The sequence below is a fragment of the Podarcis filfolensis genome (genome assembly GCF_964270895.1).
Source record: "Podarcis filfolensis genome assembly, chromosome: 8".
Classification (NCBI taxonomy): Eukaryota; Metazoa; Chordata; class Lepidosauria; order Squamata; family Lacertidae; genus Podarcis; species Podarcis filfolensis.
Window position 1 is genome coordinate 21,632,145 of NC_139611.1, and position 129,019 is coordinate 21,761,163.

At 45.5% G+C, this 129,019-nt stretch overlaps 1 protein-coding gene across 1 annotated transcript; it reads left to right on the top strand.

Moving 5' to 3' along the window:
* The first annotated feature begins 1,312 nt into the window (after positions 1-1,312).
* Positions 1,313-120,049, top strand: PLCH2 (phospholipase C eta 2). Its single transcript, XM_083629049.1, has 22 exons — positions 1,313-1,911; positions 10,049-10,195; positions 12,014-12,267; positions 13,724-13,843; positions 23,734-23,904; positions 28,199-28,292; positions 39,549-39,752; positions 40,367-40,487; positions 47,988-48,159; positions 53,887-53,994; positions 60,745-60,903; positions 76,427-76,519; positions 78,850-78,950; positions 81,291-81,388; positions 81,791-81,973; positions 83,696-83,803; positions 85,906-86,030; positions 88,824-88,908; positions 90,035-90,181; positions 94,291-94,370; positions 109,824-110,166; positions 115,406-120,049. Exons 1-22 carry the CDS (start codon positions 1,791-1,793, stop codon positions 117,031-117,033), a joined length of 4,662 nt encoding a protein of 1,553 aa, XP_083485175.1. The 5' UTR covers positions 1,313-1,790; the 3' UTR covers positions 117,034-120,049.
* The last annotated feature ends 8,970 nt before the right edge of the window (positions 120,050-129,019 follow it).

Here is a 129,019-nt window from a genome sequence, read left to right on the forward strand (position 1 = left end):
GGAGACAGAGCAAAGTGTTATACAAGTTCCACATACTGAAGTGCCCTTCATTTGTGCAACCATGGGTCTTTTTTCCTGGACCACATTCTACAAGTGTTCCTCTGGAGTCCCAGGGGTCAGCAAACTTTTTCAGCAGGGGGCCGCTTCACTGTCCCTCAGACCTTGTGGGGGGCCAGACTATATCTTGAAAAATTAAATAAAATTCCTATGCCCCACAAATAACCCAGAGATGAATATTAAATAAAAACACACATTCTGCTCATGTAAAAACACCAGGCAGGCCCCACAAATAACCCAGAGATGCATTTTAAATAAAAGGACACATTCTACTCATGTAAAAACACACTGATTCCCAGACAGTCCGTGGGCCAGATTGAGAAGGCGATTGGGCCGGATCCGGCCCCCGGGCCTTAGTATGCCTACCCATGCTCTGGACAGTACCACACATTACATGCCAAACTTTCCCTCCCCTCTCCCCTGGCAGAATTTGGTGAGTTTTAGCCAAACTCTTTACATGTCCCTTGAAAATTCTCGCATGTTTTGCCCAAGTGACAGCATCTACATTTGCCTCCAAATTTCAATTTCAGCGAAAAGGTGGATGGCAAAACACGAGATGTCATCCTATTATGCCTGGGATATCCATCCAGGTCAGTTGGGCACATGCAGTCTGAGAGAGACTGGCAGAGAAATCAAAAACAGAGCCTCTTTTCTTCTCTCTGGTCTCATTTTCCTGCAGCCACACTGCCTGCACATGCACACACACACTAAATCCCTTGAATGGATAGGGCAGAAGCTACGGCTTTGGGATTAGTGTATATGCAGGATTTAGCATTTCAAGCAAACATGTGTTGCTCGAGTTGGATTGCGGATTGCTTTTTCTCTTCCTCCTCTTGCTGGATTGAAAATGTTCCTCTAAAGATGATGATTAAGCAGTTCAGGCTTGAGCAAGAAGGCAAGAAGATGGTTTAAAAAGGATACCTTTTGATTTGGTACGTATAGCCATCGTCGTCATCTTCTTTTTAAAGTATACAACAGTATAGCGATAAGAGGACGAGACTCTCAGCTGCCTAGATGGATTTGAAGTGGCATTCAGAGCCCTCTATGGCCCTGGCACAGAGCAGAAAGAACCTCTCGTCGGAAGTGCAAAAGCAGGCATAGGAAATTCATTAGGATTTCAAGTGCTCTCTCAGTGCAGGATGCCTGCAGGGGTGGACTCTGAGCGGTCAAAAGGGGAAGCAGGATGCAGAAGAGGCAGCTGTGGCTTGAAGTAACAGCACCCAGAGCTCGCCATCAACCAGTGACGATGGGAGGAGATCTAACGCCATGAATCAGAGGCCTTCTTTTTCCATCACCCCAACTGCCACGTTGCCTCTCAGGGGACAAATAATAATGGAGGCATCTCACCTTCCTCCCCAACAACGTCTTAAGTGAGATCTTAATTTTTTAATTTTTATTTTTTTGAGCGCCTCAAAGTGCTAATGACTTAGATTACCAAGAAAACAATCTGGGAGTTTGTCTTCCAGCCTTGCGGAAGGACGGAGGGAGGCCGGAGACTGAAGCTGAGAAATTGGCTGTGACTGAAAATAGCCTAGAACGACGTCTGACTTTTAATTCACAAGTAGAATTTAGCAGTCTGAGGGTTGGGTTTTCTTTTCTTTTTTTATGCTTTATATTTTTGTACATGCCCTTCCACCGGGACCTTGTAGTTGCCTGATCTGAGCCTCCTGGATGTGAGGCAGGAAAAAAAAAAAACCCTTGCGCTGAACACAGAAGCGGCCTTGTCCTCCAAAATGGAACTCTCCAGAAGTCCTTTGTTCCAGAACAAGTTTTCGGTTGCCCGCCTGGCAGAGGAGTTTTTCTGGATCGGAGGAAGCATAGTAGCCACTCCCAAATGGAAAATGGGCCAGATGGGTAAGACTGCGAATTTACACACATCCCTGTTCTGCTCAAGACAATAATGTCTTAAAGGCTTTGGGGCTTAAGTGGTATTTAATGACAGCTTTGTCTATTTGTAGTTGTGGGAGGGGGGTTGTACAAAGTGAGATGTATCCTCAGGCAATCATAAGCTATAGTCGTTCTGCTTCTTCAGTGATGTATCCAGTGTGGTGTAGTGGTTAGAGTGTTGGACCAAGACTTGGGAGGACAGGATTCAAATCCCCACTCAGCCATGAAGCTCACTGGGTGACTTTGGGCCAGTCACTGCCTCTCAGCCCAACCTACATCACAGGAGTGTTGTGTGGTTTAAACGAGGAGAGAGGAGACTCATGCTTGCCATCTTGAGCTCCTTGGAGAAAAAGTTGGTATATGTGCAGTAAAATAAAAAAATAAAATAAAATTGTCGGTTGTTAGAGAAGATGTTTCAAGAACATTTTGGCTTAGAACATTTGACTTACAGTTCAGCTAGTTTGGCATCTATACCATACAGAACTTGCCAAACATTGTCCAGCTTTCCTGGTTCATTTCCGGTGCGCATTTCCACAAGTGCTCACTCCCCAGCCTTAGTTTGCAGAATGTTAATTGCGCCTCTGGTACAAAAGCTATTTTGCTTTTTGTTATACAGTCCCCAGACTGGACTAAAGGACCCTACAAGCTTCACTGCAATGTGATTTTTAAAATACATGATTTAGGGATGGATGTGAACAGGAGGTCCCCCCCCCCCATGACCAATTGCATCATGGTGAAGAGGGGAGGGAGATTTTTGTTGGGATCACAGCTATGGAGGAAAGAGCAAGACCTCCTCTTCCCATCTACTGTGGTCCCAAAGAAAAGGTCCTCTCCTGCCATGCTTAGTGTTTAGATTAAAATAAACCAGGTGTGGTTGCTAATCACCCATTTAGAGTAATGCTGGGGTGGAGAATCTGTGGCCCTCCAGATGTTGTTCAGTTCCAGCTTCCATCAGCCCCAGCTAGCATGACTAGTAGTCAGGGTGAAGGGAGCCATAGTCCAGCAACAGCTGGAGGATCACATATTCCCCATCCCTGTGGAAATGTCTACTTTGGCCCTGAATGAAGTTGGGTTGGCCATAGTAGTGTCACCACACATACAGCGGACTGGGGGGGGGGGTCAGGGAGGAATCATGCTACTTAAATAAAAATGCCAAGCCCTATTCTATGCAGGAAATTTTACATTGAAGGTTTTTTAACAATGAACCCCCCCCCCATTTTTCCAGCTCTACATTTCCCAGGTGGGTCCAAGAGAGACTCCTACCTGATTTCTTGGAGAGCTGCACACATTAGATTAGATTAATTAAATTTCTATACCTCTTAACAAAAAGATCTCTTAAGTGGCATACAGAAAACAGAAGCAGCAACAGGCAACTTAAAACGTTACAAAGATATCATTACATATACAAAAGTTACATTAATACAGAGCTACTGATATACAGACCACGACCAATTTACATGTGTCTGATATGTGCGCAGCCACTCAAGTGTGCATCCCAGCAACCCGGAAGTGGCCTGAAAAGGGGGCAGAATGGGGTGGGGCATCACACACGATTACCCAGAATGCAACCCCCTGCAAATCAGGGGGTGCCTGTACAGTGGTACCTCAGAACTCGAACGGAATCCATTCTGGAAGTCCGTTCAACTTCCAAAACATTCAGAAACCAAGGCGCAGCTTCCGATTGGCTGCAGGAAGCTCCCACAGCCAATCAGAACCTGCAGAAGCAGTGTCGGACATTCAGGTTCCAAAGCATGTTCACAAACTGGAACAATCACTTCCGGGTTTGCGGCATTCGGAAGCCAAAACTTTCGACTCGCAAGGCGTTCGGGATCCAAGGTACGACTGTATATGAATCACTATCAATTCGTTTTCCTCCCGACAAGAAAAGTTCCTGGAAACAGTAGTTTCCTTCTCTGGTCTTGCTTTTTATGGGCAGGTCCAAGGTGGGTGGTACTTCCTCAGGCTGCCCACAGCTGTGTCCCATTTTGCACTCTCCCCACCCAATTCCAGGTGCAGCAGGTTTGTTGAGTTTCCCAGGGGGGTGGGTCCAGAGGATGGGAAAAGGGTCTCCCTCCACTCAGCTCTTTTTTCACCCTCTGTCCTCTCCTTCATCTCCAGCTGCAAAGGATGCAGCTCAGAATTTCCTGCAGGATGGGTCTTTAGCTAGGATGCTCTCTGGCCTCTTCATCAGCCCCAGCCTTGTAGCTGGAGTCAGCCAGCGCCCCGCCCTCAGAGGCCAGGTGGAAAAAGGCCTGCAAGTCAGGAAGCAGGTCTATCCAGGACTCACAGCCAAGATGAGCTCGAGGGACCAACGTCTGACTTGGTAGAAGGAAACTTGTGACATTTCTATCCTTGCTGTGGAGAGCATTCCAAAATTTTGTTATCACTGGATAAGGGAGTCTGTGTTACTGGACTGTGGATCTCCTGCAGCTGCAATCTACAAGCAAAGTGACCATGTAAGGACAGGGTTCTTATGCTTTTTTAATTGTCAAAAGTCCTTGCAGTAGTTTAATGTTTTGTGTTGAACTGGGTCTTGGGAATCACGGTTTCAGATCCCAGCCCAGACTTGATGCAACCTGGCTCATCTGGGCATTTTGTGCTGCTCATACTGTGCAGCGCATTTGAGAGGCTTACAGTCTTGCCAGGTGCAGAGGCTTCAGATCCTGGCTCAAATTTTCACTGCGAGCTCCGTGGAGGAACATTGGGAATATAATACACGGCTCGTAAGTGCTAAATAAATCATTGCACGAAAGCGGTGATTTCTGTAAGTGCAAGGAAACCTTTCCTTCGTAGGGGCCAGTTCACGTTAGGCTTAAGCTTCCAATGACTCTGTTCCTCCATTCGATGCTGAATATGTCAGTTTCCCTTTATTAAAAAGAAGTGTGCTTGGGAATTGCTGCCACAGGTTTAGGTGGCTTTCCAAGACCTGTTAATGGAGAAGGAGTCATCTCTCAGTGGCTTTATGGAATCTGCCCACTGAATACCAGTTGCAGGAGAATGCCAAGAGAATTCTGCAGTGTCTTGTGGGCTTCTTGGAGGTGCTGGGTTAGCCACAGTGGAAACAGGGCTTTGTTCTGGTCCAGCTCATACGATGCTGCAGTCATTTGCAGGTGGGACAGTGCCCCACTCATCTCAGCCAGCCCCCACCTGCCTACCTTCTTGCAACCACTTCAGGCGGCAGCATTGCCTATTAGCTTCCTCCCTCTTAGTCTCAGTGTTGGCCATTGTAGAACTCAGCAGGGAGGAGGCAGATGGGGCAAAACTAGAATGTTGGCTCTGCCTGCCATTGGCTCTGGCGCCACCTGTTGTTGGTCTCCCTTGCCTTCTGCCCCGGTGGGTGGGGAAAAGGCGTCACTGTCGCATGGGGATCCTGCATGCATAAACTAGTTCACTGTAGCACAGAGAGGAGAAAGTGTGATATGCAGCCTTGGGGGCTATGCAGAGTCTGCCTTCTTCCTTCTGGTATAGGAGTTGCTCAAAGGGGAAAATGCAGTTTTTGTAAACAGCCTGCAGCAGTGATGACACCATGTGTGTGTTTTGTGTCTCGTCTTGGCCAAGGACGGATGTTGGGTGGACAGTACCAGGCACTGACAGACAGTCCCTTCTGCAATGCGTGCCTTATTCTTCCAGTGAGAAGCAACCAGTTGCTCAGTGCTGCTTAAGCTCCCAGTATGCAGAAATAAAGCCAAGTCAGCTGTATTCTAGTCAGCACCAGGGGCGGGGGCAGGAGAGGAATTTGACCCAAGCTGGTCAGCTTAATATCTGTGAATATCTTTCCCCTTCTATTAACTGTTTTATCAAATTTAACAATGTAAATTAGAAACAATGTGACATATTAGTGGCTAATAAATGAAACATTTCAATGTTCTCTTGTAACAGCTAAAATAATGCTAACAAAACAAAGGTCAGGATTTGGTGTAAAGATAAATCAGTATCCTATGATGTTTTTATTATTTAATTTACAATAGAGTCACAGGCAGGGATGTTGGAGAAACGGAAACAGAAATAGGAGCAGAAATTGCTGATGTTCACTTCCCAATCTCGTGTTCAGAATGGAAATCAGTCCTGCAAATGCAACCAGTACTGTATTTGCTGTTGCTTTGATCCAACAAACAATATCATCCTATTGCTGTTGATTGTAACATTTTAAGAACTTCCCCTCTCTCCCTCCCTCCCTCTCTCTCTCTCTCTCTCTTTTGAAGAGTGAAGGTACAAAAAACAAAACAACCCACTGTACACAATGATTTAGCCTCCGGTTGAGCTGATTTCAGCGAATGGACAAGGGAGTGAAATGAATTAGTACCTCCACAACAGCAAGCATGGCATAGCTCTATGTTCTGATAACCTCATCAGAGCAGCTGATACATAGCTCTTGCTTCAGGAGCCAAAACTGTGGATCTTTGTAGCATCTCTGATTTGCTCTCTGATGGATGCTGGGGTGAGCTGTTGGTCCAGTGGGTTAGCAAGTTCTATCAATAAGATGTTTCTGAAGACTGTTGCTTTAACAGTGTGTCATTTTTTGTTCCGAGACACAAGTAGCTAATAAACCTTTAAGAAATCAGTGTCATGTACACCTTGGATGAATGCTCCTGTAATGCTTTCTGTGAATACCACCAGCATGGCTGCGCTTTGCTATTCTTCTGGCCTTTCTTTGCTTTCATTCTTCTGTTCTTACGCCATGAAGCTGATGGAGATGCAAGGAGGCCAAGCTAAGGATCAATAGCAAAAGAGTTCTTTATTGACCACAGGTGGCTTTTATCTTTGCCAAGCCTCATCTGGAGCACTGGCATGTTAGAAGCATACCATGTCCTTTTTAATGGGCCAATTCACTTTCATTTTAAAATGTGGAATTGACTAAAAAGCGTAATATGATCTGGGGCCAGGTAGCGCTGGGCTGTGGGCAGCTTTCCAAGGTGAACCAGGAACTAGTGAGCCACAGCCCTTCCATAAAGAGGCAGGGTTGATACACAAACCCGGAGCCATTGGGCCCTCCTGGAGAGGAAGGCCTATAAAATTCAACCTGTTCAGGTAAGGACCTGGCTCATCCAGAAGATCTCTTTGGCTCAAGTGTCTTTCTAACCTGTTTGGGAAAGGTCTTGTCAAAGAGTGGGCCGGCAGTAAATCACACCGTTCACAGTTGGATTTAACTCTTTATTAGACAAAACATGATCTTCACAGACTTGGCTGAGTGTCAAGGCTAATGAGCACAGCATCTCATCCCTGGTAGGGCTGACCCCAATACTGAAAGTCCCTGCCTCCCCAGGGCTTTTTCCAAGCAATCGGAGACTGTGCCTGCATGCAGCCTGCTGTTGCTCCACCCTTTCAGCTCTCTTCTGGTTCTGGGAGACAAGCAGGGAGGGGAGCTTGCCGCAGCAGGATAGGAAGACACCTGTGACTCTTCGCCAGCCTGACTCATCTCTGCCTATTGACCTCCCTTCTCCTCTGCTTCGGTTTCTGTCTCTAAGTCTGGACTTATCCTGGCCACTGACTCTCCCAGCTCACTAAGCCCTGTTACCTCTTCAACTTCTGGCAACTATTCCCAGTCTTCTCCCTCTTCTTCTCTCTGACCACTCATCGCCATCCCACTACCACTCCTTGGGCTCAGCCTTCTTCCTTTGGGGGTTCCCCAGCTGGTTCCTCCTACAATCCCTCTGCATCCAGCCAGTCCATGGCAGGTCTGCAGCTCAATGGTAGGTCATCTGGTTTGCATGCAGAAAGCCCTAGGCCCCTAGGTTCTATTCCCAGCCCTAGGTAGGGCTGAGAAGACCCACTGCCTGAAACCCTGCAGAGCTGTTGCAAGTTGGTGCAGATATTAACTGAGCTGGATGAATCAGTGTTCTGACTCTGTACAGGGCTGCTTCCTGTGTTCTTTGGACTCCCTGGATTAACTCCCACCTTACCTCTGACAGCTGCCTGCATCTCAACCCTGACATCTGGGAATCTTGGCTGTTGTGTGATGATGCCAGTAATAAGAAAGGAAAGTGGACGAACTTCTAATTGGGGGCTTACAGTGTGAGCAAATTACCAAAAAAGCAGTAATGGCTACTTTGGAATGAGTGACTTGTGGGATTGCTCAATCGTGCTGAACAAAGCAATTTGGAAAGTGTGTTAAGGTATCTTTGCCCTCTTGATCCACTTGTCCTGCCACCTTTTTCTGCTTTTTATTCCGTGCGCAAAGCATTAATAACAGTGGGAAAGTGTTATCTGAATCAATACCCACCTTATAATAATGACTCCTGACAGTGAGAAGCGGAGTTCAAACCTTTGGGGAGGAGGGAAAGCTCAATTGCATAGTTTTCTATCGTACTGTCAGTCATGTATTCAGGCAGTTTAGCCATAAATGCCAAGCCCCAAATCTCAAATCTGGAGGATTAGAGCTGGACCCGTTCTTTGCAGTTGATGTCTTTGCTGCTAATTTCATAGTAACTGATAATGCCCCCGAGGAACAGAAGCCTTACTTGGGCACTAAAACGCTTGTGTGATGTGGGAAGAGCATGATTGTGGTCCCACTACCCTCTATGTGTTGGAGGCAGTGGAAATGGCGCACTGCCCCATCAATCTCAGCCGGGGGCCTGTCAGCTCACTTCTTCGTAGTCTCAGTGTTGTCCATGGAAGGAGGACTTAAGTAGAAAACACTGCCCCTTGCCTGTTTCTTTATTTGTGCTGGTGGCCAGAGAATTATAAGCTAAATTTGTGTCTCGGCTCTGAAGGTTCTTTCTGCATTAGTGCGGCTTATAGCGAAAAAAATTACTACCTACCTACTACATTAGTTCACATTTAACAAATGGTGTATGTGGTGGAGGAGGAACTATAGCTCAGCCATAGAGCTTGCATGCAGAAGGTTTCAGGTTCAATCCCCAGCCTCTTCAGATTCCAGTTCACGATCTAAAGCGGTGTTTCCCAAACTTAGTTCTCCAGCTATTTTTTTGAACTACAATTGCCGTCATCCCTGACCACTGGTCCTGCTAGCTAGGGGTGATGGGAGTTGTAGTCCAAAACAGCTGGAGACCCCAGTTTAGGAAACCCTGGTCTAAAACCCTGGAGAGCTGCCACCAACCAGTATAAGCAGTGCAAAGCAAGATGGACCAGTGCTCTGAATGTTTATAAGTCCAAGCATACAAATTGTTATCATCTTATTGGACAAGAAAAAATAATGCATGCAGATGGTGCATCAAAGGTATGGAACAGGCTATAAGTACAATGAAAGCAAGGTATGTTGAAAGTTGAATAAATTAGTGGTGGGGCACTCCTTGTTGGGGGCACTGTGCAGTCTAGGGGCGCTGTGCAGCCCTCTCACAATTTTATTTGCTGTATTTGAATAGGCTGCTCAGTTGTATTCTTAATGGATCATAAGACAAGCTATAGACTAATGCACTGGTAAATCACCAAATTGCTTTTCTTCCCAAGAGTAGGATACATTTCCACCAAACATGGATAAAACCACCTTTGGGTGGTTGATGCTTCTAGTGTTTATCTTTTGCGCATTTGCCAGTCTTTGTCCTACCACATTTAAAGCCATAGGCAGAACTAGTTTTGAGTGTTTCTTGTTCCAGCGCTTAATATGCAGTTCTTGCCCAGAATCTGCATAAGTCTTCCATCTTCCTAGTCTGGAATTCTTTTCAGCAGCTGGCTGTCTCACACTGAGATGCAGTCAAGATCCAGTGTGCTATGGAACCATGTTGCTGTTAATTTTTAATGCTCTCCCTTCTGTACTAAAAAAGAAAAATTCTAAAGCAATTTGCCCCGGTGTGTCTTTCTCAATTTCTGTACAGTTAGCAGAATGCTTACAATAATTCATGTGGCCCATGGGGTGATTCATAGAACCAGACTTCTACACTTTTTTTTTTGCAGCTACTTCCTCCTTCTTCCCTTAACCATGAGCACACATAAACATTGTATTGCCTTCAATGCATTTTGGCAATGCGTTCTTTTTAAAACAACAACAACAACTGGATGGCTGGGTTGTTGAAGTGTAAGTGTTATCTTATGCATTTTTGGTGTGGTTTTTATACTGTGAACCGTCCTGTGATCCTAGGAATATAAATTCAATTCAATCAATTAATTGTCATTATTTCTTTCTCTCTCATTTTCTCTCTTTGTACAGTGGAAAAATGTATGAGTTCCATGCAAGCCGGTACTCAGATGATCAAACTCCGAGGCAGTTCCAAAGGTCTTGTTCGCTTCTACTACCTGGACGAACACAAGTCATGCATCCGCTGGAGGCCCTCGCGAAAGAACGAGAAAGCCAAAAGTAAGTGTGGTCATATATATATGTTCATAAGTGTACAAGGCAAACACATACGTAAGTATATAAACCAAGTACAGTGGTACCTCGGGTTAAGTACTTAATTCGTTCCGGAGGTCCATTCTTAACCTGAAACTGTTCTTAACCTGAAGCATCACTTTAGCTAATGGGGCCTCCCGCTGCCGCCGCGCCGCCAGAGCATAATTTCTGTTCTTATCCTGAAGCAAAGTTCTTAACCCGAGGTAATATTTTCTGGGTTACCGGAGTCTGTAACCTGAAGCGTATATAACCTGAAGCGTATGTAACCTGAGGTACCACTGTACCTGAAATAGTACAGGAGAACAATCCTGAAGCCATTTTGACTCTCCCAAATTGACCTCAAATATTTCTCTGCAAGGAGGAAGGAAATGGGGGAAAGTTTTTCAGTTGTGTTTGGACTGCAGGGGCTTACACCTCCCTGTAAATACAGTCTGGCAAGTATGTGTTAAGCTGAGCACACAGAGATTCAGGAAGTATTTACCATCTCAAAGGAATGGCCAGGCTACCCAGAAAAGGCAATCAGATAAGGCATTATCAGGTATCCTGGCAGACAGGAGAGAAGCAACACGCTCAAATTTCTGCTGGGGACCACCTCTTTCTGTGGTGTATGTATGATGTTTTGGGGGGTGGTCTTGAGCTACAGGGTATGCAATTTCAAGTGTCTATAGAAGAGCTTGCACACCAGTGTTCTGGGTTCCTCTCCTCCCTCCCTGCGTGGGGTGAGTGGGGGAGCCTGTTGCAACAGTTTAATGAAGATCAGGCTTACTAGCTGCTTTGCTTCTCAATATTCTCTGGCCTCTGTTATTTTCTCCTACCAATAGAGAACCTACATAAGGACTATACGGGCTCTTGAATACCCCATAAGGGAAAAGGGGGCACCTTTTTCTTACAACAATTTTAATTATACAAGGAGTGTTTCAAGATGTCCCGGAAACAAGCATTACAGAGCACAGTGATGTTTCTCTCTGGGCATTCACCAAGCAGGATTGCTCATCCGGTCTGGATTCCCTGCTGCAGGGGGCGCATCCACATGTTCAGCTGTGCGCATAAAACAACTTAAACATGGGTCTTGCCAAATGCAAGGTGGTTCTTTTAAAATGAGATTCAGAAGTAATACAAAACACAAGTGAGTGAGAAGATTAAAGATTTTTATTCTAAACAGCAAGCAATATATACATACGCAGCAAGCACTTCGATCTGCCACTTGGAAGCCCCCAAGAAGTGGTGAAGTGACTCCCCCAGGTAGACTTTAGGTTGCACGACCCCACAACCAATCAGCCCATGCATGAGTTTCTTCCAAAAATTCTGTCCACAACCAACTGATTTATAGCTAGCCTGTGTGGCTTGCCTGACTGGCTACGTGCAGATCATTCATTACTGGCTACATGCTTATCATTCATTAGCCACCCCCTCCCAATGCCTCACTTTCTCAAAACAATGCCCAACATCAAAGAGGGTACTCATCACTATCTCTTCCTCCTAACTGATTAGGACATTATAGGCTGTTCTCATGCCATCAAAGAACTTAAGAGACAAGGAGAGGGAGAAGGAACAGAGGCAGGAAGAGGGCAACCGTGTCTGATCACTAACTCCTCAATCTACAATTTATCTTCTAGATAGATTGCCCATACAACATGTAATCTGGGGCAGGGGCCCTGAATAACACAATCCTTTGGTTTCCAAATGATAACTGAATGCTCAGCAGCCTAGCAGTCATGTACCACAGTCTGCCAAATGGCCCCAATTCACCTCCTCATCTCCTTGCCTTATTTTATTTTTTCCCAGTCTCTATCGATTCGATCCAGGAGGTCTGTGAAGGAAAACAGTCAGAGATCTTCCAGCGCTATGCGGATGGCAGCTTTGACCCCAACTGCTGCTTCAGTATCTACTATGGAGACCACATGGAGTCTCTTGACTTGGTGTCATCCAGCGCAGGGGAAGCTCGGACGTGGATCACTGGCCTGAAGTACTTGATGGCTGGGATTAGCGACGAAGACAGCCTGTCAAAGCGTCAGAGGACTAGAGACCAGTATCCTTCAGTGGAGGGTGGGGGGGGGGGATACACTGTTGGCCATGCAGTTTTGATGGGCACCTTGAACATGAGTTCTTCAGCAGCCCCCCTCCTTTCATCCTCACTTCTGTTTCCCCTACCCATTTGCTTTTTCTCTTTGGGCCCAACCCACACCATCACCCAGAGGAGAAAACGGCAAAGCAAGGGAAAGATGTTGCTTCCTTTCCACATTCCTTTCACTGCCAACAGCGCAGGTGAGTAGAGAGTGACATTGGGTCGCTGCCAACTAAGTCCTGATCACAGTAGACCCATTGACACAAATGGACCTAAGTTAGTCATTTCTGTTAATTTCAAAGAGTCTACTCTGAGTGGGACTAACATTGGTCACAGCTCATTGTATTGTTGGAAGAGCATTTTAGGAATTCTGTATTGCACACACTTCTTCTTCATTTGGTTTTATCTGCCTGTATTTTATAATGTGATTAAGGAATGTCATTATCATCATCATAAACAGCAGCAGCAGCAACAGCAACCTCAGGGCACAGACAAGACCAGAAGGGTGTAGGGTTGTGGTTTTTTGCAGTCCCCTGGCTGGGACCTTGGGCTTAGCAGCTGTCCAACAATGCCAAACCCTGACACTGTGTAACACGGGCAGTCAGGCATAATAATAATAATAATAATAATAATAATAATAATAATAATAATAATTATTATTTATACCTGCCCATCTGGCTGGGTTCCCCCGGTCACTCTGGGCAGCTTCCAACAAAACACTAAAATGCAATAACCTATTAAACATTAAAAGCTCCCCTAAACAGGGCTGCCTTTAGATGTCTTCTAAAAGTTTGGTAGTTATTTTTCTCTTTGACATTTGGTGGGAAGGCGTTACACAGGGCAGGCGCCACTACCGAGAAGGCCCTCTGCCTGGTTCCCTGTAACTTGGCTTCTCGCAGTGAGGGAAACACCAGAAGGCCCTCAGCGCTGGACTTCAGTGACCTCCTTTGAACCCCTCCCCTCAAATTTTAAAAAATATATTTTATATCCACCAAAGCCCACAATATGTTGCATTAGTGAAGAAGGACCATTACTTCATGGCAGAACACCTACTTTAGAAAGTCCCAAATCCTAACACTATCAGGTAAATCTTTTCTCAGGTAGCTAAGCTAGGAAGGACCTCTCTCTGTCCAAGGTCTTGGGGAGCCTCCCCAAGCAGCACTAGGCAAAACGGAGCAGTGGTCAAACAGCAGCAGTCTGCTTGTTATGCCCAATGAATGAAAGGTCCCATCTTGTGGCAGAAAGCTTGATCAGATGGCCTTCCAAGATTTTGTTTCTTCCTGATTTAAGTGCTCTGTGGCTTTTGAATCCCTTTATTTCTATAGTCCCAGGGAAGCAGCCTTCATTCCCTTCAGCATCTTCTCCTCTTTGCTTACCATGGCAGAGTTGTCTCTTCTCTTTTCCTTGACTCCTGCTAAATGTGGTTGAAGCAAACCTTCGACGAAGCGGACAAAAATGGCGATGGCAGCCTAAGCATCAACGAGGTGCTCCAGCTGATGCATAAGCTGAACGTCAACCTACCCCGGCAGAAAGTCAAGCAGATGTTCAAGGTAAGGGCACTCCATTCACAGCCGCATCTCTACAAGGCAGACTGCAGGCACTCGGGGGCGATAAACTGCAATATAAACACTGAACAGACAGCTCCTTTTCCTGTTGGGCTCTTTTTATGGCTGCAGCCCCGGCAGACTTGTTTTTCTTCATCCTTTCTACCACCAGATGTCCTCACTTTCATGTTTATTGTATGTTACTGGCATGCGAGTCACAAAGTGGCCACAGAAGGTGCAACCTTCATTCTCCAAGCTTAACAGTGCCCCCCTGGGAGGTGGTTAGTTTCTAGAATTACCATCAATTTTTTGCATAGCACCAAGTGTCAAGATGAGGTTTGCAGGTTCCTGATTTGTCAGAACTTGGAGAACTGTTGAGGGAATGAATTGCACTAACAATGATTGGGCTTTCCACCTCTGAAAAGCAGGAGCTCTCTCCCCTCCTGTGGGCTCCAGCAACTGGGATGCTTGTAACATCCAGAATCACAAGGGGAAGGATCTCCTCCACTCCTGGGTGCCTGCCTTCCAGCCTGCTTCTGCTCCTTCCAGCCTTCTGCTCCTTCTTCTCCTGCTCTGGCATCTAGGGCTGCAAAGTCATGCAAGATCTTCAGGGAGGTCCCATGACATGGAGAGACAGAAGCTGTCAGCGAGGCTTCAGAATTCAGAGCAGGAAGGGTAAATGTGGTGCAAAGAAGGCCTGTGGCATTCCACCTGAGCCAAAGCCCAGTGGGACAAAGGTGCTGGAAGGTGCTCAAGGATCCGGCTGGCCACATGGTGAACAGTGAGGCCTCAGACTATTCCCAACTGGGGCACCCAAAAGGAATTGCCAGGTTGCATTTAGTGGGGGAATCGTGTGCAACGCAACAACCTGCCGGCTGAATGATCCAGTGGTTGTGGCTATTTGTGCTCAGGGTAAAAAGGGCTTGTGGACGTGGAGACCTGGCCTTTTGATGAACATCTGTCCCTAGAAGCCCAACACTTGCTATGGTGGCCTTGCATCCATCATCAGAGCTGCTGCATATTTCCTATTTGTTATGAGGGCGTCCGGAACACAAGGACCATCTGTTCCTCTGAAGTGTAGCCGCTGTGCTTAGCCTGTACCAATTTGTGCTCTTATGATGATAGGCTCTGCATCTGGTGGGGTGCGGGGGGTGGGTGGGTAGGAAATCTGCCACCAGGCATACAAGGGCTGCCTCTGAAGCCTGTCTCTGCAGTTTGGCCCTGACCTAATTTATAATTGAATGGGGGAAGATTAAAGCAACGCTGGCAACGTGCAGCGCTATTCAAACGTCTTGTTGCGTACTTCACAACGCTGCTGGGAATTCGGACTTTTGTGGTAGGTGAATGTGTGTGTGGCTTCTGAAGTGCGCAGATTGCCTCAAAACAAGCCAATTCCCTGGCGTCAGCAGAATCTAAAAGTGTTGCTGGCACCAACAGAGATGCTGAGGGTTGGGGGGGGGGAGGCAAGGAATCATTTTTCCCTCCTCAAATGCCCAAATCTGCCATTGTTTGTCCAGGTAAAGATGCTGCGCTCTGGAAGGAGAATGTGTATGTGTGTGCTGAGACTTAAAGGAGAAGGATTTCTCTTAAACAGCAGTTTTCACTTCCCCCGCAAAGCTGCTTTTGTTGATCCTTTTCAATTGATTTTCTTATATATAAAGCGGAGCTTCAGCAGCTCTGCCTGACATATCTGTTTTCCTTTGGTCTCATTGCTAGAGCTTATTGCAGATGGAAGTTCTTTAAGTCTGTAAAGACGGCCTTTGCTGGATTTGATCCTCTAGCCCAAGGGTAAAGAACCTCAGGCTGAACGCAACCCCCCACCACACACCTCCAGTCCTCTCTACCTCATACCCAAGACTCTGCACCCTCTTCTAGTGATTTTGCCTTGCTGTAATGTGTTGTTGAATGGTGATGCTTGCTTGCTTGAGGGTGGTGATTGGTGTGTCTATGGCCACACCCACCATTGGTTTGCAACTCCAGAAGCAATGTGGCCCTCAAGAAGGTTCCCTGTTCAGTATGAGAAATCTGTGGCCCCAACCTCATTTTATGTGGCCCCTGACACCTTCCAAAGTGGCTCATTCATTTCTCCCTTGCTTCAGTTTCTTGCCTCTCTGGATCCTGTTTGTGTGTATTTAGTACACCAAAGTAAGAAATTATTTTTAACTGCTTTCCAAGACAGCAGCTGTGTTGGTTCTATTGCATTTCTTTTTAATCCCCAGCATACTTATTTGCAAAATGAGACATACTACTGAGTAGACCTGCAAAGGATTGAGACTAGTAATATAACAACAACAACAACAACAACAACAACAACAACAACAACAACAACAAATAATAATAATAATAAATTGTTTATACCTCGCCCATCTGGCTGGGTTTCCCCAGCCACTCTGGACAGCTCCCAACTGAATATTAAAGAACACAATACAGCATTAAACATTAAAAACTTCCCTAAACAGGGCTGCCTTCAGATGTCTTTTAAAAGTAAGATAGTTGCTTATTTCCTTGACATCTGATGGGAGCAGGCACCACTACCGAGAAGGCCCTCTGCCTGGTTCCTTGTAACCTCACTTCTCACATTGAAGGAACCGCCAGAAGGCCCTCGGCGCTGGACTAGTAATCTGGATGTGGCAAAAGTTAAAATTGAAGCAGGGCAATCTTTTTCTGTGTTAGTTAATCTACAGCGCTTTTCTCCCCATCTGCTGTTGGCTCTGCAGTCTCCAACAGATTGTCCCAGGGAGCAGTGAAAGCTAGTCCATGAGTGTACCAAACAGGGCACTGCTTCACCAACCTCAAGTCTGCCCTCAACCAGACTCATGAGCTAGAAGTGACTCACCAAGCCCTTCCTGATCTGAACAGGAAATATGCAATACCTTTCTTGTCTCCCTGAAGTTGCCTGTAGTTGCTCTTGCTTCTGTCTCCCTGTTTCTGTGAGCTCCAAAAGCTTGTTCCTTACATCTTATTACTCTGAAATAGGGATGTTTTGGAAATTATGTCAGAAATGGGAGCATATATTGCTGCAATTTGCAGGCCTGTCTAAGGTCAGGAATGGAAATCACACAAGCAAATTTGAGCAGTATTCAACTATTGTCATGGTTGTTTTTAGTCTGCAAACATTATATAAATAATTGTGTTGTTTTCCTCCCCACCTTGTTTTCGATGCTCCCCTTCCTTTGAAATGCATGGAGAATAATTGTGTTAGTTTCAGTCATAGCAGATAGCAAGATGAATAATGTGGGTTTTAGTGGAAGTCAATCTGTGGAGGAAAAGAAACAGGACTGAACAAGATGGGCACCTCTGCCTCTTTCCATCCCTTCTCTGAAGCAACCCAAGCCTTGAACCTCTCACACATAATAGTTCTTTCACAATCTCTTCCTTGATTTCCCTTCCTTTATGCACAGACCCAAAGGCCTCTTTAAAAATTACCGCTGATGTGTAACATGACAGTGTTGTCTGTTAAATTGTACAGAGCTTCAGAGGCTCCCGTTGCATATGGACTTTATTAGCCTCCCCACACCATTAAGTTTCCTTCCAGCATACCCTGTTCGTTTAATCATAGGGCCTGAACAGTATTGAGGCCACTAGAATCCAAAGGGGGAACTTGGAACATAGGAAGTTACCTTATCCGTCCATCTAGTTATATGCTGACTGACAATGGTTCTCCAGAATTACAGACATGGTTCTTTCCTTGCCTAACCTGGAGATGCCAGATTTTGAACCTGAGACCTTCTGCATGCAAAGCAAATGCTCTACTGCTGAGCTACAAGTCCTCCTAACTCAAACTACATCTCTGCTGTGAACAGATCATGTTTAATAAACTGTCTTTTTTCACACACACTCCGTTTATGCTGTTCTAGCAAATACCAACCCTGCAGAGGTAGCAGCATGGAAAACTAAATATAAAACCCATTACAATCTGAGGATTAAGAAATGAAAATGCTCGCATCTGTAAAAAGAAATAGCGAGGGTGGAGGGTAACAAGAATTAAAACGGAGAAACTAGAGGAATGGATATATGGATTATCACTAAGTGCCCATTAGAGCCTTTCAAATTAGCTCCATCGGTTCTCCAAAAGTGACTTTTTAGATTCATGGGAAAGCAGAATGTATGTTTTCCCTATAAAAATGCACTTGTGAAAAATCCATGACAGTTTATATTAGAGCAGAATATAAACTGGTGTTTTGCTATTTAGGAAGGCAAAGTCAGGTAATGATTGTGGGGAAGAATGGTTTTTCCAATTTATCTCTCTCCCACTTAGTGGGATCCAGCTTCAGTTTATTGGTTCTCATTCAGTCCATCACCAACCCCAAACACTAGTCCAGGACTTTCATGGCACCACCTGATTCATATGGTCACACTCTACCAGCCCTCTACCGGGTAGTCCAGCAGGACAACCAAGGCCGGTTTGATCCTAAAACCAGACCTGAAGCCAAAAATGGATCAAGATAATTGGTATCTGTGCTTTCCCATTTCTGCATTAATCTGCTTTAAAAAATAATAATAATCTACATTTAAATCAGTATTTAAAACACCAGTGTGGTGTAGTGGTTAAGAGCGGTAGTCTCGTAATCTGGGGAACCGGGTTCGCGTCTCCGCTCCTCCACATGCAGCTGCTGGGTGACCTTGGGCCAGTCACACTTCTTCGAAGTCTCTCAGCCCCACTCACCTCACAGAGTGTTTGTTGTGGGGGAGGAAGGGAAAGGGGAATGTTAGCCGCTTTGAGACTCCTTAAAGGGAGTGAAAGGCGGGATATCAAATCCAAACTCTTCTTCTTCTTAACACTTTTCTTCTAAATGTATTTCCTCTCCAAATATGCACATTTAACATATTTTTTTATTGTTCTTTGAGCCCCAAGACCAGGTCTCAACGTTCTGAGAAGCACATAATTGAGTGGATAGTTATATACAAATCTGCACATTCATCTGGGAGGGGAAGATCAGAACAGTTCATCCCAGAATTCACGAAGACCAAATTCCACAGGCATCCCTGCTTGTATAGACACTGGCCTAACTATCTTTTTTTGTGGTGCCATTCTTACATCAATCCTAAGAAACCACATGAAAGGATGAAATGAATGAGGGTTCAGTTTTAGAGCCAGGCACCCTTAGAAACGTAGATCCTTTCATTCAGCTGAATGGTTGCTATTAATTGAAGTCAGCTCAGTGTCTGGCTTTCAGCCCTGGCTCTACCTGGATTGGGGGTGCGGCGTTGAACGCTCTGCATGGTTCTTTATTTTCTTTCATTAATTCTCTGTCTGGCTTGACGAACATGAGAGACAGTTCACTTTTTAGTTCATTATTAGAAAACTTTCCGCAGATGATAATAGGGTGGTTTCGGTTCTTCCCCTCCCCTTTCTCTAGCTTGCCTGGTTTCCTTTAGCTATTAACCTCGTTGGAACTAAAATCGCAGTGGGTGAAAATGAGACAAGGCACCATTGTGCAGTGGAGGCCCGTGGAAAGCGGAAAGGGTAGTGAAGTGGCTAGATATCTGTTAGCTGGGGAAAGTGCCATAGCTCGGCAACACTTCAGTTGGAAGGGATCTTAAGGTAAAGGACCCATGACAGTTAAGTCCAGCTGTGGACGACTCTGGGGTTGCGGCGCTCATCTCGCTTTACTGGCCGAGGGAGCCAGCGTTTGTCCGCAGACAGTTTTTCTGGGTCATGTGGCCAGCATGACTAAGCCGCTTCTGGTGAAACCAGAGCAGTGCACAGAAACGCCGTTTGCCTTCCCGCCTGAGTGGTACCTATTTATCCACTTGCACTTTGATGTGCTTTTGAACTGCTAGGTTGGCAGGAGCTGGGATTGAACAATGGGAACTCACCCCGTCACAGGGATTTGAACTGCCGACCTTCCGATCAGCAAGCCCAAGAGGCTCGGTGGTTTAGACCCTCACTCTCCTCTGGGCATGCTCCCGTTGGCACTCAAACCTGGGCACTTTGTTCCAGATGTGGCCTGAACATCACAGACATTTTGCATGCAGAAGCTACCAGATTGAGTCCCTTATACCTCCAGCGAAACTAATCTCAGGTGATGGCAGTAACAGATGTTGTGGTGGGCAGAGGTGCCTATCTGACTTCCTGGCAGGTGATTCACTGCTGCTTACTGGGAGGGAGGGGGGAGGGGAAATTCACGTAGGTGAGCCAACCCAGCAACCCTCCCTGCTGCTCCGTTTCCTGGTAAGCAGCAGCGACGTGGCTGCTGGGAAGCCAGGTACGTGCCCTTACCCCACCATCTTCTACTGGGGGATGGGAAGGGCCTCTGCCTGAGAACCCTGCTTTTTGGTACATCATACTGAGGCCTTGTTTGTGCATGCACATTCATCACTTGATGTCTGCAGCCTCAAGCGATGACTTGCTTGTGTGAAAGGTCCGTCCCAGATGCAATGGCTCAGGTAGAGTATTTAATGACTCCTTTTCACAGCACTTCCAGTATCTGAAAGCAGATTCCTCCTGAGGTGGAATTTTGCTCCAATTTTTTTTTAGGAGCTCCATTGAAAGCCTTTGAGGGTGCTGGGTTGGTGATCTCTACCTTAGAATGAAGTCTGCATCTGTTGAGAGCTGCTGTCCGTGGTGCTGATTCCATATCTTCACCCAAGAGAAGTCAACAGAAATCTTTTTTTTAAAAAATGACAGCTTTTATGATAGCAGGCTGAAATGGGGGAATGGGAGCAGTATTTGGTGTTGTAGATGCCCGAGGTGTGAGTGAATGAGGAGGAGCTACAGCCATAGCTTACATTTTCTTTCTCCCTAACAACCCCACAAGGTTAGACTCAGCAACAGCAAATGACTGAATTTCAGGTAGTGATCCTCATGACTGAGTACAGGATTTGAACTTGTGTCTCCTGGGAACAAGCTCAGCTCTCTGGCAACCACCACACTGGCTCTCCAACTGTTGGATTGTAATGGGAGAAGAAACAGCTTCAGCTAAAGGGGGGGGGGAGGCCTCATCTCTTTCGGAATACCTGTCAAATGGGGAAAAGGATAATTACCACCGACATGCAAAGGTTGCAGAGGGTGACAGGATGGATGGGTGATAGGGCTGTTGTACCACCAGTGTGTCCAACAGCCAGTCTTCCTACCTGGTATCATCTGCGCAAGTGACCCTTCAACTGAGCCGTCAGCTCCCCAATACCTTGTTACATTGCCCAAAGACAACTTGACCATGTTTCACCCAATAAAGTGTCTGAAGCGTCAAGTCCTGAAAGTGGGCACTTAATTTTCTGTGCTTTGCCACATGACCCTTCCCTTTACTCTTTCTCTTGGCAGCCGCTTGGTTTTAATTGAAACTTCAGGAAAGCAAAGCTGCAGACTGAAGCGCTGCAGCCATGATCAGAACTGCACCCTCTGTTTGGGAGCTGACGATGCTCTGTCTGTTCTGGATGAATGGCTTATTTCTCTCCCCCCCCCCCACCATTATGCCCTCGAGCCCCCTTGCTCCACGTTTATTGACTCTGTTTGGTCTTCTCTGGTGGAACATGATGTAGATTTGCTCTCTTAGTGAAGCGAGCTTTGCGTATATCTGGCTTTGTTCTTTTATTTCTTTTTCATGTACCGAGGGCTTCTTTAGATGGGAGGAAATGGATCGGTTTTGACGTTTAAAAAAGTTGGCCTCTTTTGTTGGTGTTTTTCCCCTCCCCCTTTTCTGCAGCATCCTTGATAATATTTTTGCAATATGCAAGGTTGAGCACATCCCTCTGAGCTTCTTAATGTAGTTACTTATTTATTGTTGAGTTGGTGGAGGCTTTTTGGGATGTAAGGATGGTGTGAGCGTTATGTGAATTATCCCTTATGTATAGTGATTGTGCTGTGAAAAAGAAGAGTGTGTGTGTGTGTGTGTGTGTGTGTGTGTGTGTTGAAACTTGCTGTATTTGGAAAACTAGTGCATCATGGTAAGGACTAGCCTGGCATAAGAGCTGTGAGTTGCTGCTGGGATGAGGGCAGGATTGATGCATTGCCCTCTGCCCCTCAACACAGGAACATAAGACGAGCCTGCTGGATCAGACCAGTGGTCCATCTAGTCCATTATTCCATTTTCATAGCATCCTGTCCTCAACCTTCCTTCCAAGTCCTCAGAAAGGAGCAGGTTCTGCTGTCCCTGGTGGGTAGAAATGGGAGAGAGATTAGATCACGTTAGCATTTACAGGTGAACCTATCAAATTCACACTTTTCCAAAGCAATGCCAGGCTGATATCTGCTTCAGGAGAAAAACTCAAGCCCTGGTTTCCCATGGGCTGGTTGCTTTTATTACTGGGCCACCACATTTTAAGGAGGACATCTTAGGCTAGATGGCCTAAAAAGGTTCTTTTCAACTGTTTGATTCTATACTAATCAACAAAGCTCCAAGTTGCTTTAATTTATTGTACAAGAAAGAGAAGGGGCATTAGGAACCTTTTGTGTTTAATGATGCTTATTTGTTACATAAGTGAGAGAGAGCTCTTGTATATTCTGGGGCACATCAAAAGCTTCAGTGTGTTGGAGTTGCTTGCTATTAAATGCCAGCAGATGCTAATGGAGTGTGAAGCTTTGCATAATGACAGCACTGAAAACAGAATCAGATGTTTTGCAGTCAAAGAAGGTGAATCAATGATCAGTAGGACGAGGGGGAAATGCCTAGCAGAAGCAACAAACGCAGTTAAAAGCTGCAATGAGAAATCCGTTAATGCCCATTGATTTACATTTGTGAATTGCACAGACAAAAGTGAATTCCAGGCTGGTTGGAGATGGCAGCAGAGCTTGATTAAGAAGTGACCATCTTGGCAGCCCTGCAGATCTGCCAGAAATCTGTTTTTCCCCACAATAACACCCATCCCAGTTGAGACATCAAAAGCGGTGATTAGGAAATGCCGTAATTGGGGAGAAGTTCCTTCTTTGATGAAGAGGGCTAACTTAGATCTCCACTCAATATACAAGCATCTTTTTATAATTAGTGTGGTGACAAAACAGAACTAGGATAAAAGCATTTTTAAAGTTTGTGTACTCGCATTATAATCCAGGAATGTCTTTCCCAACCTGGTGCCCTCCAGTTGTTAGGCAACTACTCCTATAAAGTGAGTTGTAGTCAAATATCTGGAGGGCATCAACATCTGGAGGGTAACATCTGGGGGAGGCTGGACTAGGGTGGGCTCATCAGAATATGGGTTCACCAGGAGGAACTTCAGGACCCATGTGCAAGGCCATGAATGAGGCCTGTCAAGTAATAATAAAGAAGAGGATGACTCTGAGCATGTACAGAATTATATTCCCTCACTACTTAATAACCACAACTATCCCAAATATATGTAAGATTGGAGTGGAGATTTCAAGATCAATGGATGCAGTTTCTATCCTGGGTTTATTCCTGTTGGGGGCCAAACCACTGAATACATGTGAGGAGAGAAGGACCAGGCTGCTATTTCAACAGTTTTTTGGGGGTGGGGGAGTCTGCGGAAAGTCCACAGTAGATGCCCACAGTTCTGCAGAAAGAAATGGCATCCTTACTGTCCGCTGCCAGTTTTTACCAAGAATACCCTGGGAACACACCACATTCTAAAAGATGGGAACAACAGCCATTAGGAGGACCACTGAAAATGGTCAGCACTCCTGGGAGGGAAACCAATCTGTTCCTCCTTCACCCTGGTGGGGTGCAAAAATCTGCCCCAGATTCACTACCTGCAAACTGCTGGGAGTAGGTGGGTAATTTTTGGAGCTATTTTCAGTCCCACTCTCCTCCCAGCACAACCCGTTTTGGAAGTTAAATACTGGAATTTGGTCTTGGGCTATATAGGAACTGGGTTTGTTTTACTCTCCACATAGCTTAGCATTCTAAACTTCTGCTGTAGTTGTTGGCCTGCTCACCGTGTTGCTTCTCAAGGGACAAGATGGAAGCCTGCTAATTGCAAATGTCCCTTTGTGCCACCAGGAGGCAGACACAGATGACAACCAAGGAACTTTGGACTTTGAAGAGTTCTGCGCCTTCTATAAGATGATGTCGACCCGCCGGGACCTGTATCTTCTCATGCTCACCTACAGCAACCACAAGGACTATTTGGATGTGGATGACCTCAAACGCTTCCTTGACACTGAGCAAAAGGTAAGCATTGGGGGTTCACTCCTCAATCTTTTCTAAGGGTGTGAGAAGGCATTGTTATGCCTCGCATTCGCTGCGTTACAGACCTGATTCCATTCCGCTGCAGTTGGAATGCCAACCAATGCAGAAACAGGGTGAACTGAATTTAAGCATAGGAAAATAAGAAACTGAAATCGACAGGTTTGTCGATGCCTAGGCATGACCCTGCCCAAACTTATGTGTTGTCACGTCCCGACTTCTCCCCTGGCAGGAAGGCTGGGATTTGGGTGGGAAGCTTGTGCAATGGAAGCAAGTAGCATCATGGCTTCCTTTAACTTTAAGAAAAGGGACAGGCTGGTCACCACCCCTCCGAAAGAGATTTCACATTCTCTGCTACAAAGTGAGCTTTGCAATGTTTGCTCCATGCTTCTCAGTGTGATTTTTTATTTCATTTTTTGCCTCCATTAAAATACATATTGAACACCAAAGTCACCTATGAAGAGAAGGTCACCCCTGAAGATCTGGGAACTTGTCCAAGCATTTGCAGACAAACATATAAATCATCTCGAGGCGTTTCTTTTGGGGGGAGGGAAACCCTCCACAAACAAATCCTTCCAAATATTGATAGTCCCCAATAATGGCATGGATATTTGAGGGAGGAATAAGGAATAACTTGGTTTCTTCAGGACCATGTAGCTTGTTCGTTGAAACAAGAATAAAGCATACAAACTGTAGTCCTCTTCTCTTGCAAATAAGACATATACCACTGTCCTACTCTCACCATGAATCCATGCCCACAAATTCCTGACGATGAAATACTTGTCTTTGGATGGCCTTCTGTTCAGCTTAGTGTGGGCAGGCTAACACTGGGGCAAATGGAGGACCGACCCACAACCTCAGTGCTGGCTTTGTAATATAAAGCTTTATACAACTAGGGACCAGGATACCTGAAAGATCATCTCGCCCCTTATATAACCAAATCTATCACTACGCTCTGCAGATGAGGGCCTTCTGCAGATGCCTTCTCACCAGGGAATATAGGAGAATATAGAATTCAGAATTTTACTGCTGTGGTACCTACTCTTTGTAATTGCTCCCGTTTAATATTAGACAGGTTCCATCTTTATTTGTCTTTTTAGCACTTGCTGAAGACCTTCCTTTCCCAACAAGTCTTCCTAGTAGAGGTCTTACCACATCAGCACTGGAATTATTTTAAATATGTTTTATAGTTGGTTTTTTTTTTTTTTAAAATGGCTTGTGTGTTTGCTGCCCTGTGCTCCTTTGAGAAGAAGGCAGGATAGAAATTTAATAACTAAATACAATCATCATAGCTTACTTTTTCTGGGCTGCAGTCCACTTCATTAGCTAGTTACAGGTGTAGATTTATACACATGCCACAAAACCATATGGCATGGATTGTAAACAGTGAAGTCAGAGGAAGTTTTGTGGTTACCCAAATTCTGGGTATTTGCCCTCAAAGACAAAAAAATAAATAAAAATAATTTTAAAAAAGAGCTCAGATTTTTAGTTTGGGCAGACTTCACCATACTCAGCAGTCTTCTCCAGAACAGCTTTCATTCTGGACTGGAACCTAATGGCAAGTATGCTTCTTCTTAATGCTCTCATAAAAACCCAAATACATTTGCCAGCTTTTAATCCTGGCATTTAAAGGCACTTTTTGATAATAAAACTCTGAGTACCACCTAGCAGATCTGGCTTGCAGTTGTTTATGCATTGCCAATTAAATGGCAGTCAACTAACATCACAGCTCTCTGTTGTAACGTTTGCACCGCACTATCAAATTTACGATTTTGTTTTCTGCATTACAAGAACTAAAAAGCTAAAAAAAATATGCAAGGTCTTACACTTTTCTGCATTGCCACATTTATATATAGGCATGGTTGGATACTGATGAAAGGTGCCAGATCTTGTTTTCTAATGTTTGTGCAAAGCTCTCATAAAAAGCAAATAAACCTGCTGCTGTTTTTGCCTCTGGCAAAAATTAAGTGGCATATTCCCCTACACAAAACCTTCCCTAGGCTTCTTGTGCCAGGTAAGTGCATAAATATGATTTCAATAGGAAGAATATTGGGTCTTTTGCTGCTTTATTGTAACATTTAGATTGGAGGCTGCGAATTCATTAACTTTGCATTGGTCTAAAAGCCAGGGGGTTTCCCCTCTCTAAACATGCCCAGAACAATTCCAGCAAATTATCCATCTGAATTTAATAGTGGTGCCGGAAAATACTTCTTCTGCCCTACCTGCTGTAATTAATCTGAGCAACTTGCTTAACCCCAAGATTTACATTTAAATGCCTGGAAATTGTGAAGCAATTATAGGCTTTCTCCAGCTAAGTTCTGTGCAGAGTAGGTCCGTTGAAATGAATGAACCTTATTCATGCATATTGATTAACTTCAAAGGGTCTTCTCTGAATAGGACTGGAGTTGGATGCAACTGTGTGATAGCAGTGCCTCTGAGCATGTCTAGAAATCCTTTCTCCCACCACTGAATATACAGAGCTGAACCTGGCTTCAAAAGTCGAGCAGTGGAATATCCCCCCCCCCAATAATCCAGGTTTTCTGCCATTCCTCTGTGGTGCATAAGTGCCCTGCGTTGGGCAGTGGGGACACCTTGCTGTGAGTTTTCTTCTCCACTCTCTTCCTAAAGAACTCTCCATCTGTTTTTTCATGGTCTGTTGGAGATTCTAAATGTGTCCTTTGCTCAGATGATAATCTTGTATTTGTGACTGCTGCCCTTCTAAACAAGTTAGCATTGGTTTCCGTGTCACTGGGCTATTGATCCCCCTAATGCTAAGAAGGGAGGGGGAATCGAATCTCGCTGCATGTTTGGGTCTGTGTAGATAATCATCAGGAGATACACCAGGTGCTTTTACTTCCTGCTTTCCACCTTTCTGAGGGACGAGCCCACCGAGTTTCTGCAGTCATGTGTGAACTAGTACAAAATGTCCCCCAGCCCTCTTTCCTTCCTTTAACCCCCATTTGGGTCCGATGAGTTATTGACTTTGTTCTGCTCACCCCACTCTTCCTCACCCCCTCTTCTCTTTCTTGCCCCCCCTTCTCAGCCTCTCCACTGTGCTTCTTCCCCCACACCATATATTTTCACATCTAAAGGCTACAGAAATGCATAGGCAAATATATAAATGGTAGGGCCGGCCTAATGCATTTTGGCAGCTGAGGCGAACCACAAAATGGTACCCCCCTTCCCCATCAGGGAAGAAGGGATAAGTGGAGAATACATCAGCAACAATGGTTGGTGTCCATTGTGACTAGTAGGGCAGGAGGCAAGAAGGCCAACAGTAGGCGGAGCCAGAGCCAATGGCTGGTGGAACCAACTAACTCTTGCTCTGTGCCCATCCTCCTTCCTGCTAAGTCCTGCAAAAGCAACACTGGCAGTCAGTGAGGAGGAGGCTGGCACCTAGTGCCATCACCTGGACTGGCTGTTAGTAAGGAGAAAGGCAACTGGAGGCTGGCTGGGAACCGAGTGAGTTTGGTAGAGCAGAGACACACCTGTCCTAATGGACTTGTGTCTCCACAAGGTAAATGTGTCCCTAGGCTGTACCACATCAGACTGCAGCTGGTGTTGTACATTACTGAGTATTCTTCCAATCTGCCAAAATACAGGTGGGTGCCTGTTCCTTGGTTTGAATCGGTACCAGAGGACCCAGGCATACAGAATCGCAAATTGTCTATCCTTGATGAAGGGGGTGCTTGCTCCTACACAATCCATTCCCCCCCCCCTATAATATTTTTAAAAGCACTTTCAGTGCACAGTTTCCTAAGGATGTCTTACCCTACCACCTAATAGACTCTGCCTGGGTTATTTTTCTGGAGATTCCCAACTCTTCCTCTTGCTTTGTGTCCACGAACATCTGCCACACGGACTAAATTTATTGACAAGCCAAAACTGGTCCGTGTCGTCTTGCCATAGGAGCTGTCTATCACCAATCAGCATTGTGTTACTTTCTGCCCCTGGGCACTAAGGCGCCACTTGGGATGGAAATGGCCTAGAAAACCATGCTTTGCGTTCTGTGGAGGACAGCCTGGCAATCATTGACGGGATCGTAGCTTTCACCCTATCAAAGCTGACATTGATTGGCAGAAATGGGAATCTCACAGGCCGGTTGGAAAAGAGGCAATGGGGGGGGGGGGGAGAGATGTCACACACAGCTAGAAAACCATCCAGTTGCAGAACTACTCAGAGAAAAGGAGAGCTGTTAAATGGAAGGATTTGTTGGCAATCTCTTATTTTGTGCAAAACAGCAGCAGCAAAAAACAACAACCTTCCTTTTTGTTCTTAGATGATTAATGTGACTAAGGATCATTGCCTGGAGATTATCAATCAATTTGAACCATGTCCAGAGAACAAGGAACAAGGAGCTCTTGGAATTGACGGTAAGATTTCAGTTGCTTTTATAGGGAGAACTGAGCGATGTTACTGAATAAATGCCTTAACTCGATCCTGGCCGGGGTCATTTCCCACAAAGAATGGACGTTCCCTTCTACCCTTGTACCTGCTGTGTTTTCCCTTTCTGTTAGTATTTTCAGGGTGATGCTGTTGTCATTCATTTCTCATCTGCCCTTTCCGTAATGTACAAACCCAAGGTGGGACCAAGATCCTAGCAATGTTAAGAATAATTAGCTAACTAAAGAAGAAATCTTGTGAACAAAAAGCACTGCGTGGTTTGAAAACATCGGGGCACCTGAAACGCTTCCCCTGCCAAACACGAAAGTTTTCATCTTCTTTTGGAAGGTCACAAAAATTAAAGCGAGCTGAATGAAGCTCTTGAGGGGCTTCAACAGGAAAAGGGGTCTGATATTTGTAGCAACAGACTAATCTCTGAAGGTGGGGACACTTGATGGCAGCTGTAAAAGCATTGGTGGTTTTTGACAAAGGTCTGCTGTTTTATTTCTGTTTTGCATTTATATCCTATCTTCTGCTCACTATATTATCCTCACAAGAGCCCTGCAAGGTAGGTTAGGCTGAGAGATAGTGACAGACACTAACAGTGAGCTTCATGACTGAGTGGGGTCTGCACCCTGGTCTCCCAGGTCTTTTCCCAACACACACTCCTTGCTAAACCACACTTGACTAGATGAACAAAGGGATTCAGCTGTTATACACATAAGCAGGTAGAGCATGTGCATAGGGATGAATGTGCTAGCTCTGGCCCCAATTCCTACCCCCATTGTTCTCCCTGCAGAGTTGGAGTGTCCTCCACCCCCAAAATGTTAACATATTAATAGCAATTCTGTTAGATTAGAATAATATCCCAGTTTGGGGACACTGAATTTCCCCGTAATATGGAAATATGGGAAATTGTGTAGCCCCAAAGAATAGGCTTATTCCCAGTATTCTGGATTCTGGTCCTAATCAAAAACAGATCTTTAAAAAGCTAAAACAAAATACATTATGGATGAGTTGACTATGAGTTGGCAGGAAGAGCAGAAGGTATCTGAATCCTATTTCAAGCTGATCAGGAAAGGGGGCGGGAATGGGCACCCAGTCCAAAGTCCTCAAATTCAGACTCCACCCCACTGCGGCATCAGACAGTTATCTGAATGGGAAGCCTCAGCACAAATCTTCCTGTGTGTTTGCCCTTGAACTCAACCACTCTGCCTGCTCTCTCTGCCTCCAGCTCAGTCCACACAGCATGTGTGTGGGAAGTTTTTCTTCTTAGGAAGTACTCTAAGATGCTATCACTTAGCTTCTCTCAAAGCAAGGTTGCAAACTCTAGCTTCCTTAGGCTACTAGAACCCATCAAAGTTATTTTTGAGCTGGTGGGGAGTCGTCAATACTTGCGAATTGGGTCACTTTTTGACTAGTAATATTTCTAACAACATATTTCTATGGCACAAAAAGACACACACTTCTGAATGGCACAGGATAATTTGTTCCTGGAATGTCCCATTAAGAGAACACAGGTCTTCCCTCCCAGAATGAGGAATGGGTTGATTCTGCCCTCCCTAGTTTTCTGTTACTGTAGCACAAAGGTTTTCAACCTTTTTGAGTCCATGGCTCCCTTGACCAGCTACATTCTTTCTGCAGCACCCCTGTAGGGCTCAGGAGCCCAGTTATGTCACCCCTTGCCTGCAGAGCTGGCAGCCTCTCACCCTTTTTCGAACACCCTCCCTTGTGGAGTGTTCCCTTGGCCTTCTCTCTTTTCCCCTCTCCTTGGGAGTCCTCTGGGCAGCCACTGCTGCCTCCCCTGGTCTCCGAGCTGCCCCCTCCTGCCCCAAAGAGAGTTGCCTCCTCACACTGCCCCACAGGGGCCTGGGAAACACCCCCTGGCCAGTCTCAGAGGCACCATTCACTTGTAGCTGCAGGGCCTCTGCAACAAACAGCTGTGCAAGCCTTTGGGAGGCAGAGACACGAGAGGGCATCAGAAGAAAGGAGGGAAGGAAAGAGGGACAGAGGTCTGTGTTGCCTGCTGCACCCCTGACCATCATTCAGGGTGCCCCTGGGTGTCCTGGCACACTGGTTGAAAACCACTGTTGTAGCAAGATCAAAACTGATCTTGTTCGGCTAACCTGTATTTGCTCAAACGGGACTTTCTGTTTGCTGCAAGATGTATTTGTCATTTGTGAGCCATTTTGCTGTCTCAGTGCTGTAGTGTCGATATTATTAACTTTGGGAATAATGGTCATTAATGGATTTATTTGAACATCTTGTCAAGCTCAAAGCAAATAATTCTGCCAGATAGCCAGCTCGGGTGGTGAGCGCCGACAGACTTGGGGGCCCAGCTGGCTTCCTTGAGAAACCAGGAGAGGAAGGTATCGGAACCCATCCTAAGGTTTTCTGAAGTAGAAAAAAATATTTTTAAAGAAAGGGTAAGGGGCAGCCCCCCCCCCAGCTGGAACTCAGTTCTGGCACTTCTCGTGTGGGTGCCATTGCCATTCTAAGAGAACACGGGAGGCACTCATGTTGAGTTCCAGCATCCCTTTTTCTAGAAAAATAACACTAGTGAGGAGCCTTTTTAAAGGCTTTGGAACGGGGGACGGGGTGAGTGGCGCGGTGCTGAGAGTCGACTGCTTCTCCTGGGGAGTGAAGCCGCGAGCCATGGTCGGAGGGTGCTGACTTTTTCCTGTGAATAATCGGACCCTAAAAGTAACAACCCGTGAGTAGTACGGAAATTGGATTTTTTAAGGAAATTTTAAGGAAATTTTCTTTGGAATTTGGCACGATCGGGGAAGGTGCAAACAGGAAGTCCGCCTCCCCGCCTTGTAAAAGATCTAAAGCAAGGACTAGTTAACTAAGGTCGAGAGAATTGTCTTTTCGATAAAAGATATTAATTTCACAATTTGGCGATACAAGTATAAATAATTGTGCTGGAGGATAAGAGTTAATTTTGAGAGTTGAAGTGCCACCCCCCCCCCCCGGACCCGGGAGCGATTCGCGAGAGAGCCTGCTGAGGAGATATAGAGAAGTTTGACAGCTGTCAAAATTAGCTGTCAAAAAGGAAAAAGAGAACTTTGTTTCTGCTGTCTCTGCTGGATACAGTTGCTGCAACTTGGTTATATTTTGTTGAAAATAAGTAAGAACTGATACAAATTAACCTGACTTTTGGATTTTAACTGGAAAGAATACTAAGTTACCAAATCCCTCTAGAGGGGGATTTGGGAAACTACAAGAATGGCTGAAAGAGGGAAAATTCAGGCTGGGCTTGACAGAGTATTTGTTCTCCTGGGAAAGTTACAAGGCCAAATTGAGGTTTTGTCTACAAATGTAACAACCTTGAGCTTAAAAGTAAATAACATTACGGAACTCGATAAGGACTTGACTCAGGAAGCCCATGCAGCTGGACAAAAAGAGAACTTTGAGAATTCTGAAAGTGTGGAGAAAGAGATATACGTTGTTTCTGAGGAGAAGGAAGGAGGAGCTGTAATTTTGCAAATGACAAAGGAGAGCCAGAGGCCTGATATCATGCTCATAAAGGGAAACAAGAAATCAAACCAAAGGCCTGACAGGATGACTATAAAGGAAAATAAGTACTGGATGATGAAATTTTGGTTTAAATTGGTGACGGAAGAATGGAGAGATCTCTTTGTGTGGAGACCTGAAGACCTATGGATTACAAATCTGATTAAAGTGGAAGCTGGAGCTTTTGCGACAATTGGACTTTTGGACCTTGCTTTTAAGTATGGAGGTCTGGCTGGAAGAAATTTGGACTTTATTGGGACAGAGCTCCTCCGAGATTTGGAGTTTAATATTAAGGACTATTAAAAAAACCGGCAGAGAGGAACTGAGAGAGAATTAAGAGCCTCGGACGTGAGATCTCCAGGCTGATAGAAGATTAAGACTGGATATTTGTTGGGGATCGAAACCGGGAAAGGGGGTGGTGGGGTTTGAGAATCCAAAGGGTGTATAATCATGATCTGTCTTATTTTTTTTTTGTTTGGTTATTAATATGAAAATTGGGAAATTCATGGAATGGAATTAGGGTCGACTTTAGGAAAAGGTTTGTGTATTGAGGTACAAATATTGATGTTTATAAGTTAAAATAAGTTAAAAAAAACGAGTTAAATATAAAAAGGTTAAAAATTGGGGATAGGAACTTGTTGAACAAACAACTTGAATTGGAATACAAGAAGGGGAGATGTGGGGAAGTCTGGGAAATATGGTAATGAAAATATGGAATTGTAAATTTTATGTGTTTTTAAATTTTTTCTTTCCTTTTTTTGCATTTTTTGTCTTTTTTGATTTTTTTTGTATTGAATTTGAAAAATCTTAATAAATATTTCATAAAAAAATAAAATAAAGTTACATAGTAGCATGGTTATTGTTTGTGTGGAAGAAGAAATGGAGGAGGAAGAACACTTCTACTGTAAATGAGCAGTCTGACCAATGCAGGTTTAAGGCTTATGCATGGAAAATGCCGATTGTCGTAAATAATCAAAGTAAAGCTGTCACTTTAACAAGCAGACATAAAATATTGATGGGGTGGGGGAGCAAATATTACTGCAGCACCATCAGATGTGCGTTCCTCGACCTTTTATTTTATGATATGTGTTCTGACATGTGAGCAATATCTCCCCACGTTGTCACCAACTCCTGCAAACATCCAACTTTTTCTCAGGAACTGCCACATTCTTTAAAGTATTGATTTCATGCAACTGGATTAAGTCAGAGTCAGACTTGAAAAATGATCGTGCCTTGTTTATACAGAGAAGAAGTCAGAGAAGGGGGTGATAAATGAAAGCTGTGGGTCCAAAGCTGGCCAATCCCTTCCTGCCCCTCCACACCCAGCCTGGAAGCCAAGGGAACTTGAATTGGCCCCAAAATTCCCCCCTTCTTCCTTCTGGGGGTGTCTGATAATATTGCCACACCGATAGATATACAGGGCGTGTGCCCACCAACCGTTTAAAGTGAGTTTAAAAATCACATGACTTTGCCCAAAGGATCAGGGGAACTATTTCTGGGTTAGCGGAGTCTGTAACCTGAAGCGTATGTAACCTGAAGCATATGTAACCCGAGGTACCACTGTATCCCTCTTCCCACCCCTGCACCCCACTCTAGTTTTCAATTTATTTCCAGTGGGAAAGCTGAGAAGCAGAGCTCCCTCCATTGGCCAGACCCATCGTACGTCTTCTCCTTCTACTGTCATCTGGGGGGCAGCCACTCCATTGGGCTGCCTCAGTGGGAGAGATAGGAAGGTTCATTCCATCATCTTGGTGCCAAAGTTTTGGTTTTCTTCTTCCCTCCTTGTTCCTTTTGTGCTGTGTGTGTGTGTGTTTTAAAAAAGATTGTAAGCCTGCAGGTTTGTTCTGATTGTATGTAAGCTTGCTCTGGGAGCATTTTAAGCTGAAGAGTGGATTACAAATGCTCAAAATATGTAAAATAAACACTTTCCCCTCCCAATGCTGAACATTCCATAGCTACTGAGCATGCACAAGGGTGCTTATTAGGTTGCTGTTATTTATTTTCCTGGTTTGTGTGTGCCCTTTTACAGGTTTTCGTTTCAATATATTTTTTGTACATCTACAATCCTCATGGTTTCTCTCCTAGCGTGACAATACCTCTTTCTGGTTCCTCTGGGTCCCTACCTTGACCTGAGTTTAATATTGGAGCAAGTGAAGTTACAACTTTTATAAGCTTAGCAAGGTTGTGTTAATCTGCCCAGAGCCAGATCTACCTGTATATGAGGCAGTACATATTGTTGATTATTTAGTTTAATGTTATACAGTAAATATTTTTTGAGAGGGGTTGCAAGGTGGCCATGCATCCTACTTTGCAGAGGAAAATCCTCTGTTTGAAGGGCTGGCCAGTCCTTGAACCCTAAGAAGGAAGAGCAGGAGAGGGTGTTAAGTGACCCATCCACAATTAAGCACCTTGGACAGCAACTGATCAGGAACCCAGGTCAGCTGGTTGTAGTCTTCTGCACCATGGTGAGATGCATTGCATTTATATTTAAATTACAGTGATTATATATAAATTTGAACCTCTCTATAAAAATTACCAGGTGCACATTTCATATAAAGTGGCATTTTCTTTTGCTGTTTTGGGTGTTGATGTGTAAGTGGCTATCTTAATCATTGTTGGCCATTCTGATTATGGCAAGGGGCAAGGGTGTATAACAAGGCACTGGTTTCCATTCTGACCTGTGTTTACGAACTGAACATAACCTACATTCTTTTCGATGTAAAGGAAACATCAAAACAATGTAAAAACTAAAGGTCATTTATTAGCTATCGTTTGCAGACTGAAACAGCAAACTCAGGCTTGCTAGAGAGGTTAAAAGCAACAAAAAAGGCTTTTATGGGTATGTTCGTAGCAAAAGGAAGAACAAAGAAACAGTGGGGTCACTCAGAGGAGAAGATGGTGAAATGCAAACAGGGGACACAGAAAGGGCTGAACTCCTCAATGCCTTCTTTGCCTCAGTCTTCTCCGATAAAGAAAACAATGCCCGACCTGAAGAATTTGGAGCAAATGATTCAGCAGAGGAAACACAGCCCAGAATAACTAAGGAGATAGTACAAGAATACTTGGCTAGTTTAGATGTATTCAAGTCTCCAGGGCCAGATGAACTGCATCCAAGAGTATTAAAAGAACTGGCAGATGTGATCTCAGAACCACTGGCAGTCATCTTTGAGAATTCCTGGAGAACAGGCAAAGTCCCGGCAGACTGGAGGAGGGCAAATGTTGTCCCTATTTTCAAAAAGGGGAAAAGAGAGGACCCAAATAATTACCGCCCAGTCAGTCTGACATCAATACCAGGGAAGATTCTGGAGCAGATCATTAAGCAAACAGTCTGTGAGCACCTAGAAAGGAATGCTGTGTCAGCATGGATTTCTGAAAAATAAGTCATGTCAGACGAACCTGATCTCGTTTTTTGACAGAATTACAAGCCTGGTAGATGAAGGGAACGCAGTGGATGTAGCCTACCTTGATTTCAGCAAGGCATTTGACAAGGTGCCCCATGATATTCTTGTAAAGAAGCTGGTAAAATGCGGTCTTGACTATGCTACCGCTCAGTGGATTTGTAACTGGCTGACTGACCGAACCCAAAGGGTGCTCATCAATGGTTCCTCTTCATCCTGGAGAAGAGTGACTAGTGGGGTGCCACAGGGTTCTGTCTTGGGCCCGGTCTTATTCAACATCTTTATCAACAACTTGGATGATGGACTCAAGGGCATCCTGATCAAATTTGCAGATGACACCAAACTGGGAGGGGTGACTAACACCCCAGAGGACAGGATCACACTTCAAAACAACCTTGACAGATTAGAGAACTGGGCCAAAACAAACAAGATGAATTTTAACAGGGAGAAATGTAAAGTATTGCACTTGGGCAAAAAAAATGAGAGGCACAAATACAAGATGGGTGACACCTGGCTTGAGAGCAGTACATGTGAAAAGGATCTAGGAGTCTTGGTTGACCACAAACTTGACATGAGCCAACAGTGTGACGCAGCAGCTAAAAAAGCCAATGCAATTCTGGGCTGCATCAATAGGAGTATAGCATCTAGATCAAGGGAAGTAATAGTGCCACTGTATTCTGCTCTGGTCAGACCTCACCTGGAGTACTGTGTCCAGTTCTGGGCACCACAGTTCAAGAAGGACACTGACAAACTGGAACGTGTCCAGAGGAGGGCAACCAAAATGGTCAAAGGCCTGGAAACAATGCCTTATGAGGAACGGCTAAGGGAGCTGGGCATGTTTAGCCTGGAGAAGAGGAGGTTAAGGGGTGATATGATAGCCATGTTCAAATATATAAAAGGATGTCACATAGAGGAGGGAGAAAGGTTGTTTTCTGCTGCTCCAGAGAAGCGGACACGGAGCAATGGATCCAAACTACAAGAAAGAAGATTCCACCTAAACATTAGGAAAAACTTCCTGACAGTAAGAGCTGTTCGACAGTGGAATTTGCTGCCAAGGAGTGTGGTGGAGTCTCCTTCTTTGGAGGTCTTTAAGCAGAGGCTTGACAACCATATGTCAGGAGTGCTCTGGTGGTGTTTCCTGCTTGGCAGGGGGTTGGACTCGATGGCCCTTGTGGTCTCTTCCAACTCTATGATTCTATGATTCTATGAATGCTGATTGTGTATGTTTGACTGATTTCTATTCGTGATCAGAGATGAGCATGTGAACCGTGGCGATTTTGGCTTCCTTTTTCCATTTTTATTGGATACCTCCAACATCCCTAGCTAAGGGTGGAGCAAGAGAAGGGAAAGCCTTGCCTTGAGGAATGGGTGACAGAAAGCAGAAGGCTCTTTTTGACACAGGAGACATCCTGCAAGGCATTGTCTTGCCTGCATATGATGCACACAGCACCAATTCCTGCCAGGAATCTTGATCTATAAACCGTATGGTCCCTGGCTAGGGAAAGACACTCTGTATGAGTCAAGGAATCATTTGAGTCAAGGTAACACATGGAAAGGTTCATCTGCATGAGGAGCTGTTTGCTGCTTGTTGCCCCCTTCCTTTTTCCCCAAAGAAAGGACTGTCCGGGAGAAGAAAGGAACACCAATAAATTTGATTTTCCTAGTGTTCTAGTATTCAGTGTCTGTTCTGAGCATTTGATTTGACTGCTAAAAAACAAAACATCTTGAATTTCAGGATGAGATTAAGTGAGACTCATATATCCTTAATGATAACAGAAACCATGAAACCTAAAGCTCAGCTGCTAAATAAGCTCAATGTACTGGTATTGGTGACATGCCTGAAGACAGGCACGCACACACACACAAACTTCAGACATCCAAGTTGAATAGCTTTGCTCTTCAAGCTCGGTTGCTAGGAAGTCTGTAGCAACAAAAATTGACAAAGCTGTCACACAGCCCAAGAGCAGACACAAAGTCAAAACAGCAAAATGCTGTTGGGGAAGATTAGAAAATATATAAACCAAGTAGAACGGGTGAGACACAGAAGGTGCAGATCACCCAGCTGAAAGAGAAAAGCCAACAGCAAATCGTTAGGAGGATCCAATGGAAGGTTTTTAAAATCTCAAGCCTGGTTTTCCCGTGGGTCTGAGAAACCACATTGGGGGGTGGGGGTGGGGAGCTTTCAACGTGTGTAACTGGTCTGGAGAGGATTTGCCCGATCAAAATCTGCATCTGTCGCCCCAGGTGGGACTGTTTGTTTGAAAGGTTGCTTGAATGAGCCGAGGGAAAGTTTCAGTTGCTAAAAGCAGACTTGAGTTACTTTCCTCCATCTCATAAGTAGCCTTTCTTATCCCAGCTCAGTTCTCGAGGCAGGCTTTCACGGCTTAATTAATTCTCCATGGACTTGGCTAGCTCAAATGTCAGGGAATGTGCAGAAGGTGTGTTTGATCATACAGATTATTTTTCTAAACAGAATGCTTGATCTTCCCTTAATATAGAGCATTTTGGTTACTTTGCCTGTGACGCACCTGGCCCTAGCAGAATAACCTCCATGTGTGGGACAGAGCCAGGTCTAAACTCCTGTGGGAAAATGTGGGAGCCCTTTGGACAAAGGATTGATTCCCCACCCCCAGTTCCCTGCTGATTGAAGAAAGGAACTTGCAGGGTCTTAAAACTGCAGTGAAACAGGAAAATGAAAATGCAGTGGTTAGTGCAATGGATTTTGGGGGGTGTTATCACCCTAGGAAGCAGGCTCATGCTGTCAGAGGAGGTATCTGAAGATAAAGGAAGGGGAACCACTTCTATGGGTGGGAAAGCCTTGTGGGCCAACAATGCATTCACCTGCATGACCTGTGGCACTAGCCCTCGCAACTTGCAATACTGAAGATGCCTCCTTGGAACTTTTGACAGCTCAAGGGGCACCACTTTCCTATCCCTTCACATCTAGACTGAGCAAGAGACTCTCCAGCCCCACCATAGCCAGGACTTGAGGAATATGGCATGGGCCCTTTAAAAGTCCCAAGAGTCTTCCTCAGAGGGGGGTGGAGCCAGAAACACCAACCTACTTCAGCCCTCATGGGCCTCTAGACCAGGCATCCCTGACCTGCAGTCCTCCAGATATTTTGGTGTACAACTCCCATGATCCCTAGCTAACAGGACCAGTGGTCAGGGATGATGGGAATGGTAGACCAAAACATCTGGAGGGCCGAAGGTTGGGGATGCCTGCTCTAGACCACTGCTGAAGCAACATCCTAGCTTGCTCCTGTTGTGTGTTTGGCATCCATCATCGCTTTCACTGGCCCCACAGTGAGCTGACCATGGTGCTGCTTCTCCATTTCTTGGACTGTTTACGAGCTTCATCCTTTGCAGTCTAGAATAAGGTACTATTTGGGATGAATTCCCTTGGGGAATATGGGGGAGATTCAGTCCCTACAGGAAAGCATGCAGACTAATTCTTAGATTGGAGGGGACAGGACACAACCATTTCTCAAAGAGTTAGAAGGAAATTTAGAGAGGCATTGCTTCCCATGGTGTATATGCACATTTGCTTGTTGTGCCATTAGCTCTCATCAAACAGGGTTTTCAGGTTTGGGGAAACAGTACCAACAAAGTGTGCTTTAGCTAAGTTACTAGCAGAATGCATGCATATCCAATATATGGGTTATCTCTCAACCTAGCACTGTTCAACTCTTTGGGAGGGAAACCCCCCCCCCAATGTATCTCCAAATTAATCTGCTCAGCATAGGTGCCAACTCCCTGGGTGCCCAAGCACCCACAAAATTGCCCATGAAGGAGCTGGGCACCCACAAATTTCAACCCATGGTTGTGGGGCCAAGGTAGCACTTCTCCTGCTCAGATTAATTTATGGATGCCCTGTGGATGTCACCTTAATTAATTTGGGCTGTTCCCCCTTCAAATAATAATAAGAATCAGAGTGTGGTGCATTTGTGCAAAATTAGTTTAAAGTACCTTGTAAAGTCCCAGAAGTAAATAGTTCAGTGCAGGGAATCTGCTGCTACAACAACCCTAGCAGGTGGTTCACCCAGACTCTGCTTGGAAAGGAAGGATAGCTCCCTACCCCATGGTGGTGTTATTGAAGATGGGACTTACTTGCAGTGCTGCTGCCCCTAAAATGCAACTGATTATTAAAATACATTTCTTCAGCATGACTGTGGGCGAGCTGACTTATTTTCCTGCATGGAACACTACTGGCATAGTGAGTGGGGATTTAGACCCAGGCCTCCCTAGGCCTTACCCAACCCTCTAACAATTATCCCCCACTGGCAGGTTAATTGCGTCATTAATCCAGCCCATGTGACCTTCCTTCCATAGGGTTCACCAACTACATGCGCAGCCCGGCTGGGGATATCTTCAACCCAGAGCACTACCAAGTCAACCAGGACATGACTTGCCCTTTGAGTCACTACTTCATCACCTCCTCTCATAACACCTACCTCATGGGGGACCAGCTGATGTCTCAGTCCAGAGTTGACATGTACTCTTGGGTTCTGCAGTCTGGATGTCGTTGCGTTGAAGGTAAGGACCAAAAGCCCACACCCCATTGCCCACCCCCTTTTGTTAAAAAAACAACAACTCAACTGCAGAATCATTTATGTATTCCATAGATTCTCGTTTCTACCCATCATCATCCTTACAAGAGGAGATGTTCGTCCACCATAGCAGGTTTTTTGTTTTGTTTTAAATATGCTATTGGCCTGTGTAGCTCAGTATTACCTTCACTGATGGCAGCAACTCTCCAGAGTTTCAGAGAGAAATCTGTCAAATATTTAATACGGCCAAGCAACCATTAAAGAAAGTACAAAATATTAAACAATGGAAAATCGCAGCCTCAGAAGAACAAAGGTGACCAGTTAGGACAGGCATAGGCAAACTCTGGCCCTCCAGATGTTTGGGACTGCAATTCCCATCATCCCTAACTAACAGGACCAGTGGTCAGGGATGATGAGAATTGTAGTCCCAAACATCTGGAGGGCTGGAGTTTGCCTATGCCTGAGTTAGGAGCTTACCATCATAGCTGGTCTAAGAGATATTACAAAATTCAGATATCACAACATTCACCGTGCTAATGGATTTATTACAACCCCCCTCCTTAAATCTAAACCTCCTGTTTTTGTTCTTCCCCTTTGCAGTTGACTGCTGGGATGGACCAGATGGTGAGCCTATCGTCCACCATGGCTACACCCTCACCTCCAAGATCCTTTTTAAAGATGTGATTGAGACCATAAACAAATATGCCTTCGTCAAGAGCGAGTAGGTATCCGTGTGGGTGCTATGTTTTAAGAATTGGGTGCACCAAGGGGAAGATCAACCATCATCATTGTACACTGGAATGATTCATCTATTTTGTATTTGTATCTTGTTGTGATGAGGGGGAGTTCTGGGAGAGGACAGACTACCGTGTTGGGAGATGCAAGCGTATGGAAATTTGGTTTCAAGTTTCTGTGTTTTATTAAGAGCCAAGCCCACTGTCTACCCAACCACCCCAGGTCTTCATATTAAAGTCTGGCCCCATATTGTCTCCCCCCTCATCTAACTTTCCTTGCTCATCCGCCCACTTTCTCTAGTAGAATTATCCCTGTGAATTAAGGAACCAGTGGTGGAAGAGGGTTAGCTGGGCAACACTAGATTCTTGTAGGCATTATCCTTACAGCCTGAATGCATAGCCATTATCCTTAAAGCCCATGGAATGCATGGCAATTGTAGTTACCAAAGCTTCTGAGTTAAATAAATCAAGTTGGGAGACACCAGAAATCACTGTTCCCGTGGATACCAGCAGCAATGGATCTGAGCCATAAAGGTGAGGCCTAAAAGGCCTTTGTTGTCATCAGCCAGCCCTCCCCTGAAGGGCAAATTGGCATACAAAAGAGGATGTCGTACGGGCTATTGGCATCTCCCCAGGCTTCATCTTCCCAAGCTTAAATTTGCATGCAAAAGGGGAAGGGGCCTTCTAGGGTGGAATCTACACACATATTTTAAAAAAACACTGTGAAGATGCTTTATTTTAATACGTTTTGAAAAATACATTGGATTTTGCATAGCTCACTGTCGCCGTCTAGTGTCACATTTGTATATTGCACTTTACAACACATTTGAAACATTTTATTTACAGCTGTGTAGCTGAGTCCTAGGCTTGGTCATCCCGAGCTTTCTTAGCTAACTCTCGGAAGGACCCCAAGAAGCAGAGGGGGAGCCAATTTCAAGACCAGCCTATCGCTGTTCCCCTTGCTCTTTTTTCAAAGTCTCAGGAAAGCTTGGCCTAATGCGATCATGGGGATTGGGGACATGCAGCACCCCAGATTCTGCTGGGGTACAATTCCCATCAGTCTTAGCCAGCAAGGCTAATGGTCAGGGTTGATGAGAGTTTTAGTTCAGCTCCCTCTGTTTGTAAGCAAGAAGGCAGGCCAGGGGGATATTGGTGGAGCAGTGTCTTGTTTGACATAATGGACCAGAGACAGGCAAGCTCCACTGAAAACATGACTGCTTATTAGCAGGTAGCTGACAACCCAGCTGCTTGGCCTCCAAACTACAGGGTATTTTGTCAGGCAGGAGACAGAAAGTCCGAAAGTGCCATTATCCAGATGGCAGAAATGCATCCTGCTCAGATGGGATGAGATTTGCTGCCTCTGAATCTAGAGTCACTCAGATAATCAGAGAGAGAAAGTGGGGCAGGGATGCCTTCCAGATTTTTTATTTTTATTTTAACTTGTCCTGTTTGTCTGAGAATAATGGGTCTCTGTGTCAAGGTAAGTTCCTGCAGCCAGTGCTTTTGCAGTGGCTTCCAAGAGTGTGTGGAGAAGCTCTTTTATGTGACTTTCCTCTTTCTGTGCTCCCCCCGTTTCTGTGCTTTGATTCTGCAAACTTAAAGCTGTGACAGCAATTCCATCTCCTCTCACTGTGCAAGCCAGAAGGGCTCAGGATATCTTAGCAATATTTGTAGTACCCTCACCGGACTACAATGCACAGAATTAGAAGTGCTATTTTTCTAGAAAAAGAGGAGCCAGAACTCACCATGAATGCCTCCCTCGTTCTTTTAGAATGGCAATGGTGCCCACCTGAGAGGTGCTGGAACTGAGCTCTGGTGAGTTCCAGCTGGAAAAAAAAGCCCTGAGAATTAGGAACACAATAAAATATGTCTGTAACCTTATCTACAGTTGAGACTCCTAGGATGTAATGCAGGAGGCCAACTGTAGGTGGAGCCTCTTCCAATGACAAGCATTCTAGTTTTGCTGCCATCTTCCTCCTTGCTGAGTTTTAAAACGCTGTAACTGAGGAGGAGGAAGCAGACAAGCATTGCCACGCTCTGGGGCTGGGTGAGGACACTGAGGTTGATGGGGCAGTGCCCCAGCTGCCCTGCTGGACCAGATGCTACTGCCTATCTAGCTAAGCATCCTGTTCCCCACAGTGGTTAACCCAATAAGGAACCTGCAAGCAGACTGTTCAGAACTTCTGAACCTTCCTGCTGTCCCGCTCCAAATCAACTGGTATTCAGAGGTAGACTGCATCTGAACCTGGAGATTCTGTGTTGTGACTAGTTGCAACTGAGAACCTTATCCCCCATGAATTTGCTGTTTCATACTATCTAAAGTATGTACTGTTTTTAACAATGTGCTGTGCGAATTCTTTGGGAGATGGGAAGCTGTGGCAGTCAGAACTGTTACAAAACAAGTCTAAATTTCATAGTGAAGGCATACTGTCAGTGCAATCCTGAATGCATATGACTCAGAAGTAAGTCGTGGTTGCGTTCAGTGAAAAGTTTGAGGCTGTAGCTGGAAGGAGCAAGGAAGAGGAGTGTAGGGTAATGCAAAATTATTAACACTATTACTAATTTCCATAGCACAAACATGTATAAAACATACGTATGCATTGCACAGAATTTCAGTTTAAAACAAAAGAGCATAAAAAGAGTGGTTGCAGACAGCTGTTTGTTGAGCATCCATTTTGATCTATTTGCAGGGAGACTACATAACATTGGCTATTTAGTGAGCATTTGCCCTGATTTGTTTATGCGGAGGTTATTTGATGTTGCATCAACACATGTGCTTTCTCATGCTTTCCAGAGCATTTCCCCTCACTTTCCCCCATGCAAAAAGTCTGATCTTTTGGGGGAAGTGGCTTTGTTGCGCTGTCCCAATCATCTAATAATAGTGGGCCCCCGAATATGCTTGCATGTGATTGGTATCCCAACTCAACCGTAGCAACAGTCTGGAAGCAAGAAAATTCAAGCAGAATACATTAAACAAACAGAATCGTTAAAAACAGTTGATCTGCCAAGAAGGCTATAGAAACTATAAATCATTTTCTGAAGAAGGCTTGGTGAAATGACAAGTCTTTAGTTGATGCCTGAAGCTCTGTGGATTATACCAACTTGATTTCACTAGGGAGAGAGTTCAATAACTCTGGTACCGTTGCCACCACACTAAGTGCACAATTTCTTGCTGAGAGCGCCAGATATCAGTGGAAGATTGCAAAGATAGTATACACAGCTCGGTTCCTCCCACTGTACCTTCTCGGTGGATGTCCAAACAGGCATCTGTCTCACTTACCCTGTGTACACACTCCTGTTAATTCTGCACCCAGTGCCCACCCATCTCTGGTTTTGAAAGTGATGCACATGCGGCGTTAGCTGCAACCCATATCTATCCTGTGTCTATCCTATTGTTTTCTTATGAAATGCTGCATTTTGTTGCTTTCCCCCACCCCCAAACCAGCTTCAATCGAAATTGAGAAAAATGAATGACCTAGCTGTGTTCCAAGTTACTAATGTGCACAGCCTCAGGGTACGTTCCCTGTGAAGAGGTCTGACAGTTAAACCACTCTGAGAATTGTAGCTCCATGAAGGAAATAGGAGGTCTCCTGGCATCACTCAGCACCCTTAACAAACAACAGCGCCCAGAATTCTTTATTTTCTTTGGGGAGGGGGAGAAGCCATGACTGTTTAAAGTGGCATCTTCTTAGTGCTTTACATGCATCATGATGTGATTGTGGCCTAAGATTCAGCAAAGAGGGTAAACTGAGCTGGGGCAGGTACCGAGCCCCATGCCTTTTGGCCAAAAAACCCCACCTCTATTTATTTTTGTTACCTTGTGCATAGCACGCAGTGTGGACGTAGCAGGCTTAGTCGGGCATGGCCGATTTAGTGGAGATGATAACCAGTAATGGGCTGTGCTGGGCAACTGGTGTGGAATTGCCTTTCCATCATTCCATCGTCTCACCTTGAATCCACTTTTCCTCTCAAAGCTGTATGATGAGCTCCAAGCCATATGGAGCGCTTTCAGTGCCTAAGCTCAGAGAATCCAAAAATAGATACTGAAACCCCAAAGAGAGCCAGGAGATTGATTGATTGGCTTGTAAAGTCTGTCCTTTACAGTGTGGTGCCAGCGCTGTTAGACCCGGTTAATGAATCTTCCCCGGCGGGAGACTGTGGCTTTCTCTCTGTGTGTTTGTGGCTTATATTTCTAAATATAAACACCAGCAGAATTCTCAGGTTGAACAGTCAACCCCCTTGCCCCCCAACCCTGGGTTGCAGCCATTGCTTAGTCCTACTCAGAGCAGACCCTTTGGAATTAATGGAGATGACTAACTCAGGTCCATTAATGTCCGCGGATCTATTCCAAGTAGAACTTAGTTGTTTACATCCCATTCTTTCTTGGAAGTTCTCAAACTATGATCTGTGGGCTAGGGACAGGCAAATCTGTCTTTTCTGAAAATGCCCTTGGCACACTGTGTGGTGGCATAAACTGGTGGGATCTAAGAACCCAAGTACAATTTGCTGAGTTCAGGGAGCAGGGCTTCTCTCCATAACTGGTGAAATCAGACTCAATTATGCAAAAGAAAAGCACTTCCGAAATTTCTCTCACTTTGCATAATTTATACCTAATGTGAAGTTCAGGGTATTTCTTGGCTTGGAAATGCGAAAATGTTTAGCACATACACAGTACCCACTAGGGTCAAGCTGAAAGTCTGAAGGTTTTTTACTTCTGGCTGAAATCTACAGGAGGTGAAAGAAATTATCTTAAAAGTTCAGAATGCTGGTGGTGGAGATAATTTTTTGCCCTCCCCTCTTTTTGGTTGCTGCTGCCAGTTTAGCAACAGTGGTAGTCAGTGGCTAACCACTGCTATCTGCCCCCCCCCCCCCGAATGCTGAGGTCAGTGTTTTTCCAGGGCACTCTGGGGAGCTGCCTGCACTGGGAGCGGCCATTTTGTCCTCACAATGAGTTGTATCCAGCACTAGTTCTAATCAAAGTTAATGAACATGACTAATGAACATTGAATTTAATGAACTAGACTAATTATCTGGCCCATTGAGACTTGGTTGGATACAACCCTATGTCTGTGAGCAGTCTGGGAAAACAAAATGGCATCTGCTAGCTGCTTCTCACAGGGAATGTGAGAAACTTTGCCAGCAACAGGGATAGAGCTGCCCTTTCTACTGGCCATGCGGCTAGAATCCCATTTTGTCACCTTTGAATGCAAACCCTCGAAGCGTCCCTATTTTCCAGGGACATTCCTGATTTAGAGAAGCCGTCCAAGTTTCTGATTTGATCCCGGAATGTCCTGCTTTTTCTTAGAATGTCCCTGTTTTCACTGGAGAAATGTTGGAGGGTATGGAGGTATCTGACCCCTGAGCTGTCTCAAGGCAATCCTGTACAGTGGTACCTCGGGCTACATATGCTTCAGGTTACATACGCTTCAGGTTACAGACTCCGCTAACTCAGAAATAGTGCTTCCGGTTAAGAACTTTGCTTCAGGATGAGAACAGAAATTGTGTTCCGACGGCACAGCAGCAGCAGGAGGCCCCATTAGCTAAAGTGGTGCTTCAGGTTAAGAACAGTTTCAGGTTAAGTACGGACCTCCGGAACGAATTAAGTACTTAACCCGAGGTACCGCTGTATAGGGAAGTTTTTTGTGTTTTTTAAAATGTTTAATGTTTAATGGTGTTTTTATATATGTTGGAAGCTGCCCAGAATGGCTGGGGCCACCCAATAAGATGTGTGAGGCATAAATAGTGAAATTATCATTATGGAATGGGACGTCCCTATTTCCATTCTTTTAATGTTTAATGGTGTTTTTATATATGTTGGAAGCTGCCCAGAGTGGCTGGGGCCACCCAATAAGATGTGTGAGGCATAAATAGTGAAATTATCATTATGGAATGGGACGTCCCTATTTCCATCGGAGAAATGTTGCGGGGAGGTATGTGAATGGGACAGTGAAATAGCAAGGGGTGGGGAACAGGATATTTTCACTTGGCCCTTACCACTGCCTGCAGCCCTAATAGACAATTTTTAGGACAGTAGTGCAAATAACAATGCATGCATTCAGCTCAAGTGAGCAAAATGACCCAAGTGCACATTTACGAAGAAAGTGGTGAGCAGAAAACAGCCACAGAGTGTGCTAAATTCAAGCAGGTCCTTCTGTTCAAGTAGCCTGGTGGCTGATCATAAGCAGCCTGAATGCCTGTGCAGGGAATAAATTGGGCAGTATTTTCAGCTCTTTCCCCAGCCACAGTCTTATTTATGAGATGCTATCTCAGGTTTTTATCGCCTCTGAATACTCTGAGAGTCCTTTATTTGCAAGAGCATTTTTTGACTTTTTTTTGTTTTTACATTTAAGCAAAACAGGAGAGCGGAGGAAGACAAGCCACAAGGCTTGCTGCTATCATAAATGTGATAATTAAGGGATATTCAGGGTGGTCTCAGAGCCTGCCAACAAGCTGCATACAATAAACTGGCTCAGGTTTGGAGATAATGATGGGCACTGGAAGTAAAAGGAACCTGTTGCTTGCTTTGTTTATGTGATCCATTATCCAGTAGTACTGACTCTTTTAACTCATAGGAGGTAAGATGGGTACCCAGGGAGATGACTGCTAGGGTACACTGCACAGAGGAGGCTTCCGTTTGCCTTTTATCCAGCTTGGCCATTCGGACTGGTAGGTTGGAAGGCAAGGAGCCCAGCAGTAGGTGGCGCCACAGTCAATTCCTCCTCCCTGCTGAGTTCCATAAGAAGCAACACCGAGACTGTAGAGGAGGAAGCTGACAGGCAGTGCCACCCCCTGGACTGCTTATAGGTATGGAGGCAGACAGTTTGGTGGAGCAATGCCCCATTCTTCCTAACGTACCAGCCTCCACTGGTTGGGACTCAGTTTTGGGTAGAGGCAGTATGCGTGTCTCTGTTCTGTGCCCAGGCACACTGCCTTCTCTCAATCATATTGGATTTTACTCTACATCCATGTCTCCTCCATTAAAAGCAGGAAATGACCAAACAACACAAGAAAATTCCTGTTAAATCTTACCAATGGCACCATCTGGTCCAGCATCCCGTTCCCACAGTGGCCAGCCAATAGGTATTTGAAACCTTGTCATTGAACAGAAGCTTGGAAGTGGCTTTTATATAAAAGAAAACATGACATTCTGACCTACTAAGCCAGGGATAGTCAACATGGTGCTCTCTAGATGCTGTTTGACTTCCAACTCTCATCATCCCTGACCACTGGCTATTGTGGGATGGATGGGAGCTGTAACCCAACAATATCCAGAGTGTATCACATTGGCTTTCCCTGGATTGAGTGACCACCATTGTCAGAATACTCACTGGTGCAAACCGAGAACTCTCTTGTGTTTGGCATTTTGGGGCTGGAACCAGAAATGTGGCTGTGCATCTGCAGAACAGCAAGTGATTACAGAAAAAACAACCTTGGGTGTGCAACTGAACCATTTTCTCCTTGTGTGGGTTTGCTCTCCTCCTCCAAAGGTACCCTGTCATTTTGTCAATCGAGAACCACTGCAGCGTGGGGCAGCAGAAGAAGATGGCCCAGTATCTTATTGAAATCCTGGGGGACAAACTGGACCTGTCTTCCGTGAGCAATGAAGACCCCACAAAACTGCCTTCCCCAGAAAGTCTGAAAGGGAAAATATTGGTCAAGGTAAGATGTCTGCTATATATTTCGGGAAGCTATTGGTTTGTCTGTCAGCTAATACACTATATTAAGATAAAATAACCACATTTTGCATTATGGTTCCTGGGACTGAGGAGCAGGTTTGAATACAATTACAAGCCATTTTGAATCAAGGTGGTGGGTTGAACCTTTCAAAACTGCGCTGATTTTTTTGGTTTCTTAGAATTCTTAAGCAACACTGGCTATGTGACTATTACTATATGTATATACACAGAGACACACTTTTGCTTAGATTTCTTCCAATGTCTGTGTGTGAATGGAAGCCTCAGTATCAAGCCATCTTCCAGCCTGAGACTATTCCGAATTTTAAGATTCACAGTGTGTGCTTCGGCCGCTCCTCTTTGCTGTGGCTGCAGCCAGTGTAGACCCAGCGAAGGTTTGTGTGTGTCTAAATGAATAACCATGGTTGACTGTGCCTGAACTGCCAGTGTCTCTCCGGAATCCTCCTAACATCAATCAAACTCTAATGGCATGTAGCATGAAGCTTGTGAAGTTAGCCTCAGGAGAGCCAGTCGAAGTGCTGCCGTGGTAGCTTCCCCTCTCGTTACTCTCCTACGTGCCGGCCAAGCAGTCCTCATTGCCTCCTTCCTTTTGTTACGGCTAGCTGGTGAAGTTGTTGAATGGAATATCCCCTGGAGTGGTGGCAAAGGTTGTTGGTGTTATTGTTTAACTCTCTTTGCAAGCTGCCTGACATTTTGATAGACATTTGAGGGCAGCAAGTGAAGTACCCTCTGGATTTTTGGGGGGTGGTGGTGGGGTTTAGGAGGCAGTGTGTTAATATATCAAATGGAAAAAGCTTCGCCTATTGGCCAGGCTAAATGTTGGCTCAAATGTTCACAGTGCCTGAGAATGGGGGCCAATTTGGTTTTGCAGCTATGTTCACTTTGTCCATTAATAATAATAATAATAATAAATAATAACAAAAATAATTTATACCCTGCCCTCCCCAGCCAAGACTGGGCTCAGGGCGACTAACACCAGGTATAAAAACAATTGATTAAAATACAACTTAAAAACAAGATTAAAATACAACATTAAAATGCAGCCTCATTGCAGAGGTGAATTCGATTTGTGAAGCTTGAGGTAGTCTAGGCACTCCTGCAGCTCCTTACTATTTTGGGCAGAAGGGTGTCTCCGGCTGCTGTCCCCAACCTGGTGCTCCCCAGATTTCTTGGACTACAACTCCCACCAGAGCCAGCCAGCATCACCAATAGTTGGGGTGATGGGAATTGTAGTCCAAAACATTCCTGGTGTGGGGAACACTAGTCTACTGTAACTAGGACTCAGCTGGAATCTTCTCAACAGTAGCACCAATTTGGCCTTCCCATAAATCTCAGCTGATTCCCCACCCACTCTGCACCAAAGCTCTTAGATATAATGATAAGTCTCATCGTCTCTTCAGGCTTACTATAGTAAGTTTACAAGCTAAATTAAATTATAGTATCTGGGCAAGAGCTTGCAAATGAAGATGGCATTCAGTGTTATCCAAAGGTACTGGGGCTTTTGGGGGGGGGGGTTGTATGACATCCTAATAAGAAAGAGGTTGTTTAAAATTTTACTTAGGGCTGCAGCCAGGTTGCTGACAAGGATGTCCCATTGATATCATATAGCACCTCCATTGAGAGAGCTGCTCTAGCTAACACTATGCTGTTGGGTGCAGTTCAAGGGTTTTGCTTTTAGCATTTAAAACCCTAAGCAACTTAAGTCGAGGTTACCTATGGGATCACCTCACCCCATATCTGTGTGTCTAGCAATTGTTTTCCTGAGCATACCACATGCCCCAGAGGTGCACTTAGCCTGTACTTGAAAGTGGGCTTTTAAGTCTCATAGCTCCAGCCCTCTGGAATCAATTACAAGCTGAAATTTGGTGCTCAGCATCCTGATGTTTAGGCAATCACTGATCCCCACCACCCCATTTTGTGACCCAGTCATTTGTGAAATACTAATTGTGCATTCCAAGGAATTGTTTATAGTATGTAGGAATGTTTTTTCATTCTTTTGGGGAAGGTTGTAATATTTCTATTTCATCTCCTTGTACACCACGTTGGCTGTGAAGCCGTTTATAAATTTGTAAAACAAATAACCCATCACAAATGCCAAAGACGTTTTTAGATGCAGAGCAGAAGCAAAACAAAAGGTCTCTAAACTATCAAACACTATATGCTTTGCATCACTGTGGGAGGGCTGTTTGAGACGGATATGAGCTGTGATGTTACCTGGAAGAAGCTAGCCCTGAAATAGAAGGCTGTGGCCTTTAAGGTATGAAACAAAGACTCAAAGTACAGACGCAGGTCTTTTTCACATCTACTCTGCTGCCAACACAAGTTCTTATGCAGGTTCTAGCTGTCGTGAGTCCTCCCTGCAAAATAAAATCTTGGGAACTGTACCTTAGCAGAGCCCTGGTTTGGAGAGTGTGGGTATGTACATGGAATTCATATTGTTGCCCCAAGATACATGCATAAGAGGCTAATAAGCCCTCTGACATTCTGAGCACATAGTGACACTGTCATGCTAACAGAGGAGAATTTCTCTTTTTTATATAGCCTTAACTATGCCCTGTTAGTCATGGTTATCTATTTTTTTCCAAAGCAAAAAATATATATGGAGCATTCAAATCAAAATACTTGACAAACCTGAATATTTCACAGCACAGGTTAATTTTCAGGCAAAACCTTTTTTTAGCAGGCACTCAACTGTAAAATCAATTGCTGACAGACATTATAGAAGCTCCTCCCATTGAACCTCCCCACGCCCATATAAAAAAATTCGACCAGCAACAGAGGGTCAGCATTGCTGGTTACAGCCCTGGAGTCTTAAAAAAAAAAAAGTAATGGCCCCAAACCTGATGGATCTGTTTGTCTGTCATTTGTCAGGCTTTATCCATAGGTGGCACTGTGGGTTAAACCACAGAGCCTAGGACTTGCCAATTAGAAGGTTGGTGGTTCGAATCCCGAGCTCTTGTTGCTCGGTCCCTGCTCCTGCCAACCTAGCAGTTCAAAAGCACTTCAAAGTGCAAGTAGATAAATAGGTACCGCTCCGGCGGGAAGGTAAACGGCGTTTCTGTGCACCGCTCTGGTTCACCAGAAGCGGCTTAGTCATGCTGGCCACATGACCCAGAAGCTGTACGTCGGCTCCCTCAGCCAATAAAGCGAGATGAGCGCCGCAACCCCAGAGTCGGTCACGACTGGACCTAATGGTCAGGGGTCCCTTTACCTTTATCCACTGTGAGAGGCTATTATGACTTAAGATGTTATCCGACTGTGCCAAAAGGAATCATAGAATTGTAGTGTTGGAAAGGGACCCCAAGGGTTATCCATCCCAACCCTTTTCAATGCAGGCAATTCAGCTAAAGCAGGCATGACCGATGGCCACCCACCCTCTGCTTAAAAGCCTCCAAGGAAGGAGGAGAGTCCACAACCTCCCAAGGAAGACTTTTCCACTGTTGAACAGCTCTTACTATCTGAAAGTTTTTCCTGATGTTTAGTCGGAATCTCCTTTCTTGTAACTCGAAGCCATTGGTTTGAGTCCTATGCTCCAGAGCAGGAGAAAACAAGCTTGCTTCAAACTTATAGCTCTTATAAGAAAACTTGGAGCTTTTTTTTTTTTTAAGTAGCAGTAGTAGTAGTAGTAGTAAATAATAATAATAACAACAACAACGCCTGTAATAACACCACCACCCCATAGTGAATGGGGAGGCACACAACTTAGTTTCTTTTAACTGAGATTTGGTCCTGGATCAAATTGGTCAGCCTCCCAAGACAGAATCGGATTGTTATCCTTAGTGCCGAATTGAGGTCTAAAATGAATCTTGTGGTCAGTGCATACTCTTACTGGGAGGACGTGGGTGGCGCCGTGGTTTAAACCACTGAGCCTCTTGGGCTTGCCGATCAGAAGGTTGGTGGTTCGAATCCCCGTGACAGAGTGAGCTCCCGTTGCTCTGTCCCAGCTCCTGCCAACCTAGCAGTTTGCAAGCATGCCAGTGCAAGTAGATAAATAGGTACCGCTCCAGCGGGAAGGTAAATGGCATTTCTGTGCACTCTGGCTTCCGTCACGGTGTTCCGTTGCTCCAGAAGTGGTTTAGTCATGCTGGCCCTATGACCCAGAAAGTTGTCTGTGGACAAACGCTGGTCCCCTCGGCCTGAAAGCGAGATGAGCACCACAACCCCATAGTCACCTTCAACTGGACTTAACCGTCCAGCGGTCCTTTACCTTTACTTTTACATTACTGGGAATGGATTTTCATCATAAGGACATAAGAAAAGGCTGCTGGATCAGGCCAATGGCCCATCTAGTGCAGCATCTGTCCCTATAGTGGCCAGTCAAGTGCCTATAGAAAGCCGGCAAGTAGGAGCTGAGTGCATCAGCACTCTCCCCTCTTGTGATTCCCAGGCACGGATATACTCAGAGGCTTGCTGCCTATGGTAGTGGAGGCAGAACACAGCCACTTTGGCTGGTAGGGACAGGACTGTGGGATATGTGGCCCACCAGATATTGCTGGACTGAAACATGTGTGTCATCTCAGCCCACTTAGCATGCTGGTTGGGGCTGGTTGGGACATCAAGGACATCAAGATTCTGCACCTGTGCTCTCTATTCTCCCTGTGTATACCACACAGAGCTTGACATTGTTCAGTTAACTTTCACCAAGCATTTTCATCCAGTCTGCTCCTGGCGGTGGCCATTTATAGACGATTGAATTTTCAAGTGCGAGAGATCAATGGCAGCTCTCTTGAAGAAATTCTCCCATCTTTGAAGCGATTCATTTAGATGGAGCTTCTGATAAGTACCTGGGATGATTCTTCACTCATAATGGATAACCCAGCACCTCAGGTCGTTCAGCCCTTTTTTAAAGGATTTGGTGGCTGTGAAGATTATCAGTCAATAAATATATATTACCCTGCCTGCTTTGGACTCCTCCATTTTGAGGCATTGGTATCAAAGCAACCTGGGCCTTGGTCGAAGTTTTGGCTCTTCAAAATGACACAAACATTATTAGAAGATGTTGCTTTTTTGGTGCCCAAATGGAGCAGCTATAAATTATGTTCTGCCCAAACTGTGGCATGCTTACTTGACAGGGTTGTGGTAAAGATGAAATAAGGGAGATGGACTTATCTGAGTGTACTACCCTGAGCTCCTTAAAAAAGGTAAAGGTACCCCTGACTAACAGGTCCAGTCGTGACCAACTCTAGGGTTGTGCGCTCATCTCGCTCAAGAGGCCGGGAGCCGGTGCTTGTCTGAAGACAGCTTCCAGGTCACATGGCCAGCGTGACGAAGCCGCAGCTGGCGAGCCAGCACCAGCGCAGCACACGGAACGCCGTTTACCTTCCCGCTGGAGAGCGGTCCCTATTTATCTACTTGCACTTTGATGTGCTTTCGAACTGCTAGGTGGGCAGGAGCTGGGACTGAGCAACGGGAGCTCACCCCGTCACGGGGATTCGAACCGCCGACCTTTCGATCAGCAAGTCCTAGGCTCTGTGGTTTAACCCACAGCGCCACCCGCGTCCCTTACCCTGAGCTCCTTAAATGGACCCTGAGCTCCTTAAATGGAATAAAAATGCAAGAAATGAATCTGTGCATGTATCTTTCTGTGATTTTTTTTTTTTAATGCTCACTTGGCTAAGATGCCATCAATACAGTGCTTTGTATTGATTCTTATTTCTAGTTTGTGCAGCTTAATTATGCTTTTGCCTCCCAGGGGAAGAAACTTCCAGCTAACATTAGCGAAGATGTAGAGGAAGGAGAAGTGTCTGATGAGGACAGCGCCGATGAGATGGAAGATGACTGTAAACTGATGAATGGAGACGTAAGTATTGCAATGCAGAAGGGGGCCCTTAATGCAAAAGTTGGTGCAGAGTGGAGTTGGGACTGATCTAATGAATAACATTTACCAGTGTTAAAACTGAGTAAAGGTGTTTCTGTAGGAATTGGGGTGGGGTACTTCGTTAGCTGTGAAGAACACCCCACCCTTTTATGGTGGGGTGTTCTTCACCCCCTAAAATCATAGAACTGTAGAGTTGGAAGGGACCATGAGGGTCATCTAGTCCAACCACCTGAAATGTAGGGAAACTATTGCTCAAACCCATGACCCTGGGATCAAGAGTCTCATGCTCTACCGACTGAGCTATCCACAGGGATAAATGGCATGCCCTACTGAAACACCCCACACATCTTACCCCACAAGAACCCTCTTCACAGACACATCACCCCAGATTTAACACACACACACACACACACACACACACACACACACAGCCTCCCCCTCCAGAAGATTTGCTAGGAGGAAAGTGGTGTTCTCTTCCAGAGTTTTTTCTCATGGTGATCCACGGCTGTAGATCACGGTGAAAGAGATTTACTGTGGCAATATATCCCTGTGAACCACATAGCCAGTCAAACACTCAAGCCACTAGCCCATACTACCTGCCCACTTTGCACTGTGCCACCGCTGTGCTCCTATCCAAAGTAAAGAGGCAATGTGGTGTAGTGGTTTGATCATGGGCCTGGTAAAACATATGGCATGTGCTTGACGGGAATACACTGTGGCAGGCGGGGGTTTTTTTCTAGAGCAGAAAAGAGCCTGCATGTGTTTAGGCGTTATGATCTTAGCAGGAGGATCTAGCAATATGGTAAGCCTCTGATGCTTCAAAAAGAAGTACAGAACCAGGACAATTGTGGGGAATCTTTGACGGTCCCAGGCTCCCCATCTTTCCCATATAGCAGGCATAGGCAAACTCCAAATGTTTTGGGACTACAACACCCATCATCCCTAGCTAACAGGACCAGTGGTCAGGGATGATGGGAGTTGTAGTCCCAAAACATTTGGAGTTTGCCTATGCTTGCTATATAGATTTGGGCCTGAAAGACCAAGGAGAAAAGTGTGGGCAGGAGCATGGAGGTTAAGTTGTGAGCCAGCAGAATTGGTGGTGTTCCCCAGCTTCCATTGCTGGTAACTGGGCAGGCCTGTTAAGCTTCCAGTTTCCCTGCTTTGTGGAGCTTGAGCTAATAGGAGATAACTTTAATTCTGATCTTAAACAGGCAGGTATGTGGTTTTTTTGTGTTTTGTTTTTTTTTGTAAAATCATCGAATACCGTTTTTTGAAGCAGGCGGCATTGGAGAAAATGATGGAGTTTTGGTAGTACTTTTACTCTTGGTTTTTTTTCTTCCAGATTTGCTATCTCTTATCCTCACCTTCTTATTGCTACATTCCTCTTGTTTTTACCTTTATCCATTCAGCAGAATAACAAAGAAAGGCATTTCCTGGACTGCTAAAGGTTGCAGGTTAAGGACTGCCTGTTTGAATGCTTGCATTTTTCAGAAGAAAAACAATAATTTGCCACAGATATTTTAAAAAGGGTTCCATTCTACTGTCTCCTTGACATGCTGTTTTTCCTATGTGGTGGATTTCTTTGGTTTTTTTTGTGGGGGGAGGGCTATTCAAAGGTGCAGTGATAACAGTCCAGGAAAAGTTTTGCCTCTTGGTTCTCCTGAGTGTTTCTTTGGAGGACAAACTTTTTAGACCTGCGCTGTACTGGAGGTGGGGGCTTCTTTTAGACCTTGTCAACCCAGCTATCAGTTCTTTTGTGATGTCTGACGTTCCCTCTGATGACTTTTTGTCTCCTTTTCTTTCCTGACCCATTGCACCCTTTCAAAGTGGAAGGTATGGTAAAAGCAGATTGTCGGTCATAGAGTTATAGCCTGCTTAGCTTTGAAGCAGTGTAGAAAATTGCTGCGTTACCAAACCACAGTTGTGCTGAAACGGGGGTGGGGTGGGTGACAGAGATACTGGGTGGTGGTGTTGTGGTCCTATCACATTGGAACATTAAAATGCTCAGCAAAACTATGAAACTCAAATTGTGCTAAATCCAAACAAAACACGCACCTGTTCCTGATCGGAGACCGGTTAAAACTCAGGCCATCGTTCTGTCTCACACAGGTGCACTTTGTTTAAATATTATTTATTCCAACCATTAATAGACTGCTTAATAACAATGGTTGCTAAGTGGTGTACAAGCGGCTTTATAACAATGATAATAAAAATCAGTTTAAACTATAATATCAGAATTCAGTTTAAAATGCCTGGTGGTATCAAAAGAAACATTTTCAATAGATGCCAGATGTTTGCCAGGGAAGGGGTTGCTGGCTGACCTATAGTGGAAGGAAGTTCCATAAGACTGGGGCCACAAACTTGGACAAATGGCTGCTGGTGGATACGAGCCACACATCTGAGCAATGGGCTCACATCCTGTACGAACTGATAACTGTTCTTGGCAGTACAAAGTGCTTGCAGGAGGCGTTCCAAGTCATACAAATCTGGAAGAAAGAAGCCTGGCCATAAACATGATCAGGACCATGAACGATGGAAGGTTCAAGATGGATGAAAGGAAGTCCTTCTTCATGCAGTGCATAGTTAAATGGTGGGAGTCGCACAGACCAGGAAGCAGCAATAGCCACCAACTTTTGGATGGCTTTAAAAGAAGACTGGAGGGTAGAGCTATCAAAGGCTGCAACCTGTGATCTAGCAGGGTATTCCTATGTTCTTATGGTGCATGTGGAAGGGTGGGCATAGCCAGGCCAAGTACTTCAGCACCAGGGCAAGGGACCTGTGGCCATCTAAATGTTGCTGGGCTAGAATCCCCATGATTCTTGACTATTGGCCATGCTGGGCTCATAAGAGCTGCAGTCGAGCAACATCGGGAGGACCACAGCTTCTCCATCCTTGGCTTAAAGTTCCAGTTACGGACTGGAAACTGGTGACACAAGAGCCTCCAAGACGGACCTGCTCCTAGAACAGGAGCCTTCTGGAGAGCTTCCCCACTGCTTAGCATCAGGACCTCCTCCTTCTGGACAGCTCCCTTTGCCTGGCTTGCAAGGCTGCAACTGTGTGAGGAACCCCCTCCCAGGTTGCTCACTAGGCTAAAAATGCCAGCATGAGGTTCAAGCCCTAGAAGCAACGGGAGTAGAAAGTAATTTTGTCTGTTTTCTCAATAGCTTGCGCAAACATTATAGAAAATCAATACTTAACCCAATTGAATCTGTTGCCGTTTGCCTGCTGCGAATCTTCCTGGGCTTCACTCAAGCACCAGCCTTTAGCGAGGAGAGGAGATGAAATTTCATTTTCCTTTCTCCCCTTCCCCCCCCCCCCCCACAGAAAAAGAAAAGAAAAAGTCTTGGAGGAAAGTTGGGAAGGCGAAACTAAGAGAGGAGAAATCTTCATTCCTTCTGAAGGGGCCCATCTGTATTGTATTAATGTTTCCTTTTGATTTTGTTTAAATTATATTTTTAAAAAAAGTCGGAGCAGGGACCTTCACTTTGTGTTGCATCTTTGTCTTCATTAGCTTTCAATTTGTTTCATCTGCTTTAAAAGGAGAAAAAAGCAAACAAACCAAAACTTTCTGCAAGCAACATCTGGGTTTCCAGATGCGTTTGACGGGCCCTGCTCTTGAACGGCACTTTGAAAGCACGGAAACTGACAGCTGGTATTTTGATACCATTAATCCCCATTTGGTGGCTAATTAAGAAAGCATAGGCTGTGTTCTTCTGAAGGTGCAAGTTGCTTGGAAGTTAGAGCCAACAGGTAGGAAAGATGCACACATATTCCTACTGTGCATCATATGCCATTTAACCCTCTTCCAAGGAAGCCGAAAACCAGGCAGTTTTATGAGGTCGTTTTCTACCCTGCACAACTTCCAGTGTAGTAGAAAATCAACACTGGGTAAAATGAAACTGATAAATACAGTTTATGGTATATTTTTTCTAGCCAAAGTCAATTCACACATGTTTCAGGATTGTAAAGTGTCCGAAAACAAAGCCATGTGTGTAGTGTCAGGAGAAGGGCACTAGAATTCCTTGCCTGGGTTGATTTGGGCTCAAAACACCACATCAGACTCTATATTTTACCCCAGTAAGTTAACATTGCCTGTTTTTCTTCATTGTTTCTTTTTAAGCATATACTCCATTTGGAAGATTCACTTGGTTTTCTTGGCATTTTTGTGTGTGGGGTTTTTTTTTTTTTTTATTATTATTATTATTATTATTATTATTATTATTATTATTTGCAGAGTGAAAACTGTGCCTGAAATTTGGGGGCCTGGCTCACTGCTGGGCAGATATCAGTAAAGTAAGAGAATGACATTTCTGAATGAATTCTGCAGTGAAAAGTGATCCCAGGGTGGCTTCCAACCCTGTTTTCGTGGGGAAAGTTTTAATGCATAATCTACAAAGAAGCTCCAGAAATAGACCAGAATATATAACAGTACTATGCTTTTAGAAGATACTTTTTTTCTGAGAGCTCAAAGCATTCCCCATATGATTCTGTCTCTCACTCTCTCTTTGTGGACAAAAATACAAGTTTCTATTTATTACATGTGGGACCTGCTGCAAGAAAGTTGCTGTGTGGAGTGTCCCTGTTTGATATTGCGGCCAGCTGGCTCTGCCCATATCCAGGACACTCCATTCTGTTCCCCTGCTTGGTATCCCATTCTCCGTCCCAGCAGACATTCATCATTCTGTGACCACAGAGCATGCACAGTTTTTATTGGCTGTTCCACCCCCCCAAAAAAAAGAGTTTCTGTACTTTTGGAAAGTTTGGAGCTCCTCCAAGCATACTGAGCATCCCTTTTGTTTCTCAATAACCCTGTTTGGGCTACACAGCCAGCATATCTCATAATTTGAGTTTGCTCTTAATACATCTAAGTGGAGTCTGTTTGTTTCAGATCCCACTTACATGTATTAAGAGAAAACTCAAATGTTGGAGTGCTGCTGTTCATTGAGCTAGCCATGTCATTTTAAAGATCCCATTCCATTCCCCTTCCCCATTTTCACCGCCCCATTTCTCAACATCATCTGACAATTGAACAACCTCATTCCTCACTGGACTGGGTTTGTTTTATAGTGGGGGAAGGGTGCTTATGTACATGTGTGTTCTCTTACATTCTTTTTCTAAAGATTTTTGGTACTACTTCAAACCTCAAGGGTTCCCACAAGCCTTCTAATACCTCCTCCTCATAAATGGATAGAGCTGTTGTCTTTGCGTAAGGATCCTCAAGGTGGTGGTTAATATATTGGATGAGACATACTTGGGCCACTTTCCTGTCTAAAACAAATATTGTGCATGTGGAGTGTTTTGATCGCTCTGGAGATGCTATCTAAATACAGTGGTACCTCGGGTTCTGGAATTCTGTTCTTAACCTGAAACTGTTCTTAACCTGAGTTACCACTTTAGCTAATGGGGCCTCCCATTGCGCCGTGTGATTTCTGTTCTGATCCTGAAGCAAAGATCTTAACCTGAGGTACTATTTCTGGGTTAGCGGAGTCTGTAACCTGAAGTGTCTGTAACCCGAGGTACCACTGTAATAAGAATAGCTGTGGTGCTCTGAGTTGGATCTGAATCGCCAGCTCCATAATACCAATGGAGGACTGAGGATGCCCTGAGCTGGTCAGTGAATGCAAAGATTCTGAGATGATTGACAGGGACTTGGTGCTGAATTTCTGATTTGCCTCGCACCTAACTGTATATTAAAATGGTTTAAAAAATAGTCTGCAAATACGCTTTTTAGTGAGGAAGCCCCATTGAAGTAGGACTTACTTCTGGGTAAGCATACATGGGATTGCATTTTAAAGGGGTGGGGAACCCTAAGCTTTTCACTGTGTATATGTTCAGCATATTGCTCTTTTACACTGAATTATGACCTACGTACCATTGACTTATGATAGATTCCACATCGAGTACCCTTGGCCACCTCTATCTCAATCACAATTTTTCTCTCTATGGGTCCAGCTACCTTTAATGGCTAGTATTTGGCTCCCTTGCAAGTGATTTAAGCCTTGGAAAAACTGCACAACGATGAGTCTGCTAAGCTTTCCTTCTGTTCCGAGAAGAACGCTAGTGGCTTGGTAACAAAGCATGTCTTGTCAAAGTTGTTCTTGTTGCTAACAGTAGTTTCCTCCCTCCACCCTTTTTTTTTTTTTTTTGGTTCCTTTTCAGTTTTGCAAAGTATTCTTAAAAATATGTGCTTTTCGCTTTTCCTTTCAACAACATCACTCTGTTTGATCACAGACAACACATTTGATGCACTTTTCCACCAAAGGAATTTGTCTTGTTGAGGGCACTTCAGAATACCTCTCCTGGGTATCAAGAAGAATTCTATCATTCTAGCAAAGAGGAATAGAATGATAACTTTGCTGCCCAGTGTAGAAATCATGGGGCTATATCCATGCTGCAGAATCAAACTGGGTTACCAGTCATTCCCTGGGAAGGAGGGCTGGGGATCTCAAACAGAGGGTGCTCAGCACCTTCGACCAAACAATATTTCCCAGGATTCTTTGGGGGAAGCAATGATTGTGTAAAACCAGCATCTGTTTGTAGTGCGGATATGTCCCATGAGACTACCAATCCAGTCTTGGCATGTAGTTTATTTTGAGCAAATGTAGAGCTTGCCGTAGTCTGTTTCCTTTTCATTTAACGTTTCTGTAACGTTTTAGTCGGCTTTGGGCTAGAATCCAAGTGTCCAGCTCTCCTGTGAGCCTTAACCCCCAGCCTCCCCTTTCTTACCTGCAGGCCTCGACCAATCGGAAGCGAGTGGAGAACATTGCAAAGAAGAAGCTGGACTCTCTGATCAAGGAATCCAAAATCCGCGACTGCGAAGACCCAAATAATTTCACAGTGACCACCATGACGCCCTCTGGGAAACTTGGCAACAAGCATGATTTCAAGAAGGTAATAATAATAATAATTTATTATTTATACCCCGCCCATCTGGCTGAGTTTCCCCAGCCACTCTGGGCGGCTTCCAATCAAGTGTTAAAAACAATACAACATTAAATATTAAAATATTTATTATTTTTATAAGGTAAAAAAATTGTACTCTTGGGTTTGTTTGTTGCCTCATCTGCTTTGCTACAAAAGACAAGCAGAGAATCGGGTTCAGGACCATTCCAGTTGTTTCACATTGCAAACACATTTGCAATGGCTGTTTCCCTGAGGAACAAAAAACAAACAATCAAACAAACACATGAACAGACACCTTTAATCCCCCTTGCTTGCAGATTCAAAGGCCCTGTTAGGCCGAGGTCTCCATCTCCTTATATAGCAAGTATATTCCATCTATACTTTATATGCTTCCTGAAGAAAATGCAATAAGTATGGGGCATAATTCCAGTACCCTTAAAGCTCTCAAAAGATCAATCTCTAATGTTGCATCTGTCATGTAGCTCCATTGTGGGCCCATGTTTATAATACTGTGTACAAATCTGGTCTCTTCGTCTCAAAAATAAATATAATAATATCCAGAGAAACCGAAACAAATGTCAACAGAACCTTCCTTAGGCAAGGCTGAAAAATTTTGGGAATGGCATGCATTTGGAAATATTTTTTTCTGAGGCTGTATAGACACCATATGTGTTTTAAGCATAAGGTAAAGGTAAAGGGACCCCTGACCATTAGGTCCAGTCATGACCGACTCTGGGGTTGCAGCGCTCATCTCGTTTTATTGGCCGAGGGAGCCGGCGTACAGCTTCCGGGTCATGTGGCCAGCATGACTAAGCCACTTCTGGCGAACCAGAGCAGCGCACGGAAATGCCGTTTACCTTCCCGCCAGAGCAGTACCTATTTATCTACTTGCACTTTGATGTGCTTTAGAACTGCTAGGTTGGCAGGAGCAGGGACCGAGCAACAGGAGCTCACCCCATCGCAGGGATTTGAACCACCGACCTTCTGATCGGCAAGTCCTAGGCTCTGTGGTTTAACCCACAGTGCCACCTGCATCCTGTTTTAAGCATAAAACATCCCTAAAGAATTCTAGGAATTGTAGTTTAAAGGTGCTGGGAATTGTAGCACTCGTCTGTGTGTGTGTGTGTGTGTGTGTGTGTGTGTGTGTGTTAAACTATAGCTCAAAGAGAGAAACGAAGAGTGAGAGTGAGTGAGAGTGAGAGAGAGTGAGAGAGGTGCTTTAAATGTATGGTGCTATGCAGCCTTAGTCCCTTGAGCCCAATACAGATCAAAACCCTTCAGAGTTAAGGAACAATACGTAAAGGAGATGCATTTTGCCACAAGTCTTTCCTCCTGCTCAGGGGCGGAGGAAGGTGGGTGCAGTGGGGACAGGCTGCCCTAGGTGTCACCACTGAGTGGAGTGACAAAATGCCGGGTGGCACTTACTGCGGGGCCTGCAGCCGCTTGAGCCACACATCTCTCCTGGGAGTGATGCTGTGGCTTGGGCACCCAAATGGTCTGCCCCAAATGGTCTGCCCACTGCCTCCCCCTCAGCTGTAGGGTGGCTGAGCAGGAGGAGGCAGGCAGACTCCTCAGAAGCCCTGTGAAGCATCCTGCCCTGGCTCGCCCCGCCCCATGGATGGTTGGCCCCGCCCCTGGGCAGCTGGTCCCGCCCCTGGGCACAGGGCATGCGCGCTGCCCCAGGCACCCGATTGGCTTGCTCTGCCACTGCTCCTGCTCCCACTTCTCTTTCTAACCTTCTGTCTCCCATCAACAATGTGAAGGGGCAGGGGACACCCATGACAGGTCCTAGACCCTACCGCATATGTGCCCTGATCACCTAGGAACCCTGGGAAATTAGAGTACGTGGGAAGTGATTTAATCCCGGAGTCGGACCCAGCCAGGCCTTGCTGTCTGACCTCTGCTTCTGATGAATAGCTGAGGTTGTAAACAGTTATTTGAGGGGAGGCACCAAATCGCTTGTGGTCCTCGTTGGGCTGATGGATAGGGTGGTGGTCTTGCTACCCTGCCTTTCCCCTTGACAAAGCCACCTGCAATCAGTACTCTCCTGGGAGGACAGTACCATCTGCTTTTTCTTTAAACAAAACAAACCTGCATTCAGTAGTACGCTCCTTTCAGAGAGCAAGGGAATTATTACTCCTCTTATTAGCCCTTTTGCTGCCTCTCTGCCAAGGTACTCTGGGCCATTTTTCTGCACCGCTCCACTAATGTCAACATAAACGCCGTTGTGTTGCCTCAGCAGGGCTGACTCTTCCCATTAGCGTGAGTTGTTCTATTAGCAGTGTTAGTTGTGCTTGGATAAATCTGACTGTATTTTTAGAGTAGCAGCATCCTTTTGTTTGTAAACACAAACACCCACACAATTCTCTGCCGCCTTTTAAATAGCAGCTGAAGTCTGAGAAATCCATCTATTTTGGGATAGGTCTCTTTTTTGTGTCATTATTTGGTATTTCTATTCCTGAGTAGTTTTCTTTCTTTCTTTCTTTCTTTCTTTCTTTCTTTCTTTCTTTCTTTCTTTCTTTCTCAGCTTGGGCATGCTTAAATGTTCTCTTTGTTCTTTGGCTATTCTTGCCGGATAATTTCCTACTAAGGGGCCAACAGGTATTAAGGATTCTGCCTGTGGAGAACAGGATCTGCCATGGGGAAGGAACAGGAGGGGGTTTGGGGGGGGGGAGAGGCTTAGGGATGGATGAATCTGTCAACTTCAGTTTCTCATGTTTTCCAATCTTAATTTCCATTCTTCACATTTCTACAGCAATTTGTTGTTGTTTTAAAAATCCTCAGGAAAAAATTGCCAGCATTTTAGTGATAATTTATCCCAGAGTAAACATGTTTGTATGCAGTTTTGATTCATATAAACATTTGTACAAGCAATTTTCTCCAATATAATGCATGTTTGAACATTCACTCAGGCATGCATTTTATGCATACATGCATTAGCTGCAATTCCTGCATTGCAGGGGGTTGGACTAGATGGCCCTTAGGGTCCCTTCCAACTGTCCAATTTTATGATTCTGTGATCTGTGTACACATTGTGTGCTTGGGGAACTGCATCTACAAAATTTGGAGAACTGAGAATTTTGAAGGATGGCTGTGTTTCCGTTTGCATGCCAATCCAAAAAGTGTGAATTGGGTGGTTTCTCATTCAAATGCAAACCGAGTTGAACTTCTTGCTTCAGCCTCCTGTAAGTCTATCCCTCTCCTGCAAAAAAATAGACAAAGGAGATGATATTTTCATCCAAAGGAAGTGGTGTCTGAAAAAGAAGTCAATTGATCATTCACATTACATGCCGGCTGTTCAAAGTTCTCTAGGGACCATCAGCTGGAAGTGTCTGGGCTAAATCCTTTGGACTGAGACTGTACGCTCTGAGGTAGGGTTGCTGGATTGCAACCTGGAGACCTGCCCCATAAATGCCTCAGGAGGCGAGACACCGCCTGTCCCCATCTCCCCCGATATGTCACAAGCGGGACTGCCGTGTGCTGCATCAAGTGCAAACACAGAATCATGTGGAAGCATGCTGCCTAGTGGCTGATCCCTAATAACACAGTTAATCCTGACTGATCACCGCTCCGGCTTTTTCCTCCGCCAGGACAATTGAGCTTGAGCGCTAATGGGGCAGTCATTGGCTTTTCTGTTAATCATGACAAATATTTATTGTCTGCCCAGATTGCCCATATGTTTGCATGTGCCTGCTCTCGTACCACCAGTTGCGCGAAGGACACTGATGCAAAGAGAACTGGTGTTCTGTTGATGCTCTTCTTTTTTTATCCCCACTGTGCTAAACTATTTAATATCTGTTTGTTTCCGAGACAGCAACTGCTGCTGGCTTGATCAGAAGCTGTTGAGTGTGTTTGCCTGGGGGTAGGAGAGGGAAATGGGGAGAGCATTTCAAAGAGGCCACCATTATTAGCAATTTATGGCTGCCATCTACGCCTCGGGATTTTTTCTAAAATGAAAAGCAGATGCAACTGGGTTCCAAGAAGCCAAGTTCAGGGAGGAGGGCCATAGCTGGGTGGAAGAGGATCTGCTTTGCATACAAAAGATGCCAGGTTCAGTCTGCAGCATCTCCAGGTGCTCCCTGTCTTGAACTCAGGAGAGCTGTCACCCATCAACTTAAGCAATACTGAGCTAGATGCACCAGCGGTCTGATTCTGCGGAAGGCAACTTCCTATGTGTGTGAGAGAGTTCGCTGGCAAGGCTTTTGTACCTTCTGAATCAAACCTGAGGAAGCATAGTGAGGAAGCAGCTGGCATTAATGCTGGGGTAGCTAAATCAGTAGAGCATGAGACCTTTAATCTCAGGGTCACAGGTTCAAGCCTCAGCGTTGGGCAAAACATTCATGTCTTGCAGCCGGTTGAACTAGAAGACCCTGGTGGTTCCTTCCAACTCTACAATTCTATGATTCTTCCTTGGGAGGAGAGCAGTCCCCAACAGATACAACACTTGGGCTCTGATTTTTTGGGGGGGTGTGTGCCTTGGTGCTAATCCTTCCTCTGATTCTATTGAGGTCAAATGTCCACTATAGTTTATCCAGCGAGGACTGGCTGTGGGGCCAAGTTAGATGCTCACACAGGAAGAGCGTGGTGTGAGCAGATGCTCTGGCTAATTGGGCCAGGTCCCTTCTGCCTTTTGTGCTGGCTCTCTCCTCTTCCTTTTGCTTCTAAACTCACCTTTCATTTAGAGGGCATTTCTGGCTCTCTGCTCATGAATGAAAGGAGAAGGGGGATGAATTGCTGCCTCCCATGTCTCAATCGGGATCTGCCTGTGAAAACAACATGTTTAATCTGATCTCAGATGATGTTGTTTTCTTGGTCTGTAGCTCCTGCAGGGGAAATGAAGAGCGATTTTTCATACACACCACCGCTGTTCTCTGTTTTGGTTAACGCTTAACTCTGGGCTGACCTTCTGATAATCTGCCCTTTAATTATCAGAAGGGCTTAAAAACAAACAACAGTGAAATTGGCATGCAGTGCAAATGGAGCTCGTTGCTTTTTATTATAAGCTGCCAGTGTATTTTTGTTCAGGTATCTGCATTTGCAACCGATATATCACATAAGTAGGACGGCTTTATCTAAGGCAACACAGGAACATTGGAAACTGCCTTATACTGAGCCAGACTCTTGGTCCATCTAGCTCAGTATTGTCTACACTGACTGGCAGCTGCTCTCCAGGATTTCACTCAAGAGTCCTTCTCAGACCCAACCAGAGATACTGGAGATTGAACCTTCTGCATGCAAAGCAGATGCTCTCTCTGTCTATCTCTCTGAGCTTTAGTCCTTCCCCAGCTGCGTTATGAGCTTGTAGCTGAGGTGAGGCTTTGAATCAGGGACTCCCTGTCTTCGTCATCATGTTCAAGAGGTGAACCACAATTTCCATAAAGACCCCTCCGAGAATTTCTGACATTTTTCTTTTTCTCACTCTATAGGAAATGAAAACCACTTTGCAGAATTATCTTTGTATGTTCTCAAATGCTATTTTTTTTATAGTGACTCCCACCCCCCACCCTCAAATACCTAGAAAGGATATTGTGGAGAATGCAAAGCAGTGACCTGGCTACCAAGCCAGTTTGCTGCATAGTAGCAAATAAGAGAGAGGGGGGGCGGGGAAGAAATAGGAAGAGCCTGTGCTTCACCCCTCAGAAATAGTTGGAGAATTTCTCCCCCACCCTGAGAAATCCAGTGAAATGCTCCCCTCCCCATATCCATGCCCACAAACAAGGTGGATAATTTTGAGAGGGCTTTTTGAACACAAGGTGAACCAGACCCAATATTTCTTTCTCTGCAAAGCAGTCCCCAGCAGCAGAAAAGTGCAGTGATCCTCCCAAATCCAAAAGGTAGGCTAGGCTAGGGTTACCAGATGTCCCCATTTCCCGGGACAGTCCCCAGATTTGTGAATAAGTCCCCGGACAAATTCCATCCCTGGAATGTCCCTGGAAACATTCATCTAATGTCCCTGGGAAATGCAGCAGCGGCAGTCTCTCAGCAGCCCGGAGCAGTTGGCTCTGGCTGGCTTCAGGAGCTGCTCGGAAGTCCCCATATGATGGTGGTGCAGGGGCTCTAAGATGCAGCTTCCGGGCTGCCTCCACCTTCCCTGACCCCAGCAGCTAAGCTGTGAAGGGAGGCTTCACGCTGCCTATCAGAGCAGCCTCCCAACTCCTACTTGTGTGCAAGCAGGAAGGGGCAGGGATCTCTCAGTTAGGCAATGGGAAGTCTTGGTTCGCAGCTGAGGGATCCCACCTCCTCCTGCTTGCACGCAAGTAGGAATGGGATTGGGGCTGCTCCGATGGGAAGGGAGGCATTGCACTGCCTAGAGATCCCTGCCCCCTCCTGCTTGCACACAAGTAGGAGTTGGGATGGGGCTGCTCCGAAAGGCAGTTAATTAATTAAAGTGTCCCTGGATTCATTGGAAAAACCTGGTAACCTTAGGCTAGGCAACCACCATGGCATCTCCCAGGTATGCCACACTACAGTTCCCATTATCCCTGACCATTAGCAATAGTGGCTGAGGTTTATGGGAGCTGGAGTCAAACAACATCTGCAAGGTACCATGTTGGCTACACTTGCCCTGAGGGGGACTGCAGGGGGCCCAGTACATTTTTTCATCGTGTTTGTTTCTACACAGCCAGAACGGATGCTGAATATATGCATGAGATCATTTGGATGGCTTAGAGGATTAGAAAAAATCATAGAAGAGAAGGCTATGTTCCATTTTCACTGTCAAGAGGCAGTGTGCCCATGAATGCCAGTTGTTGGAAATGGTACAGGGGGGAGAGAGTGAGCTTGCACTCAAATCCTGCTTGCTTGCGGGTTTCCCATGTGCATCTGGTTGGCCACTGTGAAAACAGGATGCTGGACTAGACAGGCCTCCTTCCAGCGACTCCTGCAGCCAAGCTGGTGCCAAACAGATTACTCTGTTTTCCTTTTGACCACTGAGACTGCGAGGTGGGTCTTGTCGTCTGGGCAGCCTAGGACCTCCATACACACTGCCCAGGCTTGCATCCCAGAGAGCTCACTTTGGTACGGCTAAAGCTGCAGAAACAATGTGGGAGGCAGCAGCTGAGTTACCTGTCTCTGCAGCCACAGCAGGTGCTGTGATTCTCCAGCGGTTAGACTTCACCCTGGATGCAAACTCTGTTGTCTCTTGAGAGAGGCAGGTGCCAGCAGCAGCAGCAACAAAGACACCATCCTTCTCCCCCCTTCCTCCCCCCCCAAGCAAACTGGATGTCGACAGAGAGCCCTGAATTTCTAAGCACTTGAAGAAGGGACATTGCTGTCAGAGCTACCCTAGGTCCCAGCTCACAAAGGACCAACGCTGCTTCGTTGTTAAGTATAAAAGTCTTTATTGAAGTCCAGTTTCACTTCCAGAGCCGCAGCGCGCAGCTCTACGTCTCAACTGTCAGACCGCTGATGCTCCGTCTGAGTCTCCTCCCCCTTGACACCAATTTAAGATTCCGCTGCTCCTTCCTCCTCTGGGTCCGCCTGCCCGCCGGGGTTCCGCCCTTTCTAGCCTCTTCTCCCGCTGATTCCCCTGAGCCTTCTCCCTCCCTCCGGCGGGCTTTAGGAGCTGGTTCCCCATCCGGGTCTCCTGCTGTTCCGCGCACCAGCACATTTGAACTTGGCGCGCGCGCCCAGCCCGCAGCTTTCCTTCTGACCATTTCACTGCTGCTGTCACTGCTTCCCCCTTCAGGGGGGCTAGCTGCAACTGACCTCCCTTCCGTTCCCCCACTCTCCGATGGAGGCGTGGTCAGCCCTGACTCCCTCTCTGGAGGAGACACTGCCCCTGACACATGTGACTCTTCCCCCCCACTACGCTCTGGTGGGGAAACTGGTCCCGATCCTCCACTGCTGCTTTGGGGTTCCCCTCTGGCTCCTTGTTTCTGGTGCGTCCCCCCCTGGGACCCCCCTTGCCCTGACCATCGGCGCCCCCTTCTGGGAATCTTCTGATTCGCTGGAGAAGCTCATGGAATCTCTCGGGCCACTGTCATACTCCCCTACGCTGCCCTCGGATTCTTCCCCTTCGCTCTCCCAATCCTCTCTCCCCAGTGCTCCTGCTCCTGATTCCCTGACAATTGCGTTCCCCTTTGCCAACAGAACCACTTCACTCACATTCCTGGATGCAGTTCTCCCTGTTGTGATGTTCCACTGGGTAGAACATCAGCCCAGTCTTGCACATGCTTACATCTTTGCTGTCATTCTACAACTTGGGAAACAAAAGGGTGTGTGTGTGTGTGTGTGTGTGTGTGTGTGTGTGTGAATCAGGCTTTGTTCATTCATTACTTTCGCTTCGGTGCTCAAATTTAAGCCCCGGAATGTCACAGTGGATTACAGCTTCTGAATATTCTCTGCTGCTGCTCCCTTGATGGCCAGCCTACATTCCATATGCCTCTTGAGTTGAGTTGTATAACTCTCTGACGTCTCGGAGGCCTGCACAGGAGGGAGAGAAACATCCAGGCATATCCAAGCCCTTGCTTTTAATCTCTGCACCTGAGCGGCAAAGCATAAAGATCACCTGCCATTTGCTTGGATGTTAGTTAATAAGCTGTTGAGATGAGGTCTGGAGCCTTCCTGAGTCTGTTAAGAAGCTAATTCTGGATGAAAGGTGGGGGCTGGAGGGGATTGCTTTTAATCCCACAATCAAAATCCTTATAGGCTTGTTAAGATATGAGTTTACCAACAGCTGTTGCCTCAAGAGATCTTGAAAGGCTTGTCTACGTTTAGACACTCAGGTAGGGAAGGGGGATAGATTAGATTGATTTCACATTTAAAGGTGAGCCTCTATGATCTGCGCTTTCTGAAACAATACGAGAATGAAAACACAGCCACCCCTAAAAAAATCGCAATTCTCAGAATTTTTCAGTACAGTTATCTGGCCCTGCAATATGTTCAGAAATGCATATATTGGGGTAAAGTGTCCATACAAATGTGATTTGTATGCATTGCGTTAAGGGAAATGCATTGCATTAAGGGAAAGATCTTGCAGAAATGTTTATATACTGGGCAAAATTGCACACAGAAAAATGCATATCAGGAGAAATTTGCACTAAAATGCCGATGAATTTCCCTGAGGACTTTTAAAAATTGCACACTGAGGTGGTAATGCAGAGAACTGAAGATCAGAGAAGTGAGAAACTGGGGGAAACAAAAAATGGGCAGACTCATCCATTCCTCCCCCCAGGCAGTTACTGGGGAGCTCCAGCATTACTGGTCTGGACCCCAACTTATGCCTCCCCTTTAATCAGTTTTCTGTACTCCATTCAGTGGCAGACAGGTAGTTCCAGAGGGAACTGCTATTTGCATTTCCCACAATGCCTTGGAGCAGTGCAGTACCTGGGGAATTGTGGGAAATTAAAATGGCAGCTTCCAGATGCCCTGCCCACATTAGGATACTACTGTTTTCAAGAAGGCCCACTAGGCCTCCTCTAGCAGGCGGAAGACATGACTTTTATCACCCCTGGTGTGGATTAGGCCTGGAGTACAGAGAGGTGATATGATAGCCATCTTCAAATATCGGAAGGGCTGTCAAAGGGAAGATGGCTCCAGCTTGTTTTCTGCTACTCGAGAGAGTAAGACCCGAACCAATGGATTCAAATGACAAGAAAGGAGATTCTGGTTAAGCATTAGGAAGAACTTCATGATGGTAAAAGCTGTTTGACAGTGGAACCGGCTCCCTTAGAAGGTGGTGGACTCTCCTTCAGTAGAGATTTTAAAGCAGAAGTTGGATGGGCATCTGTCAGGGATGCTTCAGTGTTGATTTCTGCATTGCAAAGGGGTTGGACTAGATGTCCCTTGGGGTTCCTTCCAACTTCACAGTGCTATGATTATAAGTCATTTAAGAAGGAAGGAAGGAAGGAAGGAAGGAAGGAAGGAAGGAAGGAAGGAAGGAAGGGAAAGAAAGAAAGAAAGAAAGAAAGAAAGAAAGAAAGAAAAATGTATCTCCAATCTACTTTTTTAGGTAAGTGACAGGTTCAAGGAAACCTCAGCCATAGCCCTATATTGATTTTGGGCCATTTCCAGTTGTCCAGTCATTTCAACCAGACACCTGGAATGGACTCGGAAGAAGCTCCAGTCCCTGAAACTGGCAAACATAATCTGTTCTCTCTACCCCTCCCACACTTGAGTTTTCACTCTCAGCTCTAAATTTCATGTATGAAGCATTGCAAATTGAACGGCACAGACAAACGCCATGCTTTTCAGCGGATTCACTTCACTCAATTCACCTGCAAGGCGTCATGTTCTAAGTAATCGAGTGACGACAAATCAAATGCAGTTTGTGCTTGTGTGAACAAACCGCTCTGGGAGAGCCCAGCAGTCTTGATGGATTTATTTCACAGAGAGCGAGAGAGAGAGAGAGAAAGGGTGAAGGATTGGCTGCCTTTGTCACTGGGGCTCAGCTGTCTCTGTGATGGAGTGCTGCCCTCTAGAGGAGCTATGATTCACGGGCCCCAAAGACTCTCATTCATTTAATTCTGCGTGGGGTTTTTTTGTATCAGTAGAGCTGATTCACAGCACTTGTTCATTTTTTATTTTAATGTATTGAAGTCAACATGAGTCTACTCCTTCTGTGTCCTGATTCTCAGCGAAGTTGGCACCATGGAACCCATGACATTCAGTGACATGTTATAGGAACATGTGATTGTGAACAAGTCCTGTTCAGTGTGTGTGTGTGTGTGTGTGTGTGTGTGTGAGAGAGAGAGAGAGAGAGAGAGAGAGAGAGAGAGAATGAGAATAATATATTTGATTACCTATTATAATTGCCTTTAGTTCATGTTTTAACATATTTATTTTGAAACAATGTAGAATTCATATTTGTCATAGTGATACCCAAGTATTTAACTCCCCCCCCCCCCCAATTTGAAGCCCTGTTTACTGCAGCAAAACCTTCTGGTTTTCTGTTGTCATATCCTTTGTTAAAATTTTCAATTTCTGGTGGTTCGTCTTAAAACCTGCTAATGTACCAAAGTCATTTAGTTTGTCCGTAAGAGTTCCTGCTCCCTGCAATGGGCCTTCCAGAGTTAACATTGTCGTCAGCATATGCTCTTAGTTTCTTTTTTAATCTTTATTGCCACAATCCTCTCATCTTGCCTTATATCTCTAAGCAACACTTCTAGGACCAGAATGAAAAGTAGCAAGATAATGGACATCCTTGCCTTGTTCCCTTCTGTAAATCCAATTGGGGGGAGATAGCTCTCAGGCCTCTTTTTCCACCACCCCAGCCTGAGTACACTCCCATTATCCTCAGATTCCCCTGTAGCTCCACAGCCACGCAAGGCCATGTGGCTGCAGAGTTGGCTCTAGGCCCTTGTCAGACAGCATCTCTGGGGAACCAGGCTGGAGCCACTGGGGGGAAGGCCCTGTCAACCTTCTTAAGCTTTTCTGGGACAACAACTTCCCTTTCTTAGCTCTCAGGGTCTTGCTTTGCTTGGCTCTACTTGACCTGACCTGACCCTTCCTTCTGCTTTCCCTCTGAGCCCCAGGAGAACAAGATAATGCTTTCTCTTCAGAGCACATTGTAAGATAAATTGCCTTTTGTCCTCACAACATCCCTGTGATGTAGGTTCGGCTCACTTGCTGCAGAGCTGGTGTGGTGCGGTGGGTGGAGTGCCAGACTAGGACTTGGGAGACCAGGGTTCAAATCCCAACTCGGCCATGAAGCTCACTGGGTGACCTTGGGGCCAATCACTGCCTCTCAGCCTAACCTACCTCACAGGGTTGTTGTGGGGATAATCTGGGGAAGAGGAGAACCTTAGAGAAAAAAGTGGGGTACAAAATGCAATAAATAAAAATAAACAACCCAGGGGTCATCTGGTGAGCATTGTGGGGGCATGAACACTAATAATACTAATACTAATAATACTAATATTTATTATTTATACCCCGCCCATCTGGCTGGGTGTCTCCAGCCAATCTGGGCGGCTTCCAACAGAATATTAAAATACAATAACCTATTAAACACTAAAAGCTTCCCTAAACAGGGCTGCCTTCAGATGTCTTCTAAAAATCTGGTAGTTGTTTTTCTCTTTGACATCTGGTGGGAGGGCGTTCCACAGGGCGGTGCTACTACCGAGAAGGCCCTCTGCCTGGTTCCCTGAAACTTGGCTTCTTGCAGTGAGGGAACCGCCAGAAGGCCCTCGGCACTGGACCTCAGTGTCCGGGCAGAACGATGGGGGTGGAGACACTCCTTCAGATATACTGGACCGAGGCTGTTTAGGGCTTTAAAGGTCAGCACCTTAGCTTTCCCATCTCTAGTCTGCTCATGACATCAGGGATTGAGAGGCTTATATGAGCAACTTTTTGAAAACAAAACTAGAACCCCAAGATTCTAGGTTGAAATAGTGGCTCAGGTGCAAATTGATGGCTAAAGTAGAACAAAGAAAGCTGCCATTTACCAGGTCAGGCCATTGGTCCATCCAGCTAAGGATTGTCTACCCTGGTGGACAGCTGCTCTCCTCCATGGTTTCGGTTTGGGAACACTCCCAACCTTACAGAAGATGTTGGGGATGGAAGCTGAAGTCTTCTGTCTGAAGTGTTAAGAAACCTACCATTGTGTCATGCGCAGAAGCAATTGCCTACCGCACACCAGGAGCCACACACTGGGGTGACCTGCATGTGCAAAAAAAAACAAATCTACATTAGAGTTGCAAAAGAACTGCATCTCTTAACACTACAACTGGCCAGCAGAGTTCCAAACAGACTTTGTGAAAGGCAGCCAGGTCATATTCACCTTTTGCATCCAAGGAATGCCGGGAGACAAATGTTTAGCAGAAAACTAATTTGGTTGTAGTGCAAAACGGCTTGTTGGGTTGCCAAAGGCTGTTCTACCAACTTATGCACAGCACCGCACTGGCACTCAGTATTCCAACCCCCTCCTAAAACATGCCCTTAATTTGCTGCCTTTAATTTACATGAGAAATTTCCTCTCCGTGATGAAAATTGTCCCCTTCCTATGAATCAACTAAAGCTCTGGTTGCTTAGTCTATCAATTATAACGATGGAAACTTGCTGTCCTTTTAAAGCAGGGCTACGAAAGCTGGTCTTCCAGGTGATGCTTTTGCTTCCATCAGTTCCAGCCAGCGGGGCTGATGCTCAAGGATGATGGTGGTCATTGCAGTCCAGCAAACATCTGAAGGGTCACTGGTTCCCTATTCCTGTTTTAGAGTGTCCCCTCTGCCCAATCACATGAACTTAATTGATGCAAATCTTCCGAAACATTTCCTAGGGATACTGAGTGCTGTTTTTAAATGGCCTGGGCTCCCAAGCAACTGGGTGTAAGGTTGCAAGTTGGGGTACCGGTGTGTAGTAGCTAGATCAGAGACCAATAAAGCTGGCACATCTCATGAGGTGGATCCAAAGCGTTAGTGTTTAGGCTGCCTCCCCAGGCCCCCAGCAGAAAGAGAGATGTGGAATCTCTTAGGGTCATGGGCCACATTCAAGAGAAGAGGATACCTTCTTCTTGCCTTGGAAAGCGTAGTTGTTAGAGTGTCTGGCTAGGATTGGGGAGACCCAGGTCCCAATCTCCACTCAGACATGATATGTAGGACAGTCACTGCTTCTCTGCCTTAGGATAAGAATAGAGGAGGAGAGAGACTATGTATGCTGCCCTGGACTTCTTGGAGGGAAAGCTGAGAAATAAATGTCATAAATAAATAACTGGCCTCCAGTTAATTTCCACTCTGAGAGACAGGGAGGGATGAGTAGCTATCCTGGCCCTGGAGGCTAAAGCATATGGGCTACCATCCTTAAGAGGGGGGCTATTTGCGTAGCAGATTTCTTCTTCTTTTTTCTCTTTAAGTTACGCTGTGCGTGTAGGCTTTCCTTCAGCTAGGCCCCCTAGGAATGGACCCTGCCTGCTCCCTGGGTCAATCTGAAGCAGGCTTGCTAGTATTATTCCCTGACTTGATTCTTGGTGGCAATTGTTAACAAGGCAGAACAGCTGAGTAATGTCTCATCTCGTACTGATTTCCTCTTAGCTCTTTTCATTGTTTATGAAGATGCAGGAACACATTTCTTCCCACTGATGTCCATTTAGGGTAGAGCTCTTTTTCTCTCTGTATCTTCAATAATGATGTTTTGATTAGCACCAGGTTGTTTATCTCCCTCCCCCCTTTAATGGCGCCCATTCCATCCAGGGGATAATCTGTCACCCAAAATGAATAATGCAACGTGGCAAGCTTTAGAAATGGAAATGGGGCGGGCTGAGAACGCAGTCTTTAGTAGCTGACTTTGTTGGATTTTTATTAGCTTTCTTTCCAAATTGTTTATTAATGACTCTGGCTTCCATAGCCGAATGCTCACAGTTAATGAGGAGGCCAGGTGAGTGAGATTTCTGAGAGGCGCGGAGCTTCCATTGGTTGCTGGCATGAGGCGACTAGAGCATAAAAGGCACACAGGTGATTTCTGCCTCCCTTACACAGTGCCAGCAATCTTGTTTTCCATAATAAAATGAAGCACTTTTTAATAACCAGGAGGTTTCATATGAAAATATCTCTCTTTTTTTAATTCCACACCCCCTGTCCCCTGGACTCGCGTATATGTAAATTTCATAATGTGTTGTTTCTAAAGATGTACTAAGCCTGCCACACTCAGAACAGCGCAACTCATAAGTGCTCCTGGTCTCTTTCCCAGAGCTTTTAACCAGCCGCCGGGGGCTTCAAGAAAGCCGTTGTATGCAAAATGCATTGCAGAGGTTTTGCTGACGTACATTTAAAACAGGACTTATGGGAACCTGTGGCCCTCTGGAAACTTTTGCTGGACTCCAACTCCCATCACCACCACCACCACCACCACCACCAGCAAACATAGTCAAATAGTTGGAGACTGAAGGAATTGTAGTCCAGAAATTTCTGGAACGTCATGGGTTCCTCGTGAGTTCCTATTTCTTGGCAGATCACAACAAAACTATTACAAGCAAGGATCTTTGCATTAGCAACTCAAAAAAACCCACCAGAGTTTTCTACAGATGTCAGCAAAGACAACAGTATTTAGACTCTGTTGTTAATCTCGGTTTGTACTGATCATTATTAGTGATTTATATATTATTAGTGATGTTATTAGTGTTAAAATTTGTCTCTGCTTCTTTTGTGCTTGTCCTAGCAAGTATCCAGATTTGCTACTGATTTGTGCTTGTACCAATTTCTGGTGTTTGCTAGGCGCTGTAGCTTTTGCCCAATTGATGCCATACAGGGTTGTTGTGAGGATAAAAAGCTGGTATAAACTGACCTGAGCTTCCTAAAGGAAAGGCTGAATAAAATAGCATTCTACTTTTTTTTTTCAAAAAAAGAAAAATATATATTAAAAGATGACTAGGGAGGTATTCTTTCTGTAGGAGACATACTACCTAATGAAATGGCACTTTTGTTCTCTGGTACCAGGAAGCATCGGAAAGTCCGAAATGCTGTGCAAGGATGTTTAAAACAGTGTATTCTGTGTACATCTGTCAGGCTGTCCACCTGCCTTCCTGTCAGTCTGTCTCGTCATTGACAGTCTTGCATGTTGTCCTTCTTTGCTATTGTAGAACAAACACGAGGAGGATGTGGAATCCGGGGAGGATGCTGTCATCAACAAACGCCACAACCGATCGCTGATGGGGAGTTTTTCCAAGCGCAAGGTTATTCATTTATTCATAGGAATAGACACAAATTACCCTGCTTTCCCTGCAAAAGCTCAAACACCCAAGCCATTAAAAAATTTAGAACAGAAAGGGGCAACCAGTAAGGGATCACATAGTGAATATGACGTCACAGTGCTATGCAGCCTGTCATGGTTGTCAAGGCTGCACCCTTCATTTTCTCTTAAGCACCCTTTCTTTAGATTGAAACTGACATGAGACTGATGCACATTCTAAAGTAACACCAATGTGGACCTCAAAAGCTACATTTAAGAGCAGGGCTGTGCTGAGTGTTCCCCCCTCCATGTTTATTTTTGCCCGGAGGGGAGAGAGATAAAGTTCTGAGAACCGCTTACATTTTTATGGGAAAGGTTTTGAGGCGCAAATGTTGCCATTTTTTGTGTGTGTGCTGCTGTGGTGCCATTTTTTTTCCTTCCCAGAGTGCCCCCAGGCAATCAGGGATCACATAAGGAACATGATGGGCTCCCTGTTTGTCCCTTTTGAAATTTGCCCCACATGAAAGCAGGGGAGCTTGGGGGGCACCTGCATGGAAATATCCAAAGGGGTTGTACAAACTAGTACAAACTATGACCCTACCGGCAGTGTAGTACCCTATCACTTTAAGCAGCCATATCTTCCCCCAAATAATCCTGGGAACTGTAGTTTGTTGAAGGCGCTGAGAGTTGAGACACCTATCCTCCCCTACAGTTACTAGTAGGGCTGGCCCACTCACGGGGCAAGGTGAGGCAGCTGCCTCAGGCAGCAATATCCACAAGACACCACAGCCTGATGCTGAGCTTTCTTCCCACCTTGTTCCTGATGTAGATATTACCTCAGCTCTTCTTCCCTGGTGGGCAGGGGGGGGCATTTTGGGAATCCACTTCAGGTGCCGAAATGTCTTGGGCTGGCTCTGATTCCTACAGTTTCCTGAGAGGATTAAACCACTCTTGGAGGAGAATAGGGTGCTCCTATCAACTCTTAGCAACATTAGCAAACCACAGTTGCCAGGAATCTTTGGAAGCAGTCGGCTAGAGTGTGCTGCCGATAACACCAAGGCTGCAGATTCACTTCCCATAAGGGACAGCTGCATATTCCTGCATCACAAGGGGGTTTGCACTAGATGATCCTCAGGGCTCTTCCAACTCCGTGATTCAAGACTGATCTATGATTCTGTGAAATGCAAATAGGGCCAATGTTAGGTTAATTGTCTCCACAAATACTGTTGTTGTTAATGTTATCTGTTGCTCGTTGTTACAGCAGTTTCAGTGTGCACTGTGTTTTAGGGTGTTTCATAAGAAGAAAATACACATCTCTGCCCTAGCCTTTTTCTTTTTCTTTTATTCAACACAATTTTATATACCAGAACAAAATAGCTCTAAATAGTTTGCACTAAACCATTCAGTTAAAATACCAATAAAGTAAATTACATGACAACATTTATATTATAAACTAATTATTATTCTTATTTTAAAAAAATAAAAAATAGATGCACTAAAATCAGATGTCAAAAATCCACACTAAAATTACATGCCTGAATAGACTCGCTGGAAGAAAAAAAAAGGTTTTTATCAGGCTCTGAAAACAATACAGTGCCTTATATCAATGGGCAAAAAGTTTCAACACACCAAAAGATCGATTCTTTGCAAGTTCAAGTTGAACCACAATGTTGCCAGTGCTAGTTTGAACTTGCTATCAGAATGCAAGGACCCTATTCTTTCATTCTAATCGAATGCCTTTTACACCTCGCTCCAGTTGGTGACTCATGTTGGCCTAGTAAAACAGAAAGTAGATACCGCAGGCATGAAGTCTGCTTCTTCCCCTGGTGTACACTAGGAGGAAATCGTGCCTTCATCATGCTACCTTCCAACTCTCTTACAAATAACAAGTGGAACCTACCACAAAATGTTGCAGTGAGGGAGTGCTGCTGTACAGGGTTTGGGACATGCCCATTTCCAGGATACTCCATTCCAACCCCCTCCCTACAACAGCCAGCTGGCATTCCAGGCCCACTGAGGACGCTCAGTCCTCATTGGGTGGCTTTGAGGGTGGGGTGGAGATCTTCCTCTCTGCAAACTTTGGGGCTCCTTCAAGCTTTCCAGTGCCTCTCTCTTATATATGGTTGCTGCCATATGGCCGTGTAGGCAAATGACACTCACACTGGAAAGATTCTCTCCTCAAAGCACAGTCTCTCTGAGGAGTTACCTATGCCTTGTGGTATGTTTCCATTTGGTAAGATGGGCCTCTGTATCCACACCTGGGCCTGCAAGGATATATGCAAATGTCACCTGTGGCTTTCTTTAACTCTGGATGTGTCTCCCCAATTGGTGCAGAAAAAAGGAAGCAAACTGAAAAGGGCATCAAGTCTGGAAGAGGGTGAGGATGACCTTGACTGTCAAGGGAACTTAGCCAGAGGCTCGGTACATTACAGCAAGTAAGTGGCAATGCCCTTTCTTTGAACAGATACATGTGCAGAACAACTTTGCCTAAATGGACTGGTTTCTTGATCAAGTCTAACCAGATGGGACAGAGACAGTGAAATGGAATGGGTTTAGGGCGTGTGTGTGTGTGTGTGTGTGTGTGTGTGTGTGTGTGATGTTTGTAGGCCTTGTGATTGCAGATAATTTTTAAAACATACAGACCTGGGGGGGGGGGAGAAGTTCAGGATTTTCTGAGCCAAAGCTCAAGTCTGGAGCATCAAGAGTAAAACATGACTTTCCACATGAGCAAAGAGCATTTAACTCACTACCAGCTAACCACATCCTCCTGCCATACCTGAAGGGTGGAGGATGGTCTGGAGCAGGCATAGGCAAACTCGGCCCTCCAGATGTTTTGGGACTACAACTCCCATCATCCCTAGCTGATAGGACCAGTGGTCAGGGATGATGGGAATTATAGTCCCAAAACATCTGGAGGGCCGAGTTTGCCTATGCCTGGTCTGGTCTGGAGGAAAATCTGGAGCTGCCTTAAATTGAGTAAGACCATTGGTTCATCTAACTCAGCTTTGTCCACACTGACTGGCAGGGTTTAAGAAAAGGGTGCTTCCCAGCTCCACCTGGAAATGCTGGACCTGGACCTGGAACCTTCTGCTAAGACACAGAAAGCTGACTTATCCCCAGTCAGACCATTGGTCCATCTAGCTCTCTATTGCTTACACTAGCCTTTCCCAAACTTGGGTCTCCAGTTGTTTTCGGACTACAATTCCCATCACCCCTTGCTAGCTAGGGATGATGGGAGTTGTAGTCCAGAAACAGCTGGAGACCCAAGTTTGGGAAACCCTGGTTTACACCAACTGTCAGTGGCTTTCCAGTGTTTAGGCAGAGGTCTTTCCCACTCCTAGCCCTACCTGAAGATGCTGGGGGGGGGGGGGTTGAACCTGGGACTTTCTGTATGCAAAGTTGGTGTTTTTGTCGCTTGAGCTGCAACCAGACGAAGTGTCTGGGCAAGATGGAGTTCCACCATGCTTTTCTTTATTCTCTGGAGTCCAGATAATCCACCTACCTACTCACTCAGGGCTGATCCAAGATGTTTTGCTGCCTCTGGTGAAAGACAACATGGGGCCACCTCACCCTGTTCCTTATTCAGAAGCTGACCAGATTGATAGTTGACACTTACTTCAGCCTTGGTGATGGGACATGGACTTCCACCATCCCGGAGAGCACCAGGCTAATTTAGGCATACACAGCTCTATCCTGCGACACCTCGCCACCATTCCCTTCCCCCAGAATCTGCCAACTACCTCATGCAAGGGCCGGCCCTGCATGTGCTTCATGGCTAGAGATGTGAGAAGGTATCCTTTCTCCTCCTGCCCTGCATTTCTCACACAGAGCACAGTTTCCCTTTCACTGCACTTCATCTCCCACTCAGAACTACATCATTTCTCTTGCTGTCTGCTGTGGAGGAATTATATGAGTGGTTATGCAAGTTACATTGACTGGGATTCAACTTGTGAGTCCCAAGAGTGGAAGCCATGTGCACCCCAAAATTGGCTTGGGGTGTCAAATGGGAGAACTCCTGGAACAGGAAGAGGGGGGAATCGATCCATCTAGCAAACTGCAAATGCTAGCCATGACAGAACAATTGCTTTGTGACGTTAAATTTCCTCCCGTCGCCATTATTTTGTTCCACTCCATTAATTTCAGTGCAAAGGAAACACAACGCAAATGGAGGGCAGGGGGACATAATCAATTACATATCATTTGCAGGTTGAAAGCAACAGCAGCAGCAAATACTGATTGTATTTGCGGGATTGATTTCCATTCTGGACCTAGGGCAAAGGAACGAATATTGGCAATTTCCATTCCTGTTTCTCCAACATCCCTATCCATGATTGAAGTGGACTGGTTTGTGCAAATGCACACAGACTGCCTCATCTGCAAAACTCCAGACACAGAGTATACCTGCTTGTGGTCATTCCCAATCAGAGTAGACCGTACTGAGCCAGATGAACTGAATTGGTGCATAGTAGCTCTTCAAACACCCATTATGAGCATCTGTAGCTGAGCGACAGAGCACATTATTTTTTGTGCAGAAAGTCTCGGGTGCTGTTTGGTGCTAAAGTTTAATCAGAACAGCTCAGAGTTGATTTGACAATGACAGCATTTTGTGTTCTATTTCCATGGGTACCTATTGTTTCACCAACTCCCACACACGTTGCCTTCTCCTCCAGTCCTTTGTTTGCTTGTTTCTTGTTGCTGCTGAGTATTTCTGTTCTCTTAATTCCCCAAACCCCCTGGATCAGAACTGACGAGCACAATGTGCTTTGTTCCCATAGAACAAACCGACAGAAGAAAACCATGAAATTATCCCGAGCGCTCTCCGACCTGGTGAAATACACTAAATCCGTTGGGATCCATGACGTAGAATCTGAAGGTAGGTGGTCTGCTATAAAGACGAAATAAGAAGAGAAACTGTGGGTAACCTTGCAGGTATACACTGCAGTCCCTTGCACCTTTGCCTAGAAGCAGGGACGGGGAAGAAGGCCTCAGTTTCTGTTCCACTCTGTATTCATCATATGCAGCCCTGTTTCTGTTCTGCTGCAGCTCATCTTCCACCCAAAATTATGTTATTCATCGCTGTCTGCTGTGGCAGAATCATGTAACAAGTATAATTTACATTGTTGTTATGTTACTCCACCGCATTCATTTTAGTGTAAAGGAAATGCAATGCAAATATGTAGTCCCTTATGATCTGAAAGCAGAAAAATCAGTGAATGCCGGTCGTATTTGTTAAATAACTAAAAGAGGCAATGCACTCTCCCCGCCTTTGTTCCAGTCTCTTCCAGTTGGCAAGTCTCCTCTTTCAGCGAAACGAAAGCTCACCAGATCCTCCAGCAAAAGCCGGCCCAGTATCTGCGATTCAACCAACACCAGCTGTCGCGAATCTACCCTTCCTCCTATCGCGTGGACTCCAGTAATTACAACCCTCAGCCCTTCTGGAATGCTGGGTGCCAATTGGGTAAGGAGGAGCCAGAGGCAAGGCTTTGAGGAAGGAGGAAGGTAGATAGGAAAGCAAAAAAGCTTCACTGTCAATTGGATGCCGTTTTGCCTACAAAGCCTGCTGTGTTTAAAACAAAGTGGAAACTTGCTTTGAAGAAGCTTTTATTTCCACGGAACCTTCATCCAATTTGTGGGGCCAAAACTTCTCCCAGCGCACTTTTCATTGTGCGAGTAACACATAAACGGACCTGCATGGTAGCCTTTCTAGGACATGGTCACAAATGGTCACCTGTACTATGTCCCCAAATTTCAGCCAGTTGCCATGCACAGTTTTTCTTCTGGAAACAAAGACAAAATTGCCTGTGGAATAAAATGACCCTAGGTAAAGGTAAAGGGACCCCTGACTATTAGGTCCAGTCATGGCTGACTCTGGGGTTGTGGCGCTCATCTCGCTTTATTGGCCGAGGGAGCCGGTGTACAGCTTCTGGGTCATGTGGCCAGCATGACTAAGCCGCTTCTGGCGAACCAGAGCAGCGTACGGAAACGCCGTTTACCTTCCCGCCAGAGTGGTACCTATTTATCTACTTGCACTTTGATGTGCTTTGGAACTGCTAGGTTGGCAGGAGCAGGGACCGAGCAACAGGAGCTCACCCTGTCGCGGGGATTCGAACTGCCGACCTTCTGATTGGCAAGTCCTAGGCTCTGCGGTTTGACCCTGGAATGCATTTAATTCTTCCTTTGAGTTGCATTTGCTACCGCAGCCCCATGTTAGCAGATTGGGGTAGTAAAACACCCTACTGGCTTTTCATAGACAAATGATCAGGGAAAAGTCGAGAAATTGGCAAGTTACCTTTGACCAAAAAAAGTTACCTGCTCTGGATGGAGTTGCACTCCTCTGAAGGAGCAAGTGTGTAACTTGTGGGTCCTCCTGGATACATCTTTGTCACTAGAGGCCCAAGTGGGGTAGTATGTACCTTTTGCCAGCTTTGTCTAGTTCACCAACTGCAGTCATTCCTGAATAGGAACAGCATGCAGTCCATGCATTCGTAACCTCAAGGCTGGATTACTGTACTGCTCTGCATGTGGGGCAGCCCTTGGGTCTGGTGCAGAATCCTCCCAGATCATAGCCTTCTGCAGGAAAATAGGTCTTAGCATAAAATTACAACATTTCCGCTAAAAATAGGAACCCGTTAAAACCTACTTGAACTTGCTTTCATGGGATGTAATTATTTCCTTGGCAATATTGAATTAAGTACTCCCTGAGTTTATTTCTATATTCGCTTGCAATTCTTGCTCTCAGATAAGATGTTAATTTTACCATTGCAGCCAAATTCCAAACTTTATTAATTGGGTGGCCTATCACTCCTTTGCAAATTTGCATGCTTTAGCATATTCCGTCTCCTCTGCTTTCTTCTGCCCTTTTCCGTGCAGCGTGGTGAGTCAGCTCCATCTCTCAAAAGTGAGAAAAGTAGCTGAACGCCATAGCTCTTCACATCAGGGATATTGCGCAAAATAATATATATGTATATATAGATACATTTACTCACTCTCAGTTTTCTTTTTTCTGCCTGGGTCCATGGCATCAAGAAGTCTATTCAGTCACTTTCGCCTTCAAACGTGGCTCTATCTCATTTTGCTCTGACAGCTTTGCTTTTAGAAATGTGTTCTGCAATTTATCACCTCTCTCTCTCTCTCTCTCTCTCTCTCTCTCTCTCTCTCCCCACCCTTCCAAATATTGCAGTTGCTCTAAACTACCAGTCAGAGGGGAGAATGCTTCAGTTGAACCGCGCCAAGTTCAGTGCCAATGGAAACTGTGGCTACGTCCTCAAACCCAAGTGTATGTGTCAAGGTAAGGGGAATGTAGATTTCAGCTTTAACTGATGATGGTACCGTTATTACAAGCGTGCGCTGCAACAAAATGTTGCAGTGCATTTTACCTTTTAGACAGGAGTGTGCCTGTTCAGGGTTGTAGCTAGTCAACCACACTGTCCCCAAGGAGCCCCCCCCCCCATTTCCTTCCCTACCCCCAGTTTCTCAACTGACATTTAGCATTCTGTGGCCACAGAGCATATTCAGTCGTCATTGGACTGTTTGGGTGGGGAGGTATATGAATGATTTTGCATCCAGATTTCCAGAGGGCAATTTATTTCAGCTCCAGCCCATGGCTTCAAGCAGTATAAGATAGCAGGGCGTGTTGAATTTTTCAACTTTCAAATTCCAAAAATAAGGGGTGCTAAAATGTTGCTACATGACCTGGGAATTCAAAAGGTATTTTGGTTAAATTAATATAATATAGTTTTGTTTGGTAAGTATAATGTTTGTAAAATTGCATAGAAATCATCAAAAATGATTGCCAAGTATTTGAAATTACATTATATATTAATATTGCTTATTTATTATGATTATTTTCAGAAGGTAAAATTAAAATTTAGTTTTCCAAAAGCAGTTTATGTGCTTCTTCATCAAACGTAGGCTTACCAAGCTTCATTGTTGTCCAGGTTTGATTCCTCACACCAAAGAACGTATTTTTAAGATGCCTCACTGAATAAATTTGAAAAAAAAAAAGTCAATGTTTAAAGAGAAATGTATATCAAATTTGGAATCTGGAATATATATGTAAAGATTTTAAAGTTTAATTTTATAAAAAAAAATTGATTCCAAAAAGAAATTTGCAAACATAAAGTTTCACTGTCTGAAATGGCACATCCTAATAAGATAGGAAGATAGGAATCTGCCTTCTACAGAGTCAGACCATTGATCCCTCTACCTTAGTACTGTCTGCACTGACTGGCAGAGGCTCTTCCGGGTCTCAGACCAGGGCCAATTCCCAGCTCTAGCTGGAGATTCCATGTTCTGAACATGAGACCTCCTGCATGCAATGCAGAAGCCCTAACACTGAGCTGCAGCCTTCCAGAAGGATAAGGAAGGATAAATGTGATTAAATGCCCATGTTCCTAAAGCTAACTAATGGAGTCAGACCATTGGTTCATCTATACCTGTGCAGTTTCCCCTGGCCAGCAACAGATCTCCAAGGTTTTGGACATGGGACATCCCCCAATCTAGCTGGGTATGCTAGGAACTGAACCCAGGGGCTTCTGCATGCAGAGCAGATTCTCTACCCTGCAGGCTTTCAAAACCCCTCCAATCCGGATTGTGCTCTGTTCCTCGTTCACACGGAGCCTTTCCTTGCTTTGTGGCTCACCTGTGATGGATCTGTGTCTTTCTTCACCTACTTAAGACCCGTTATCTGCTCTCCTGCACATGGCAGCGAAGCAGGCATTTTGAACAGGGCTGAGCCATTGGCATTGCCTTCACACTGTGCTTCATTGTCTTGGTTGTCTGCAAGCTGCTGGGCTCTGATTAAATTAATGAAATCTTGCTGTCTTGGCTGTGCTGACAAGCCTCTTGTCCTCTCTGCTGCTGCCTGTGTTTCTACAAAACGAGAGATGTGCACTTCTTGTTATCCCTGTATCTCATCACAGGCTTGGAAGAATTAGTCTGTGTCATTAACTTCGAATTTACTGCCTAACAAGGCAGCGTCTTTCTCGCCTTTTGCTGGCCTGTAAACAGCATTTTGTGTTTGTCTGATTGTAATTTAGTAGCCAATCTGTTATCGCAATAATAAAGACTGATTGATTGACTTTTTCTTTCTCTCCGCTGCCCACTTCCCAGAAGAAGGAATCGTATCTGTTTGATTTTTACATTCTAGACTAACAAGCCTCATTTGCAGCATCACTGCTTGGGAATTCCAACAAAACCCAAACAGATCAATGCCGTTTCAAAATGAGCGCAGCTGAGAGAGCTTCTGTTTGCAGAGTAGACAACGGTCTGGCTCAGTATTAAGGGAGCTTCCTGTGCCAATGGATCGGCGTGTCTGGAAGTTGATGCACGTATTACAAACAACTTAGCTCTGCCTTAAATCTCTGTGTATGTTCTGCGAACCCTTCTCAGGGATCTTCAACCCAAATTCCGAAGACCCACTGCTTGGCCAGATGAAGAAGCAGCTCGTGTTACGAATCATCAGCGGGCAGCAGCTTCCCAAGCCCAAGGACTCCATGCTGGGAGACAGAGGAGAGGTATGGTCCTGGAGAGAGAGGTGCGGAGAGATCTGGGGAGAGCACAGCGACATCTGCTTGCAACGCAGCCGCTGTGTGCTGAGAGCCCTCTGGCAGCAGCTGTCAGAACCAATTGCTGTAGGCAGAATCTTGGTGCTAGTGACTGCCACAGCTCCACTCGCTTTTACAACTTACCTTTACTTAAGCCTAGCCTCCAGTACTGCTAAGTTAAGTGGAATTGTTAAGTGGGAAAAGACAATCACAGGTGGCCATGGGCAAGAATTTCAATTCCATTAATAATAATAATAATAATAATAATAATAATAATAATAAATTTTATTTATACCCCGCCCTCCCTGGCCAGAGCTGGGCTCTAACACCAGTAAAATTACAATAAAAACATAATAGGGAGGGGGAAAACAACAACAACAAAACAATTTAAAATACAGGTTAAAATGCAATTTAAAATGCAGCCTCATTTTAAAAGTAGCCCATGGATCGAAACCGTAAGGGGAGAAAAAACATAAGGGTCAGACTGAGTCCAAACCAAAGGCCTGGTGGAACAGCTGTGTCTTGCAGGCCCTGCGGAAAGATGTCAAGTCCCGTAGGGCCCTAGTCTCTTGTGACAGAGCGTTCCACCAAGTTGGGGCCAGTACTGAAAAGAGCTGTTTGACAGTGGTATGGACTGCTTCCGAAAGGGGCGGGCTCTCCTTCATTGGAGGTTTCTAAACAGAGGTGGGGTGGCCACTTGTCAGAAATACTTTAGTTGCAGAGATGACCCTGGAGGTCCCTTCCAACTCTACAGTTCTATGATTCTATGAAACGATGCTCAGACTGAAACACAACCATCCTTCGGAGTTTGCCCTTCTGCTAATTTTGCAACGCAGTTCTCCAGCCAAGTAAAATGTGCAAACCCACACAAGAGTAGAGTGTGCATATAAATGCATGTATTAGTGGAAATGATAAACAAAAAATGCATTATATTAGGGGAAATTGCTTTGAAAAGAATGTGTGTATTATGAGAAATTCACACTAAAACAGTGATGGGTTTTTTTTTTTTGCGAGAACATGTATGTATGTATACTCTCTATGCATACGCATGTGTGCAGTGGCGTAGCGTGGGGGGTGCAGGGGGGCCGGCCGCATCGGGCGCAACATCTGGGGGTTAGGGTTAGGGGGCGCAAATTACTTGCCTTGCCCCGGATACTGACAACACACGCTACGCCACTGCATGTGTGTAATGAATTGCTTGCAGAGTTCTTAAAATGGGCCCGGGCTTTTATCTTTGCAGTCCTTTCTGATTATGGGTTTAGACTGGGGCGGAGTGGGGGGTGGATACTTCCTGCGGCCTCCTTTTTTTGGTTTTTTGGGGACAAATTATGCAACACGTTTCTTCCCCCCTGAGACTAGCAGGTGCTCAGCCTTTTCTCTTTGTGCAAAGAGGGACCGACTTTGCTTTCTTGTCCACAGAGTGCCTTTGGGGAGATGGCTGAGCGCTGCCAAGATGCTCAATCAATGTGGCAGGAGCCCTATTCATGCCACTTCACAGGGAAGAAAAGGGGTTGGGGGGGGACGGGTTGGAAAACACCTCCAAAGGAGAGCCAAGTTTAAACCCAGAAACTCACTGTAAATATTTATAAAGCCGCTGGGTTTGTCAGCCAAGATGGATGGGGCTTCATTAGTGCACCTCTTGGTATCTGTTTGCATAGTGTCAAACCCCCAGTTTAGGGTTTTTTGGGGGGCAGGGAGGCAGTATTGGCCTTTACACTTTTTCACTGGGTGCAAAGGGGGGAGGGGGGAGTCTACTGCGTGGGTTCTCTCCTCTCCCCCCTCTCTCCGGTTGTTAGTTGGTTTCTCAGTCGAAAAGCAACTTCAAGTATCCATTCTGAGAGGGTTGGATGCTTTTGACATGACATTGGGTGCAGGATGCTTGAGTACAAGATACAGGCTCAATGCCGTATTTTCTGAATTTTGATTCCTTCATGGTGTCCACTTCCTTGTATTTGATAGTTCAGCTGCACATACTTCACATTTATTTAGATCTGGAATGTGGCATGTGTGTGTTTTGCGCTCCGGGTAGGCCTTTCCCCGTTCCCAGGGCATCGCCACAGCTGTGGAACAGGTTTCACAGGGAAGCCTTTATCTGAATTTAGAATGAAATCAGAACTAAGGCCCCATCTGCATAAATACATCTAAAGCAGTATCATAAACTGTCATGCCCCCCAAATCTTGGGAACTGTAGTTTGTTAAGGGTGCTGAGAGTCGTTAGGAGTCCCCCTCACAGAGCTACAGTTACCAGAGTGTTTTAGCAATCAATTCCTTTACCCAGGGAACTTTTAAGAATTGTATCTCTGTGGGGACATTATTATTATTTATTCACCCTGAGGGTGTAGGTCTGAGTTTGGATCGCAACAAATTAAAATTCAGCATTGAAAACTGTTTGTACTTTCTGTGATGTTGTTTTTAATCACAACAAAATAAGCTCCTTATAACGTTTAGCACCCTTAACAAATGGCAATTTCCAGAATTCTGTGTGAGGAAACCATGGCGGTTTAGAGTAGTCTGGTGCTCCTTTAAATATATGGTGCAGCTGGGACCATAGGCTGCAATCGTGACTATGGCTACTCTGAAGTAAGTCCCCCTGAATTCAAGGAAAGGCCATAGCGCAGTGGCACAGAACACTGGATCTCCAATGTCTAGATTGAAACAAGGATTCCAGAGCAGAACATTGAAGTCAAGCTTTTCAGGGTGGCTTGTTCGGTTTTATCCCAGCATTCTGATGGTAATTGCCTACTCTTCTCCCCCTTTTCCCAGATAATAGATCCATTTGTGGAAGTGGAAGTAATCGGATTGCCTGTGGACTGCTGTAAAGAGCAGACAAGAGTCGTGGATGACAATGGTACGGCTTCCTTCTCCTCGCTTTTCTCTCTCCCCTCTGCATGATCCGCGGTCTCTGATATATTCTCAGCGCATGAGAGCAAAGTTACGCTGAAGTTGCTTGCACCCACGAGGGTGACTGGAAACAAGAATTGCTTGTGTGTGTGGTGTGAAGTCACCGTTGTGGGATGAGTTTTAATAGGTAGGAGAGGATATGTTGATTGCAGTTTATCTCTCAAGCACCCACTTGTGGTTTTAAAATCCCACCCTTGGCCACAAAAAAATTAAAAACATAGGAATTAGGCTGCAAGCCTTCTTTTGAGCAAGTCCAGCTATGAAGCAAACTGGCTTCCCCCTTCTTACCCCATTTAACAAAGAACCAGGCAAAAGCTTGCAAAGTAAGTTTAAAAATAAGATTGACTAAGTTTATAATCATGCATTGGTTCACAGCAATGGTAGACGCAAAAACTATGGAGGCAGAATATTTATATTTCCAGTATAACCAGTCTTAGCGGCATGTGTCTGGGACTGGAGAAAGCACAGGACTCATCTGCCCTCATGGCTGGCCAAACAGAAGGGAGAGGAACAGGAAGCACTATATGCTCAGGGGAGAGGAAATGACATCACACAGAGCCTTCTCTACCAATTGTATTTCTATGGCCCGAGTATCTGCCTATCAGCAATACAGCTCTGTGGACATAGACCCTTCTCGTGCTAACTAGCAAGAATACTAGGTTTGGCTGCTAATCTCCCACCATATTTCATATACCATATTTCTCTGAGACGTCAGTTCAGCCCTGTAGCTTTAAGCCAAAACCTAGGGGGGGAAATCCCCCAGTAAAGACCACTTCCTTCCAAAAACCACTTCCTGTTATCTTCTCCTTATTGTCAAAAGTGAGATTGTAAGCTCCTTGCAGCAGGGACTAGACTGTTATGCTTTTAGAAACACATCCTTTTAGAGTTGAAAGAGACCTTAGTAAATAGACGGCTCTTAGATTGGTCCACAAAGGGCCATAAATCATGGGTGAACTCGCAGCATGCACAGGGAAACTATTTCATCCATAGGCCACTGTGAACCAGCTCTCATCCAGGATTCAGCCATAATGAAACTCTCTTGCTGTCCCCCACCTCTTTATTTCCCTTTGCAGGTTTCAATCCAATGTGGGAAGAAACTCTGGTGTTCCCTATTTGCATGCCTGAAATCGCCCTGATTCGGTTCTTGGTGTGGGATCATGACCCTATCGGGAGGGATTTCATCGGACAGAGGACAATATCGTTTACAAGCATGATGCCAGGTTACTTGTTTATTTATTTTGTCTATATGCCACTTTTTCTTCCAAGGAACTCAAGGTGGTCTACATTTGGTCCTCTCAACAACCCTCTGAGGTAGATTAGACTGAGAGATTGTGACTGGTCCTAGGTCAATTCGTGGCTGAGTGGGGATTTGAACCCTGGCCTCCCAGGTGCTAGTCCAATACTCTAACCCCTACACCACACTGGCTCTCCATTGAAGGTGGCAGCTCTTTTCTTCGAGAGAACTGACGAGCCATTTAGTAGATGCTGGTCTATTAGGGCAAGCAGTGCATTGCCTTGCTAACTTCAGCCTGCCCCCACCTGCCTGCCTTTTTGCAATAATTCCAGAGGGTGGTCCTGGCTGTCAGGTGCCTCCTCCTTGGTCTCAGTCTTGTAGTACTCAGCTGGGAGGAAAAGGAAGATGACCAAAGCAGAAATGGTTGGCTCTGGCTCCACCTACTGTTGGCATCCCTGCCTTCTGCCCCATCAGTCTCAATTAGCACCAGCCATCACCGGAGCCATTGATAGCTGAGGCTCCTCTTTATCCCAGTGGTGCTTATACGTGTTGCCCAATCCATTCCTCTGCTATGGAGAGTAACCCATATGAAGGGTTATTCAGAGTCATGTCTTCCATCCCAAACTCCTTGTATCAGTAGATGCTCTGAAGAAGGTTGGCATCTTCAATGCCTCCATGTGAAATCCAGATCCCAGAGGTTGTATGCAATTGTTAGCCCTAGTCGGCGTCAAATGGACATGACTAACTTGGGTCCACTAATTTCAGTGGGGTTTATTCTGGGCAGGGCTTGAGACACAAGCCTGAGAATTTGGCTACTGTGAGGTCGCACAGGTGGCAAGTGATGGAAATAGGAACATTATTGGTCCACAGCAGCTCCCATTAAGGTCTGTAGGACATTGGGCAAGTTTGCTGGGTCAAGCAGGGGTAGGGAACCTCAGGTTTGGGAAGCCAAATGCCATCATCCAGGGCTCTCTGTCTGTTCCTCGGGACTATCTCCAAGACCATGCCCACTGTCCTGGGCACATTCCTCACTGGCCTTGAATGGTAATAGTGCCTTATGCTTTCTGGTGTGTGTGTGTGCGCGCCTATGAACATGTGTAGGCACTACTGATTTTTGTGCATTCTTAGAATATAGCCTACTGTACAAAGGTAGAAAGTCAGATCTGTTGCCTTGTCCACTTTTCCCCTTGGCCACACCCAGCACTGGCATTCGGCCTTCAGAAGACTATCCACAAGGGAATGTGGCCCTTGGTACACACCTTCACTTTCTGTATACCTGAATACCTCCCAGCCTTTTCTGGGAGGTACTGGGAGGGGACTGGCTTCTTTTGAGCCCCCCACCCCAATTATGTGTTTGTGTAATTGTCTGGTTCCTCTCCCTGCCTTCCCTCCCACCCACCACTATGCATAATGATGGGCACTTTGTGACTTGGTGGTTATATCTGCCAGCTCCTAATTTGTACAACTCCAGCTTGATAGGAGGGATTTCTTAGTCAATGGGGTAAACTTCAAAGCCTTTCTTGAAAGAAACCAGGGTCTCATTCTCTGCTCTCATTTTTGTTGGCCGAGCACCAGTGGCTGCAATTACCGACTCTAATGTTAAAGCAGCCTGATGGCTGAGTATCTGCAAAATTCAGAGGCTTTTAACACATTCCCCCCTTCCTTCAAACCCTCACCCATTTCTCCCCCCTCCTCTTCTCCTTTTTTCTGCCTTCCCAATTCAGATAAAAGCACCCTGTGTTGTTGTTCTGATTCCCCCCCCCCCTTCTTGTTCTCCATCTTCTTCAAAGCAGAGGAAACTTGGCAAGGGAAAAGTTTTTTTGAGAGAGAGAGAGGAGGAAGGAATCCATCTGGCTTTTAAAAAGGAGAAAAATAAAAGAGAGAATGAATGAGAGACATTTCTGATTATTACATTAATAATTGTTCCCAGCGGAGAAGGGAATCAATTAGGAATTCCAGGATTGACAGCTGCAATAATAAAAGAGGAATAGTGTTATTTGATGACCGGGGTGGGGTGGGGGTGGGGGTATGGCTCTGAACTCCTGCAAATGGGCCTCTTCCCAGGCAAGCTGTAGGTGGTAGCGAGTTTTTTTTAAAGAGCCGAAATAAACATTTGGGTGAGTGGAAGTAGGGCAGAGCAAAAACAGCCCCTCTAAATACTCCATGCAATTTATGGGCGGTGGCATGGAAGGATTTTGCTGAAAATACATGAGGCCAGAAGTGAAATTCTCCCAGCAGTTTTCTCAGAAAACTCTCTCTGCTTGTTTCAGCGACTGGTTGCACTGGGATCACTGTTGGAGCAATTTGCAGTCCGCCAGTGTCCCTAGTAGGTCTCTGCATTCTGTGTTCCTGATTGTAGGATGGCCAGGAGTAATGTTGGAGAATGGTGTGGAGACTTGGACCTTCTGGGTGCAAAGCTACACATGAAGCAGCCCCTCCTCTGGCAGACCCAAACTGCTTTGCCAACTTATTTCCTTCCTCCTCACTCCCCATTGGCACCTGACCCTGTGAGGTGTGTGTGTGTGGCTTATGGGCCCTTCTTGGTCTTCTCTTCATATTCCTCACTGAACCCTCAGTTAGAAATAGCAGGGGTGGTGTTCTGAGCCAAGGCTCGAACCCAAGCAAGGGCTTTTAAAAAAACAACCTTGCTTCAGGTAGGACACAAGCTTTTAATGCCTTTATATTCTTCTCTGGCTCAGATCCAGATCTGGACCAGAGAAGAATTCCAAGCCCACTCCCTTGATCATATCATTCTTCCCTGTCCCCAAAAGCCATCACTGCTAGAGCTCCCAGCATGTTTCCTCTTTCCTTAGCTTGTGGAGAGAGAAGCAGAGAAGAGAGTTTTGTTTCTCCTTTTCTGCGTTCACTCTGGGAAACAGCACACCTGGGGAGACCATAAGAGGTGGAGGGGGGCTAAACTTCTTTTAGCATGCTGTTATCCACTACATCCTGCCAGCCCGTCCCTGCTGTTGCTCCCACAGCTGCTGCAGCTTGAAGGCAGGAAAAAGGAAAGGAGGATTATATTGTTGGGAGGTTGGGGGCTGATGAGAATGGCTTTTAGGGAAGAGGAGGGAGAGTGAGGACGGGCAGCAACAATTTTGCTGAGCCTCTTAGGAGAAAATATTGAATAGTGGGGGGGGGGGAGTTTTCATAATTTCTGTTGCTGCCTCTCAGTAGCCTCTTAACATGCTCCACCCAGGATTTCCCTGACCCCAATATTACAGATTTTCTCTATCTTGCACCTACCACTTCATTGTATTAAGAGGCTATTTTTAATATTACATGCTTTATAAAGGCTTTAAAGTGAATTAATAAATATTTATGGGCAGAGAAATGCAGGCAGGGGATGGGCCGGCCCCATTTCACTGATTTTTTTCTAGGGCAGGATAAATTCTCCAACTGTTTCTTGGGTTGGGAGCTCACCCGGAAAATATTTATATTTTTTGCTCCCGCTGCAAGTACCAATGCCAGCAAACTGTAAATTGACATTCCATTTTGATTCCTCCACAATGACCCCAGACATGGCGTTGTTCTGGGGCATTTTGACCAAGGACAGCAGACACCACACCACCCCAAAAGGTGGAAAAGATTCAGAGAAGATTCTTCAAAGAGGCCTTTCTCTAGGTGTGGGGTGAGGGTGAGAAAGAGAGAGATCCGAGAAACTTTCTTGGGGGAAAAAATGTCTTCTGAGAAATTTTGGCTCACCTATAGTAATTTCCAGATAAATCCACGGTGAGTTCCAGAGATCTTTTCCTCTGAATCCTCTTCCTACCTTCATTGCTTCCATTACCTATTTTCCTTCATATTTCTCCAACGGTTTCCCCTGTTTTTCTGGGGTGTGTATGAGGGGAGGAGATTCTGATCTCAACTCACAATTCTCTGGACTTCTGAGACTTCATAAAATCATAGAGTTGGAAGAGACCCAGGTGGTCATTTAGTCCAACCCCCTACAATGCAGGAATGTGCAACTGTCCCATGTGGGAATTTAACCTGCAAACTTGGCGTTACCAGCACCACGCTCTAACTAACTGCGCTATCCAGGCCCAGGAGGAACTAGCTGGGATGTGTTCTTTACCTTCTTCCCTTGCTTTTCAGGCTATCGGCATGTCTACCTGGAAGGCATGGAGGAGGCGTCCATCTTTGTTCACGTAGCTATCAATGAGATATGTGGTAAGGTGAGTAATCACAGGCCTTGAGACGGGGAAATTTGCCCCTTTCCATTGAGGAACATTTGGTAAGATTCTAATTTGGTGACTTGAAAACTCTTTAAAACCACAATGCTCTACTGCTTTTCTGTGGGACGGGCAGAGCAATGGCAGAAAGGAAAATTTCACCTGTTTTGGTCAGACTTCTCTAAATTGGGGTTGCGTCTTGAACCTCATGGGGAATGCTCTCCACTGAATTGGGGTGAGAGGTCTCTCGCATGTCCACACGTGTGTGCTCTTGCACATGCTCACTCCTGTGGTCATAGGGCCACTTACCCGCAGATCAAACCATATGCAAGGGTGCAGAATTTGCTTTGAAAAACCACGTAATAGGTCAATAGTTATTGTTAAGACTGCAATGTCTTATTTGCAGTCCGGAGTAATTAAGTCATAGGTTGTATCCAACTAAGTTTTATTCAGAGCAGACCCATGGAAACTAAGGACCTGAGGGAACCAAGTTTACCCTATGACCCCCTTATTACAGCAGCTCCACTTGCTACTGGTCTGTTTCCAGGCACAATTCAAAGTGTTGGTTATGGCCTGTAAAGCCCCATACAGCTTGGGCCCAGGCTATGCAGTGGGAAAGATCATATCTCAGGAGATGCCCTTCTCTCAGTCCTGCTCCCCTCACAGGCATGCTTGATGGGGACGTGTGACAGGGCCTTCTCGGTGACTGCTCTCAGACTCTGGAACTCCCTTCCTAGAGAAGCCAGACTGGCTCCCTCCTTTTTTTTACTTCTGTTGGCAGATGAAGACTCTTTTATTCCAACAGGCCTTTGGGAACTGGCTGGTTTGTTTTTTAAGGAAACGGCTTTTAATAGTACTATGCTGTTTTTGTTGTCTGTGTTTTAAGAGGTTTTTAAAAATTGCTTTAATTCTATTAGAATTCGATTACTTTTTAACAATTACCTTTTAGTTTTTATTTTGTCTGCGTTGTTTTCATTTGCAAAAGCTGCCTTGGGTCCTGCTCGGCAAAAGAAAGGCAGTATATACTACTGATAAGAATAAATAATAATGTTTGTTAATTTTGATGGGTCTGCTCTGAGTAGGACTAATGCTGGAGTCAACCCTAGATTTTCAAAGGGGTAGATGAAAAGAAGAGGTTACTAGTTTTCTAGGTAAAGGCAGCGAGCAAAGCAGAATCTCACTCTTGAGCCTTCTCCTTTGCCCTGTGCCTGATGCTTTCAATAATTAAGCCTTTTCAGCCGCTATGTACTGCTGGTATAGCAGATAGAAAATCAGAGACATGTTTTTCACATGTCATCTTATGAGCTAGAGGAACCTTCATTTCCCTCCCCCAAGGGAAGAAGGCTCAGAGCCTGGGGATTGGTGGTGGGATGACGATGAGTGGTCAGAGGAAGAAGACTGGGAGGAGGAGGTGTCGGAAGCTGAAGAGGTAACAGGGCTTAGTGAGCTGGGAGAGTCTGTGGCAGATAGGAGTCCAGAAGCAGAAGCAGAAGCAGGAGTGGAAGGAGGCCAAGATGCAGAGATGAGTCAGGCTGGAGAGGAAGCCAGGTTGTCTCCCCCGCTCCTGCTGCAACAAGCTTCCCTCACTGCTGGTGTCCCAGGACCAGGAGAGGCATGAAGAGGGAGGAACAGAGATATGCATGCAGGCACAGTCTCAGATTGCTTGCAAACAATCCAGGGAAGGAGGAGACTTAGGCAGCTGTGAGAAGGCAGTGACCTTTAGTCTCCATAGATGCCTCATAGGGGGCAAGACCTACTGAGAAGAGTCTGTGCGCTCATTAGGCCTGGCACTCCTTGTTTCTTCCACTATGGAGATACCTTAACTTGCTCTGTGTGATTTATTGCTGACCCGCTCCTGTCACCATATCCTAGTAGAACATCTTGATTGGGAGTGCTCATCCCAGCATCCTCAGCAAGAAAAGGGCACATCACCCCCTGTTTTCCTTCATGCTCCTTCTGCTTTGTGTTTTATTGTACACTTTTAATTTTGCGTGGAGACCCCCAAAATTGATTTCATCCTTGTCAACCGCTTAGAAGCCATTTTGGCAAGCGAGCAGTATGTAAATGAGCAGATGATGATTCCCTTTGAGGAGAAGGTCCCAGGGCTGCAAACAAGGCTGGGGATTCAGTCCAAGCTTCCTCACAAGCAATGGATTCCTATATCCAGAGCAGGTGAGGGGCAGCCACCAGATTCATCACCAGGAAACAAAACAAAGGGGTGTCCCAGTAAAGTTTTACTGCTCCTCTGTGCATGTGACCATTATCTGAAGGGCTGTCACATGGAAGATATGGAACAAGCTTGTTTGCTGCTGCTGCAGAGGGTAGGACCCCGAGCCAGTGGATTCCAATTGCAAGAAAGCAGATTCTGACTAAAGGTTAGGAAGAACTTTTGGACAGTAAAAGCTGTTCAAAATGGAACAGGCTCCCTCAGAAGGAGGCGAACTCTGCTTTCTTGCAGGTATTTAAACAGAGGTTAGGTGCTCACCTGTCAGGGAATCTTTAGCTGTGATTCCTGCATTGCAGAGGGTTGGGCGATATGACCTGCATCTAGAAAACTAGTTGCAGTTCTGTCCTTGCATGGTAGCTAGATCTTTCCCTTCTCCTCTCCTCTCCCGCGTACAACACTAGAATTCACTTGGACCATAACTTATGGTATATGCTTCCATAAGATATGGTGATAGTGGACAACCAGCGAGCCTCCAGATGTTGTTGGACTCCCAATTCCCTTTAAATTTTGGATTCCCCCCCCTAAATTACTCTTCATTAAAATCTCTCAAGGCAGCATGCTATGAAAAGAATGCCAGCCAACATCCCACCACCACTGCAACAGCAAATGTATAAAACCCTACAAAATCAAAACAGCAGAAGCAGGAATTAAATGGAACTTCCATGTGCGTGGGCAAGATACCAGATGTTGGAAAGGGAGAAACAACTGGGGAATGCCCTCCATGTTCCACTTGTGAGCTTCCCAGAGGCATCCTGCTGGCCACTTTTGAAAGCAGGATACTTGAGAAGATAGGTCTTTTTTGTCTACCTCGACAAGGCTCTTCATATGTTTCTACATCAGTATGTTGTGTTGTGGGGCTGGGGTTCTATAGCTTATTGAAACAGGGGTCTTATCTGCATCAAGATCCTGATTCAACTCATAGCCACCCCTGCTTGCCCTGGATATTTTTGAAAGAAAAAAACCTTGCACTGTGTAATTAATGTAATGTGTAGTTCGGCCCTGTCTTAGCTGTCCCTCTGCCCATCTCTTTGACGCATTCGGCCTCGCTTGGAAAAGCATCTCAGACTTCGAAACTAATTAATAAAAGACTGGGAGGTAGATAGAGGGGACAGGAATGAGATGGTGGGAGGGGGGAGAGAAAAATATACCTCCTCTCCAAAATGCAGCTTCTCAACCGTGCTGCTGTTGTTGCATAGCCCTAATTAAAGGCAGGGAGAATGTGACAGGAGACGGTAATTAGGGCAAGGAAAATGTACTGAAAAGAACAAGCAAGCCTCTGTCTGGGTTCAAGGAGCTCAGGAGGAGCCAGAGAGAATCCAATTCCAGATTCTCCGGAACCTGAGGGAAAGAAGGAAGAGTCCGAGTGTTGCTTGGCAACGTGTGCAAAGGACGGTCAGGCAGAGAGAGAGACAGAGAGTGGCGGGGGGGGGGGGAGGAAGGGTCCACCTCTACCAATCTTAAAAGAAGGGAAGCCAGGAGGATAAAAGTTAAGACTTGAAAGCAACCTGAGTCTCTCTCTCTCTCCTTATAGAGCTCTGTGGGTCTTTCATCCAGTTCCAAAGTTAAAAACAACATTCAGCTGGTTTCTGCTACCTACAAGCTGTGCAGCAGGCAGGGGACTTTTATCTGTTTGTGTCAAGGCTGGGGATGGATGAATCTAGTTTCTCGTTTCCCCAGTTTTACATTGATTTCTGCCCATTTCTACATCAGTTTGTGATTTATTTATTTTTAAAGTCCTCGTGGGAACTCATCAGCATTTAATTGGGATCTTCTAACCGTCACCGTTTTCTATGTAATTACCTCTAACGTCCGCAATTTCCCCTAATATAACACAATTTTGTGTGTTGCTTTCATGCTAAAGTATGCACTGTATGCATTTTTAGCCCTGTACATGCATTTTTGTACACATTCACACCTTCTGAAACAATACACAAAACACAGCAATCCTTCAAAATTCACCTCTCTCTTTTTTTCAAATTTTGCAACATAGTTCTCTGGCCAAGCAATGTGTACAAAAATGTATATAATGGGCAAAGCGCATATAAATATATATATATGTGAAAAAAAATGTGTATCTCAGACAAAATTGCCCACAAGCATGTGTATATTAGGAGAAATTATGAAGACTTTTTTATATTTAAAAAATTGCAAACTGATACGGAAACGTAGAGAGCTAAATTTAAATGGGAAATGGAGAGAAACTAGAATTGGCAGGTTTGCCTAACCCTAAGTGCAGCTGGTCACTGCCAAAAGCAGAGTTGACCAGTGCTGGTTCCTGGTGGAACCAACAGTACTTACGAGTTGCCTTTTCAGGAGCTCCCGAGCACAGCTGATCCCTGCTGAAAGCAAGGCTTGCAGTAGGTGCTGATCGGCCGACTGAATCCAAGCCCCACTTTCAACTAAGATCTTCGTTTGCAGCCCAGATGAAGCTCAAGCTGTGCTGCAAAGGAACATTTTTCCTTGGGAGAGATGACTTGAACTCAAACTGGCTTTGCAAAAGCTGCAACGAAAGAACCAGAAGAGCACTCGGAGTGATCCTCAAATTCTTTATTTGCTTCCTTTATTGTCTCATTGCGTTCCTGTTGCCAAAATCCGTGTTCCTCTTTGTTCTCTTCATTTGGATGAGGCTTCTGTTTTCTGAAGGGAGCCTTCCTGCCTTTAATAGCTTCCTTGACTCTGCTTGTTAGACCACGCTGGCATCTTCTTGGCCCTGTCGCCACCTTCACTGATCTGTGGTGTGCGTTCATTGCAGATGAGCTTCTATTATTGGGGCGTCGAACAATCCATAAGCGTTCTAGAATAAATGGATCCTCTTGCATTTTCCTTTCGACTTCCTTTTTTACCATTCCCTTCATCTTTTTATTTTTTGGAAGTTTCGTCTGTTGAAATCAAATGTGACTGTGTTGGACTTCCCTAACAATTGTCCACTTTTGATAGCCTGGTGACCACTTTGGCTCCCACTTAGCTCAACAACAACTTATACCAGGGCAGGCTGTGCTCAATGTGCTATGTGCTATGCGCTATGCAGCAGGAGGTTACAGGCCCAGTCCTGGCATCTCCATAATGGGCTGGGAATGTCACTTGTCAGAAGAAGAAGAAGAAGAAGAAGAAGAAGAAGAAGAAGAAGAAGAAGAAGAAGAAGAGGAGGAGGAAGAAGTAGAAGTAGTTTGGATTTGATATTCCGCTTTATCACTACCCGAAGGAGTCTCAAAGCGGCTAACATTCTCCTTTCCCTTCTTCCCCCACAACAAACACTCTGTGAGCTGAGTGGGGCTGAGAGACTTCAAAGAAGTGTGACTAGCCCAAGGTCACCCAGCAGCTGCATGTGGAGGAGCAGGGATGCGAACCTGGTTCACCAGAATACGAGTCTGCCGCTCTTAACCACTACACCACACTGACTCTCAAATCCATATAAACACCCATACTCTGCCTCTCTCCGCAAATGTCTTTGGCGTGTATGTGGCATGTCTGATGTGTCTCTTATAAGAAGTAACAGAAAACACCTCATTCACTGAAAGCATAATAGAATGGTGTCTTAACCTGGCCACCTAAAAGTCCATAACAATATTGACGCCTCATACGTATATTGGGATGGCTGTTCCACAGCTTGGGTGTTTGTGGCACACCAGGAAAGGTAATAATTGAGAAAGGCTATAGCTAAGGTGCAAATTAGGTCCCAACTTCAAGAAACCCCAGTCACAGACAGTGAAGACAATGCTAAGCAATGTCCTGATGCAACAAGGCAGCTTCCTTCTACAGAAAACAAATTACGGAACAATTCACACTTCTGTGGTAGCTGTAGGGGAGGTTTCCACGGAGGAAAGTTGGACAAGTTGATGCAGGAACAGCTGATCTTCAGATACGCAGGTTTCAAACCATGTACAGACATACCTCGGGTTGAATGTGCTTTGGGATGAGCGCATTCGAGTTGCGCTCCGTGGCAGCCTGGAAGTAACGGAGCGCGTTACTTCCAGGTTTCGCTGCTTGCGCATGCGCAGACGTTCAAAACGACGTCACGCACATGTGCAGAAGCAGCGAAAAGCAACGCACGCATGCGCAGACGTGCCGTTGCTGGTTACGTTTGCTTCTAGATGTGAACGGGGCTCCGGAATGGATCCCGTTCACATCTAGAGGTATCACTGTATAGGTTTACAGTATAAGCGAAAAGCAGTGCTTTTAATTGCACCTAGACTGGAAATCATTGAGGTTCTTTAAACACCACAGAGGGGTGTTCTAGCTGGTGGGTCCTACTGCTGTATTTTGAGCCGGCGGAAGCCTCTGAGTACTCTCCAGTTGCAACCCCATGTGCAATGCACTGTAGGAATTTAACCTACATACTACTGGCACAAAGATGCCTGCTGGATCAGTCCAGTGGGCCATCTACGTAGTCCAGCATCCTGTTCTCACAGTGGATGTCTCAGAGACACCTGTGGGAAATGCCCAAGGAAGACCTGAGCACAAGAGCACTCTCCCCTCCTGTGTTTTTCAGCAGTTGGTGTTCAGAAGCATTCCTGCTCTGAAGGCAGAGCATGGCCATCATAGCTGTCTGTCGTTGATAGCCTTATCCTCCATGAGTTTTTTCCAGTCCTCTTTTAAAGCCATCCAAGTTGGCTGTAACCAGTATAGCTAGGTTAACTATGTAGGTCAACAAAAGAGGTTTAAAGACTCTCTCAAGGCAAATCTAAAACAACATAGTATTAACACCGACAACTGGGAAACACTGCGAGTGCTTGCTCCAATTGGAGAACAGCCTTTACCAAAGGTGTCATGGACTTAAAAGATGCTCGACTTCAGGATGAAAGGGAGAAACATGCTAAGAGCCAGTGTGGTGTAGTGGTTAAGAGCGGTAGACTCGTAATCTGGTGAACCGGGTTCACGTCTCTGCTCCTCCACATGCAGCTGCTGGGTGACCTTGGGCTAATCACACTTCTCTGAAGTCTCTCAGCCCCACTCACCTCACAGAGTGTTTGTTGTGGGGGAGGAAGGGAAAGGAGAATGTTAGCCACTTTGAGACTCCTTCAGGTAGTGATAAAGCGGGATATCAAATCCAAACTTCTTCTTCTAAGAGGAAGGCACGCTTGGCAAACCCTCACCGTGATCAACTCCTGCCCAGAAACCTACGTCCCCACTGTGGAAGGGCGTGTGGATCCAGAATTGGCCTCCACAGTCACTTACGGACTCACTGTTAAAACGGTGTTTATGGAAGACAATGTTACTCGGCTACGAGTGATCGCCAAAGAAGAAGAGAGAAAGATAGCTAGGACATTTCATAATGGCACAGTCCATACTTAATTTCTTTGAAGCTTGAGGAACTTAGACACCCTTTAAGCTTTGCATGTTCGTGCGTGCACACACCATTTTACCTTAGGCTTCCCCACCTCTTGACTGAAGGCAATTTTCAGCCTGTTTAACCTCCTTTGATCAGTGCCACATAATTCTGACCCTCTTTGATTTCTCGCTTTCTACCCGGGTGGCTTCTTGATGGATGGTTTTAATTTACAGCTGACTGACACTTCTTTTTTTAAGCCCTGGCAGCAATTTGAGGCCTTGCTGGATTCCCATCCGAACCCTGTCCACTGAGTGTCGCTCTCTTTTAAGAGCATCAAAAGACCCCCATTGTATCTTGCAGACTCATCCTGGCGCCTCTCCCCACCTTTCCAATTTCTTCCAATTTCCAAAGCTGATTGCTTTATTTCTCGTCTCAGTGTTCTCAAATCTATTACCTGCCCCTTGTTGCTTCTCATTACTATTTCTGTCTGCTTCAGTTTTTATTGAAGCGAAGTCAATATGTTAATTCATAGCTCTAATCTTGCTAAGGAACAAACCTTTTTTGAGGGGGGGGGCTTAATGAGACCATAAATCCATCCCACTGAATATTAAACCAAACTTGATGTTCAAGCAGTGATGGCTGATGCCTATTGGGACTAGTTGGGTGGAAGGCAGAGAGGCTCACAGTAGGTGGACCCATGACAAGCAGAGCCAACTAATTCTGGTTTTTGTCCCCATCTTCCTCCCTGCTGTGTTCCATCAAAGTTAAAGAAGAGGAAGTGTCATCCCTTTTGCTGGATATAAGTATGAAGTAGGGCTCTGTACAGCCTACTGATCCCACCCTGTGACCTCTATCAGGCCACCCCACCCTGGGACAACTGGAGACCAACCCAGGGCAGGGATAATGTTTTATTAGGGTGAGTTTGTAAAAAGTAGAAATTGTGAGGAGGCAGAAGGTTCTGTGGCTCATGTCATAAGCTGATTCAGTTCCCCATGGGAAATTGCTTTGCGCTTCCAAACCTGGCAGAAAGTGTGATTGAACTCCATGCACATCAACTGAGGAATTAATTCCTTCTTGGACACTACCTTCTCACTTACACACATCCTGTGGGCCAATGTTGACCTGTTGGCAGTGTTGGGAAATCATTGGGGAATACTAGTTAATCCTTAAGTCTCACATGTGTGGGGAACTACAAAGAAAAAACAGCTGACTGCCTAAATTGAAAAAGCGGGGGGGGGGGGGGGCTTGACTCACTCTTTAGCCAAAACAGGGGAGATAAAGCAAAGTGTAAAACACAGATCTATGCAGTGTTTGAAAGCATAGGAAATATACATTGTTAGACCTTTAAATGTCCCAGTATTAAGCACTTGCAATTGAGCTCTCCTGTCTCTACCCCTCTCAGACTGAATAGACCACAAACTTTAGTAAGTTTAAATGCTTTACTTACAGTAGTCACAGATCTCACTCATGCATTGTTCAGTGCTACAGCAGAAACAACACACGCAAGGTATTCTTGGTTGCAGAATACTGGAAGTATCTTCAAACACGGAGACTGGGCTAGGGAGCTCCAGCCTCATGTATGTGGTCAGCTTGCATGGTTCAAAAAATTAAAGAGAGGAACAGGAAACAAAACAATACTTTCTCCCTCCTCAAAGATGAGAAGGCATGATCAGGCCACGTCGTCTCTAGAAATTTACAGCTCTGTGGCCCTTAACCCTTTCATTCACTAACTAGCATAGATATGCATTGTTATGTTTGACTGCAAAAATTCTCACAGGTGGAACCACCCTTCTGTCAATCCCCTGATGTAATTATGATATCAGATCATTGACAGATGGGGGCCCTATTCATCTGTCAAAGTTGGCCCATTGGCTGTGGGGAGAGAAAGATCTGGCCCAGCCGGTTCCCTGCCCTGGCTTCTAGAGTTTGAAAATTGCTCAACAGACTGGTGCAAAGGTGGGCAGTGTAGGAGAGGCAAGTCTGAAGGCAGTCCATGCCAAATTTGGGGGAGAAAATATATGTGCTTTTACCCAAGAGTTGTGTAACAGGTGTGTAGCTTTCGTTAAAAAGGCACTTCTCTGGCCAGTGTTAGTCAATGGATTTCCTTATTCTGCTGTTGCTAGGTAATGGTTTCTACCCGATTTTAGGAGTCTGAAAATATAGAAGCTTGTTGCTATGCAAGATTCTCACAGATTAGGCCTCAGTTTTGAAGAGTTTACAGTTCAGGTAGGCTGAGGTTAGAAGTTAAGTGTGAAAGGAGGCAGGGATGAGAAGTTTGCGGAGTTACGTCTGGGATATACAGCTACTGGATTTCTGATAAGCAGCTTTTGAAGGTATAGAAGAGGGGAGGGGGCTTTAAGGGGCAGCTGTTTCACTGTGTATGCTTTATCTGCGGAATTCCCTCTTTTCCCATGGCTAACTTTGAAGGCTAGACTTGCCAGTTGACCTAAAACAACAACAGCCAAGTCGGCTCCTTCACTTTTAGCAGCTGTACAATGTGCAGAAATCAGCCATGAAGCATATTCAGGCTGCTGCTGGAGCCCAAGCGCCCTGGGATAGCCCACCTCTGACACTTAACCCTCGACTCCATTTTTTGAAGAAGAAGAAAAAGCATTATCTGTTCTCCTCTGGCACTCAGTGACTCTCAGGTGCCATTTTGGACTGGTTCCTGAATGGCCCTGTAAGTTGAATCATTCTGGTAAAAGGTAAAGGGACCCCTGACCATTAGGTCTAGTTGTGGCCGACTCTGAGGTTGCGGCGCTCATCTCGCTTTATTGGCCGAGGGAGCCAGCGTACAGCTTCTGGGTCATGTGGCCAGCATGACTAAGCCGCTTCTGGCAAACCAGAGCAGTGCACGGAAACACCGTTTACCTTCCCGCTGGAGTGGTATGTGTTTATCTACTTGCACTTTGACGTGCTTTCAAACTGCTAGGTTGGCAGGAGCAGGGACCGAGCAACGGGAGCTCACCCCATTGCAGGGATTTGAACCACTGACCTTCTGATCGGCAAGCCCTAGGCTCTGTGGTTTAACCCACAGCACCACCCGCATCCAGAATCATTCTGGAGCGTTGTGTATATTTGGGAGAGCAGGGCACACAAAGGGAAAGATGGCTACCACCAAAAGCCATGGTGGTCACCATTTCTCTCTTATTTTATTTTTATTTTTTAATGGCTCTCCAGTGGAAGAGGGGCCTGCTAATAGGGGAGACACACCATAGGTGGGCACTTTGCCATGGGCTCTCTCAACCCAGCTGGGGTTTGCATGGCCTGCTTCCCAACTCTGTAGCCATCTCGGGCAATCTCTGGGGTGCAATCTCATTTTTGCCACTAGGTTCGGCTGGGTCATGGGAAGCAGAATATGTATGGTTTGAGCTGGCTGGGTCCAGTGTCGCATAAGGCCCTGCCCTCTTTGTGAAGTAGCTCCAGGGCACAACCTGGGCTGTCTGGCTTGATTGTGCCAGAGGGCATTTGCTGCTCCTACAGCTAGTGAGCCTGCTCCCAAAACCCTCCATGTGACGTAGAAGCAGGTCCAGATCCTCTTTCAATTTGTGTGATCCTCGCCAGTTGCGAGGCTGTTCCCCCAGCCTAATTTAGTTATACTTTATGGAAGAAATAAGAATATATAAAATGGCACATACTAAATCCAACCAGTTCATGGTGCATGAATATATTCACTTAATATATATTGCACACAGTTGAATTGTGGGTCCACTTCAGAACCCACAGTCTTGCAGACTCCTTTGTGGGGCGGTCCAAAGAGATTTCTGCCCTTTAACATGATAAAGATGATTAATCCAGGCACACACAGGCCATAGTCAGAGCTGCTTCTGGGCACATGCTTCAAATGCAAGAGAGCAAATCTCTGGTGAGGGGAGCAGAACTTGATGTGTAGGCAGCCTGGGGTATTTTGTGTGTGTGAACAGTTCTCCCCGAGAGTTTAAAGGCCAGAAATCTCTTTTAGAAGAACAGAGGCAGTACAGCACCCCCCAGCCCATCTCGTAAGTACTTCTACTATTATGTTTTATTTACCTTGCTGTTTCTGTGCAGACTTTTAAGGCCTTCCTCTTGAAAATCCACACAGAAACAGGACGGACTCGGTCCTGCCCCTGTGCATAACTGCGAGTGGCTGAACTTTGATGGCTCCATCCATCCCTAGTTGTAATTCACTTTTTAAAAAATGTGCTTTTTTTAAAAAAAAAGGAAAGCTTTGGGTTGCATCCAAAGTCTGTCTTACTCAGAGTAGGCCCATTCAAATTAATGGGCATGGCTTACTTGTGTCCATTAATTTTGGTGGGTTTGCTCTGAGTAGAACTCGGTGGGAGACAACCCTGTGGTCCTCAGAAAGCTGACTGCTCCTTGGTCCACTATTATAACTTTCTGTACTCCAAGGGAATCACAGGGCCCTCCTACTCTGCCTTTTAAGCTTTTCATATGTTTACCTCCAAATGACTACCTCCTATTGCTTCTCTCTCTCTCTCTCTCTCTCTCTCTCTCTCTCTCTCTCTCTCGTAGCTTATCTGTGTTGCTTGTCAAATTTCTCATGTGTGGCTTCTCTCCAGCCCCCTTCCACTGCCACCGCCCTCCCGATGTTGCCTTTATCTCTTTGCGTAGCCTCCTCAGCTTGTTCGGTGTCTCACTTTCTGCCTTTTACTTCTGTCTGTTTGTGATTTCAGTGGACTTCTCTGTGTCAAAAAAAGTCTCCTTTTAGAAGCAGAGCAAATTTAGACGCCTTGAAGGTACCCCCCTCCTCCTCCCAACACAGGAAGGTGTAGTGCGCTCCTAGCGACACGTTCTGCATGCTTCTCTAACCAATAACATCATTAACATTCGGTGGTTTTCTTCTCCCTTCCCCCCTTATTTAGCTGTCTTTTTTATTATTTCTTCCACTTCCTGAAAATAAATAAATTAAATCTTCCACTCATTACATGGATTGCAACATTTCCTGGAACGTTTGCCGGGCCATTGAACAGCCAGAGTGCTCTACATTTATGAAGCAGATCCAGGATAAAATATATCCTTTTATAGGGGTAAAACCCCCTCCATTGCCCTCTCCCTGTCCATCACTTACCCTCATCCATCACTTACCCTCATTCGTGGACTAGACACCATCTACTAATTTCAAAGGGGGAGATGAAGTTCTGGTTGAGCCAATTCTACCGCCCCCACCCAGATATCTCCTATCTTTTGAGGAAATCCTCCTTCAGATATAAGCAGGAATCTGTTGCTGTTTCTTTCCCTCTATGTTTGGAGAACCCAGTTCCCCCACTGTTACTTTTTTTCAAATATGCTGGATCTTCTTCTTAAATGACTTTTCTTTTCTTCCAACCAAATTTGCACTGGATTTGGGGCCTTGAATCGCTTGTTTTGATTCAAGCGTCACTAGCTAGCCTCACTGGGATGCATCAAATGGTGTAGATGGATTGAACTGGGGGAGCCGTCACTGCACACTTCACCTCATTACATCAATGGGATACTTTTCTTTCTTTGTGGGGCGGGTGGGAGACTTCACATTATTTATGTATATGTGTACAGAGATTTCCCTGCCCTCCTTTGAAGTTTGTGCCCCAAGGGGTTTAAAATTATTTGCAAAGTCTGATTACTGTTTGGATGGTCATTCTATGCACTTGCCAATTTGACTCAGTATTTTGAATTTTTGCTTCTTTGGGCTGCTCCATTAGCAGCTAGCTTTTCAGTCTGAAATTTGGTAGCTTCCATTTTGTTGAATCCCTACAGATCAGGAGAATAAAGGATAGGTAGCAAAAAGCCCCAGTGAGAAAATGTTGGAGTAACAGACCTGTCCTTTGACTTCTATAGGTTGCATTCAATGTTAGCTCTACTCAGAGTATCCCCATTAAAATGAATGCACATGACTATCACAGGTCCATGGATTTCAATGGGTCTACTTTAAGTAGAGCTTAGTTAGATCAACCCTTTAATTCCATTTGCCATTTCCTTTCAAGCCCAACTATGTGTAGTTATCTACACATAGATAACTAATCAATGTACAGTCTCAAGGAATTAATTATTCCTACCTTCCTCCAAAAATACCCATCTTCCAACAGCAGCAATGGGGGAGAAATTTGACTCATTTCTCATTTAAAGTCAAACCTTCCTAATCTACACTTTCCTAAACAGTATCAGAACCAAAAACTACCATCCTTCAAAATTCGTCTTACTTCAGATTTTTGCAGTGCAGATCTCCAGCCAAGCAGGGTATATGTACCAGAGCAAAGTGTGCATAAAAATGCAAATATGACTGAAAATGACATGCCAAAATGCATTTGCCAACTGGTTTTTGCCAATATGTGTAAATTAGGCAGTACTGCATGCAAATGTGCATATTAGGTGAAATTCACACTGTTGAATTTTCACGTGAACTTTTAGAAAAAGACCAACTGATGTAGAAATGTGGAGGACCGAACTTAACACTGGAAAATGTTAAATTTGAGAGCAGATGAAATGGTCAAATTCACCCATTCCTGCTCAACAGTGAAGCCGTAGTAGCTTAGAGTTAGCTTCGTTCTGTTCCAAGCAGTCACCCAACATCCTACACTTGAAGCAGACTCCTTTTTGTGTGTGTGTGTGGAAAGCTTCAAGTGAAACTGCCATTCACCAGCAAATCGGCAAGTGTCCATGGAATGACTGTAGCGGTGTTGAACACTGTGTTCAGAAGGTAGGAGGTGTTTCTTTTAAGACACTTGGAGGCAGTTGGGTATTGCCACAGTTGCTCACGTTGCACGTATTATAATGTTTTGCCTCCTGCTTCACTTTGACTCCTGGTCAGGAAGGTGCTGTAGATTTCTGAAGCGACGCAAATATTAAGCAACGTACCAATTGACCGGAGACCACCGTAGGACGAGTGGAGAAGAGGTGGAAAATTAATGCCTGAACCATGCAGCGACCTTGGCTTTCTCAAATCAGCATCAAGTGTCTGAAAAGTTATGACGTGCCCACCTTCAGTGTTACCAAATTCTAAAACTTGAACGGGGTGGAACAGATGGGGAGCTCACCTCCACGAATTCCTTGCCATTCAGGGGTAAAGGGCACTAGACTGTGTAAATGAAGACTTTGCTTGTTTACTGTGTATACACTAACTTATGAACATGCCCAGCAATAGCCATGCATCACCAGTGCCTAAAGGTTGTGTGGTGTGTCTAAAAAGACTTTCATCACATGAGAGTTAATTACATGCTTCGTTCTCTTCCTTACCAATCCACTGGAGAGGGTACCCCCCCCCCGTGCGATCCTATGCATGTCTGCTCAGAAGTAATCCTCATTGAGTTCAGGGGGGCTTACTCCCAGGTAAGCATGCATAGAATGGCAGGCTTAGCCCTTTTCAGCTACCTCTGAGCAAATGGCAGCTTGCAGTGCCATTTCAAGGAAACCATTTTTGGAGAAGGCAAACCCTGGTAATTAAAAGATGTAAGCATAAGCACAAGGACAAGACTGACTGCAGGAAGCCCAAGGGTCAGGACCTCCCCTCCAGGAGGCAAAAGACATGGTTCGTGAGAGTGCTAGCTATGGCTAAGGCAGAAGATCCCTTTGGAAAACGGTGGGTGGGCCACCACTCTCTGTCCCCCCTCAATAAATTGTCCAGTCCAAAGGTACTTGGAATTAAGCAACACTGACGCCAACAGGGCTTCATTTCTCAGTGAGCATGCATGTAAGCTGTATGAGTAAACACGCAAGTGTCATTAATGAACCAGAATGAAGTGGCTGGTGGGTCGATTGGGGAGGGGGACTAGCAGGACGACAGAAGTGTGAAACCAAAAACATGCAACTCATACCTTCCTCCTCATTCTGTCTTCCAGCCCAACCTGGATAGGTGATGCTACCCATGAGGTTAATAACACCACGTTGCACATCACTAACCTTTTGTTTCTTTGCGCACTGGGGGAGAGAAATGCACATCTTCTGTTACGGGTGTTTTTTTTTCTTTCCCTCTTATTCTCTTTTCCAGGCCAAGCAAGCTCTGGGCTTAAAAGGCCTGTTTCTCAGAAATCCAAAGCAGGCCTCTCTAGACAGTCATGCTGCTGGCCAACTCAACCGCAAACACTCCTTTAGCAGCCACATTTTACGGCGGACTGCCAGCGCGCCCACCAAGACCCAGAAGAAAACCAAAAAGGGCTTCCCCGAGATTGCAATCGACACCAAAGACCCCGGCTCCCAAGGGGACGGCGAGGACCGCGAACTGGAGGACGACTCCTCCCTCCCTCGTTTCGACCAAGAGCCCGAGTGCGGGTCCCCAGCACCCTCTCTCAGAGACGGTGTCCACAGGGAGGCTCAAGGCAAAGGGTTGAAAGGTAAGGCTCAGAGTTTCGGCAAGGGCGAAAGCCGCGCGCAAAGGGACGCGACCTTCAGCGAGCCGGTCCGGAGGTCCAACCGGGTCCGCCTGCAGGAGCCTCCTAGCGAGAAGCAGGGCGTCTTTGCCCGCTGCGCCATCAATGGATCGGGTAGGATCGGCGTGGCCACCAACTGCATGAAGTGCATGATAGGCCTGAACGAGAGCCCCGATTTAGAGTGCAAGTGGGGCGACCACGGCGACGCTCGGCCCGCCCCCAACGACGCTTCGCACTGTAATGAGTACGGCAGCCTGGCAGGAGGCGAGGAGAGGTTAGAGCTTAAAAGCTGGGGGGTCCAGGAGCAGCAGCCCAGGCCGCAGCAGCCAGACCTGCGCCTGTGCAGGGCTGGCGCCGATAACCTGCCCAGGACCTGCCAGCCCTTTGCGACCTCAGGGAAGAAAAACGGGGACTCCAAATGTCACGGGGCGAAAGGCCATTCCCGGCAGAGGTGGCAGGCCCAGCCCGGTGGCAAATATGGAAGCACGGTCAACCTGGTCACCACCAGCAATGGCTCCATGTCCTCCAGCTCCAGCAGCTTAGAGAGCCTCGGAAGCCCCGACTTCCCCAAACGTTTGTCCGAGACCTCCAGAAAACAGGCGGGCACCCTTCAGAGGGAAATGAATGCCTTGTTTGCTGAGAAACTGGAGGAAATTCGAAGTAAATCCCCTATATTCTTTACTGGTAAGACCAGATCTTCTTCACCCCATCCATCCGCTTTAGATCATGTCGTCATTTCAGTTTCCCCTTAGAAGTCCCTGCGCTTTGTTTTAATTTTGCTGTGGTAGCTCTCCGTTTAGTGTGGGCAAGGGGAGTAAAAACACACACACACACACACACACACACACAGCCATCAGTTCTTTCTAGATGTGCTCAGTTTTAGATGCGCATTGGTTTCTGTGACGTGCAAAATCATTGCCGGTGTAGCAAATCCTTCTGTAGATTTTTGTGGTTTGTCTGCGCATCTCTGTCTCTTTGTTTTAATCATGTAATGCATAAGTATGATTCTGAGATTTGTTTTCCCGTCCAACCAGAGGATCATGCAGAAATAAGGAACAAGAGAACTAATTCTCTATCAGTATTGCCAGCAATTACATGCTAGGATCCTGGTATAAATGTTGAGTATGGGTACGAAGATCCCCTTTGGTTGGGAGTCTAATTTATCTTAGGTTTCATTTGATTAATTGTTTTTGTTTCGTTTCAATGTGATACTTTTTGCAGGCGTCGCAGCACAAATCGGCATGTAGAGTAATCCTATGTGTGTCTGCGTAGAGACATAAGTCCCATTAAGTTCAGTGGGACCAGCTGCTCCAGTGCCAGTGTGTATAGGATTGTAGCCTTTGGCTGCAGTTAACTGGGACTAAGTTCCATTGAACTCAATGGGTCCTGCTTCTGAGTAGAGAAGGCACAACATTGCACCGTAAATCGGGGACCATCAGCTTGTGGATTCCTATGACCTAGTCTGTTGGCCTGACACAGCAGTGGATTTTGGGAGCCAGGTGGCCCACAAAAAAAATGGGCCACCTTTTGTAGCCCCAAGTGGCCAGGCATTTGAGTTATTTCTGTTACGGATTTGACGCCCAACATTCCCAGACTCATCCTTCTGTACAAAATCCAAATGAGAAACATAGCATTAAAACGTGAGGGATCTCTCTTCCTTACAACTTAAAACCATCCTCCCTTCTTATTCATGTTTTTAGAATGGTGGGCAAATGGTTTACCGCCCTTGATTAACGATTTGGCCTGGACACCTCTGGTTGGTCAAAAAAAGAATTCTCAGGATCCTACCAGAAGCTTATCCAAATGGATTTTATTCCCCCTTACTTCTCCCTACTAATTTATTCCTTCTCCTGTGTTCACCCTTTCCTGAACTAACTGTGGTTTTTTTTCTCCTGTGTTCTGTCCTATTATTCCACATGCAATCTCTTGTCTCTGTAGTTAAGAACTGAAAGGATGAGCAAATTACAGGTAACTGTTGAGCGCCGCTGGTTTAAGTGCAGTATTGCTTGATTTCCCCCTCCTTCCTTTATCTTTCTGTGCTTCCCTTTCCCAACTTCTGCATGATTTCTTGAAAAAAATGCCATGCATGGATTTGATTCAGCCCCTCGCCTTTACTCACCCCCCCTTTTTTAATCCTATGTTATGCTGATTACATAAGAAATATATTACTGGCACTGGGCGGTATCCAACTGACACATCCTGTCAACACAAGGAATGTTACCCTTGCACAAAGGAACTTCGCCTTTCTCCTCTGCTCACGCGCACCCTGTACCCCCCCCCCCCGGCAAAAAAAACCACTACTCCACATTTAGTGGGTGTGCAGAGCAAGAGAAGAGAGAAAGTTCCATTGGGCAAACTTAATTCCTTGCACTGCCGAGATGTGTTGGCTTGGATGCCACCCTTATCACTGTTTCCCCAAAGCATGTGCGAGTGTGTGCGTGTCTTCAGCTGATGTGAGATTTCTTGGAGGGTGGGGGAAGCAACCTTTGATAGCCAATGTGGAGTTTTGGCAACCAGAGTTATGGAATCACCACCTTAACCTGTAAGGAATTATGCATACGGAAGGAAACTTGGTCACCCATGTCTTGCACTTGGGAACTGATCCCTCCAGCATTCTCTTCATCCTAATATTATAAGCCTGGAGTTTGGAATTCTGAATTCCATGCCTTTGCTTAAGAACATCAGAAGATCCCGGCTGCATCAGGCGCATGACCCATCTAGTTCAGCATCCTGTTCTCAGAGTGGCCAACCAGATGCCTCTGGCAAGCATACAAGCTTCCAGAGTTCATTAGGAACCCTCAGTTCCACTTTATTATTATTTATTAATTTTTCAGATTTATAGTACAGAGCACTGCAGATGAAAAGTTTGCCACAACCTTCAGTTCATTCATGGTTTCCCTTACCCTCTCCCACCCCCTTCTCCCCAGTATCCCCAATATGTGCATTGGTAAAACACTGCAAGAAGACAATTTGATGTGATCGTATACGCAATTGCATCAGTCGTTATTTTTTTGTGGGGAGTTTTGCCAGTGTGTCGGAGTGCATGCATGTGTCGGTAAAACACAGCACAGAAAGAATCTTGATACAATCATGCATCAAAAATTACCTTCCTGTAGTGTTGTTGTTTTTAATTTGGTACGCACAAGTGCATCAAGAACTAAAGGAGTTGCAAGCTATGGCAAGCTGTGCATGCTCAAATTCCTGCACTAATTTTAGAAGTCATCCTTGTTCAAAATTCCGGAGCATTGGAAGTCAGAGCAGACCAAACCCACACAGGACAATAAAGGAATGGGATAGGGGAAATCCTTTTTTAAAAAAAAATAAATAATAATTTTTATTAACTGGCCAATCACATCAAATTAAATCACATCACATAATTCCAAATTACAAAGCCAAATTTTTAAATTTTGTTGGGGGAACCCATACTTCAAGATCCAAAGGGGGATTCAAATCATCTTCTTATTACTGCGTTAAAATCCAAATCAGTCCCAATCAGTCCAGACAAAGTTCATAATTCTATCCAGTCTTATCTTGGTGTTTCCACATCATATCTTGTTCATATAATTTCTATTTTTCCTTTACGATCTCTTCTGTTAGTCTCCTTAAGCCGATAAGCAAAATAATAATCCTGTGTGAATTTCCCGTTCCTCCACTAAGTCCAGATGGTTTCCATATATCTCCTTCGTAGATAGCATCACTCTTTCCATCATGAATTTGGCATTTGTCGCTCTTAAGTCCCACTGAGGAGTTGATCCACGATATGTAAACAACTCTATTTCTCTCTTTCTCCTCCCAGACCCAAGAGCTCCAACAATGCCTCCCAAAATGGTGACGGCATTTTTAACTGCGTCATTCCAAAACTCTTAGCTTTCCAGCTTCATCTTGAAACATTGCTTTGGTTTGAAAGTTTATCTCCACACAGCCTTAAATCCACAGCTTAAGTCCTTAATTTCTGACTCATTAGGGGAGGGGATTCTTGTTAAATCACATAAGAAAAAGGAAGGCAGGTTTTTTTCCCCCTCAGTCATTTGTCGTACCGTATCTTGACGTATCTTCTCATATTTTATTCTTGTCTTGTTATCAGAGATCTCTTCTGTCAGCAATCTTTACTCCCCTTTTTCCTTGAAGCATGTGCAATTTATCTTGTCCAAATTGTTTCTTTTGAAGATGCTTGCAACGGCGTCTAGGAGTGCCAGAATCCCACAGGAGGGCTTTGTGCCTAGTGCCCCCACCCCCACAAATTCGGGGGTGGTATAGGGCACAGCAGGCAAGGGCCGTCCCCCCCACAATCCTGGGGGGGTTAAGGAGGCTAATTACCCCCATCATAGCCTCCAAATTACCTCGTGTGGGTCGGAGAGATGTTATTGTCAGCCATCTTCCGATGCGCCACCTAGTGGCCCCCCGGGATAGGGGAAATCCTACCCTCTTGTGCTTTCCTATAGCATGCACGCTTACCAGAGAAGCCAGGTCAAGCAAGAGATGGTAGGAGTGTTATGTCTCTATATGCAATGTGCAAACAGAGATGCACCGCCTACCTCCTCTGGTAGGGCACTACGCTGCAGGAGGAGCCGGGAATGGAGGGAGACACCTTCCTTTTATTCTAATGCACTCACTTTCGCAAAGCAATTTCCCTTAACACATTTTTGTGTGTTATCTTCATCAATGTATGCATCAAGCTGCACACTTCACCTATTTTCATTTTCGTGCACATTACTTGCCTGGAAAACTGCACCGCAAAATTTGGAGTGGAGGGCTGGGTTCAGTTTGTGTATTTTGTCAGAAAGTGTGAATTATGTAAGTTTGCCTTTAAATGCAAAATGAGCAGAAATTATCCCCCATCCCTAATAGGTATGAGCACCAGGCAGAGTAGGGAGGAGTCACAGCTTTTACTATCCATTCACTGAGACAGTTTGAGATGAGGGAGAGGCATGTATCACCCAGAACGACCTGATATTCTTCCAATGAACAAGCTGTTTTGAATCTATTCTCTGTGGATTGTGGGTTGAATCCAATGCTAGCCTGACCTATTGAAGTTAATGGACATGACTAACTTAGGTTCCTTAATTTCCATGGGTCTACTTGAAGTATAATTTTGTTGGATACAACCTTATACGTATTGTGTCTGATGTATTAGAGTTGTAGCTGCAAAAGAATTCATTCGGTAACTGATCAGTCTCATTCACTGCTTTCCTTCTTCCTACAGATGTCCGCCAATTCTCAATGCAGAGGTCAGTCACTTCATTATGTAGCCTGGAGACCATCAATGAAGAGCCCTTTGTTGCCAATGAGGACCAGCCTGCTCCTTTTTGCCTTTCTCTGCCCACTGCTCCTGCTAGCGATCCCAAGGAAGGGTCTGTGCCTGATAATTCCCGTGACCCATCAGATCAGCTTCAGAGAGTTCCTCTTCCGCAGCGCACGGTGGTGGTTTCGGAGGACAGAAGGTTCCTTGCTCCCAGCCCAACCATCACAAGTATTCTGGGACCAAAAGTTAGGAGAAACGAGAAACAAGGAGGCGATAGAGGTCAAGCTGGTTCACAAACTCAGGATGATGTAGCGTTGGCCAACCTTGGGCCTCATTCTACCCATAGTTGCCAGAAGAAGAGAGATGGTATGTTTGAAGAACTGATGGATGTTGAGAGAGTGGACGAGAAGGCCAGCAATGCAGCTAGGCAACCGCAACAATGCAACGTGGAGAGCACCACGCTAGCTTCACCTCGAGATTCTCCCCAAGTAACTCAAGGTGCCGCAGTCCCCCACACGTCTCGTGTGATAGTGAGGAGGTCGAAAAGCGAAGGGCAGAACCTTTGTGACTGCTCAGTTCCAATGAGGTCTCCTGGTGGCTTCTCACCAGCAGCTGCAGTGTACTCTGATGCCACAGTGAATGACCGTATCTGGAGCAAGCTGGACTCCAGCAGTCACAGAGACAGCATGTCTTCCTCTTCTAGCATGTCCTCCAACGATACGGTCATAGACCTCTCCATGCCCAACCTCACCCGCAAAAGCCTCCCAGACCTTGGAATCCAGCACGAGAACTTCAAAGTCATCCCCGAGAGGAGAGGTGCACGCCCGTGGTCCACGAGTGCCACTTCCGGGCGTGAAATGCCCATGGTGACCAAGAGCAAATCCAATCCCAACTTGAGGTCAGGCCAAGCCACAGAGGATGAGCTGCGCCCTAGACCGCTAGCCAAGGGTCTCGAGCTAGGGTTGCCATCCCTACCCAGAAGGCACACCTGGAGCCGGTTGTATATGGAGAGCCTCAAGCAGTCCTGCTTGAAGCCGAAAGGCCAGGAGAGTGACCAGGCCAAGTCGAAAAGCCTTGGTGACCTGACCTCGGATGACATCACGTCCGTCTTCGAGGGCAAGTACCGCAGCATCAGCCGGAGCTTCATCACCCGGTCGATGAGGGAGCAGCGGCAGTGTGCGGCAGCCAGGTCCTCAGCAAAGCCCTTGGACCCTCTCACGGAGCGCCTGAAGAAGCTAACCACCTTCCAGCAGGAGAACGACATCACTTCCCCTACCAGCCTCGAGCCAATTGAGTCCGAGGAGGAAGAGGAAGGGGTGGGCCTCCTCCGAAGGTCTTCATCCAGGAGCCAGAGCAGAGTGAGGTACATCGCCAACCGGGCCAAGCAGGCACAGGAGAGGCAGAGGCTGAAGAGCCTGGCGCTGAACAAGGGGAGCCCCATTGAGGAGCGAGGGAACCCCGAAGGGGCCTGCTGCTTCACCAAAGGGGCCTGTATGGACATGGCCTCCGCCGGCCTGTTTACATCCCCACTCAAGAACCAAGCTGACTTGAACCGTGACACCGAAGTCGTCTTTATTTTCAAACTCTAACGCTGGGAAGGGCTGAACAAGCTTGATGTTTACATTCCTGTAAGAGCAAAACCAACAAAACAAACAAACAAACCATACACACACATATATATTTTTAATAAAACGCACAGGACGCAAAGAGCCCTCGTCCGAGGATAGCACTTCTCCCCCTCCCGCTCCCAGCCTCCAAAGGACAATTTATGTGTGTGGAAAATTATACTAATAATGCAAATTTGTAGCATGCAATATGGGCAATGGGCAACCAGAATGTTCCTGGGGGAAGGGAATAGATCCTGCAAAGATGCCCCCCCATTTCCCCTGGGAAACATGTCTGTGGATCTGCATGACCATTCTCTCTTCCTGTCTGAGTTCCCCCTTTTTCTTTTCTTGGTAAGGCGAGTCTTCAATATGCGTTGGACTTAAAGCTGATGCCAGTTGCTGCCTTAATCTTCCCACTGAAGCTACTACAACAGGGTTGGGGAAACTCTATTCAACCCAAGGGCCACATTCCCTTCTGGGCAACCTTTTGAGGGCCACGTTCTTGTGGTGGGTGGAGCAAAAGGCAAAAGTGGGTGGAGCTAGTTTCTACAAACACACACACACACACTAACCTCAGTCTCTCCATCCAAGCAAGAAGCATAAGTTAAAGGGCACATTCCAGCCAGGCAAAAATATTTGGTTCGCAAAGCAGAGCAAAGTGAGGGATGTGGTCTGAGTAAAGGCTGTGTGGCCTGGGGCAAATCCTGAGGTCCAGATAGAAATGCCTGAGATTTCCTACCATTGTGCTACAGCCTGACTTCAGTTGCGGAAGCCAAAGCAGCATTTGGAACATGCAAAAGCTCCGGCGCTTGTTCTGCCCTTGTTTTTCTGTATAGCTGAGAGTGGTGTGAAAGACCTGCTTAATTGATTGATTGATTGATTGATTGATTGTTTTTCTGGGGCAGAGCTGGGGGAAATGTACTCACCGTGGACAGCCATGTCTTTAGCATGTTACCTTTAACACTTTTTCATTGTATGTGACTGCAATGGCCTGTCTCCAGCCTTTGGGACATATTCCCCAGCCATTTTGGCCTTCCTCGCTTCCTGTTCCCTGCACTGCTTGCCTGTGGGAATCTTCTGCCTCTTCTCCAGTGGAGGCTGGCCCATCAGGGCAAACGGGGCACTGCCCTGTCAACCTTAGTCTGCCTCTCAGCCAGCTCTCGCCTGCATTGCCTTCTTACTTCCACCCGGTCCAGCTGTCAGCTTCCTCCTCTTCAGTGATGCCCCTGGTAGATCTCAGCAGGAAGAAGGAGGAGGGGAGCAAAAATAGTAAGAGTTGGCTCTGACCCTACCTCCCATTGGCCTGGCGGGTGGTTCAAATCCCCAGTAGGAAGACAGAAAGACAGGTTCTGCCTGAGTGCAGACAGAGGTTAGTGGTTCAGTGCCCAATTGCCCAAACGTGTCAGCCTCCTCTGGAGTAGAGATGGGCGACTCCACCTAACTTCCAGCCTCTCTCGCTTTTGCATGTATCCACTCACAAGCCTGTCTCACGTTAACCTCTGATAATATACACACATTTTTAAAATCAGCATGGAAAGTTTGCATTCAATTTGTTTTCTAAACAGCATGCTTTTCTTTTCTTTTTTTGGAGATAAGTTTTTTTGAGCCTCTCGAAGCATCTATGAAGTTCAAAAGCCAGTAGTTCAGTGAACTCCTATCTGCACATTAGTCCGGTAGGTGAAGGTAAGGTCTCCTTTCTGTGTTGGAAGTTGCGAAGACCTGACGGCTCCAGCATCCCTGTCGTGGAACTTTTGATGCTATAGGAGCTGTAGCTCAGTGGCTTTGCATGCAGGAAGGCTCCAGGGTCAATCCCCAGTATCTGTGGTTAGGGCTGGGGCAAGACCAGAGACCTTCTGAAACTCTGGAGGACCACTGCCAATCAGCAGTAGGCAATGGGTGGACCGGTTATTTGACTCAGTATAAAGCAGCTTACTATGACCCTGCGTCTTCAGGGAAGGGCCGTAGCTCAGTGGCAGAGCATCTGCCTGGCATGCAGAAGCCCCGGGTTCAATCCCAAGCATCTCCGATGAAGTCTGGAGGGAGGACACGCTGCCTGAGACCCTGGCCGGTCAGCATGGACCACTGAGTGAAGTGCGCCAGTGGTCTGGCTCAGTATAAAGCGTCTTCCGATGCTGTTCCCAGTGGTGAGGACTTCACAACCCCTTTGGAAAAGCTGCCCCTTACCCCTGAAAGCCACAGGACAAGCGGGAAACGGCTCAAGCTTGTGCTTTTTCAGAGCAGGACAAGTGGAAGTGTGAACCCTCAGGGAAGTCCAAGTAATTCTCTTTCTTTCCCGTTTTAACTACTCATTTAGGAAAAGGGGTTCAGGCAGCTAATCGTAGAACAGGCAGGAAAATGTTTTTCATTGCCTTTGCTTAGCTCCATAATAACTCGGGGGGGGGCAGGGGGAGAGTAGTTATTTCCCCCAGAAATGCCAGCTAAAAATAATAATTTTGTGATGCTTCAAATGTCAGCTGTACATAGCACCTGTGGAATGACCACTTCCTATTGCTTTCCACCCCCTTTGTTTGTTTGTTTGCCTGTATGTTTTTGCACTGCCATGCAAAATACTTAAAAAAAAAAATATTTTAAACAAAATTAGAGAACATTAACTCTGTTCAGAGTTAAACAGAAAAAGCCCACCTTTTTAAAGTTCTTGCTTTAAACAAACAAACACACACACACACTATCATTTATTACAATGGATGTACATTTTATCAAGGAAGAAAACAAGGGAAGAATTTATCAAGACACCTTTTTTATTTTTTAAAAAAGAGAACATATTTTAATTTCTGGCCCTTATTATACAGGGCTAAAGGGGGGGGGGAGTTTTTTTTGTCAAGGGTTGTTGTTGTTTTTTTGTTGTTGTCGGTTTGTTTGTAATATTTCTTATATATACATAAATATATATATAAATATATATATATATATTGCAAATAATTTAAAATCTATTTGTAAAACCAACTGACACAACTCAAAATAAAGATTATTTAACCTATTTGTTTCCGAGGGGTTCATCTGCCACTAAAGACGTTTTGGGGCTGAACGGCGATTTGAACCCAGCTCTCCTGGGTCCTGGGATGGGCAGCGAGGAGCTAACTTTGCAAGCTTTGGTGGAAGGTGTAGAATTCCCTATTCTCTCCTCATCGCCAATGGCAGATCCAGGTTCTGGAGATCTCTTGGTGCGGAATGTGCTTTCAAAGTATCCACCTCCTGCTCACGGCTATTGATACTACTCAGTGCCTCTCCCAGTGGACCCAATCCTCACTACCTTCCAGAACAAAGGTAGCTAACCTTCTTCAGGCTGACGGTCTCATTGGCCCTTAACGTACCCTCCAGGGGGAGCATGTCAAAATGTTTTTTAAAAAGTAGATGTGGCTGTTTTATTGTGATTTTAACAAATGAAATTGGGGAGGGGGTGGTTAGGGTCCAGAAAACATTTCACAATGGGGCACCTATGGGAGCATTCAGTGGGGGGGGGCTGTGCCTGTCCCTTGGCACAGATCCAGGATAGTGGTTATCCCCAAACCAGGAAAGACAAAGCTGTTAGGGTCCTATAAACCAACTTGTTGAATAAGGATGCTGAGCTCTTTACTGAATGGGACCCCTGTTAGCCCCACTTTTAGTCCTACTCAGAATAAACCCATTGAAGTCAATGTTAATTTGCACATGAGTTTCATCTGGTCTGCTCTAAGCAGGATTTAGCTGGAGACAACCTAAGATGTCCATATTACTGGTGTCCAACCAATGGTGCCCTGTACTGAATCACTATGTGAACTGGTGTTTCAGCAATCCGTTCCTAATGCAGAAGGAGCCCACAGTGCTGGTGGGTGGGCTCGAATTTGCAGCTAAACTTTTGACACGTCCCCACTTTGATTGATTGCTATTTCTGGCAATTATGGAATGGGCAAAACGTATACAACTGTGTTCAGCAGGCAGTCCCGTTTTACTTCTGAAGCCTAGAAACCTTAACAACATTGAACAACTTGTTTTCTGAAGCCATCGGTACAGAACGCTCTCCCCAGCTTTTGTCACCTATAATTCTGATTACGACGCGCTGGGGATTTCAGATTTCCAGGACAGGCTTCGGCTTGAAGGAAGGAGAGGTGGCAGAAATGTACAGACTCCAGGATTTCCCTGGGGGGGGGGGAGAGATGTCCTGTGACAGGTGAGAAACCCCAAGATGAGCTGCTTAATCTGGGAAGGTCTTGGTTCAAATTAAATCTTGGCTTACTTTCCACTGGGATGCGGGTGGCACTGTGGGTTAAACCACAGAGCCTAGGACTTGCCGATCAGAAGGTCGGCAGTTCGAATCCCCCTGACGGGGTGAGCTCCCATTGCTTGGTCCCTGCTCCTGCCAACCTAGCAGTTTGAAAGCACGTCAAGGTGCAAGTAGATAAATAGGTACCGCTCCGGTGGGAAGGTAAACGGTGTTTCCGTGTGCTGCTCTGGTTCACCAGAAGCGGCTTAGTCATGCTGGCCACATGACCCGGAAGCTGTACGCCGGCTCCCTCGGCCAATAAAGCGAGATGAGCGTCGCAACCCCAGAGTCGGTCACGACTGGACCTAATGGTCAGGGGTCCCTTTACCTTTACTTCCCACTGCCGAGGGATCTTAACACCTTTTGTTCATTTAGTAAATATTTCCTACCAGACCATTAAAGGATTAATGGGTGGGTGATGGAGGCAGTTGTCCTCCTGAGTGAATCACAGTTGCAAGTTCCCCACCTTTCTTAGTTTCTTCCGTTTTAAAAAAGAGAGTAGCATTTGTACTACTAGGTTTCTAGCATTTGTAGAACCTGAGATACATGGTAAAATGGCAGAAGGTCGGACTACATGGCCCTTTGAGTCTCTCCCAATTTTACGGGCTCTATTCTTTTCATGCTGTGTTTGTGGGATTCTAGCGTGGTCCCCCTTTTAGTGCTTAAATTTGCCTGCTCTATCTCTCTCCCCCCGCAACATTAAAAAATCCTATGGATACCCATTAAAGGGTTAGTCTCTGTATAAGATACAGATTAAAAAAGATGGTAAGGGCACACACAGAAGTGTGGTGAATTGCACTGGTGTGTGAAATTGGGATGGAATATGGGCTTTAAAAATCATAGCTAACATGAGAGAAAATGCTCCCAACAGTTGGCAAATCACAACTCTGGAATTATGGTGTATACTGCAGGTTCCCACATGGGATGTGTGGATTATGGTTCTTACTTCCACATGCGTTGGGCATGTCCCATCATTAGGGATAGATGAATCTGTTAACTCACTTTCTCGCCATTGTTCATTGTTCAGATCTAAAATTCAGTGCTTTCTGCAGAAATGTCTGGTTTATTTATTTTTATCCTCAACAAAATTTGTCGGCGTTTTATTGCAAATTTCTCCTAAGATAACGTTTTCATGTCGTTGTGGGTAAGCAAAAATGGCTGCTAAACACCGCAGGATGACGGGAGTTCCAGGGCACTGCATTGTAGGGAAACAAAGGTGATGATCATGGCCCACTGGGTAGCTGTTTGCTGAAACCAATAGAAACTGGTTCATTTGGGCAAATGGGACACTGCCCCACCAACCCCCAGTCTGGCCTCAAACAGCCCCTGCCTGCCTGCCTTCTCACAACCAGCCCAGAGGGTGGCACTTGCTCTGGCAGCTTCCATGTTGCCTTAGCAGAACACAGCTGGGAATGGGATAGGGACAATTACCACCTGCCTTTCATCGGCTCTGGCGCCACCTACTGTTGGTCTCCCTGCCTTTCACCCTACCAATCACTAATAGGCACCATCCATGGCTTGCTGAAAGCCGACTCAGTGGGTTAAACTTTCTCTTGCCCCATAACAGGCATGGGAAGAGGAGCAGAAATACCACAATTGATTTGTGAGATTCCAACCAAACATCAGGAAGGACTTCTTGACAGTAAGTGCTGTTCGACAGTGGAATGGACTCCCAAGAGAGGTGGTGGACTCTCTTTTACTAGCTGAGATGCCTTTTCCCTAGTTTACTTTCAAAGCTATGATATTAGTGGAAAAGGCAACAATAGCTTTAGGTTGGAAACATAGAGAAAAATGGACAGTAGAGGCATGGAATAGTTATTTGTTTGAACTTATTCAGTTGGACATTGTCGCAGTAACGTCACAGGAAACAACGTGGAAGGTCAAGTCCACCACGATAAGGAACAGATGGAACTCCTATCTTTAATGGATAGAAACTACTGGAACAAAAGACGTTAGGTGGAAACTAAAGACGCTATGCCCGTGGCTGAGGATAATTGTTTGAACCCTTCCAATGGAACAGAGGGTGGGGGGACAGAGGGGAAGGAAAAATTGTATGGGAAATAAAAAAATTGGAAGGAGGTAATATAATATATGTAAAAATCCCAAAATAATAATAATAATAATAATAAATACTAGCTGAGATGCCTGCATTGCGGGGGGTGGGGGGCTAGATGAGCCTTGGGATCCCTTCCAAATCTATGATTCTAGGTTTTCAAGCAGGGGTTGGATGGCCAGCTGTCATGGATGCTTTAGTTGAGATTTCTACATTGCAGGGCTTTGGAGCAGATGACCGCCAGGGTCTGTTCCAACTCTATGATTCTATGAAACTCAAGGCATCGCTGACAACAAGCTGGTTGTGTGGGCCACCTTTTCTCTGGGTGGTTCCATCTTTGGGGAGAGGTTTGCAAAATATCAAACTTAATAATAATTTATTATTTATACACCATCCACCTGGCTGGCTTTCCCCAGCCACTCTGGGTGGCTCACAAAGGCATATTAAAAATGCAATCAAACATTAAAAACATCCCTAAACAGGGCTGCCTTCAGATGTCTTCTAAAAGTCAGGTAGTTTATTTCCTTGACATCTGGTGGTAGGATGTTCCACAGGGCGGGTGCCACTACCGAGAAGGCCCTCTGCCTGGTTCCCAGTAACCTCACTTCTCGCAGGGAGGGAACCGCCAGAAGGCCCTCAGTGCTAGACCTCAGTGTCCGAGCAGAACAATGGGTGTGGAGACGCTCTTTTGGGTATACTGGGTTGAGGCCGTTTAGGGCTCTAAACGTCAGCACCAACACTTTGAATTGTGCCTGGAAACATACTGGGAGCCAATGTAGGTCTTTCAGGACCAGTGTTATATGGTCTCGGCGGCCACTTCCAGTCACCAGTCTAGCTAGCTGCCGCATTCTTAAGGCCTCCAGCTCTTTGCCATCTGAGTTCTGGGGACATGGTGGAGATGCAGAACTTCTCCCTCACTATTGGGCATCAGCTCGAATATTGCCTCGGAATTAGAATATTTCTTCAGTTTAGTTGTTTTCCAGAAATATTTCCCAGTACTCTTTTAAAGAAGAAGAAGAAGAAGAAGAAGAAGAAGAAGAAGAAGAAGAAGAAGAAGAAGAAGAAGAAAGGGTTTCATTTTCTGGACTCGGGGATTTGCGGTAACTTTTGCTCTGACCCTAAATGTCCCTTGAGTCTTAGAATCCTCTTGCTATGGGCAAAACTGAATGTATGATGTGCCGGAACTTGTCCTGTATTGTCAGTGGAATAAAGCAGCTCTAATTAATATTCGCGAGGCACCAGCTCAGAGTCTACTGCAATTTAGCATTAGCCTGAATGCTAAATTAGCTTTGGATGGTGATGGCTGGTGCGGGAGGTTGTTGTAATAAGACACAGATGTTATTAGCACAGGAGCGTTAGTGATCTTCTACCAGTGTACATAGATACTCTTAAATATCTCCTATTCTTCTGTCAATCTCCTGGGGATTCCTCAAAACTGTTTCAGCAGCTGGATGTGTTGCTGGACCAGCTCCCATCACCCATGCTTGGTGGGACTAGAGATGAGGGAGAAATTCAATTTTGTTTGCATTTTCATAGCATTGTAGAATGGGAGGTACCCTAAGCAACGTAGGAAATCAACCCCCTGCAATGTCGGAAATCAAACTTATTTACATTTTCTCAAACCAAGAGGCAAACTGCAACACACACCTATTCTTTGACATTTTTCCAAATTTTGCTATGCAGTTCTCTAACCAAACACTGAATCGTACTCAACTCAATGCTATTCAGGGTAGACCCAATTGCAATTCCAGAACCAAGTCAGTCACACTCATTAATTTCAATGATTCAGATCTGAGTAGGACTAAAATACCATACAGCAATGCATTATATAGGAGAAATTGCATATGTCTAAATGTCGTCGTGTAAGGGACACGGGTGGCACTGTGGGTTAAACCACAGAGCCTAGGACTTGCCGATCAGAAGGTTGGCAGTTCGAATCCCCGCGACGGGGTGAGCTCCCGTTGCTCCGTCCCTGCTCCTGCCAACCTAGCAGTTCGAAAGCACGTCAAAGTACAAGTAGATAAATAGGTACCGCTTCGGCGGGAAGGTAAATGGCATTTCCGTGCACTGCTCTGGTTCGCCAGAAGCGGCTTAGTCATGCTGGCCACATGACCCGGAAGCTGTACGCTGGCTCCCTCGGCCAATAAAGTGAGATGAGTACACAACCCCAGAGTCGGTCACGACTGGACCTAATGGTCAGGGGTCCCTTTACCTTTACCTTTAAATGTCGTCGTACCCCATCCCCCAAAAAACTGTGTTTATTCGGAGAAATTCACATTAAGATATTATGGATTTTTTTGAGGATTTTTTTTTAAAAAAAGTTTACAAGTAGCTTCAGAAATTTGGACAGATGAATCCATGTTTGGACAAAAAAGGAGAAGAGGAAGTGAAATTGAGATATTTGCCCATCCTTAGCTGGGACACATTGAAAGTGAACCCTAGCAACTTCTAGATGGTGACAGATTAGCAGAGGTGGGCAGAAATTCAAGTGGTGTCTGCTGGCATATCTTTGGGTGATTGGTGGGTCACAGTAGGCGTGTGTGTGTTTCAGGATCCTTCCCTATAATTCAACAATAGTGACAATGAAGAAAGCCTGCCGCTACCTAAACTTAGGCTATTAAAACCCTCTAATACATAGATTTGTGCTGAAAAATGCAGGACATCCCAGTATACAACTTGTGGTGTGCAATAAGTAATGGAGTAGCTATTTATCACTTAGTGTTCCTTATTAGACCATCTGGGATTTCTCTCATGCCCTCATATTCTGGCTAGTAATAACAGAAAATTAAAAAGGAGATTTGAGTTGGATGAAATACCCATTGCTGATATTTTAGCCATTAAAAAAACCCCAAAACATTTCCACTGGTGTAAACAAACAAGATGAGACGATAATTATCTCCAGTATCTTTTTAAATGGCTTTAGTGTTGCCTAATCTCCATTAACCTTCTCCCAGATTTTCCACACTGAGCATATGGTCCCCATCCCAATTTAATATTTTATGCCTCCTGACATATTCTTGGGCAAGGATTTGAGCCAATTTTGTCCTAAGAGAGCCTTTGATTGAAGTTGCTATTGAATAATATTATGTCCTTAGTCTAATCATGTTTTGAAGATGCTGTGATCCAGGTTCAGATGTGACAGGAGTTTGGTTTGAGTAAATATAATACCACCATTGCCGCCCCCCACCGCCCCCTATTCAGATGTGCATGGAAGGTAGAGGGGATTGTGCCAGGTTCACATTAATTACATCTCAAACACGGCATTCTGCCTCTGGATATTTTCAAATGTTTAAAAAGTTTCACTTTGGTGTATAATGTGACATTTCTCGGCTGCCTTTTTCAGTTTGTTGATACATGCTATTCAGTAAAATCATTGACCTTGATATCTTTTATTATGTAGCAATGGTACTGGAAGTAATGTTTGTAGGGCACTTAAAATGATGTTGCATTAAAATTCAGGAGCTGCTAATGCTCAACCTGGCAAAAGGGTTCACATATGTGGCAGTAGTTCAGAAACAATCGCAGCAAGCAGAAGATGGAGCAGGCAAAGAAACCAGAACTAGTACCTGGAAACTCAACAGCTGGTTTGAATAAATCCATTCTTAATCTCAGAACTTTCTGCTTGCTTTGCTCTCAGCCAGTACAGTGGTACCTTGGGTTACAGATGCTTCAGGTTACATACGCTTCAGGTTACAGACTCCGCTAACCCAGAAATAGTACCTCAGGTTAAGAACTTTGCTTCAGGATGAGAACAGAAATCACACGGCGGTGGCAGCAGTGGCGGCAGCGGGAGGCCCCATTAGCTAAGGTGGTACCTCAGGTTAAGAACAGTTCCAGGTTAAGAATGGACCTCCAGAACGAATTAAGTTCTTAACCCGAGGTACCACTGTAATCAAAGATCCAAAACATGCTGGAGGATGTGCTTTAAGGGTTCAGGAAATTCTTGTTCAGAAGATTATTGGAGTATAGGCTGCTTCAGTCATTGATTGTCTCTCAGCCATGGCAAGGTCCTGACCCACTGCTTGGAGAAATCGTAATCCACAGGTTCTAAGTCTTGTTTACACTTGATGAATTTGGAGGTTCCACTATACAGTTTAGATTTATGGTTACTGCTCTTGTGTGGCTTGAACCCACAGCAATATATTCATTACCAGGGCTGGATTAAAGTTTGATGAGGCCCTAAGCTACTGAAGGTAATGAGGCCATTTAGATGTCTAGCTGTCCTTGTCAACAACAAATTGTCGCTGTTTTTTTGTGTTGAATATATGCTATATGGTAATTTATGGACCTAATTTCAGCACCTTATATGTAGAAATGAGCAAACCAGTGATATTTTAGGGAGCAGGCTAGCAGGTGGGGCCCATTACTTACATCATAGGAGCCTACACAACACAAAACACTGTTGCTGTATGTAGGCTTTATTTTATTTGTTTTTATCATATTTTGGAAATGTACATCCAGTTTTTCTCCCTTTAATTTTTTTGGGGGCCCCCCAAGAGAGTGGGGCCCTAAGCTATAGCTTGTTTAGCTTATACGTAAATCCAGCACTGTTCATTACCAAACTAGGAATGCTTAAAAGGTTTGTCATTATGGCCAGCCATAATGTAAAAAAATGACTGTCTCTGAGAAATCAGAGCTCTTAACTGTGTCCCTCAGCCCCCTGACATTAAAAGTAAGAATATTAAGGTCATTAGCTACCGTGTGTAAACATAGATATTACCACTCTTCATCAGAGAAAGCTTTGGCCATTCAGTTTGATAATCCAATTACATAAACAAGAGGGACTATATTTTGTGGATGTTGCATAGTCCATTTGCAGAATCTGAAATATGAGACAAAACGTTACAGGCCCATTTTTTTGCTGAGAAATTTGCCTTCTTTCCCCTTTCAGCTTTTCATTTCATGAAAAATCACTGCAGACATGCATACTGGCCACCCATCTGTGAGCAGCTGATGCTTTGCATTATTATGTCAGTTTTTGCACACACATATTCCTGAAAAATATGTAACTGCCAAGTATTGAACCAGCCCATGCAGTTCAGCAACTGACCTTTGAGAGTCATGTAAAATTATTAGAAGATCATCATAACAAACTGGTTGCAAACCATGACATAGCTGATAGAATTGCAGCAATAGCTGGAGGATTCTTCTGAAGTCTGTTATGTTTTAAAAGAAAAATTGTTGAACTGTTTGGGAATAGTGTGGGTATAAGTCAAAATTGAGGATAGCGTAATCTGGATGGGGTGAATTCTTTGTATTACAATAAGCCCAAAAGCCAAAGCATTGAACAGCTGGTCTTGCGGTATAAAATGAAATGTCCTTAAGACAGTGTCAGGGAACTGACATCGGAGCCAAGAGTGGAGGTAGGGCTCTCCAACGATGCAGGAGAAGGGACCAGCAGGGAGAGGGAGAACACTTCCCTTGGGGAAGGAAATCGGCGTGACACCAGGAAGGAAGGGGAGCAGGGAAGGTCTTCGGAGAGAGGGCTCCAAGACCCTTCCACAGGGTACAGCGGGGAGAGCCCAGGACCTCCGCTGGCCACGCCCACTCTGCGCAGGAGACTTCCGCGCAGGGAGGCTAGGCGGAGACTTGGCGTCAAACAGCTTTTATGTTGGAAGAAGTTCAGGGAACGCCCACTGACGGATTCTGCCAGT

Coding starts and splice junctions, on each gene's coding strand:
- PLCH2 (XM_083629049.1), top strand. CDS start 1,791: ATGGAACTCTCCAGAAGTCCTTTGTTCCAGAACAAGTTTTCGGTTGCC. Junction 40,488..47,987: donor TATGCCTTCGTCAAGAGCGA/GTAGGTATCCGT, acceptor CCTCCTCCAAAG/GTACCCTGTCATTTTGTCAA. Junction 60,904..76,426: donor ACAAGCATGATTTCAAGAAG/GTAATAATAATA, acceptor TTGCTATTGTAG/AACAAACACGAGGAGGATGT.